Source organism: Abramis brama (genome assembly GCF_963993115.1).
Source record: "Abramis brama genome assembly, chromosome: 23".
Lineage (NCBI taxonomy): Eukaryota > Metazoa > Chordata > Actinopteri > Cypriniformes > Leuciscidae > Abramis > Abramis brama.
In genome coordinates, this window is record NC_139985.1 from 27,455,050 (window position 1) to 27,599,228 (window position 144,179).

At 38.2% G+C, this 144,179-nt stretch overlaps 2 protein-coding genes and 1 long non-coding RNA gene across 6 annotated transcripts; all 3 read right to left on the reverse strand.

Annotated features, from left to right (window-relative positions):
* Positions 1-629: 629 nt before the first annotated feature.
* srpk1b (SRSF protein kinase 1b) lies at positions 630-52,937 on the reverse strand. 3 transcript variants are annotated; one of them, XM_084100806.1, is made up of 16 exons: positions 52,839-52,937; positions 51,650-51,704; positions 17,939-18,054; positions 12,905-13,013; positions 12,721-12,808; positions 12,392-12,479; positions 11,995-12,101; positions 11,694-11,859; positions 10,157-10,182; positions 9,731-9,947; positions 7,924-8,325; positions 5,198-5,298; positions 4,873-4,980; positions 4,311-4,380; positions 2,278-2,370; positions 630-2,024 (listed from the first exon to the last, which is right to left on the reverse strand). In XM_084100806.1, the coding sequence occupies exons 1-16, from the start codon at positions 52,849-52,851 to the stop codon at positions 1,840-1,842; spliced, it is 1,944 nt and encodes a 647-aa protein (XP_083956932.1). In that variant the 5' UTR covers positions 52,852-52,937; the 3' UTR covers positions 630-1,839. The 3 variants fall into 3 exon arrangements, with proteins under 3 accessions (XP_083956932.1, XP_083956931.1, XP_083956930.1); XM_084100805.1 differs by lacking the exons at positions 51,650-51,704; positions 52,839-52,937 and adding an exon at positions 43,678-43,878; XM_084100804.1 differs by lacking the exons at positions 51,650-51,704; positions 52,839-52,937 and adding an exon at positions 30,998-31,128.
* A 1,679-nt stretch (positions 52,938-54,616) lies between these two features.
* On the reverse strand, positions 54,617-91,084 carry mapk14b (mitogen-activated protein kinase 14b). 2 transcript variants are annotated; one of them, XM_084100535.1, is made up of 12 exons: positions 90,671-91,084; positions 81,942-82,071; positions 77,903-77,961; positions 72,638-72,749; positions 71,303-71,332; positions 67,761-67,808; positions 67,452-67,566; positions 66,049-66,120; positions 60,226-60,305; positions 56,884-56,962; positions 55,825-55,998; positions 54,617-55,736 (listed from the first exon to the last, which is right to left on the reverse strand). In XM_084100535.1, the coding sequence occupies exons 1-12, from the start codon at positions 90,787-90,789 to the stop codon at positions 55,669-55,671; spliced, it is 1,086 nt and encodes a 361-aa protein (XP_083956661.1). In that variant the 5' UTR covers positions 90,790-91,084; the 3' UTR covers positions 54,617-55,668. The 2 variants fall into 2 exon arrangements, with proteins under 2 accessions (XP_083956661.1, XP_083956660.1); XM_084100534.1 differs by lacking the exon at positions 60,226-60,305 and adding an exon at positions 62,451-62,530.
* A 12,872-nt stretch (positions 91,085-103,956) lies between these two features.
* LOC311074550 lies at positions 103,957-109,771 on the reverse strand. The gene is made up of 4 exons (XR_014604317.1): positions 109,530-109,771; positions 107,341-107,501; positions 104,277-104,387; positions 103,957-104,141 (listed from the first exon to the last, which is right to left on the reverse strand). It is a non-coding gene; the product is annotated as an uncharacterized lncRNA (long non-coding RNA).
* Positions 109,772-144,179: the final 34,408 nt, after the last annotated feature.

The window sequence follows — 144,179 nt, forward strand, 5'->3', positions numbered from 1 at the left end:
CCAATCAGCTTAAAAGCTCAGCCATTCATGATTGAATCAAGTCTTTTTGTCTTTCATTTAAATGTTCACGTCTACTAAGAGACCATCATACACCACACGTGTTTCCCCACAATTACAACAAAACAGATCCATCATCAACTAACGAGAATCCTCTTTCAGTGCCACTCCAAATCTCCTTCTTGTAAATGGCATTATTAATAATAAAAATATATACCTGCGCTATAATCATTCTGTGAAGACATGAAAGCACTAGCTCGCTCACAAATTAAAATGAACATGCACTTCATTTATTCAGGAATGAAACGGGACACGCTGTTATTTTGCGATATGAATCAAAATGGCAAAGTGAATCATGTAACACTTTACATTAAGGTCTCTTTGGTTAACATTAATTAATGCATTAACTAACAAACTAACAATGATCAATATATCTGTACAGCATTAATTAGCCTGTTTAATGCTAGTCAATAATGTTCATGTTCGTTCACAGTGCATTAACGTTAAGGATTTTAATAATGTATTGATAAAAGTATTGTTCATTGTTACTTTATCAACTAATGTTAACAAATGAAACCTTATTGTAAAGTGTTCCCGTTAATCTGAACTACAAATACTTCGAAGTCCCAAAAGCCATTTCAAAAACTTTATTTAAAGTTTACTACAGAAACAGTTTTCGTTCAGTGCTGAACAAGCAAAAGCAGAGAGACATTCATGAGAACGGAGAGAGCAGAGAAGCAGATGATGTTCGTGAGGGGTTAAAAGGTCAAACGAAGAGAAAGCGAAGGCCTTCATCCAGAGACAAAAACTAATATCGCTTGAAGCAACACTGTGAGAAGAAAAAGCATAAAAAGATGCACAGATCATTGCAGATTCATTTCAAGGCATCTCTGAATCAGTGATTCTTAAACATTTTTCTTAAGCCATTCATTTATAACAAAACTGTACACAAATAATGGGGCTTAAGACTGTACAACACTGATCGTGTGACGAACCAACTCTTTGGTATGAGTATGTACAAAATTTGAAATGTTCTCACTGATTTTAGATTATGTAACTCAAAAAAAACCTTGATCCCAAAACTCCTCCCTGGCATTCACATATTAAACGTCATTATTACTGTTATACAATGAGTTATTCTAACCATGATAGTCCTTTATGGATTTTGTGACAAAAATCAAAATGGAGAAATTCTAAACTTTTATTTTTGCCCTTTGTGGTAAAAATACATGTGTGTTTCTCCTGCACTGTACAGTAGCTCACATTCAATTTGAAGACACTCAGAACTTCAATAACGTCCATTCATGCTCCCTTCATTCAGACATTGATGTAAAACCCTCTGTGAAGATATGGAAAACAGTCTGAAGGAACTTGTGATTAGCAATCGTTTCTTAATACGGTGAAGAGAAACTACAATCAGCTACTGAGTCCGTTTTACTCCAAACACTCCTGCTTTTAAGAAAATGGACACTGTAAGTTGACAAAGTCCGACCTGTCGAGAAGATAAATCATTTCAAACCATCCTGTGATATGACGGAAACTGATAGAAAAGTGATTGTTAGATAAATCAGCAAGAGCGCGGACCACTGATATGACGGTACACTCAAATTATACCCATTACGTAAAAAAGCAACGACGACTTGCAAACCGGATTCAGATTAGATCTGCTTGACCGGACCTCCTCATCCGTGCGGATAATATCTGCCGGGACACCAGGAACGGCTCTTAAGACAGCGTCTGTCAGTGGTGAGCATTCATGAGTTCAGAGAAGTGCGTGCGTGTGTGTGTGTGTGTGTGTGTGTGTGTGTGTGTGTGTGTGTGTGGTTTGGAGGGTTTTGGCCACTAGGAGGCGATCCAGGAGTGACGGAGGCACTCGGCAGCCGTGGCTCTTTTCTCTGGGATGAGGTCTAACATCGGGATGAGGAAGTCCGCGAAATTCTGGGCTTCGTCTCGGGCCCACTCGTACTTTTCCACCAGCACGTCCTGCAAACCCCACGGTTTCAGCTTAGTGATGTGCCTTAGGTCACCTAGCACACAAGTAAATAGATGGACACATCCAATTAAAAGTGAGAACTATCAGTTTCAAAATAGACTACACAGCAACATTTACGCACACTCAAAAAATGTATGGCCATCCCATTAATGGCAGCGCTGACATACCTCATTAATCACTCTGACATTCACACAAAGCTACTGAACACTGTGAGCAAGTTTATCAAGTAAGTGAAAGACATCAGCTGAGCAATTACTCATGTGATAAGCGTCTACTGACAGATGTACCTTTCTTGGTGAAAAATTCCTTGGAATATTTGCCATTCATGATGAGTTTACGAGGAATCTTCCCCAGCAGCTCGATGATCAACGCGATGTGATCTGTTGACAAGAGAAACAGAAGATAGCATTTACAACAAGCATTAGATGGAACTTTTACAACTAGTGACTTGAATTGGTCATCTATGATCCCACTAATTTATGTTTGTCCTTGATCTTAATGAACATGTTTTATTAAGACCAGACATGCCAAGTCCTAATGTACCTGTATATTAAAGAGGACATAATGGGTCTTTCTTTTTATTTGAAGTTTTTAAAGAGAGCATATTAAGCTGTTTTACAAAGTCTTGATTTTGATTTTTGGGCTCTACTAGAATAGGATTTCATGCTTGAATGTTCAAAAAACACACATTCTCCATTGTTGCAGCTCCTCTTTTCCCAGCCTGTCAGAAACGCTCTGTTTAGTTCCTGTCTCTATGAAGCCCCGCCTTCTGATAAGCACAGTGTGCTCTGATTGGTCAGCTGGACCAGTGTGTTTGGGGAAATCCAGACTTTCAAAAACCCATCTAGATAAAATCTGGAGATGCAAACAATTTGATTTTTGCAGGCGGTCTGAACACAGCTTAGAGGCCGCAACCTCTCCAGCGATTCAACTCCCAGTGCCACCTCCGTAATGACAGCTCAAATATTACACTGCGCTTGAGAAATGGATGCATTGGACGTCATTAGTGAACTTGCAATGGCTCTCGTTCAAGTGCTAATTAAAGGGCATGGTGTGATTTGTTCTCCCCATGTGTTTTTGAATCACTTGCGGGTCTGGAGAAGTTGTCTGGGCGGAATCCAGACCATGGGGTTCGTATGGTCGTAAAAAAACCTGGAAAATTTTAAAATAGCAATTTCTAGGCCTGGAAAAGTTTTGGAAAAATAAACCCAGAAAGTTTTGGAAAAGTCATGGAAATTTGTTTCACAAATATCTCTCTCTCGCTCACTCTCTCTCTCGTTATGACACGCATGGCTTCACATCAGCACATTGCATCTGCACACGGTGATACAAGACTTTCGCTCATGTTTCGGGACAGTTGATGGAATCGTCACTTGCCCAACCGGGACAGTGTTGCATCGTCACAAAAGTTTATTTAAAAATTAAAGTTTTTGTAAGCGATCCCAAGCAATATTTCTAATTCAGTGCTTAACTTTTCTGTGCGCTCTCAGTCACATCTAAAGCGCGCACATAAAGCCGCATCGCAAACAGCTCACAAGTACCAAATTGAGTGATTTTTTGTGGCTTATTGCGCTTAAATGGACAAATACACAACATTATCTCAAAACGCCGGTCTTGGTGTGTATCCTCGTAAACAAAGTTGGTTGTGTCTTCAGTGAACGTAACCAGTCTGTTTTTAATTTACAGTGAAACTATCCAGTGTTATTTCACATTTGAGTACTTATATTTGTAATGTTTCTGTACCTGAACACTACTATTAGATCTACCTAAAAAAAACCATTCATTTCTATTTATTCTATGGTATTTATTTGTGCAACTGCTTGTAATTTATGTTTTATTTTTCTGACTGTTTACTGACTTTGCAAATTCAATTCAGAATTTGAAATCAAGCGTCCCTGTGTTGTGTGTAAGATACTGCACAAAAATTACTCCAAAGTAAAAACACACACATATAATTGAGATAATCGTAATGTTAAAAATATATGTATGCTTTTTAAATTACATTATCCAAAACAAAATTCATGCCCTGGTTTAATTGCTAATATTTTTTAAACAAATTTCAATACATTCGGGCATTCAATGGCATGACGTTATGTTCTCTGCGTGGGGTAACCTCTGGCACAGTCACAGCTTGAATTTATTAAAAATAGCAAGCAATCGAATAGCATTAATAGTCATTAACTTTAGTTAAGATATATGATAAATTTGCTTATTTTGCATGTATACATAGACTTTCATGGAACATTAGGTCATGAATATTGCCTCAAATGTATTGGTAAAAATGTGTATGAACCCTGGCAGCCTGTGGAAGAATAATTACCTTCATCTCTGGAATAATCCTCTCCGGAGTGAGGCTCAAACAGGTAATCCCCTGTCGCCAGCTCAAATGCCTAGAGAGAGACACACTTTGAGAAGACGAATGTATGTGTGCGTGGACAGCGTTCCTAGGATCCAGTTCTCTAGATGGTAGGTTGCTATCTGAAAGGCCAAACCAACCTTCTCACCCCTGCCCGAACCGAAGCCGCCACGCCGTGACAAGACTCTTTCGTTACGCAGCGGGCTTGAAATGCTGATACAGATGGAGTTTAACCTCTTTCTCTGGGTCTGACCTTACTGTTCATTGAGTCATTACTTTAACAACATGCTAAAACAAAACTCTTTCGTAATAAAACTCGAGTATCGGGTCATTACTTTAGCAACAGGCTAACTGCGTGCTAACTCGGTCAAGTCTCCACATGGAAAGCTATTTGTGTCATGGAAAGTTGGAGCCTGTGTAGAGTGCTTTGTTAGGATGCTGCTTTATAAGGCGGTTCTCTAGGTTTTGAAAGAGAGACTGAGATGTTTTCAAAAACTGTTTCTTATCAAAAAGCCTTCAAACGCACCATGCACGCTGTGCTCCAGATGTCAGCTGGGGTCCCGTATCCTGATCCGATCAACACCTCCAGAGAGCGATACTGCCGCGTCTGAATATCGTCTGTGAAGTGCTTATGCTGACGATGACAAACGAGAGTTACATTAGGAGGAACTAACCACTGAAAACCCATGAGGATATCACCTTCTCGATCAGTCAATTCAACTAATGCATCAATCAACAAGAATAAAGATAGATGATTACAGAATCTTTGTTTTTGGGTGGACTATCGCTTTAACTTTCTGATTGAGCTGTTTTTTTGTTTGTTATACATGCAAAGAAAAGTCCAGACTCACCACCCAGCAGGCGTTTCCCAGGTCAGCGATTTTCACCTGGATCTTACCAGCGTTTAGCGGCTCCAGGGGGTTGAGTAGCAGGTTTCCCGCAGCATTCTTAGCTGCAGTAAAACAGAAGCAGGAGAAAGACCATTTTAGAGTTAATAACACACACACATTCTGGGTCGGCTCTTGTGAGGTTCAGTGTGTTTGCTGAATTATAAACGCTAGAGCACCTGTGGTTACACACTCACAGACAGAGAGACAGAATGATACATAGATTGACAGACACAGATAAATAGTTAGATAGACAGAACGTTCCTAGAAATACCCGTTTTTTGGCGTGTTCAAACTGCAGGAACTGGGAACGATATTAATTCTAGGAACGCCTTTTAGGGGAACTAATTTAGCTCCTGCTTCAGAGTCGGGTCTAAACCAGCACTACAGGAACTATCCGTGACGTTCGTATACGCTGATTGGCCGAATGCACGTGAAACACCAGCACTCGCCATTTTTAAAAAGCATGTAAACAGATTATAGCCTATATATTTGCTCCACAAACTAGCTCTACAAACATGGCAAACAGTGATAGATGGAGCTCTCAACCTTTACGCTAAGGAGAAAATCCAACGCAACTTGAAACATGATTATGTATTTCTGCTCAGCTAGCGACACTGGGCATCAAGCACAAGGCAAACGCTAAAACCTTTTCATATACTGTCTACTTTTTTTGTACATATACTTTATTAGACAGGACAGTTAAACAGATCGTACACTAATGAACACGGAGAATGCGAGCGCTGTTAGCTCAGGCTCTGGCGTTCTCAGCGCTGTCAAAATAAAAGTCACAACAAGAAGCGCGGCTCACGTCACAGTTCCTACTGGCGGTGCGAATGCAACCAGCAAAACGGCCCTAGGGGAACCGCCCTGGTGTCAAGCACCCTGGCTCCTATAACTGCGTACCTAGAACTACCTAGTGCAAAAGACCCTATAGATAGACAGAACGATAGATGGAACATTAAATAAAATGAAAGATAAAACGATAGATACTCTCTGTCTTCCAAGAACCACAGACAAAGAGACAGATAGATAAACAAACAAATAAATAGACAGAACGATAAACAGACAGAACAATACAATAATAGATAGAACGATAGATAGATGGATGGATAGATAAATGGATGATATATATACACACACACACATGTATTAAGTGCAGTTAACTGTACGCCACAGTGTAATGCAATTTCCATTATATATTGTTCACTTTAAACCTAAATTTAGTTTTTCAAGAAGTCGTTTTTAGTCAAACAATGTCATGTCATTGTTTGTAGCCTGGTTTTATGTGCATTCATGCATGCTTGGCTCACAGGAGTATCTGAAGTTTATCTTGCTGAGACACCATGTTTGGTGAAACAGAAATACTCCTGACTATGCTTGTCTAACACTTACAGATAAGAACATACACTTATGTGGCTGGGGAAACATCACAACCTCATTAAACAGAACAAGAACTCTGTCAGAGCAGCCGACGGTTTTAATGAACTGCTCCTGAGCTCTTGGACAGCTTGGGTCATGCACTTCTGCTGCGGTTTGCTCTGAGGCCTCTGCATTAAAACACTGGAAAAGAGGCAAAATGGCACATATCCAACTAATTATTTTTTAGTGAATTTTTATTGAGGTCTAATTAATGATCTGTCCAGACTTACGCATTACCATGCTTGTGAATTCAAAAATAATTTCCTGACTTTCATGACTGTGGAACTCCATCTTTATAATCAACTTACTTCATCGTAGGGATGGCCGAGATACCGGCAGAGATTTAGGACCATCTTCTCTATCATGACGCTCACGTCACATGATTTTGCTGTGCGATCAGGAAAGCTTAGCGTTTGCATGCGTTTTTTAACAATGCCATTTATAAATAGGCCTAGGTGATTTTAAACCGCAATAATTAAGCATCGAAAGAGAACTAATTTCACAATATGTATGCACTGTCTCTCTGAACGACATGAGAGAACTGAACTGAGTGCTTTTTACCGTCTAAATGGGCTAGAACAGCTAAATACACATACCTATGTGTCAAAATGACCATGTATTTGCAAGTGTAAACAGCAATTTGTCTGAAGTAAAGAAAACGCAAGAGTATAATGGATCTGTGATCTGTCATTATTCATGCTGATCAAACAATGACAAAAGAAAAAATCTCTCACTGCTCTTGACTGTATCGGTTTCGTAACTGTAATAAGAATAAATGTATATTTACACAGTGAAGACTATGCAGTGCTTTTTTTTTCATACATTTGATTACTTTATACATTTTATGTAGTATTTCTTATTTATGCTTGAAATGTTTCAGTTAGGTCCATTTCATTTATCACTGTTTACTGGTCTTCAGTAAGCTTGAGAGTTTTATTTAGGCTATTTTGATATCATAAAAACCTTATTTAAATCAAATTAACTATAACTATATCATTATCGTGAAATAAAATTACTCATATCGTGATATGAGATTTTGGTCCTATCGCCCACCCCTACTTCATCGAAAGCATGTTGTATGTGAACTGTCCCTTTCCTGGATTAATACTGCTATTAAACAGCGCAAAATCAGGCTGTTTTAGTATGTTAGCAAAACCAGTTCAGTGTTAGGAAACACACAGAGGCGGAGAGAGAGGGAGGGCAGTTAGTAAGGCGCAAACAGAGAATTAAAGAGAGGGGCATTCCTCCAGCGAGGGCTCCGCACTGACCGTCCTTCAGGCTCTCCTCCTCTGTGACCGCCTGCGCGCTGGGGTCCACCTCCATGGTGAGGCCCACCTCCGCCCTGGGGCCCTCAACAGAGCCGTTCAGCTCCGCCGTGGGGCTCTCTTGATCCTGCACCCTAGGGCACTGTGACTCAACCATGCCACAAATCAAAGGTCCATTACCGTCTGTGGCGGCAGGGGACGGAGGACTGGGCTCTTTCTCTTCAGTGCCGTTGCATGCTGGGTAAGGGTTAGTAGGGTCAGAGCCCTCGGTGCCGCTGTCGTAGGGGTTCACGGGGGTGTCGTCCTTCATCTGCTGCTGGAGATCGAGGCTCTGCTCGTCCTCAAGGCCCGGGCTGTGACCGTTGACGCCGCCTCTGAGCTGAGACCAACCATCTGAGACACCATCTGCAGTGGAAAAAAAGTCCAAAAGTTTGGATTTCAATACAATCTCTGAGTTGAAACGTTAATATATCATGGCGCAAGACTAAACCGCAGCAACACCAGTCATAATTGATGAAGACAGTAGCTGGAAGCATGTTTTTTTCATCATGACGGATGTGGCTACACTCACAGAAGAGCAGCAGAGATTCTGCAACACTACAGATATTGCACAAATATTTGCGCCTACTGAGTCAGTTAATAATGATATCATTAACTGCATTCACAACTGCTTTAGATTTACATTTACTTTTCAAGGAAGAAGAAATGTGGTGTTTGCCTGTGCTTGACGATAAAATGCTAGGGTGTTGCTGATGGATGTCAGAGCATTGCTAAGTGGTTGCTAAGGTGTTCTGAGTGCACTGATCTGCGGTTGCTAGGCGCTTGCTTTCTGGGGCTAGGTAAAATTATGTTTTTTCTAATTAATTGCAATCTTCATTTGAACAATCTAATGGTTTCTTAAAATCTCAGCAAGTGTAATTCAATTCACAAGAACCGGTTCTGTTTAGTGAATCAAAATGATTCAGTGGATATTACAGGATGTATAGATGGAATAATATATATATATATATATATATATATATATATATATATATATATATATATATATATATATATATATATATATATATATGACAAAGCTGTATTCAATGTCACATGATCCTTCAGAAATCATAGTAAAATGCTGATTTTGTGCTCAATTATCATCAATTAATATTGGCACTCTATTTTTTATATAAGATTCTATTTTTATATATTTTTGCCATATTGATTGAATAGCAATTTAACTGTAGTGTTGTCAGTGTTGTTATTGTTAAATAAAAAGAAAACTAAAACTATTAAAAATCATGTTTGTTAACTGAAATACAGCTTAAATAAAATGAAATATATTTATTACATTTAAAAAGCATACTTAAACTAGAAATTTTGAAAATGAGAAATGATTCCTTGGCAACTAACTGAAATAATAAGTAATAAGTAAAATAGTAAGTATTAACATTACTAACACTTGCTAAAAAAAAACGAATAACAATGTCATAAGCACATAACAAAATTACAAAAATCTAAATGAAAACTGAAATTTAAACATAAAAGCTAATTGAAAATATTAATAAATACTACAATAGTATACAAATAATACTAAACACTCCCCTTTGATCATTTTTAAAATAACTATCTTTGTAATGTAATCAGTTGCAAGGTTCCCTATGTAATTTGCTGCATTAACCTTGAGAGAATCTCTTTAATACGCAAGCAAAATACACCCGAATGATTCAGAATCAAACAGAGAGCTTGTGAAATGTGTCTCTGGCCCAAGTAACGTCAAGCCTTGCTCTAACCGCACTAATACTAATAATCCAGTGTTCCTCACCCAGTGTGGCCTCAGCTGTGATGTCATGCAGTGTGTGACTGCTGGGGACTGATGGGGTGCTGTCGGGCGTCTCCGTTTCATCCTCCTCTTCCTCCTGTCCTTCCTCAGGGCCTTTCTCCAGCCCCTCGATCTCCAGAATCCTCTTCTCCAAGAGCTCAGCCTGACGCTTCTGTTTCTTCTTCATCTTTTTCTTCTTGTTCTTGGACATTTTGGCCATCTGAAGGAGAGAATCTTGTGATTTTTCTAATCTTCTGAACAATCCATTGAGACAAACAATGCAAGACGAGTTTGAGTGTTTGTTTGAATAACTAGATGTGGAACAGTAAATTAAATCTGGTGACTTCACAGTTATTTATTTGTGCGTGAATCTGCGGCTGATAAGCAATAAGGGAGACGCTACAAAACTAATCTCAGAGGAACACTCACTTGTTTTGGGGCCGGAGCTGTGCTCACTGCAGTGGAGAAAGAAGATGAGAAGAGAAGACAACATCAGCATCTTGTTGCGCACAATCAACGTCATGAAAGCTGGACATTTCTCAGTAGCTACACAGAGTTCAAAAGTAGAGCACATGAGCTTCTCCAGAGATCCACACTGTGGGAATGTGTCAGCCTTCAGTTGTTTGGAGGAGCACATGAGTCACTGCTCTCCATTTAGAAACATCCCGCAGACTTTACGTCACTCTGAATAATGTATCAATGGAGATGTTCAATGCTGAGCTGTCAGAGGAGGTGAATGGATGTGAGGTTACTAAGTTACAGCTTAATAAACCTGCAGACGGCACCACAACAATTTCATGTAAAAAATCAAATCAATAAGAATATACTGTACGTAACAGAACATTCATAAACTCCCTGACCCAGTTGAAATGTTAAATACAAGGTTTTCGACCAATGAATTTCCATTGCATTTCCAGTTATTTGTGATTTCTAGCTAATAAAAAGATTAAGAATAACTAGATATTCTTATTGTTTATACATTACTGTACCATTCATTTTGGGGGCAGTACGTCGTTTCGTCTTTTTATATATATTTTTTAAATAATTCTTAAGATCAAAGCTGAATTTTCAGCATCGTTACTCCAGTCTTCACATTAAAATGTTAATTGTAATATATATTTATCATATTACAAAAACATATTTTTTAAAACAGTTATAGTCTTTGCATAAATCAGATACACAAATACTCTACAATACAAACATACTGCAAGTTTCAGAACTCAAACCTTTAAACCAGTTTAAAATATGAATTATTCTTTTCTAGCCTTCTTTGAACAACTCATGTCTGTCCATCAATCACAGGCATGATACTGATGTTGGATAAAGATGTCATGTAAGACCATCAGTGGATGTCAAGTAGAGAGTAAAAATAAGGATGGAAAATGATCATTTTTATACAAATATTGAACTTTTTTTATGCACTTTGCAAACTTAATTAACTTCAAGAAACATAATCTAAAAATTAGGGTTGGGCAACGATTAATCGTGATTAATCGCATCCATAATAAAAGTTTGTGTTTACATAATATATGTGTGTGTACTGTGTATAGTTATTTAGTCTATATAAATACACACATACTGTATGTATGTGTATATTTAAGAAAAATTTGGTATTTATATATAAAATATTCATATATAATATAAATTATGTATAAATATATCTACAGTATATACATGCAAATTTTTCTTAAATATACACATACATATGTGTGTATTTATATATACAAAATAATTATACGCAGTACACACACATATATTATGTAAACACAAACTTTTATTTCGGATGCGATTAATCGCAATTAATCGTTGCCCAACCCTACTAAAAATATGAAACAGCATTTCAATATTTTGGGTATGTTTATATATTTCGGCAGCATTTGTGCTTGATTACTGACCCTAGTGGGAACTCTACTAATAATCTAAACGTTGTTTCTCTTGCATATCTGAGAGGAGATCTTGGGGTCACCTGCGGATCCAGAGGGAGGCGGAGCTCCAGATTTCTGCCACTCGGTGGCCTCCGCCGCCAGTCTCTTGACATACGCCTCATTCACATCCATCAGGATGTTCTCTGGCTTTATATCAGTGTGAATGATCTTACACTTGGTGTGCAGGTAGTCCAGGCCTTGCAAAACCTAGAGAGAGAGAGAGAGAGAGAGAGAGAGAGAGAGAGAGAGAGACAGAGATTGAGAGAGACAGAGAGAGAGTTGTGAATTGCATTTGACTTTCTATACAACCAAACTAAACGACAATGAATTAAAAATAAGCACCTGTCGAATAATGCTCTTGACACACGGCAGCGGCAGGCCCTGGTAGTTGGACTTAATAATCCACTTCAGCAGATGGTGGCCGAGGACTTCAAACACCATACACACATCTGACAGCGCATGTTAAAGGGAAACGATGCTGAACGTATCTCTGGAGAACAAATTCCAGCTCTCAAGCCAAAAAGCTCCAGCTCACTGCGAGCTGTTCTCCACAAATAAGAGAGCGAGCTGAACTGAATCTGGGCAGAGCGCCGAGTCTCACAGCTGTGGATCAAGAGATCGAGCGGCAGCTGAAAACTGCGCCTAAAAGCAAATATAGAGTACACTAGAAACACACCTGTGGATGTCTCAAATGATTTATGCATGTGTGTAGGCTGTGTTCTCAGTACTGAAAGGATACGGGTCCCGTTCACGCCTGAGATCTTGAAGTCGTCCAATAACTGCACCACTTTCTCCCTGCTGGGGTCATTCTGGTCTGTGTTCCTGACCTGAATCCACCAGACGGGATTGGAGAAAATAGCTCTCAGATTTACAGGCAACATTTCAAAACCATTTTCTTTGGTTTGTTATGAAATAAACCGCATTCTCATTTGATGAAACTACTTTCCTCAGGCCATGTTGGCTACAACTGACTTCACTTTTTTCCACCGCAGTGTGGCATACTCTCAAATTCATCTGAAACTAAATGTTCTTGTTTTCTATGGCAGCGCTGGCGTCGGAGTAACTCACCGCTCTCAGGAGCTTGATCTCATCGAGTGCTGTTTCTGTGTAGTGCTCTGCGCTCTTAACCACTTTCATGGCCACAAAACGCTTCCCTCTGCAACCAAAACAATAAATTACCTCCAAGTACACGTACTTCAAATACATAAATGGTATTACTGAAAGAGAAAAACCATCAGGTAAGTGAACATACTGTGTGTCCCAAGCAAGCCAAACAGTGGAAAAATGACCCCATCCCAGCTTGCGGATTACGTGGTACCGTCCATTGAACAGGTCGCCTATTTTCACATGGTGATATCCACCTAGAACATGTTGGGATTGTTAGAAAACACTGCTAGAAACAAAACATCTGGAATTATTTGAGAATCAGGGTACAAAATGAACACTGGTTATCTATCCTTTTCATTTATTAAAAACAAAATTCATACAAACAATTAATTGAATACATTTCTTCAAAGACTTCAAAAAGAAAACCTTGAGAAGTTTGGCATAATCCTTAACTATTGTTTCTAAAGAAGAAAAAAAGAAAACCGTTTCGCTGCTTGCTTAATGCTTTAAACATGTGGTGAGAGCAACATGCAGAAACATGCAGAAAATAAATAAATAAAACAAGAAAATTACAGGTGAAACTTGAAAAATTTGAATATTGTGCAAAAGTTATAACTTTGATGATGATGGCTTACAGCTTATGAAAACCCCAAATTCAAAATCTCAGAAAATTTGAATATTACTTGAAATCAATAAAAAAAAGGACTTTAAATACAGAAATGTCGGCCCTCTGAAAAGTATAATCATGCATATGTATATAGTTATATATACTAAATATATTAGATTCACCTTTTAATTAGAATTACTGAAATACACAAACTTTTGCACGATATTCTAATTTTTCGAGTTTCACCTGTAAATAATGGAGAGTATTTGATTTTTATGATCAAGTCAATGTTATTCATGTTGTAAAATGTCATACAAATTAATTTATGTAAGAGCATCAATTAATTATTCATGATCTTTGTTCACTGATATCATTTGTATATCAAACAGATTTTCAGAGAAACAAAATATCACCCATTATAACCCAACCTGGGATTTGATCAAATGTTTACTTTGTTTGAACTATTTATTCCAATAAAAACTGCGACTCTGATTTAATATGTATGCATGTTTTTTCAAGTTCCAGGTTTGCTGTGCTTGTTTGAGGGTTGCACAATTGGACAATAAAAATCATACTGTGATTATATATTATAATATGACTATAAAATAATGATAATTATTATTAGGATAATTATAATGATTTTTATTGCATAAAAATATTAAACAAAATAAGAAAAATTGCATTTGTAATAATCTAGAATGTAATAAAAACAATAATAAAATCAATTTTGAATATTTTTAATTGAAAATAATATTAATACAAATAATTATAGTTTTTCCATTACAACTGTAAGCTTACAATACTAATATGCATGTCTTAATTTCTTAATTTTCAAACGTTAAACAGGTAAGCTTTTATTTTGGCTAAAAAACCACAGGGAACCCTTAAAGTTTCTCATTTGCAGACAACTGATTTATAAATGCTTCTCATTACAGATCTGGTGTAATGGGAGGCGCATGTTGTTTATAAGCGAACCAAATGAGAATTATGCCACTGAAAACACTGGATCATGAGTTGCTTGTGTGCAAAAAGATAAGTGCTGCGCATCAATCTATAATGTGCAGCGCATATATTAATTTCATTAAATCGCAGCCTTTGTGATTTTATAATCACACTAAACCATATCGTGATTTTGATTTTATTTCGACTAATCGTGCAGCCCTATAGCCAAGTGTGGCAAAGAATTATTTTGAATCCTGTTTATAATACTAGTGCTTTCCAAATAATTACCTAGACCAGTGGTTCTCAATTCCAGTGCTCGTGACCCACTGCTCTGCACATTTTGTATGTCTCCCTTATTTAACACACCTGAACCAGATCATCAGCTCATTAGGAGAGACTCCATGAACTGAACTGAGTGTGTCAGATAAGAGAGACATACAAAATGTGCAGAGCAGTGGGTCACGAGGACTGGAATTGAAAACCACTGACCTAGACTGTGGCGGCCCTAAGTCTAATCTGACCCACCACAGTTTCATAATGAGCCGAAAATATTATAAAATTTATCATAATAACATAAAAGTCTCTAACATTGTTTTGTGCCATTGCTTTGGCAAAGCATCTGTCAAAAAAACTAAAAGCGCGATATCACCTTGTGCCCTTACCAAATAGCAAATCACTGCAATTTAATTAAATAGCCTAAGCATAATCGAAGAGCACACATTGCGTTTCCTGCGTCTCAGAACGGCTCAGTTCACAGTGAATGAATGCAGTGAACTCCATCTCTGCATGTGCTGTGAGTTTAGCATGCATTTGGGAACGTAGCGGGCAAACAGTTATGCATTTTCACATTTTTGTGGGGAGATGTTTACACTACAGCAGGGGTTTTCAAAGTGTGGGGTGCACCTCCCCAGGGGGGGCGCCAGAGCATGCCAGGGGAGGCGCGGAGAGTGGTAAAAATTATAGCCTAATAATTAGTTTAAATTAATAAATTAAAAAAGTTAAATTGTTATTATTCTGAAAATAAGACTGCAGGTCTTGATGCCCAATTCTGATTTGTTGCCTTTATCCGATTTTTTTGACCATCCGTTTCACGTTCTTTCAATTGTGACCCATATCCGATGCATGTGTTTACACTCGCCATACTATCTGAAACATCACGCATGCTTAAAGTGTTAAAATCTCTTGCACAGATGGACGAACGCGAAATATGCTAGATGCTAGCTCTGCGATGCGAAGTTAGCCAAACATCACCATGATTTTGATCTCAGGACTCGTGGGAGCAGATTCTGTTTAAATATTGGCTTTAACGAAGAGCGGTCGGTCCGAAATTTTAGGATGAGCAAGCCAACCTTTGATATGTTGTGCCAACGTGTGTCCACATTCCTCTCCTACGACGACACAACGTTTCGTCCCTTCACAGAATTGGTTCCTCTCGTCATTAAACCGCGGATGTAGATAATGCCTCAGAAAATCCGATCTGCCTGTTTACATGACAGTCGCATTGGCACATATCCGATTTATTTCCACATATGAACAAGGCCTGAAACCGATCTCGAAATATCCAAACGCATGCGTTTTTTTTTTCTGTTTACACGTTCATTAGAACACACCCGATCTGTCTCATGGGAGCAAAACATCGGAATTGGGTCACATTTCACTGACCGTGTAAACGAGGCCTGCACTTTTCATGTTAACACAAACAATGATAAAAGTGAGGAGTTAAGAGTCTGACATTGCTATGTGTGTGGGTTTTTTTTGCGCCATTGGGTAAGTTGTGTCAAAAGGGAGTTTTCACTGTCTTAGACTTTGAAAACCCTTGCACTACAGCATTTCACTCTATTTGTAATGAGACACGTTTTTACGTTTTAAGTCTAGTTTTCCGCCCGAAAAAAAAAGAGGCTCAACCGCAGTTTCCGTCAAAATAAAAGCTCAAGGGTTTTTCTCCTGCAAATGTAGAAATTAGGGCAAAAGTATTGCAATTTCCCTACTGTAGCGCAAGTGACATATATATATATATATATATATATATATATATATATATTTATTTTTTATTTTTATTTATTTATTTATTTATTTTTTTTACAGTGCATTTGTTTTACAATATATGGCTATTACTGCTATAGGAATAATAATATAAATAATATGAATTACTATATTATTATTATAATCATATTCTAATGGTTTCACTTTCTAAAACACCAGTGTGAATGTAACGTAGACTGAGACACTATTGGCTCGTACGCATTTATTTGCGTTTCCACTATCAAAAGTTGTGAATGGTACCAAAATGCTGAACCGTACCGTACCACTTTTTAGGTATCCTTCCATTGGGGTACCTAGCACAGTGTTACGGTACTAAAAGGTGGAGCTAGACTCACTGCAGGATGTTGATTGGTTGACAGAGAATCGTCACTTGCATGCGTGCTACAAGGGGAATGACAACATAAGAAGCGCCATTTTTTAATATACAGTTTAATATAATACTACTGTTACTGTGTCACGAAATGTAATTTTAAGAGTTTTTCAGGCAAGAATGTAGTTGTTTAAAGCTCAAATTTGTGGTTTATTTATAAAGATGATTTTTTTTCCCCCGGTTGTGATCCATGCGATCAGCGGGCGCTCGACGCTCATGTTTCCCGGCTGGATGAGCCTTTCCTCGGCTAGTTCTTCTGATGTTCGCTGCTGACTCCGACGGTAGTGGTTAAACATGAGATATAATTCGTCTTGTGTAGACCTAACGGGCGATCTTTGCTCTCGTGAATATATAATTAGTTCCCTGTCAATCGTTTTGGCTGAGGGCTAAGTTTAGTTTCATATTATAGGCTATTTGTATTTAACTTTAATGTTAGACTAGAGCGCTGCATTTGGATATTTGACTGAATTGTTTGCTTTATTTCTTATTGTATAGCTTCTTGTACCTTTTACTTAAACTTTTACATTGGCTATTATTGATAAAACTGAAATTTTACAAAAAGAAATATGGTTTCTTGTCATTTTTTTATTACAAGATTATCACTGATGTTTATTGCAACATTTGTACAAATGCATATATTGCCTGGAATATGTTTAATTTTTTTTATTTAAACGAAAAGAGGTAACGTTAGGGTTGTGTTTTAAATTCCGTTTTGTTATAAATAGAATAACGTATAACGTGCAGTGAATATTCAATATGTGTTGCGCATGAACCACATTTGTGTCCCTATAATGTTTAATTTATTTAAATGAAAACGAAAAGAGGCAGAGTGGTGTTTTATAACATATTTCGTTTTATTGTTGCTTAGCCAGATCATGGTTAACAGACCTGAACCGTAACGTACTGTCCCGAACCGTACCGTACCGCTCAGTGGAAACGAGCCATATATCACAACTTAAAAGAAGGTTAAGTCTGAAGTTAAGAAGGTACAGTACGTCAATTCACTTTGTTCAATTTGCACACTGAACATGGGCTGGACCTCAAAGTGAACACCAGACTGATGAATTTAACTTATTAATTTAACCTCCCCCCCCAGAGGGAACGAGGTCCACCCACCACAGTCTCACAAAATCCTGTGGGAAACACTGTATATGCATATAATATGCTTTGACTGTCCACATGAATCTCTCCCAGTGCTGTGAGTGCAGGACTCCTACCCTTGCAGTAATCATTAGGGTCCTCTTGCTCTTCATCATCTGAGCCCAAGATCTCCTCATCTTGCTCCTGCAGGGAGTCAGGCTGCTGCGTGGCTCCCCTCGGGTGGGGATCAGGCCTGGAAGAACCAAAGCTTATCGTTAGAAAACAGTTGCGACAACGGCCACCTCTGGCTCTGGCCAAACGTCTTCACACATCTCATTCTAGATGCGCTTCTAGATGTTACAGGAAGGCAGACAAATATTATCTAATGCCTTTAAAATGCTGTTATTGGCGATAATTGAAAACCCTTTGTGGGGTTTGCTGCGTTTACAATTTAATACCACCATTATTTTGCTATTGCATCTATGGATGTCCACAGGGGCTTCTCTGGTGTGAGGTTCAGACATTTATGAAACCTATAAATCAGTTCAGGTGCAAACCGAAGGGACTGTAGTGATATTGCAGAATCAGAGAGTCTGTCTTCTCTGGTTCACAGTATCTCAGCGGGAGCTGTGAAGGAAATCTTAAGAGGCGTTAAACTAAGCGAGATCATAAAGAAGTCAATCTTTTTGAGTCGTGCTGCTGCAGCAAACTTAAAGGGATAGTTCATACGGAAATGAAAATTATGTCATCATTTACTCACCATCATGTCATTCCAAACCTTTCTTTCTCATGTGGAGCACAAAATATGATATTTTAAAGAATAATATTTTGAAAATATACAATGAAAGTGTCACTCGTCCACTCCACAGAAGAAAGGCATACTGCATGCATGAGGATGATAATTTTAATATTTGGGTGAACTATCTATTTAAGCATTTAACATTAGAATGAATGATACTGATCCTGCTTTACCAGACAAGTTTGAATTAGTGTTGCACGGTGCACCGATACTTCAAAAGTATCGCGATTCTCGGAAATTAAAAACGTCACGATTCCTAAATGTATTAGTTTCGATACTTCTAAGAATGACCGCGTTCCAGATTTGTAAGAGACGTATTTCATGTTAATGTGTGCAACGCACGCTTCCAGTGCCTCCCTATGGACGTCTGTGTTTTTCTCCTCACGCACGCAGCAAAGAAACTGCAGCTGTCATGTGACAAACACTACAGCGAGATGGCTGCATGTGCAAGCACAAGTGATACTGTGGCCGCCGGTCCACGACTGGTAGAAAAAGATGACGCGAGGAGTGAAATATGGAAGTACTTTGCCTACCTTGCTGACAGTGAGGGCAAAGCTACCGATAAGTCGAGACCTGTTTGTCGTCAGTGCTACAAACAAATGCAAACAAAGGGAGCCAACACCTCGAACCTGGCGAAACACTTAGCCGACAAGCAAGTCTGGTAACTTTAGTTATTACCGGTTACTCTTATGCTTCTTATGATAACTGAGGTAATGCTGCTAAATTTATTTTTATTTTTTACCTTGAATGTCATTGCTCTAATTTATTTTTTATATTTTTATATTTCATATTTTGTTCAAATGTTTAATATATCTGCTGTTCATATGTTCATTTATTAGTGTGTTATATGATTAGAATGTTGTCCCGGTTTTAAAATAAAGCACAGCAATGATATTTGAGTGTGTTTCTCCCTTTTCAGGAAAAGTATCAAAAAAGTATCGAAATCGCAATTCTTGACTTGGTATCGGTATCGAAACAATAATTTTGGTATCGTGACAACACTAGTTTGAATATGATTTATAACACTTTATATGTGTAAAAAATATTTTAAACTTACTAGATCAATTCCTATGCCTATTTTGTAATTGCAATAAAACGATAAAGTACATTTGAATGAGAGCATTTTAATCATCCATCTCCTGTCACCATGTCATGATACAGTATGTAGGTCGAAGGGCCTTGTGCCAAGATTCAGAGCGACACTACAAGACCAGACACTGTACAATTTTGCCAATCTGATTGTTATAATCATAGACGATTCATGAATTCTACCTGCATTGTATCTGAATATCTCATTGACCTTTTCAATATCATGCTACTTGCTGTGTTATTTCCACTGGTTGGCTGCACCAGCATTAATGCGATTAGATATGCGGCTTTGTGCCGTTCCCGCTGATGAGCTAGCCTAGCTGCGTAGCGTAATCTCTCTCATGCAATTGGCAATTTTCTGCATCCTAAACTGGGCTCTCAACTGCGGCTTGGAAGGTCGAAACAAGTCCAAAATAACATAAGCCTTTACAAGGACACTTTCTGAATTCTCGATATTGCTCATGAACAATGCGCAAAAAATGTCTGAAGCAGCGGATTAAATGCGCTGAAGATCCCACGTCAGGTTTGTTTCTGTTAGTTTTAAAATGTGAAGCTATACATCAAGATTCTGGTCTGAATAAACAGGTTGAGAGGGAAATAAAAATGTGCAAGAATTATGAATAAATGCAGTTAATCAGAACAGCCTGACTCCAGAGCAAAGGAAAAGCCTTTTCACAAATCCCAGAAGCTTTTTCCACAAAAATCCCAGGCAACACAGATTGTTCTCACAAACATGAAATTGTTTAATTGAGAAATGGTTATCTCTGTCTGCTTGCCAACTGAATCAATTTTGCGCTTCATGCGTCAATGAGTATTTCAATAATGAAGGCACCACCTGCGACAAATACACGGCAAACATCGACTTCAGATCCCAGGGATTTACAAATTCTGCTTGTCACTTGAGTTGATTAATTTTTGATTGATGCAAGCAAACTTTACAGTTAGCTAAAAAACAGTACACGTATTCTAATGAACATGTTTAGTCCAAAACGATTGTGTAGTTGGTGCGAAGGGCTGAACATGGAGGGTGTTACACCAGAAAACAATTAATTTAGCCAGATCCCAGATAATTAGAGGCTGTGCTAGAGAGAGTTAATTAGTGGAGGTATGCATGAATGCAACGCTGGTCAGAAGGGAGAGCTGTATGTACACACACACACACACACACACACACACACACACACAAACACACAAACACACAAACACACAAACACACAAACACACACACACGGCTCCTGGCTCAGAGCAGAGCAGATGTTGAAGCACAGCAGCCACGTCATCAGAGAAGAGATGAGTTTTTGAGAAGAAATGTTTTTGGTTAAAGATTATGAGGGCACATGAATTAAAAGAAAAAAGATGTGCATGGATAAGTCATTTACAATAAACACTTCAATATTCCATGAAAAATAGTCCATTTTGATTTCACTGTGACTAAGTTTCCTGTAGGCGGTCATTAGTCAAGGGTATAGACAGATGTTTTAGAGTCTCAGGGACGCTCCAATCCATCGGCCACAGATTGGTATCGGCAGATAATCACATTCTATGACTTGATCGGTAGCCACTAAATTTGTCCGATCTCATGAACTGATCGCAATCTGATAGCATAAAACACAAACAAGTAGACAGGGACTGCTGAATGTTAAAGGGGTCATCGGATGCAAAACTCTCTTTTATATGGTGTTTGCATATAAATGTCTTTGCAGTGTGTGGACACAACCACCATTCAATGAAAAAAATCCATTCACTCCTTTTTTTAAGGATTACTCATATTTTCTGAGCAATATGATGAGCTCATACACGATCACTGATGGACTGTCCCGTATTAGCATATTTCCGCCCTCAGCCATTTGTATACTGTCCGCCAAGGCAGCACTTTAGGTGTCTTATGTCAACACAGCTCATGGAAGAGAGGGGTGGGGTGAGCAGTTGCTCATTACCATTTAAAGAGACATGCACTTTAACGGGTCGCTGTGAACAGAGCTGTTTTTGAGGAGGTAAAAGGGTGTTGTTTTACACAGCCATTGAGGAATTTTAATCAAAGTATGTTACAAACTTTACATGAAGACCCTAAAGAATCATACCAGCTTGTGGAAAATGGCCATCCGATGACCCCTTTAACATTCAACAAGGACTTAATGCTGCTTACCAGAAAAAACAGGGTAACTGAAAGTTTAAAATCCTGAAAACTTGTTTTATTCAATATAATAATGGACTGAAAATGAAGCGCATTTAATTCAATGATAGCCTTTTGAAGTGTAATAATCACAATATGCTGCATTGCGATTCCTGTTCTTCCGTCCTCAAATTAAAGACCTCATACAAATTACAAAACATCACCTTCAGTGTAATGTCAAAATGACGGATGGCCTTCAGATTGTTCTGTCACTGCTAAAAAAAAAAAAATCTGTCAATGAGAACATTTTTTGGTTAACGCGACCTCTAAGTGGAATAATCACGTTTTGCTTTTAGAAAGAGTGTAATGTCAAAAACCTTTTCTTATATAAAAAGTTCTTATATTATCGTTCAGTAAGTTCAAACATTTCAAAGACAAGCATTTATTAAAAGATAATGACTGGAACGGTAATCGGAGAGCCGACAGTAATTAACGCAGAGAGATCACTGCAGACATAACATCTCCCTGCACCGCAGCTAATGAGACAAGCCACTGAAATAATACGCAAGTTCAAGAAATCACATGTTTTCAAGTGGTATACTTCTGCATGGAAGAAATGCATCAACCAGTAGAGATTCTGCTGTATCATTTATACTATGCTAGATATATTTGTGTGGCAATCAGTGGGCAGGACCTACATAAAATGTAGAGCGCTATAAAATATAGAGCGGGGTTTTTCTCAAACAAGGAAGGACTTGTTATTAAGTAGTTTTGATGAGAACAACGTGATTCGGAGTTTAGTTATTTGCTGTTGCCAAGCAATGTCGCAACTTACTGCAGACATATAGAATTGAAGTGATGTGCAGTCTAGGGTGAATGTGCACAACGTGCCCACCCTGAAACCACACCCATTAGTGCTTGTTGAAGCACATTTAGGTTTGGAGTTCAAAGTCACGGGCATTAATATGGAGAATGTCCTCCTTAAGAGCTTCAACTTTTCTGGAAAAGCTTTCCTCTAGTTGTTCCAACATGGATGCAGAGATTTGCTTTCATTCAGACACAAGTGTATCATTGAACAGCATTTCAAGTCAAGCCATGGGAGAGCAGTCAAGTTCTTCATATAAAATTAAATTAAATAAAAATCACTGATTAATACTACTAATAAATGTATTATTCTTTATAAATATGTTTTGATATGAAGAAAGCCGAAAACAAAAATCATTCTCTAACCACTGTTTTGTTTGTGGAAACCATGAAAATGTGGTCTGTCTTCAGATAACTGATCTGCTGCAGGAGGGATGGATAAAGACTGTGAAACCCAAATGTCTGGAGAGATTGTGGGTGGTCCTATTTTCTACTGTTGTCAGCTTACACAGCACAAAGCAGTCGAAATAACAGAATGCCTTGCATTTCATTGGTGTCAGTCTAAATATTCGCCTGCCCTTTCAGTGCTGTGTGGATAGGACATTGGTTATTTTGCTATTTTTGCCTGTTATTTTGATGACCTAAGGCATAATTATTCAAAGAACAAATATTCACCACAACCGAGACTAAGAATCAAAACAATGCATGTTTGATTAAATTTTGAAGAGTAGGGGGATTTATTTGTCCATTTAACTTTTACATTGGTGGAACATACAGATATCCCCACCCCAACTCATGCCATTGGTTAAGTTAAAGTAGCTATAGCCTAAAAATGGCTTACTTAATGGCACCCTAAGCCCTTGCAATCTTCCAGGGTATATGCAGGAATCATAGAGATGAATTTACTACCTTTTACTACCTTTTTTACCACCTCCACAATATTTTTTACTACCAACACGACATCAAGCAGCAGCCCTTTTTTGGGGGTGGGGGGGGTGGGGGGTTTGGGAGGGGTATGCAAAGCACCACTTACTACTTACTATAAGGTATAAGTGTGACACTGTCACACCCATCATACATATTAGGTACACTAATGTTTAATTGTGATCATTAAGTATTGTCATTGTCAATTATGTTTTTTTTGTAGTGTCGAGTTGAGTTTCAGTTGTCCTTATCTTAACCCTAGCCCTTGAGTTATCCTAACCATAGCCCTTAGCCCTAATAACGTGAATAATAACCTTGGCACTTTGTCACTGCTATCAACTACGACTCACTCAGGGCTCGACATTAAGCCTTTTCATGTGCTTGTCCTTTGGACAAGTAAATCTGTCATTCACTCGTCCGAGTAAAAAAGTTGCTTGTCCGGAATTTTTTTGGTGTGTGTGTGTGTGCTGTAAATATAATTTATTCTGAAGAAATATCCTCATCTGTGTTCAATCAGCTCTGATTTATTTAAATCTGCATATTGTCATATCTGCACCTTTAAAGGTCTTTGACTCAGCCAATTCGTACACAACGCTGAATCATTCAGTAATGACACACGGTTAAGTGTTGCTGTGAGATGCGATACGGTTCTGCTGTGATCTTTGTTTGGAACTATTTTCGCGGCTGAAACAGAACAAAAACAGTCAATATTGTGTCTAAAATGTAAGTGACTTAATTTGAACTGTTTATTGAACTGTTGCATCTAAAGCAATGTCACATTTTCAGTCGTGATGGTATTCAGGAAAACGGCACTCGTCATGTGAGGTTGCTAAACTGTATCATATGTTAAAAATATTAAAACTCATTTTGAATTGTGGCACTGGCAGTATGTTGTTAACTGAGTTTAAACTGAGTTTACATTTGTTTGGACTTCTGCTCGAGAGGCTGCGCGAGCCTTAACAGCGCAACCTTACCGTCAGTAATACTTATTCACTATCGATCGCAACTTACAATAAATATAATACAATCAGAATCATTCTCTCATTTTAGTGATTCCCTAGTTATTATTATTTTTGTCATTGACGTTTAATCAGGCTACTTGTCCGGTCGGGCATGGCAAATTCTCTTTTACTTGTCCCTTCAAAAAATCCACTTGTCCCGGACAAGCGTTAATGTCGAGTCCGTCAGGTCCTGTTGTTAGCACCGTATATATTTTTAAATTATGCTAGATGAAGTTAAAATATGGAGACACAAATATTAAGCAAAAAAATGGAAACTCATATATTGAGGTGGTGATGAAAAATGTACTACCAAGTCAAATTGCGTTTGTTACCTTTTACTACCTTTCAAGGGCCTTAATTTTGGTAGATTCTTTTTACTACCTTTTACTACCGCGCGGACACCCTGTCTTCCTCCGAGTCCACACTTTCATGACGTAACACGACTTTGACTGTTGGGTAGAAGTCTGCCGACGGAGATGGCTTCAGTGTGGGCTCGGCGAAAATGTGCACAAGGTGGTGCTCATGAGCCCCTTTCTGAAACCTAAAATGACAAGGTAATTTTCTATGGTCTTGTGGACTCAACAGACATGAAGTGTGCCATTTGGGACAGGGCCATAACTGTCTCAGCATATTTAACTGGGCTAAAAGAAAGAATGTTTGCATCAAAATGAATTGCACACTTCAGCTTTAAATTGGCAAAGTAACGCAAGTGGCGAAAGATCTTTCATATTGTGATGTATATACATGGATTGTTGACTGGATGGAGGCAGATCTGAATGAGAGCTTTGTTGATTGTAAGAAAGGGCGGCGTTTAAACGGACCAAATGATTGGAGAAGATTGGAAGATCAAGACAGACATTTTGAAGACATCATGAAGACACACTAAGATCAATATTCAATAACATGCATTTTTTTAGTAGAAAGCATGAATTTCATTTCATGTTGACTTGTCGTATATGTAGATTCTTATGCAAATTTCTATAAAAGCAAATCGATTACATTGCTATCAGCAAATGGAATGTAAAGCACAAAACAATAACTGGGTCCAGCAATGAATCACTTCAGGAAAAGAGTGGATAAGGAGGACAATTCGCCACGGAGAAACATGGGGTTGAGTGCCTTATTCACCACAGTAAGAAAGCAGTCTCTAAAACACTCAGATTCTCATCCGACTGGCATTTGACCATTGAATTGCCAGACAAAAATTCTGATCAAGTCAGGGATTTAATAGTCATAATACAAGATGCAAAGTTGCACACTAAAAAATCTAAATGATGATGAAAATTATGAAGGCACTGACCAGAATAAAATTCTTACTGGTAAAGACGTCAAGGTGAGTTGAGGTTTGTTCGTTTTGTGGCAGCTCCTGCTTAGAATGCAAGAGGCATGGATATCTATAGGACTGGAAGAACCTTTTTGGCTAGTATATAGAAATTCAGGAAAACAAGGGCCTGCACGTGTGCTGACAACTGATTCTTCAGTCAAGAAACGCTATCAGAACCAGCAGAAACACTGAATCCTCTAATTCAGTGGCTCTCAGTTAAGTCAAGTCAAGTCAAGTGTATTTATATAGCGCTTTTCACAATACAGATTGCATCAAAGCAGCTTCACAGCATTAAACCAAAATAACACAACAAGGTTGTTTCTAGTGTAAATTTATTGATTGATAAAATTAAATTAATATCCCCAAAATATCCCCAACTGAGCAAGCCAAAGGCAACAGTGGCAAGGAACCGAAAACTCCACTGAAATGTAGGCCTAATTGTTTGACATTTGGTGACATACAGTATATCCTCGGGAAAACTAACGCCAGCGCATTGCCATTGCGACTTACCTATGATGATTGACAGCTGAGCGTGGGCATTTCACTCACGTTGATGTTGGCTATGCGTCAATATCACATTTGCACAGTCTGTAGTCTCTGTACTATTTGAATTCGTGATTGGTTGACTGCCAAATTAAAATATTTAACAGAACGATAAAATAACGTTAATAACCAGTTAATGGCCATTTCAAATAGGCCTAAGTGTGTCTGTTCAGAATGATTACATTTGATTTTGTTTCCATTTCTGGCTCTCAGTTGTAGTCCTGGAGTAACCTAGAACTGCACATTTTGGATTCTCCAGGACTCAAAACCACTGTTCTACTTAAATCCATTGATCCTTTAAAGCGCAATAATAAAAATTAAAGCGAGTAATAATTAATCTGTTTGTTTAAGCTGGCAGGAAGCAATAGAGGATATGCAGGAGGGGGGTGTAATCTACTGTTAAACAGGGCTGGGCGATATGACCGATATGATTTTTTTTTTTTTACCACATGGAACATATACTTTCTTTTAGTATATATAAACTAAAAGAATAGTTGATAATAAATATATATATATATATATATATATATATATATATATATATATTTAAGTATATACTCAAATGTACTCATTCATATGTGATTATTTTTCTCCCTTTATTTAGAACTTCTGGGCAAATGCTTGATTAAGAATGTAGAAATATAAAATATGAATGAAATATAAAACAGTTTTCAAAAACAAATGATTACAGGCCCAACATAAAATATTGATATATAAAATGTAAACATTGTACTTTCAAGTTTAAAATGTGGCAGCATCAGGGCTCCGAATCTGTTCAATGAACACATGAAAGCATGTGAACGAAATGTTGACAGGAACAGAACCAGAAACGGAAACAAAATCAAATGTAATCATTCTGAACAGACACACTTAGGCCTATTTGAAATGGCCATTAACTGGTTATTAACGTTATTTTATCGTTCTGTTAAATATTTTAATTTGGCAGTCAACCAATCACGAATTCAAATAGTACAGAGACTACAGACTGTGCAAATGTGATATTGACGCATAGCCAACATCAACGTGAGTGAAATGCCCACGCTCAGCTGTCAATCATCATAGGTAAGTCGCAATGGCAATGCGCTGGCGTTAGTTTTCCCGAGGATATACTGTATGTCACCAAATGTCAAACAATTAGGCCTACATTTCAGTGAAAATGAATAGCAGGTAATATGCAGCTTGTGAAAACAGCGAAAATTGCAGGATAGTGTAGAACATTGATTCACACAACATCACATCACACACTTAAAGCGCTTCTGTGCACAGAGGAAAAGAATAAAACTAAATGTATAAAACTAATATATAGGCCTATACGCAAAATATAGGCTATTTCACTTAAATAATTACAGATTAACAAAACGAAAGGAAAAATTGTGCTGACCTCGGTTTATGCGACGTGGTCCAAAGTTCACGGAAAGGATACAGAGACGGCAGAAAACAGCATCATGCTTGTTTTCTGTATTTTACAAAAGCTTTACAGTCTTGAATCATTTTTTGCTCCTATCCGTATGACCACAAATTATGGAGTAACAAGCTCCTCAGAAGGACAAAAATTCCTGTGATCGCGCCGACCCCTCACACACGCACACGTTCTAGCATTGCTAATTTGACGTCGCAGCATGTTCATTATCAAAATAAAATAGTCAACCAAACATATAGAAAGTTCACCAAACCATGTCCTCGTTTAGGAGCGAGCTCCTCGGTTTGTCTTGGCTGGTCCTCCTCCTGCTCGGGTCACCCAGTTCTGTCTCCCCTTCACTCGCCATGTTATTAACGTCTCGGCCGGCATCCCCATGGTTGGAGTGTAAGACGCAGTCATCCAAATGATGAAAAAGTTTTGTCATAAACTATGTTTTTTGCAACACCACGATATAAACGATAGAGCATAATAAACAATAGACTTTTTATATCGTCCATACGATATATATCGTCATATCGCACAGCCCTAGTTAAACACGGCACTTCAATTCTGCTTTATCTCTGTATTGTTTGTATAGCCTCAGACAGCACGCCTACAGACAGTCTGATGCATGCTGCACACAATAATGACAAGAGCTTACAAAATCATAAGAATGAATGTCTGTGTCATTTTATTTTGATTACAGTAATATGATTTGTCTCATTTTTATCTATTCAAAATAGACTTTATCAGACCACTTGAAAACAAAGGCATCAGGTTGGTCCATTGGGAACTCCATAGGAAGAACCAGTTGCTTGTGTACAGTAAGTTTGTGAATCTCTGAAATTCTCTTGAATCGCTTTACTATAAAGCCAGGCTAACTACATCACAGGTGACAGGTGGTCAGAGAGGTTGCATCAAAGAGGCTATTTTCTTATCGCCTCTTCCAGATCCAGCCTATGAATCACATTTCCATAATTCCCTCCATTACTTTAAGTTGTTTTTCAGCGAGGGAGGATTCTATTAAAAGCCTCAAGCCTTAGCAACCAGCCTGGACTATTCATCTAAACCAAAACTTCACCTCCCTAGCCTCTTGACGCATGGCATCCTTCATAACATTCGGCATGAGAAAAACAAGGGGGCTGTGTGTGTCTGTGCATGAGTGTTGGTCCGTGTGTGAGCGTCGTGAGTGGGAGGAGAAACGTTTGGCGCACAGAGAGTTAAATTCACTCTTATTACAGAGAACAGCCTTCAGAACTTCTCCAGCCCACACGACAAACCACAACACGTCTGACATTCTCTTGTCTTGTGTCAGAGTAACTCACGCATGCATCAAAACAATCTTGCTCTTCCAGGAACAGAAATGCCCAGCTCTGGAAAGTCCTACCAGTGTTTTCAGTGGTTGTGGACTGCATTGCAGTATCGGAGCCCAAAGTAAAAGACGGTTGCTTAAATCGATTTCATTCAGTGCAAAGCCTGCTTCATGTGGCCTTTGACACATGTGGTTTTGCTCGAGTAAAAGTCACTGATTGCATTGATGTTGCCGTCAGTAGAGGAACTTGGCAACTTCAAACCCCACCATTGCAGTGGCTTTCCTTTAACACACAATCTGGGGTCCAGCTTGACTCCGTACAAATCTCAACAAAGGTGAAGGTGCACAAAACAGTGATGAGCGGTTGATGACTCCAACACAGCGGCATTCAACACGTCTCCCTTGCTTTCATCTCCCCTTCTGTCTCAGTTTATCCCAGTCAGACACTTCAAGGTGGCTGGATTTAATCTGATAAACTTCACACAGGTCGTTTCCACCATGCACTTTTTAAGCAGCACCTTCAAGGACATTGACATTTTTAAGTTAAATGCAATGACCAATCAGATGCGTTTAAGTTAATCAGAATTCGCTCAATGGAGGAGTTTTTCTTTAGTGAGCTGCATATGCGCGAATCATTTCATTATAACTAACAAACTATAAACATGATGTCAATAAGAGATTCATTGATATTGTAAACAGCTTCATTGATTATAACGGGAGCATTCGCAAGAGCGCAGCTTTGTGTACCTCATGTTACAATTGACAGCTTCTGTGATTATAATGGCAGCAATCTTTGCTCGCTTTCTGTATATAATCCTATATATTTTTCATGCTGCTACATTGCAAAGTTTCTGGATAGACAACCATATTTAAACACGTGATTGACAGTGATAACCATAGCAATGGACGGAACAAAACAAGTCAAAAATAAGTCAAGTCAAATGATCTGTGCATTAAGTTTGTAAAATTATAGACCTGCCACTTTTTCTATGTAATGTGTACTTTGATGTTCATTTCATTACTAACTTTTTAAATCAGTCACTCAATGACTTTATACATATACAGCTTTTTAGAAATACATTAGTTCTTGTTTTATGATCTGTCCTGACAGTGATTGTTTTTTATTTCATGAATAAGCAGAATAAGTTAATAATATTTTGGACATATTGCCAATGCTGGGCTCACAGTTCCCAGGGGTTGTACTGTATGTGTGTGTGTGTGTGTGTGTGTGTGTGTGTGGATGACTCTGTTCTTCTGCCACTACAGAAGACCATTTTTGATCCAGGAAAAACCCTGAAATATTTATATTTTTTCTTTGCATTATATGAATAAACTGCATGAATACAGTTTTGAATAGCAGTCACTAAATTGCCACTAAATGTTTGTATAATAAGATTTATTACATATATAACAAAATTATTTCCTTTTATTATGCAAATAAAACATTGCAAGAACAAATATTTATTTGTCATTATACAAATACTTATTGGCAGAAATAATGATAATGCAACTCTCATAATATTTCCTAATTGGTAAATATAGCCTATAGCTTATCATATATATATATACAACTGTATATAAAAACAGGAATAAACAGTTTCCTAAACTCACTTAATTAAACGACTCCATTATTTTTCCTTTTAAAACTCTGAACATGCAAAAGGAGAAATCCTCTGAACACGAAGGAAATTACCATGACACAAACAACAATTATATTAATCAAATTGTCCATCACAAATCAAATCAAAGCTCTCAAAACACATGGTAAAGCCGACACATGCTTTTGAGACAGCGCAGACACAGACAGGAGTGCAACTCTGCTTCTTACCTACAGGACGCGCGGATGCCCATGAGAGACAGTGCTAGTGAAGGCAACAGGGGCTTGCAGGCCAGAGACAGAGCCATGTACCAGAGGCAGAGGAGGGCCACCTCAGTGCACACTGATGCACAGCGAGGCTGAATGCTGAGGAGCGCTCTCTCTCTCTCTCTCTCTGCTGCCGTCAGCAACAAGAGCCTGCCCTTCTCTCTGTGCCATGCGCTCTGATTGGCTGGGAAAGCCAGAACTGCATTGCAGGTAAAAACACTGCCGCCTCCTCATTTCTCCTTCAAAACGCGGTGTGTTTTGCTGTCACTCCATCCCATCTGCTCTCTCTCTCACTCTCTCTCTAATTACAGCAGAAAAAAAATCCGCCGGTTCACAAGGCGGCGAGTTACTCTCTTGCTCATAAGATCCATGTCTCAGTACTCAGTCCAAACAAGCCTCTTTACAGCCTTATTAGTGATGGCAGGTAAGCAGCACTGAGTCATGGCAGGGTCTTTGTAAGAGGGCACTCAACACAATCAATTACTCTTATCTCTCGCCCCTCTGAGACACACACCACTACACGACTGAGCATTATTTAAAATGAGCCCCAATCTATCATTTGAATGGTTGCAACTTAAAGCACAAATAGTTTTCATTAGAGCTGCACAATTCTGGATAAATTGAGAATCACAATTTGTTTTGTTTACAATAGAGCTCATGATTCTGAATAAACAACTAAACTGTACAATGAAATTTACTAGAGGTTACTATAAAATGATAATTGCTGCAGACAATGTAAAAATTATTTAATTCATTTTAATTTATTTTAAAAAATCGGTTTTAATGGATGATTAAATAAATCTCTTGAATCTCTCTAATTCAATGGCAAATAAACTTTTTAACAGTATCTTGCTGCCATCTACTGATGTAACAATGTAATCGACGCCATCTTTATTTGAAGTGTATAGGGTTACACAGACATCAGTGTTTATTTCCAAACTATAAACTTTTATCCCAGTCCTAAAACAGAAGTAACACAGATATAATGATACCGTGTGGTTGAGAAGCTGCTTCATACCTATACATGACAACGTCTCTCTCTGGCTCAGCAGCATCACGACCACAGATTTTAATGTTCACTGTGATCATAGCTACTTGTCAAAAGTTTAATAGACAGAGAAAATCAATGACATTTAGGAATATGATCACGTGGGTCTTTGAATTGAGATCTAATCGAGCCACGAACACCGCGCTACGTTATATTTCACAAACGCAATTCCTATCGACCAGCTCACTTAGCACGGCGTTCGTGACTCGATTAGTCGAGACTGTTTTCCAAGATGACGCCTGTCTGTAAACGCGTAATGTTCTGTCTTTATAAAGTATCTTCTTATTAAACTGTCTGTACACTTACAAAGTTCTCAATGCTTCGGTTTGCATGTAGGGACCCTCATTATGCTACCGTGTTAGTGTGAGGCTATTTTGAGCCTTGTTAGTGGCATTAACTAGCGATTTACTTTTACTTACTCTGTGCCCCATATACTAGCGTTATAAGATAATCTGTTTTTAAAGATAAAACTCTTTACATTCGATTTTCATGAAAACGCATCCCAGGGAACGATCGACTCGGTAACCATGTGTTAATTAACCCAGGTTCATTTTTCACCAGAATTGTCCTTTAATGTTTTGGATTGAGTTTAAAAAATAAAGATCACGAGTCATTTGTTCATAAATCATTTGGGCTACATTGGTTCCACTGTATGTTTTTGATTCAGTCAAAAATAATTGGTTCATACGAATCATTTGCTCAGGGACTGGTTGAACTACACTGGTTCCACTATTTGTTTTTGATTCATTAAAAAGAACCGGTTCATGAGAATCATTTGGGCTACACTGGTCACACTGTATGTTTTTGATTCAGTAAAATGAATCTGGGAAACGGTTTCCAAAATAACAATTTGGCCTGGCTAGATGCAAAACCCAATGCGGACAAGCATTTAACAATTATTATATTTAGTAATGTTCACTTCTGTTGAGATCAGACTGAGAATGAACTATCCATAACAGTGCTTCAGACGAGAGCAGTCAGAAGAGTCACAGCGGCCAACTGAACAGAACATAATACACTCATCAAGTGCTTTTCTAATAGACGGAGAGACGTAGGTGAAGGATGCTGGTGTGAACAAATACAATGTAAAAAGACCTGAATAACAAAATCACCCTAGACCCTAAGCTGTTCATTAAAATCTAATAATGTACAGACGAATAAAGTCATATGCAAATGAACAAACAAAAAGCTAAAAAATGTGCAGCATGCAGAAAAGTACAGATGCCCTTGGTCCTACAGTAGGTCTCTTCATTAGCTAAAATAATGCTCTACTAGTTTCTTAGCAACCACAAAACCTTTGGCAATTGAAGGTAGGGTCTCTGTGACTGACAGGGCTATAAAACACTTTGCCACAAGCCTTGCATAATTTTTCATTATGCAATTAACAAGCCTTTTATGGTGTTGATACATTTATATAAGGGTTTGTGTGTGTTGGTACTTCAAGTATGCACTGCTCTGGATTCTTGACATTTTCGTTCCTTTTACAGCCCTGAATAAATTACACAATTTGCGAAAGAAATAATTTACCCTCTCGATTGCACAATCAACACATTTATGTATCAAAAAATTATTTGCATGTTGGTCTAGTAGCATGTACTGTCACACTGAGCCAATGGTGGGCGACATTATGACCTCATTTCCATATCATTCACTGTCTCTATTCATTCCTGCACTATTCCTTAACAAAAACTGCCAAAACATTCATTTAATTTTTTTCCTTCATTGTTCATAAAGGAACTTCAGAGTTTTCTGTCAAGTGCTATAGTTCAATGTCCTATTAGAAATTAAACCTTGTCCATAAATGCAGATCAGTTAGTTAGCTTAAAGAGGCTCTCCTCAGGGATTTGCCTGTATTTGGGCTCTATTCATTTGAGAAAAAACTATCATCATGTACACACAGAAAATCATCAACCTGTCAAAATAAAGGTTCGGTTTAACTTGAAGAAACTGTGACAGAAAAAGATTATTATTGTACAAAATGTAGGGGAGCGAATATGCAAAGCAAATAAATAAATTACAAGCATAGATAAATACAACAGAAATTAGATTCAAATGAAATAAACAGTGCTTTAGCATATATATATTTTTTTAAAGTAAGTCTAACAGTATTCAGGTACAGAAATTGAATAATCAAATGTAAAATAACACTGCATATTCTTCACTGTTTAAATTAAATATAATCATTCTATGTTAAAGCTACAAAGATTTTCTCTTTTTATTTTGTTGTTTGCTGTGACTCTCGTTCGGCTCACGCTGAACTGAGCAGACGTTTAGTTTTTAATTGTAGTATCTGTTCTCTAACTGATTTTTATAACTATAAAAAATAAAAACGACGGTAGGGGGCCAAATGATGTAGCCGATGTGCAGCTGAACACTGTGTAACACCTACTATCGCAGCAAGCCTAGTTAGAGATACCCACAACTTTAGTTAAAACAAGTACAAAGACATTTTATACACTCATAACCTCTGGAGAGATGGTGCACAGACACTGGGCAAAGTACAAGTGTGCAAGAATAGTAATTATTCGAAATACCATTCAGATATCACTACATATTGCTTTGATGGCCGTAAATGTAGTAAATCCATGATAAATCATAAGCATGCAAACTAAAACTCAGTTATAACTAAACATATTGGGTGGCGCTTGTTAAAAAGTTGACTGTATTTGATCACAGAATGTCGTTGTCTGCCTCGAGGAGCAGCAAAGTATAGAATTACTTCTTTGATTATCTTACTAAATTACCTTACAAAATGGAATTACTTTTGATCAAATGAATCAATATGTCGTGTGCAAAAAATTGTTATCATAATTTCACCACAATGAGAAATCACATGAAATCCAAACACAGAACCACTGTAATTGTCCAGTCCACTGAGGAAAGACAGCTGTCGATCATTCACGACTAAAGGTCAGCACAGCTTTATAGACATTTGTTTAATGTTATCAACTAAAAGAAAACCTCAAAATATAATGTAAACTTGTTAAGTATGTTGCCTAAACATAAGCTTGTAAAAGGTAACAAAAACTCCAAATAATTTTCGTTAAGCTATGAGTCCCAACCACATGCTTTATTATGTTCCACTACAAAACAGGTAACTCAGCATTTACAGTTAATTAACCAATGAATGCCAGTTATACTTAAGTCTGCCACTTATTAAACCATGTATTTAAATCTTTGTGAGCCCTAAGTGCTCTTAAAGTGCCCCTATTATGCTTTTTTAAAGTTTCCTAATGTTGTTGTGGAGTCTCCTACAACAGGTTTACATGCATCAAAGGTCAAAAGACTGTTTAATTTCCTCATAATATACATTCTCAAACGACTCGTCAGATGAATCAATCTCTCTAAATCCCGCCTTTCCGCGAGCTACTCTGCTCTGATTGGCCAGACAGCTCAGTCTGTTGTGATTTGTACAGCACGCGCGTCGAAAAACAAAAACGCCCATTGCCATAACAACGTCAGCTGTCCTGAGGCTTCCTACAGCATAAACTAAAGACAATAACGAACAATGACGTCAATTTTACCATATCAATGGCAAGTCCGATGATGAAACACTGGAAGAACTAGTTATTGAACCTGAACCTCCATCGACGTTTCTCAGTGATACACTACTCAGTTTGAGGGACATTATGAGATGTTGCAACTGTAATTCCTCACCATCAGCATTAAAAAGTGCATGTCCATCAACAAACCAATTATTTTACTTGTACTAATTTATTTACAGAGTATTTTTGTAATATATTGCGGTGAACATGTGGAAACTGTATGCATGCATCTATATGCAATGTATACATTAGCCGAGCTCTAGCATGAATGACTGATGTAACATAAACGTGGGTAAAACAGATCTTGCTCCATGATTAATCTTTCCTCAAAGTAGTGAGAACGACAATCTGCATTAATAGACACAGTTATAGGTAATAGTGGCCCACAACTGATTAGCAGAAGTATTTAAGACAGTGATAACGTGAGTTAGCCAGTTAGCAGGAGACCTACACAATATAAAACTCAAAACTAAGTTTTTTGAACACCATCTTTCAAGAGAAAGCGGTTTGCGAATCCTGCATTGAACTCTGAGATTTGAGAAGTCGTCAGTGAAATAAAGGGAACACAGCAAAAGTTTAGGATTATACTACTGTGATATCATGGTAAAGATGAACTTTAATCACTGATTCTTCACATGCTCGTCCTTGGGCAGTGAAAAGAAACTGGCTTTACCTTCACATTATAGAGCACAGCGTCTTCTCGACATGATGCTATCCAGTATCCACAGGAATCAGCTGCAGGTTTGAGGTTCAAGTTTTCCCTGGTGTCTGCGTGCGCAATAAGTGGGCGGGCAATATGCTAATGTTTCGTCTTGACGTCACAACGAAACGGCTTATGACTCATTTGAAAAACAGTTCATTTCATTGACTCATAGTCGACTCTTACTTTTGAAAAACAATAACTTTATATATGGTGCACTTTCAGATTTAAAACTTTGCAGGATGTTTTCATTCACTTAGAGCTATATTACACACTACATGAAAGGTCATTTTCAAAAATCCATAATAGGGGCCCTTTAACATTAGCCGCTTTCCGACCGGAGGAACCTTTTCACAGTTCCTAGAACTATTGGCTAAAGTACCCGGATGTCGGCGTGTTCGCACCGCAGGAACTAGGAACGATTTTAGTTCTAGGAACTCCATTTGGAGGAACTAATTTAGGTCCTACTTCAGAGTAGGGTCTAAACCAGCACTACAGGAACTACCCGTGACGTTAGTGTACGCTGATTGACCGAACGCACGCGGAACACCAGCACCCGCCATTTTTAAAACAACTATAATGTAAACACACAGATTATAGCCTATATATTTACTCCAGAAACTAACTATACAAACATGGAAAACAGTGATAGATGGGTCTCTAAACCTTTATGCTGAAGAGAAAATCCAGGCAACTTTGAGGGGACCAAGCCAAACATGATTATGTTTATCTGCCCAGCTAGCAACACTGGACATCAACCACACGGCATAGGCTAATAACCTTTTTTTCAAATACTGTCTACTTTCTATAACAGTTCTATCTAATATAACATATTAAACAGTACTGTTAGACAGATCGCTAACTAATAAACACAGAGAATGCGAGCATTGTTTGCTCTGGTGTTCTCAGCGCCGCCAAAATAAAGGTCCGTCGCGCCGTCAAAATAAAAGTCACCATGCTTGCGTCACTCCCTTACCCCTCCTACCAGTTCCTATGGCCACTTGGCCAGTGCGAACGCAAACAGCAAAACCGAGTTTGGGGGAGAGTAGTTCATAGAACTGTTTAGAAGTGGACAGTTCCTATAACTAAGTTCCTGTAACTACTTGGTCGGAAAGCGGCTATTATCTTTGGGTAAACACATGAGATAAATAATCTCTTATAATGCAGTATAACACTATACTACAATGCAAAACTGCATACTGTCTGTACTGCATCTATGTCACTCTGCAGTGTGCTAAACAAATAACCAAGCATTTATTTTTTCAGTCAAGCTTTATTAGACAATGAGAGGGTGTCATTAAAACTGATTAATTAGCTTGCGGTCTGAGAGTTGCAGTTAAACTGATCATCATTGGGCATGCTAGATTAAACCTGCTGTGTTATGCAATCTCTACTAACCAGAGAGAGAGAGAGAGAGAGAGAGAGAGAGGTTATCATAGGACATGATGACAGCACATCAGTGAGTGTGTGTGTGTTTTACATTAGCGCATGCATTTCATAACTCTAACACTGTTTCCTAACCAGCTGCAACAGCGACACTACACACAGACGGACACTTGGTTTCCATTTCTATGGTTTTGTGCCAGATAACCCAACCCCAACTGGAAACTCTGCTCCTTGTGCATATTTCCCATGCAAAAGTTACAGACATGATACTAAGCTGTAACAGAAGTAGAACAAAATATCGATAGGGCGATATATCATTGTCCTTCTCCATGCGATACGAGAATCAATACGCTGGCGCCAAGTATAGATATTTTAATTAATAAAATAAGGCACTCTAAATAGATTTCCCTGTTTGCAGCATCACTACTTCATCGCTCCTCGAGCAAAACATGAATGAGGGAAACATGAACATAAGTTAACTAGCCTAAGAAAAATAGGTTTTTAATGGGATGGCAGACAGCCAGTGTGAGTAAAAGAATAGATGCCCCAGCCACGTTTCAGTTCAAAGTCTGGACACACTTTCAGCTTTTATACCATTGATGGGACAAACATGTTGTAAATAGACATCTTTGGCACTCTTCACAGAGCACTTACACAGATACACACGAGAGTGTTTGAAAGAAGGCGTCAATCAACGGATCCAGTAAGCACTTTTTATTTTACTATACGTCTTTATATAAATATTTTTTTCTACTTAAAAACTATAATTTTGTTATTTTACTAACCCAACTAATTACTCATCCGAGCTTTCCAATAGGTTGCACGTAAGGGGGGAAAAAAAGTAGCACGATTCTTTCTGCCAGTCGGGCTGCAGCAGAGAGGCTGTATACAGCTTTGCAAGAATCGCCGATGGTTGGGTTTAGGAAAAGAAGAACGGGACGGTTGGGTTTAGGAAAAGAAGAACGGGACGGTTGGGTTTAGGAAAAGAAGAACGGGACGTTGGGTTTAGGAAAAGAAGAACGGGACGGTTGGGTTTAGGAAAAGAAGAACGGGACAGTTGGGTTTAGGAAAAGAAGAACGGGACGTTGGGTTTAGGAAAAGAAGAACGGGACAGTTGGGTTTAGGAAAAAAAGAACGGGACGTTGGGTTTAGGAAAAGAAGAACGGGACGGTTGGGTTTAGGAAAAGAAGAACGGGACGGTTGGGTTTAGGAAAAGAAGAACGGGACGGTTGGGTTTAGGAAAAGAAGAACGGGAAGGTTTGGGTTTAGGAAAAGAAGAACGGGACGTTGGGTTTAGGAAAAGAAGACCAGGAGGTTGGGTTTAGGAAAAGAAGAACGGGACGTTGGGTTTAGGAAAAGAAGAACGGGACGGTTGGGTTTAGGAAAAGAAGAACGGGACGGTTGGGTTTAGGAAACTTGACATGCGGGACACCATCCCCGGTCTCCTGGGTGAAAGTCCTGTGTTGTTTGACCCATCCAACACCAAAACCAACCGGATTTTAGGCCTTTCATACTACTCACTACCGTAGTCGCTCTTAATGCTACGGAATCGTGCTGACCATCACAAAAAACAAACAAAAAAAAAAACAGATAAACGTGTCCGTGTACACGAATCAAAAGATTAAATTACGTGACAATTTCACGAACTGCCGTGAGACTGGGCTGGTCTGACAGGGTGGGGGGCGTGGCATCAACCCTAAACTCCTCCATTTCCCCAGCTGACTGAAAACTAGCTAGACTGCAAATAGAGCATGAAAGAAGCGAACGTTTTACAATAAAAATGTTACAGTGACAGTAATATGTTAATTTGTGTTTGGAGTGCACATCAATCATGCTGAATCAAACTGGTTTTTACCCTTTCACATAAAAAGAGATCACATAACTATTCAGTTGCACCTGCTTCCATTTATTTGTGATCACAATAATGCACAAAACAAACTCCATTACGACTTTTAAGTCCAAAGGCTTACACATTTAGAAAAATATTGATAAAATATCATACATTTATATCATATTCCTTTAGAAACGGTGAGTATTTATAAATTTTCTGAGGAAGTTTGAGCAATCTCTCCTGTCAAGTCAAGTCACGTTTATTTATATAAATGCCGCTTTTTACAATACAGATTGTTTCAAAGCAGCTTTACAGTGATAACAGGAAAGTAATGCAACAAAGTTTGTTTCTACTGTACAGCAGATCTAGAAGAAAATAGCATCATAGTCCAAATTAAGTAAGTTCAGTGATGGTTCATTTTTGTTGTAAAAAAGTTATTAATTTAGTTCATTTGTACACAGCCGCTCTGGAGGAAACAGTGATGTCATCGTCCAGCTCAGCTCAGTTCTCATTTAATGGTGTCAATGCAGGCAGATCAATAATATTGTTGAATATTAAGTGTCTCACTATACTGTTATCCTTTCAGCCAGAGCAACAGAGGAAGCTCACGAGAAGAAAACAGGAGTTATGAGTTATACGGGTTTTTTTATGACATGCGGATGCATTAGTCTGGTATCAACAAAGGCACAGGGAGGGAAGAGTCAGATAAAACATGAAACCAAATAAATACACCATTTTAATTAAATATGATTTGTCTATGTTCTTTTAGCCGTATCTGGTATTTTCCATAAACATATACAGTATGTATTTATTATCGCAATGGTTAGCATAAGAAGCCTTTTCATATAAATATATTTCTTCCTCATACGTTGATCAGAATCCCCTTTGGACATGCAACACATGCTGATGCCTGAAAGTGAGTTTTGAGCTGAAAATTGTTTAAAATGTTTTAATGGTTGAACTTAGCTGGTCGCCTGATATAATAACATGGGAAATGAGCAGCAGTGTTGAGCCTCTCCTGACTCAGGTAAACTTCGCCTCTGTTTATGACCACTTTTCAAACCCCAGTTGGCTCGCTTAAATCCGAAGCGGGGGGCGTTACTAAGTTACCATGTTATTAGCAACCACTTGCTTAACCAACACAAAATAGGTGTCGTTTTAAAGCTCAGAAGCTTGGCTTTACAGTGAATATAGGGAACATGACCATCACTTAGGGCGTTTTCACACCTGAAGGTCCGCACCAAGGTCCGAGCCAAAGTTCATGTTTGTATGATTTTATACATTCGGTTAGAGTTGGTTTGGTTTCACATTGCAATTATGCGAGCGCACTAAAGAACTTTACATGACGTACTTGCGTCCTGTCGTCATCATCTATGTGGGCTGCATCTTGACATTGATTGGTTTGTAAACGGATGTGTGTCTGACGTCAGCGTGTTGTCAATTCGGCGGGTAACTTTGACAAGAATGAATGAACAGATGTATATCGTTGCCACTATACTTCATTATTATGGCATTACTCCCTGCAGCACCAACTATACTCGAGGCTAGTTCAAATTCGCCAAATGAACGTCCTCGTTGTGCGAACATTTTATCGTCGCTGGCAGGACGCAGGAAAAATGTGTGTGTGTGTGCATGTGAATCAGCTGGAAGAAACGCTGTGGGCAGGACTGACAGATCTGCACATAAATATTCTTCTTCAGTTGTTTAGGCTACGCAGGAACCACCGGAACTTCCTGTAAATGGTCTAAAAGTCCGAACCATACAGAAAATGCTTTCACACTAGAAATGCACCAAATGTTGTTCAGTTTAATACAGACCGAGACTACATCTTTTCGTCGGACTAAATTTCATCTGTTTGGTCCGGACCGTGGTACGGACCAAACAAGGTAGATGTGAAAGGGCCCCTAAAGTCCCCGTGAACCGGAAGTTGCAATCAACTTTTTTGTATAATGCATGTATAACAGTATCAGTATATTGGATCCATGCATTATCTTAAAGTGACAACAGCCTAATATTCCTGCTGCAGTGTTTTTACTGTTAATCAAACGACAAAAGACTCACAGCTCTTGACTGAGTAACTATTGTAACTTTAATAAGGATTCATCTATATTTGAATTATCAAGTGAAGACTATGCAGTGTTATTTTACATTTGATTAGGCCTACTTTATTAAATTTCAGTAACTAATCTGTATATAACTACTGTTAATTACTGAAAAGCACTTTATTTCATTTGTATCTTTGTTCTTTTGCGTTTGTTTTGGCCATTGCATTTAGTTTATTTATTCTTATTTTAATACAGACTTTACTTGTCTTTAATAATGATAGAAATTTATTTTATATTTATATGGAATTTTTTCATTTACATTCCATGTAAAAAGTCTGGCAAGTAAAAAACAAACAAACAAAAAACTAGCTAATGGCAACTCGAGCTTCAATGTGTCCGTAGAGGGTCGGTAAATTATGACATTTTGATGAATTTTAATTTTTGAACTATCCCTTCAAGTGTATGACCGGGTCCAATCCTGTTCCTGGAGCATCACAAACCTGAAGAGTGTAGCTCCAAACCTAATTAGACACATATGAACCAGTTAATCAAGAACTTCAGGATCAACTGAATGTTCCAGGAAGGTCTAATGGACCAACCTGAAGCTAAACTCTGCAGGAAAGTGGCCCTCCAAGTAGGGCTGCGCAATATATCGAAATTATCGAAATATTGCAAAATGCATATCGCAGCGGCTTGCAATAACTGGGGTCATGAACAAAAGACAAAGAGAAAATCACTCGCTGCTCTTGCCTGAATAACTTTTGTAGCTTTAATAAGAATCAGTGTATATATTTAATTCATACAGTGAAAACTAATCAGTGTTTTATTTTTACATTTGATTATTCAGTTTCTGTTGTTAAATAACCCTAATGTAGGATAACCTGAACCCCGTGGTTTACACTGATGTTAAAATAACACTTCTTATGCTACAGTAAAACACTGATGTTCACTTTCAGAAGCTGTAGGGATGTTTTCTTGTCACAAAAAGAATGTGAAACAAGTATGTATGTTATATAACTTTAATAAATATATAAATATATCTAAATAAATTTTAATGATAATTTAAGTTCATTTTACACACTTTAAGCATTATCGTATCGTATATCGAATATCACATTATTTAATGAGTTATCGCATATCGCATTTTTCTTGAATATAATGCAGCCCAACCTCCAAAAGCACAACACTGGTTTTTCTAAGATGTTCTGGTCCTTCCTTGCATAGAAAAATACTAGCACACCTCTGATCAACAAGCTGCACGACTTAAGGTTTGATTCATGTTGTACAAATGTGCCAATTAATTTACACACCTTGGTTTATTACTTAAGATTAGCGGTTCCTTCAAATCCCTGACCCTAAGCAATAGTAATAGTAATAAAAAAGGCCCACTAAGCACCCTGGCATCTTCAAATACAGATTTGGCAATCTCAAGACTTTATAGAGTTGATCGGTCAAGTAACTCAGAACAGGAACCGCCCCTGCTAAAGAGGCCAGTGCAGCATCTGCATGGCACACAGCTCCCCAAAACAGTGACCTGATTTGGTTTCAAGCAGTCCTCGCTGAGAGCCACATTATCTGTCATCCGCAGTCTTCCAGACCCCAGTGCTGCAGTTGTGGAGGATACAGCTTACATAATGAGCATCCACACTGCTAGGCAAATCCCAGTGCAGTTGACTGCAGACAGAACTGTGATACCAGCCCTTTAAGTTTTCCAGCACTGCACCACAACTTGCGCACAATGCCAGACAGGGTGTACACACCTGGAGAGACAACTTCAAGGGAACACAAGGGTGCAAAACACAAAGGTTGAATCCCACTTTGGCAGGATGCATGACAGAAAGAGGTGGTCAGCGAAGTTGCATACACCAGCAAAGAGGATCTAACACCCATATTAGTCCTGCAAACCCGTCCTGCTTCCTCGGCGCAAACATGTCACAAAAGACTAATCTAACCCGTACCTTGCCTGAGCACATCAGCTGTCTGATTAAAAATGAATCCAACATCAATAAGTCAGCAGTGCCACCTCAGCTTACACTCTTTGCTCTCCACACACACACACACACACACACACACACACAGATGCACTCACTTGCACCTCAGACCGCTGGCTAGTTTCACCACAGCTGTGTTGAGCGAAAAGATCCAATCCAGGAGCCACATGGCAGAGGAGGACAGCACGGGGCAGGACGGTATTGTGTGAGCCAGAGTTGAACCACAGATGTGACTTTCTCTCTCCCAGAGTGTGCCTGCCTGCTCTCCGCTCACTGGCCGCCTCAACACTACCGATCCGACTGGAAAACAAGGCAGCACAGGAGGGAGGGCAAGAGAAACAGGAGCAGAGGAGGAGGGTGATAAGTGAGTGAAAACTCACTCTCGCCTAACACAGTGTGGCATAAACGCAGCGCAGGAGGAGAGGGGACGTCGATGACTGATTTTGTAGAGGCTCATGAAGAAAAGTCATATACCCCGCCTCTCTCCTGCAGAAGGGCCGGGCCGAAGGTTCTGTCCATCTGACATGTCGTATTTCAAGGACACAAGCAGACCCCAGAGGGCATGTTCCCTTCTGCTCGTGCTTCACCTGAGCAGTCAGTAGATGAAAGTGTGTGTGAGAGAGAGAGAATAAGAGAATAAAACGCATCAGGCTTGATGGCTGTCACAAAGCACTGTTATGTAACAGCTCTCTTCAGGGCAGTCAAGCTGTCGTCCAGTATTTAACAGAGGAACACACACACACACACTGTATTTCTTCAGTTTACATGATCATCATCTGGCCCCAGGATTTTAGGATGTATTTTTGCTATTGATCTCCATTACGTTTGGTTCTCTGATTCTTAAGCGTTTTATTATCATTGTTATTATTTTACTTGTTTTACGAGACAGACAGAAAGAGGTGACAGGGAAAACGGGCATGAGAAGAGAGAATTGGATCAACATATGTAGCGGCCAGACTCAAACCTGGTCACCCATATGAGCACCAACTGGAGCATCGGATGTAGCCACAAGAAGATCGTGGCTCTTTGATTGGATTGTTTAACATATTAAACTCAAGACATGTAATGCTGCGTTCACACCAAACGCGAATATGCGTCTGGCGCGAGTGATTTCAATGTTAAGTCAATGGTAAGACGCGTTTACGCGCGTCTGGAGGTCTTGCGGCGCGAATGAGGCGTTTAGCGCGGCGCGGTAGACGCAAATTCGCCTATTCGCGCGAACTAGACGCGAATTGAGCGTCTGGCGCGTTTCGCGCGTTAAGCGCGAATTGTGCTTTTTGTGCATCACGCGTTTGACGCGAATTCGCGTCTGCCGCCCGAGTTGAAAAATCTGAACTTCTGCGTCAATTCGCGCCGCGTTAACCAATCAGGAGCCTGCCTGCTTGCTGCTGTCACGTGGTGAACTGACAGTTTAATGTTATTTTATGTTTGGCCTCAATAAATTATTTTGTAATATGACTAAAATGCACAACAAAGCAAATCTTTCACATAAAAACTCGATTTCAATATGAGAGATAGCCTACTCATTTGTATTGAATGCTATTTATTCCATATCTATTCTAGATTAGCCTATATGAAACTTTATTAATCTAATGTAAAGACACCAAACACAATTAAGTGTATAAAAACTTTTCAAAAAAAATAACAGGACAGGTTTCACTTTTGGAGGCTGCCTCCATTTATTATCAAAACAAAAATAAATGACAGATTAGGTGCGGGAGAGGGTGAACCTCGCGCCGGGCTTTACAGCGCGGGCTCGTCAGGCAGCGACCACTCGAGGCCGAGGCTTTATACGGCCTACGCTGTCCTCGTCAGCGTCCTCACCGTTAGGTCCACCAAACCTACCTCCTGGAGCAAATTGTGAAACTCCTGAAACCCTCCGGAGGTTTTGGTGGACCCGAGTACAGCGACGATGTCCCCTACGCAGCTGTTTCTGCTCTTCAGATCATATAAGAGCGGTGACTCTCTCGATTAATGCTATTGCTAATGCTCGATAAACATCTAAAAAAGATGGCCGCCAACAGCTTAGAAACTTTCGCCCCCTGACTTCGCCTTTGACGCGCGTAAATTTCGCTTCAAACTTTTGATTTTACGCGCGTCAATTTCACTCTTGACGCGCGAATGCACACAAAGTGGTCACGCGTATAACTAGACGCGGCAGGCGCGAATTTTGACGCAGATTCGCGTTTGGTGTGAACGCAGCATAAGACTGACTTTAAAATGAAATTCTTAGAACGATAACAACAACATGAAAGTGTTAAAGGAATAGTTCACGCAAAACAACACTGGTCCTCATTGATTTTCACTTTAAAGAACGTTAAGCACGTTCAAAGTGCAAGCTACAACTGTCATCGACAAAAACATAACATACTAATTATTTTTAGTGATTTTTTTTTACCAAAACCAAAATGAAAGTTTTAATTTAACTGGAGCTGTACAATCGTTTTTACGATGCATCGCAATGCTGATGTGAACAATATTGCATCGATGCATAAAAACTAGTTTTTTTTTTACATTTAATGAAATAGGTCTATCATACATATTAATGTACTGTTTTATTGTAAAAAAAAGTAGGCTACTCTCAGGGCTCGAAATTAACTTTTTTACTTGGTATCACTGGTGCTCCCAACTTCAAAAAGTGAGGAGCACCAGCAAAAATTTAGGAGCACCCACCAAAAATTAATGAGCACCACAACAACAAATGATATATTAACAGATTTCATTTATTTAAAAACAACACCAACAATCACCGGGGCTTTACACATCCTGTGGCCAGGATTTGAAATTTGGTCTTCTGGCTCTATATCATCTCACCTCGATGATATTGGCACATGATTTGTCATTTGCATACGTCATGTTAATCGCAACTCCGTTCTTTTTTACCAATGTTAAAGTGTTACCGATTAGTTATACACTGATTCAGACGTCTCGTGAGTTCAGTGTTGGACAGATCAGTTGTTTTAACCATTCATTAAAGTGAATCGGTTCAAAGGAGTCATGAGTTCGCGAATCGGACGTGTCATTAGTGGACGTGTAGCCTACGGCACACGTTGTGTGATTATCCCGGCAGTTTAGGACATCGCACAAGATTTGTGTCAACACAGAAAACATTTCATGCACTGGATAGTTTTTTTTGTTTATTGAAATTGTGGTTTATGTCAGCTGAATGTGCGGGCCGCTTTTCAGAGAAGATAAGGCAACGTTTTCTTTTTTTGCACAATTCACACTCCGCGGACCTGAAAACAGGTCGCACCACTAGGGCTGGGGCGGTTACCGCATTACCGCGGTCACATGATGCCTACCGCGGGTCTAAGCTCGTCACCGTCATCACCAAAAAAAAAAAAAAAAAAAAGCATTGGCCTGCACACGTGTGCACATTGTGTCTAATTACATTGATTCTAATGACATGGATAGTGTCTAATGACATTGTGTCTTACATAAGTTTTGTTTAGAAAACCTTGAATCCATCAAAAGATGGAGCACATCCGACCTTTCGCGAGTTGGGGAGCGCAATGTTCCATGACACATAATAACATTCCATTCGTATTGACTATTAGGCCTATATGCGAGAGTACCTACAGACATCCCAAGTCTCCCAGAAGTTCCGGGAGTCTCCCGCATATTAATAGCGGCTCCATGATGCCCGCAAATTAGTTAAAATCTCCCGGAATCTAGAGCGAGCGAGCAAGAGTGCGCATGCGAGACAGAGACTGTGTTCCAAACCGTGTAGCGCGCGCACGGCAGAGAGGGAGAGGGAGCGAGAGAGAGCATCCTGATTGGCCCGTTTCGGTAAGTTAACCAATCAGTTGTCAGTGTGGGTGGGCTTTTATCTCTTCTTCTCTGACTGCGCGCGCGCCTCCCCAAGTGGACGAGGCATTTTATGCTTGACGCGCTCGCCGTATACTATTCTTTGAAATGACAGCGGGCGACTCGTCCTCTAAACCATCAGGAATCAGCAGTGAGAAGTAGTAATAAGGTACACTCGTGAATGTTTATTTTAGAACAACACTTTAGTACACCAAACTACAAAAGAATCGTGTAAGCAGTAAACCTTGAGATTATTAGGCTACCTGTGACATTAGAAACGTAACCTACAACTTAATTAACTCTATTAAAACTAAAAAACTAAAACTAAAACTAACTCTATTAACTAATTAATCTTACATACAACATTTTCATTTAGTTTTGTGAACATTTTTATAAAACATGGCTATTTATTTGTATTTAAAGGGCTTATGTCTACTATTGTAGGATTATTTTGTTTATTAAAGCAACAAATTTAGACGCAAGAACTGGGTGCGGGTGCTGTGAGATGTACAGATTTGGCTCGTGGGGGGGGGGGGGGGGGGGGGGGGGGGTTTGATTTAAAGCAGTTTACCACTATACCGCGGGAATTTCTTGCTTTTCAACCGCGGTAAGAAAAAATCCATACCGTCCCAGCCCTACGCACCACAACCATTATTTGCACTCGCACAAATGCTCCCAAATATAGGTCACACAGTAGGGATGCACGATGATATTGGCACAACATCGGTATAGGCCGATAAAAGCTTTAAATGACCATCATCGGCATCGGCCAATATGATCATTTCTGCCGATGAGCCTTGCCGATAGGGTGGCGTGTTTCCTATGTTCACGTGACGACTGTGCATGAGGGCCAGCAACTTAACATGTGGAGGCATTTCAAGCATGGGCATCAGTTTGGTTTGAAATGTGCTGGGGACAGAGACGCATTTGCAAGTGCATTTTAAGAAGTGCTGGGTACAATGACGCAGTATTTTTCTTTTCTCTTTGGTGCAGGTCATGTTTTGAAAGACGATGTCCTGTAGCTTATAATGTAAACTCTCCAAGCTACTATGCTCTCCACAGAGCATAAAATATTCATTTTATTTTATTTTTCGTGTTCGCATTTATGAGGAAAAACAGAGACAGTTCTCCGTTACGGACGTGAGCGCTCTGAAAGCGGCACTAAAAGAGACTGCTTTAAAACTTTCACAGAGATCTCAAACAGAAAGCACAAAGCCTTTCTAAGTGAATTTCGTTTTGTGTTAATTGTATCTTAATTTTAATCAATGTTTCGTCAACCAATTGCCTGGATTTAATAAATAATAAAGTAAAGCAGATAATAGATATCACGACACGGAGGCGCCCGCGATTGAACTGTCTCATAGATGAAACAAAACTCAGCATAGCCTACTTGCCTCACAGACCTGAGAAATATATCTATTATCTACAGAATGCTTGAAATCATATTTTTAAACAGAACAATTCAAAACGAAACAAAACTATGTAATCCGAAATGTGCATTTCTCTCTGGCGCGTTCACTACTGCGAAGATCGCGAGTCATTGTCAACATCTTTGCACCGACACAGAAAACACTTGTTTATTAATAAACAATTAAAATGTCTCCTTGCTATATTTGACATATTCATAATCATTACTTTTGCGGTTCGTTGTGACAGCTTTTAGTTGCTTTATTGGCAGCGCCACCCTTACATGTTACATGAACGGGTCACCACCGCATCAGCACCGAAAACAGGGAAGCATTTGGTAAACCTGTTCAAGTAGAAGATGTACATTTTTTATTTGAAAATTTATTTTTATTTATTTTACTCCTAAGGACTGAAGTTTGAAGTCTGAACTTAAAAATAAAATGTGGCACTGGCATATCATTTATTCTCCAAGTGAAATAACTTGCCTATTTTTCAAGGGTGAATGTCTGTCTACATTTGTAAAATTATACATTTATGGTAGAATCAAATGTTGTTTTGTTTGTCTTGTGTATTGCCTTATCTACAACACATGAGTGTAATACGGTAAAGGTAGTACATGAGAGAGACTTGGATTTCTCTTCAGTAAAATTAAAGTGTAAATATATCAGGGGGAAAATGTGTATATATATCGGTATCGGCATCGGACTCGGACAAAATTAGTTTGAAAATATCGGCATATCGAATATTGGCCAAAATGCAATATCGTGCATCCCTATCACACAGATTAAATTTCAGGAGCATATGCGACCATATATTTATATTTATATATAATATTTCTTATTATATATAAATATAAAGTTGTGTATGTCCTTCGGAAGCAAACCACTTTTTTTTGCGCTTTTGGTTTTAACGAAAAGAACATGCATGAATGAGAAAATAAAGTGCTTGATGGTAAAATTAGTTATTAAGCGCAATAAGCCACGAAAAAGATCTCAATGCGTTACTCACGCTGACTCGTGCGCACGGAAAGACGCTTTTCTCAGACAGCATGCGATCCCGAATTCACTTCTCTTTAGTGGCATACACAAGTAATTTAAAAATATGTCTTGGCGAGACATATTGTCTTTACGTATTCACGTAAACATAGTCGGCTTTTTCTTTAGTGAATGTAAAAGAGGGAGAACATAGGAATTCCGGTTGTATTAGACACACTAGTTTTAGGAGAGAGTGGTTAGTGTTTATCTGGTTAGTCAGCATAGTTTAGTTAGGCCGTTTTAATACTGAAGACTTTTCTACATTTTGTTTTGATAGTAATTTTAGCTGATATAACCTGTGTTTTGCTTTATTAATTATTTTCTTTGGCACCTCTCGTGCTCGCCTTCCCACCTTGTTATTGTATTGTTATTTGGTCCCTTTGTAAATATTAATTTCTTTTCACCTCTATATCCTTTTCTTTTATTGCCATATCCTCATTTTGAGATACACACACTCTTCTGCTAATGTTATACTCCCATTTACCCCCAGACAAATATCCAATGACATCTAAGGGACGTAACAATTAATTAATTTCTGTATTCTTACTGCTCGTTTCTTTTTAATATTGTATTTGCTCTACTGTTTGTTATTTGCATCTCTTGCAACAAAGATAAAATAACAAAAAAATATTTTGGAAGTATTATTATAGTAACTATTATTAATAAAAGAATTGGAGCAAAAGATGCATTGAGAATCATTTTATAATCCGTCACACCACAGTAAAGAACGCCAACTATATCAAACTACATTTAATGCTTTGCAAAAACAAAACAAAAAAAACAAACTAAAAGATTGATTCTTTGGATTTAAGAATCTCTAACCTAAAATAAATAAATGTAAATTAGCCCATGATTTACTCACCCTCAAGCCATCCTAGGTGTATATGACTTTCTTCTTTCAGACGAATACATCGGAGTTATATAAAAAATGTCCTGGCTCTTCCAAGCTTTATAATGGCAGTGATCAGCCATCAAAGTGCATCCATCCATGATAAAAGTGCTCCACACTGCTCTGGTGGGTTAATAAAGGCCTTCTGAAGTGAAGCGATGCGTTCGTGTAAGAAAAATATCCATATTTAAAACTTTATCGATTAAAATAACTAGCTTCCGGCAGACGACCATATGCATCGATTTACGGTGGAAGAGTAACCCTTGACCTTGACGATACTCCTACAGCCTACGTCATACATCGCGTCACTGGTTACTCTTGTGGCGTAAGTCGACTTGCGTAGTATGCGTACGGTCGTCTGCCGGAAGCTAGTTATTTTACTCAATAAAGTTTTAAATATGGATATTTTTCTCACACAAACACATTGCTTCACTTCACAAGGCCTTTATTAACCCGCCAGAGCAGTGTGGATTTACTTTTATCATAGATGGATGGACTTCAAAACAGAAACAACCATTCACTCCCATTATAAAGCTTGGAAGAGCCAGGACATTTTTGAATATAACGCCGACTGTATTTGTCTATCCCTTTAAATGGCTCATAGAGTTGTTGTTTCAGAGTTTGTTCATCTTCTCATCTTCAATATCTTCTCCATTGACTTCAAACAGAATAGCATTTTTCACTTTGTTATGATCTTTATGCGTTAAGCTTTTTTTCTTTTTCTTTTTTTGCTGACTTGGTGTGAGCGTTTTGAGTAGAGTGATTCTGAATTTCCAGACCTCATAATAAATGTAAACTCATTAAAATTATTATTACTTTCCACCACTGTTTCTACCCACTGATGTTTCTGAATCATGTTCCGATCTCCTTGGAGTCTTTTCATGATTTAGCCTAATATTGAGAAATATACGTATACAAACTGGATTTACTCACTTTTTGCAGGGTTTCTTGGTTTTGGTCCTTTTCTTCCTCGCCTGAAGTGCAAGTACTGTCAGAAAACAGAAGAATTTATTTGAGCATGCAAATAATAATCTGCAAGTAAGCATGATAGTCTTCTATGTATGTTACAGCTGAAAGTAATATCTTTCATGTTATGAGACCAGTATTAGGACATTATTTTTGTCACCACAACACATGGTAATCACAGTTTTCGGTTACACTTTATTTTGATGGTCAACTTTAGACAGTCTACTAACTATGAACTTTACATGTCAACTAAATCTCATTAAATCGCAAATAACTTGCTCGAATTATTACTACACTGTTAGTTTAGGGTTCTGGTTAGTAGAATAAGCTGACATGTACTTGCAAAGTTAAGTTTAAGTCAAAAGTGGACCATTGAAAATAAAGTGTTAACGTACCTAACGTTAGTTTTCAAGATAACACACTAACGTTACTAACTTAAGTTACAGATAATACAGTGGTGACTTCATTTGAACCAAAACTGTCATCAACAATATGAAACAAAACGAATATTTGAAAAGCTTATTATATTGTTCCAATATTCCCTAATATGTTATTAAAGTTTTACAGTAGTCAATAATTTGGCGGTAACCATGATCAATACAATATTTTAATTGATTCATTTGTGAGTTTTGGCGGCTTAGTCAGTTTGTGCTGTTAGCATTTTGACGACACAAACAACATCAAAACGAGAGTTTTCAATAATCACAGCACTGATTTACTTTCATTAAAATAAACATTTTTTACGATAAACATGTCGTATTTTTTTTTAAACGAGCCAAAACAAGAGAAAGTTCAGCTAGCAGAGGCTCACGCGAACGAGGCTACAAGAATATAACGTTAACAACAACAAACAGCAACTACAATCAGAAACACGCAACATATATCCATAAATAAGCAACAGATGTCCAGATATTCCGTGTAATATGAGCAGATGTCTATGTACGTTAAAGCTGGAGTAACGTTACTGTTGTTATATTAGCAACAGCTAAACACACATGGGCTTTGTCTCTTGTCAAACACACTAGCACCTCTCATAGCGCGCCTGTTCACAACACGGATATGATTCAGTCTGGGTGCGATGTTTATTTCTATTTACATGTGTACTGTTGATACAAACTATTTTGGAGGACAGTAATTAAGTCGTTTTGATGCTCACCTTTCCTTTCCATGCTGCACCGGCGGCTAAGAGCTCAGATTCACTCACATGTAACGGTCCGCGCATGCGCACAAAACTTGCCAAACAACAACTGAACCAAACAACAGAAGTACAGTATCACACCCACATGTACACACGACTCGAGTCGCGCGCATACAGAAGATGCCACAAGGTCTGGAGTCAAAAAAGTCGAGTTAGGTTTGTAATCGCTGTTGGGTAAACAAGGGACCATTGAAACCGCACTAGTATAGTATACATTCAGCCAACTATATAAAATATATATTAAATCAGCAGAAAAGCTATTGCATAGTCAATAATACAATAGTTTTAAAAACAGATATGTTGTGGTAGATGTGTAAGTAGTTCATCATTCAGATATTAATATTAATATACAGATATGATATATAATATTCTTCTCAAATCAGCATCAGTGCAGTTGCTATTGTGCTATAAGTTGCTATTGTGACAACTTGCCCCTCATCTATGCTGTGCTATTGGGGCATGTTGTCACACATGTTCAGTTAATTGTATTTTTTTTTTTCCTCAGGGCTACAATAGCGAGAAAATGCTCTAAACACACATTGTATTCTGCATACTTGATTTTACACAGTACTCTCATCACCTTATTTTACTAATTTCTTTGAGTTTACCTTTGGTGTCACGAGAGGTTAAAAAATGTCTTATAATTGCAATGGTTCTTCAATACATTTATTTTTATGTAACAGTATTCCACTTTGTACTATGAGCAATTACCACTTGGCGGCAGTGTTTTCAAAGAATAGTTTGTACTGATGCAACTCTACATTTATTCCTCTTTAAAATGTAGTATTTAAATATTGTTTTAAAATATAAAACCGTCATGTGCAAAAGAAATGGCAAAGAATGAGTGTTGTGAAAAATAATTGCCTTTATTTCTGTATAGCAGTGGTTGTTCACAGACCACATAACTTATGGGTGACTAAAGAAAAACTTGTTAAATGCACAAAAAAGTGATACAATGATCTCTTTTCTATGTAAAATGGTTCCATGCGACAAACTGAAATATGCACCACTGATTGACACGTTTAGTGATTCTCCACTCCTCGGAAAACTGTAAAATGCGCATAAATACACACCCCGCCTCACATATAACAATACATGCTCAACACAGAAAATATTGCTGAATAAAATTAAGTGATAATATACAGTGAAAAAGAAAACACCTTAAAAATAATCTTAAACAACTGATACAATAAGTTAGATGCCGGCTGCGCTTGAGAAAACACATTCGTGATGACGGTCTTCTAGTCTGGGCTGTTAAATCAAGATCAATGGAAAAGCAGAATATTGGCTCAGGTTCTTTCATTTTTGCAAACATGAACTTCCAGGCTGTATGTCTTTCCCAGGGCAAACAATAATAAAGGGGAATCATTTTATTGTGGGCCATAATGCAACCGTCTCTCGCTCGTAGAGTTGTTCTGTTCACTTACTGTTCAAACCTAATCCCCTTTTCACACCCATTTCTCTTAATTTACATAAATAATAAATGAAGGAAAATGGCTGGGAGAGAAACTACGCTCTAGTCTAGCTAGAGGATCAGCTGCCTTTTAACAAGGAGTTAACTCTGGGGAAAAGCAGGCAGATAAAAAGGATGGATCGCACAAAAACATGTCCAAATCACATTTAACCCCAAAATAAAATAAAATACATTTATATATATATATAAACCTTCCTTTTATATATATATAAAAAGGAAGCATATCTTTAAAACCTTCTGCATTTTGATATGCCTTTCATGATTTTTCTTTTTTTAAATCCATTATTCTCAATGCCGAGTCTCATTACCGCAACAAGAATTTTTTTTATTTAAAATTTAAATCTGTATTAAATAAAAGCGTTACAACAGATATTATCATGATGGACAAAATAATGTACCATTGAAATAATAAATCTAATGTTTATCCACTCTATTACAGCAATGAGATTTTGTTGCATTGCGGTAATGAGCACCCTGTCATGAGGTAAAATGAATGAATCATTAATATATATTAATAATATAATAACATTATTATTGGTTCTCAAAATAGCCGTTGTTTTCTTATATTTCGCTTTTTTCTTCTGATTTTGTGTGTCCTAAAGAGGATTCATGAGATTTGCCTATAACATTTTAATGTAAAAAATCGTGAGAGTTTCCGCACTGAGCACCAATATCTAAATATTTCCCCATATAGATTTCAGAACAAGCATGTCTGCATGTATTGATATTTCATTCCTGTTCCTGATGCGGTCGGCAGAAGAACACTGCGTCTGTTTACATTCTACACACAGCACTATATAGTAATTACAATCTCTTTACGTGTTCGGATTCACTCTTTAGTTCGTTCACTTGCTATTTATAATGCAGGTCACATTCTGTGATGTGTGCTTCGCTGCAAATACTAAATAAAACTGTTGGTGCACATTATTTCCATGTATATACAGCTGTGCCATTTTATTTACATATCTAAAACTTAGTATTCTGACAGTACAGAATTTCTCTGGCCTTTATTTATCGTATAGGCTGCAAGCGGAGTTCGGAGGTAAACGTTTCACTTCCCCAGAGAAAGAATATTAAATGTTTAAAATGCTGATTTTTCATGAGAATGCATATTTTTCTCTAATTTAAAAAAAAAAGCAGTTCATTTTACCGGGGCATAGGGCACAAAACATTACATTCTCTGTGTCCTTTTGGAAAGTTTGCATGTTTTTTTCCCTCTTATTTTGACCGAACGTGTGTGAAGGCATGGACTTGATGATGGCAGGCACTTGAATGTCATTTTCCTGTACGGTCGAAGGTCCTCAGTGATTCTCCTCACGCCTCCATCTCGTCTCCGTCGAACATTGGAGGCTCGAAGCTCACCACCGCCTCGTACGTGAGCCCTGTGGGCAAAGACACGACTGTTGAAAGCACTGGCGTTACATCACGGAGAGGTCATTCAATGAAATGTCATCGAATGCACAGGCTTACGTTTCCACTCTTCGATCTCTAGATCGCGACTCTCGAAGCTCTGGTCGTACGGTTCTGCCTCGGGCTCGTCGTCTGGGTCGTGATACTGGGAGAAGTACGGGTGCGCGAGAGAATCTGACGCTGTGATCCGTTTATCCGTGTCCAGAACCAGCATCTTCTCCAGCAGGTCCACAGCTGAAACACAACACACAACAAGCAGCATTTATAATCACTGAAGGGTTTACGATTGCGCAACATTAATGTTGCGCACATTAGAATCAGTGTGGTCATTTAAAAAAAAATCTTTAAAAAAGCTATATGTGTGAGTTTGTTTGATGTATATTTAAGTTCATTATAAATGCAGCATCAAAAGCATATTAAGATGCAGGATGGATTCTGATTGGCTGTCAATGTTTTTATCGTTCTTCAGCTGGAAAAAAAGGGATTCCAGCTAAATATGATCATGCATAAAATACTGTGTGAGTTATTAATTGTGAAATTATAAAGACAACATATTTCTAAAGTACATTTTTTGGTTACACTTTATTTTAAGGTGTCCGTGTTACAGTGTAATTATACTGAGTAATACTAATTAGCTACAAGTACTTACTACAGGGTTAGAGTTTGGTTTAGGATTAGTTGCATGTAATTATCCTTTTTATTATATTTAAGTACAAATGAACAGCATTATTTGAAATAGAAACCTATTGTATCATTATAAATGTCTTAATGGTCACATTTGACAAATTTAATGCGTCCTTGCTGAATAAAACTATTAGTGTCTTAAAAAAAAAAAAAAAATTATTCACCCTAAAGTTATAAGTAGTGCATATTATTCAGAATATATTGACTTTATGTTTTATATTTCTAATAGTTACAAATTGGGTGGTCAGTAGAATAAAAAAAATGTGATCAATGACTTTTGACTGAAAAGAACGGTAATGACTCTGTAAATATGTTAATTACTCTTAACTTCACACATTAACTTTGACAGCCGGTTCTGAAAGATGTCTGGATTTCAGCCGAATGAGTTTCAGTGAAACGGGTTTTCATCATTGTATAGAAAGGCAGAATTGTTACCTAATGGATTTGCACCAATAAACACATCTGCAAAGCTCCTTTTGGGCATGTAAGGAAGAGAATTGATGTAGTTCCTTGCCTGTTGATTAAAAAAATAAAGGATTAAAGGATTACACATAATTATTAATGAGTCAAAAGAAGGACAAAATTGAGGGCAAAGCAAAGCAAACAAAGACGGCCAAGAGAAAAGCATGACAACAGTAGAATGCTGCAGGGATGACGTATTTCTGAAGGCCAAAACCCGGAAACAAGTTAGCATGTTAACTACTCCACTCCCGAAGTCCCGAAGTCAATGAGTTTTTGGTTAAATGCCTAAAGGTCTGTGGTGAACACAAGATCAAGATACTTTCATGTTTTATTCTACATCACTAAAACCCCGCTTGTGATTTTTTTGAAAGCTAACTTGCTTTGAAAAAGGCGATTGTTAAAGGAGCCGTATGTAAGATTGTGGCCAAAACTGGTACTGCAATCACTTTCAAATTACTGTAGAGCGGTGTATCCCCTCCCCCTCTCCCCTGACTCGAGGTTGCCAGATAGGCTGCAGGATCCAGCACGAACGTTTGTAGCTGCAGCTGTGGTAACTAGAGCTGAGCTGGCAACCCGGATGCCGAAACACTACTGACTTCGTGATTGGTAGATAGGTGGAGGGTGGAGCATCAGGCCAAAACTCAACATGACAACATCAACATCAGTTGAGGGCTGCAATTTCACTTTTTAAATGACAATATCCTGGCCGTACTACTGTTGTCAGTGATATAAGTATTTGAAATGAACATGATTTCTTAATGTCTAGAGACATATCAGGGCCATTTTATGATTAATTGAAATATATTTCTTACATACAGCTCCTTTAACAAGTGTCTAAATGGGACTACAAAGTTTGTCCACTTTTTAAACTATTACAGCTTGAACTTTCAGGGAAAATAAAGAGTTGTCGGAAACTTGGTGATGGTGCTGTTGAAGTCACGTGACTGTGGTGTAGTTCGTTTATAGCCTACGTTTATCTCTTAACTTCTACCAATTGCATTCAAGTTGTGTTCATTTGTAAAGATTATCATGTAAGAATTATGAACTTTTGTTGGTCACTTATTTTCAGCAAAAATCCAATAGAAAAAAAAACAACCCCCTTTTTTTGCGAGGGAACCCGGGTGACGCGAACTTACGGGATGGCCTACAAAAATACATAATCACTGCAGCGGTCTGAGATTAAGAGTTATCTTAATATGCAGTTCCTCAAAAAAACAGTGAGGAAAATAAGTATTTGAACACCCTGCTATTTTGCAAGTTCTCCCACTTGGAAATCATGGAGGGGGCTGAAATTGTCATCGTAGGTGCATGTCCACTGTGAGAGACATAATCTAAAATAAAAAAATCCAGAAATCACAATGTATGATTTTTTAACTATTTATTTGTATGATACAGCTGCAAATAAGTATTTGAACACCTGAGAAAATCAATGTTAATATTTGGTACAGTAGCCTTTGTTTGCAATTACAGAGGTCAAACGTTTCCTGTAGTTTTTCACCAGGTTTGCACACACTGCAGGAGGGATTTTGGCCCACTCCTCCACACAGATCTTCTCTAGATCAGTCAGGTTTCTGGGCTGTCGCTGAGAAACACAGAGTTTGAGCTCCCTCCAAAGTTTAGGTCTGGAGACTGGCTAGGCCACGCCAGAACCTTGATATGCTTCTTACAGAGCCACTCCTTGGTTATCCTGGCTGTGTGCTTCGGGTCATTGTCATGTTGGAAGACCCAGCCTCGACCCATCTTCAATGCTCTAACTGAGGGAAGGAGGTTGTTCCCCAAAATCTCGCAATACATGGCCCCGGTCATCCTCTCCTTAATACAGTGCAGTCGCCCTGTCCCATGTGCAGAAAAACACCCCCAAAGCATGATGCTACCACCCCCATGCTTCACAGTAGGGATGGTGTTCTTGGGATGGTACTCATCATTTTTCTTCCTCCAAACACGTTTAGTGGAATTATGACCAAAAAGTTCTATTTTGGTCTCATCTGACCACATGGCTTTCTCCCATGACTCCTCTGGATCATCCAAATGGTCATTGGCAAACTTAAGACGGGCCTTGACATGTGCTGGTTTAAGCAGGGGAAACTTCCGTGCCATGCATGATTTCAAACCATGACGTCTTAGTGTATTACCAACAGTAACCTTGGAAACGGTGGTCCCAGCTCTTTTCAGGTCATTGACCAGCTCCTCCCGTGTAGTTCTGGGCTGATTTCTCACCTTTCTTAGGATCATTGAGACCCCACGAGGTGAGATCTTGCATGGAGCCCCAGTCCGAGGGAGATTGACAGTCATGTTTAGCTTCTTCCATTTTCTAATGATTGCTCCAACAGTGGACCTTTTTTCACCAAGCTGCTTGGCAATTTCCCCGTAGCCCTTTCCAGCCTTGTGGAGGTGTAAAATTTTGTCTCTAGTGTCTTTGGACAGCTCTTTGGTCTTGGCCATGTTAGTATTGGATTCTTACTGATTGTATGGGGTGGACAGGTGTCTTTATGCAGCTAACGACCTCAAACAGGTGCATCTAATTTAGGATAATAAATGGAGTGGAGGTGGACATTTTAAAGGCAGACTAACAGGTCTTTGAGGGTCAGAATTCTAGCTGATAGACAGGTGTTCAAATACTTATTTGCAGCTGTAGCATACAAATAAATAGTTAAAAAAATCATATATTGTGATTTCTGGATTTGTTTTTTTAGATTATGTCTCTCACAGTGGACATGCACCTACGATGACAATTTCAGACCCCTCCATGATTGGGAGAACTTGCAAAATAGCAGGGTGTTCAAATACTTATTTTCCTCACTGTATTTGCACACTAAAAATTTATATTTTACATCTAACGCAATGACAGTCAGATATTTTTAAAGTGTGTCTAAATATTTTTTGGTCACAAACATAATATTTCCGTTGAAATCTCGATCAGGACCTGGTGTTTTCCAGCGGACCTCAGACAATACAGACCAGCTCTACTGCATGTTGAACAAACACTGCATCTATTGTTTACTACATAGAACACTCGACATTGTATGTTAGAGCTTAAGCAGTCTAAAACTCACTGCATGCCTGGGTTTAAAGAGTGGCGGCATTCGCCTTAAAGCTCAGTGCTGTGGGCACAAATTAGGTATATCCTAAAGGTCAGGTATAAACGAAAAGCAGGCAGTGGTTGGGAAAGGTTGGGAGTGGTTTGGAAAATTAAAAATGACCCAAGGCAAACAGAAAAGAGTCACATGGGGGAAACTGAGTCACTCATTCCAGAGCGGCCGGGTCTGGAGGAGTTTCTGCTACCGTCACCGGTTCGGAGAGGGTCCGTGCGCTCACCTCGTGGCTCGGCATCCGGCTTATTAGAGAGGCCGGCGGGGTTCCCGTCAGTCGCATTATCTGCTGAAGCTGGTTTATATCTTGGGGAACCCAGGTCAAGGGGTGTACGGTTCAAATACACTCACAAATATGAGTGGACAAACAGGAGAACAATGCAGCTGCTGCTATCTGTGGTTGCTTTACGTTGCGGCTTAATGCTGAGATCATTTAAGAAGGGAAAACCTGGAGATACATTTACTTGAAAAGCAAAATGACAACTTAAATCTACATTTTTATCAAATATTGTAGTATGTTATTGCATAAAATATTGAATTTATTATAAATTATTTATATGTGTACATCATTATTTGTTTAAAATGCATGTGCCTCGTAATCTTTCATGAAAATAGCTTTGACGCTCTGATGACACGTTTACTGGTGCGAGGGCGGGGCAACCTGTCACTTACATGAGATCCACCAATAGCAAACCACAACCATCCAATCAATTCCCCACAGACAAAATCAAGCCCCACCCTATTTGTTCTTATTCCAGAAGCCATTTTACTGGGATATACGTCACAGTAGGGGAGAAAATACGATCGCAAATGTGTCAAAATGTGCTTAAAACGATTTCTGCCAACAGGGTCAGAAAAATAAACTTAATTTGAAGGGAAAGATTTGTACCTTAATATAACAGCTTCGAAATCATTTCGATGGTAAACGAACTCGTAGTAGGGCGAATCATCCCGATAGCAAAGCATGGGGGGGGGGGGGACGCCGCTGGCAAAACCAGCAATGCAGGTTTGAGAGGTGGCGCCCCGACAAATCTCACGAGAATCACGACTTGCTTTACGGCACAACGTCACATACATCAACAACATATGAAGCAGCCTCTGTGGAAGACACTAGCACGCATTTCAGACGTGAATCATGGCAGAGTCGACGAAGAAAACGAAGAAAGCGCGGCCGGAAGAGTGCAGAGACGGCTCTGCGTGAGTGGTATTTACGACAGTAACGTTAAATTGCATCGGAAACTGCATAGTGTGCCTTTAATGTGTTGACGTCATTTCCACTGAAACAGGAAGACAGGGTGGGACAGAAGCTCTTCCCCTTTTAAAAAATAGCCAATAGCGTTTCGTTTACATCACAGCTCGTCCAAGAGCCGCTGAGCTCGGTAAAGCCACATTTGAAAGCTTATGACAGACACAGTCTAATAGATTCCCCTTTAAAATTTAATATGAAACTGTTCCTAAAGCCAAACAGTGAACAGAATCATGTGAACAAAGTTTCATGGCTCTACTCGTCACTGAGGTTTATAATGCCGAGTCGGTCTGTACGTTTTTCCTGCAAATCTCCTCCATATTGTTTTAAAATACAGCATTCTGTGTAGAATTCAAATGGGTCCTAAAAGGTCATGATGCGCATATTTACACTGTCTGAATCATTCCCTATCCCCTATATAGTGCACTATGTGCCATTCACCATGTAGAACATAGTAAATGTGTGAACAAATGACTGATTTCAGCGTCTATTTATAATGTAGGGGCGGGACTTCAGATTCTAGAGTGCATTTGATTGGACAAAAAAAAATCTGATGAGAGCTGAAGGGCAGAGTGATGTCATCAAAATCGTCGATCCATATTGGCGGAAGTGAGCGTTTTGAATGCTTATATCTTCTAAATGCGAATTTTGTCTGTTTCGGAGCACATTAGCTTATAGAACTCACATAGGCTAACATATTCATACTAAAACCCCCAAAACGTACTAAATTTAGATACATTTTTCAGAAAACAATACCTAATATCTTCTGTCATTTTGCTTTTCAGGTAAATGTATCATGATTAAAGAATGTTTAGACATCTGTACTGGAAAACAAGAGAAAAAAACTGAGCAAGATGTTTTTTGCAGTGCATGCACCCCCCATGTTAATCAATCCAGGGTTAAGACAGACACAGGAAATACAACAGGAAGTGCAGGACGCATGAGAGCGAGAATTAAGAAAGCCATTCGTACACACTCGTGATCATGGGTCGATTTTGCAAATTCATCTGCCAGCTGTCTGACTACTACTGACTATTTTAAGGTGATTGCATAACTAGTAGTTCATGCCAGTGAAAAAGAAAGGGGAAAAAAATGATGCGACATGCATGAAGTGTGATCGGGGTGAGTGAAGAAAGCAGAACAGACCATCAGGCCGTCATTGTGAGACAGAGGGAGTCAAACTCAGGCAGAACAGAAACACTCACAGACTCCGAAGAGACTTTCATCAAGAACTCTGGCCCTGGGGTTCCGACGAGCATCATGATAAGCTTCAACTGATCAATATCTTTAAGAGCAAAATAAAGGAAAATGCAGGGAATGGGGTGACTATGAAAGCAGGGACTGGGGGGGCGGGGGGTGATAACAAAATGATAGTTTAAACTAAAGAATAAAAACAGCACAGGAAAATGGGATAAAGCTAGAAATAAAACTGAGCCATGATTGGTTCAAAGCCAACATGCATTCTGCAATCATTATGTATGGAGCTTTCAAGACTTCTCAGATCCTTCAACTGCTTCATTGAGCTAGTTAGCATAGCAGAACTAAGCTAGCACACTTACCTGACTGAATTAGTGTTGGGGTAACACATTACGAGTAATGCGAGTTACGTAATCAGATTACTTTTTTCAAGTAACTAGTAAAGCAATGAATTACTTTTAAATTTACAACAAACTATCGGAGTTCATTTTTTTTCCAATTTACTGGCTGCGCCTCTCCTGTCGCCATGTTCAGAGAGAAATCGCGATTGAAGCGCAGAGGTGTTGTGTGTGTGCTGTGTGTGAACATGATGGTTATTGTAGTTCTAGACTAAATGTTAACATACATTTACTCATCCCACTAGGACAAAAACAGTTTCAGTATTGCTCAATTAATAAAAACAGTGAAATGCAAATTCAGAATATTACACAAACCTGCAATAATTAAATGTTAAATAACCCAAATATACTTTATGTATTTAATCTCACTTTATTAACCATTGTCTTTGCTGCTGATGATCCAATTCGACCATACAAATAACTAAAAATGACTTTAGTTTAACATAACATCGGTTTCTTTTTTAATTTTTACTGTTAAAGAAAGAGTGTTGAATTTTCATTCCCTGTGTCGTATTCTCCTGCGATCCGGAGACAGAAAACATCTGAAAGGTTTGAGCTGCGCCCTCTACTGTAGAGACGTGAATTTGCATTTCCTTCAGCCTGAAGCTTATTAATTTCACTTTTGGTGTGAAAGGGACTTTACATTTGCTAAAAACAGAACTTCTGTTTTTTTGTTATTAAAAAAACAAACAGGCAAGCCCAGAAAAAGTAATGCAAAAGTAACAATGCATTATATTCCATAAAAAGTAACTAAGTAACACAGTTAGTTACTTTTTAGGGAGTAATGGAATATTGTAACACATTCCTTTTAAAAGTAATTTCCCCAACACTGCTGAGTTACACTGGCATGAAGCAGCACACAAAACATGAGTTAATGCAACAGCGTGACAGGCTTTATGCTTTGTGATGGGATGCAATGACCTTGAATACAACAAACTCAAAGTAGTCTTTTTTATTTCGGGAAACTTTTACTTCACTAAATTCCAAAGCATAATAATGTACTTTTTTACTCCACGTTTTTCATAAAAACATGTCGTTCTTCATTATTTTGTACTGAAGAAGTCCTCACCCGCTCAAGAGACGCGATAGTGAAGTCCGCGAACGAACTGATTCTTTTTATTGAACCTGAATCGGTGCACAAATCACACTGAACGATTCATTCATGAACTGGACTGATCCATTTGCATCTGTTCTCGAGTCAACAACTCATTGATTCAAATGATTCAGTCAAAGAGTGAGTCTTCAGTTCATGATTCACTGAATCCACAATTCTGACTCAAAATGAGCCAAGAACCGGGAGATCCTCAGAGATAGAGTGAACGCGCAGCTGATGGCGTGAAAAAAGTTATTAATGCCAAATTTAAGGATTTATTTTTGCAAATGAACATCATATTTAGCATATTTGACTGTTTGTTAAATAAATCTGCTGTGAAAGGGTAAGCTGTTTAAGGCCATTGCATAAATTATTTCAGATTTCTAGAAACCAGTATACTTGTTATGGTTAATGGGTTTAAATCTGAATGTTCTTACATTATCAAAACATGGTCGCTTACATTGGAATGAGACCAAATTCTGATTAACATAAGAATATTCTTATGCATGTGAACGCAGTTGCTGAAAGCGTGCAAATACGTTTAACAATTGCATGTGACAAACATGTGTGAGCTACAGTAAAGTGGGCTAGTTCTACACTGTTCCAGATCCACACTGACTTCTATTCAAATCTGGCACAGGTGGATGTTACTGAACAGCACAAACAATCATCAAAAGGTAAGTGAAAAGTTGAGGAAGAAAGAGAGGTATCATTGTTCGAAGACTAAAAAGTGTTTGCAAGCAAAATGAAGACCGATCGGAGCAGTTCATTAATGCAGTCCAAGCTTAAATGCAGCAAGTCAACATGCAGCTCATACACACAAGCTTCAGTGCATCAAACCATGTGTGTGTGTTGTGTGCTTTATCCGTTTTTGTTAGTGTGGATTTAAAGGAGTAGTTTAGCAAAAAATTTAAATGTTCATCTCTGTGACCTTCTTTCTTTCATATTTTGTGAGAATGCAGCTTTTTCTAACAATGAAAGTAAATGGGGCTTTATTTTTTTTGGCATCTCCATGTTCAGTATCGCAACATGACATGTCTAAAACTACTCTAAAAACTGTACACTGAATTCTGAAAAGTTCTGTAATGTTTTTTTCATGTGTGCATTCATGTATGAATCATTTGGTTATTAGGTGTCCTTTTGGAGTCTCCAAGTGTCTTTTTTTGGACATTTACCTTGAAAAAAGCTCGCAGAAAATAACTTTGTGAGAATCGTCCTTCGATCTGATTTTCGGATTAGCAAATGATGACAAAATAAACACGTTAATCAAGACAAATGATGTATACTTCATTTCACGATTAAGCATACATATGCATGCACAAAAGCGTGGGATTAATCACGATAAAAAAGTTAATCTATTGACAGCCCTAATATATACATTTATTTATTTAAATGAATTAGTGCAGTTTGGAATAAATTAATGATAATTTTATTCCAGCCCAAACTATTTCTGTAATATATCTGTTGTAAGAATGCATGTACATTTGTGAGAGTCACCTGACACTCGAACACACACAAATTGAGTGTTAACTAATATTAATTAATGCTATTTTACACATCTAAACCGAGTTATATTATTATGCACACACAAAAAGACAAATGCACACAGAAAAGCAGATTTATCTGGCAACCAAATAACTACTTCTTTATCATAATCTATTCTATCGCACACTTCCTTGAAATGCAGATCACACTTCCTTTCTTGAAAGGCCAAGACCCCATTTACTGTGGGAGTGTGTGTGAGTGTGTTGTATTTTTCACAGGAGGTTTGATTCGACGACCTCGTGAAGCAGAGCAGAAGCAGAAACGCATTAAGATTCCCCACGCTGTGCTAGTATCTTTGTCCTTTAAGACTGAGCAAAGTTCATGTTTTCCGTCAACAGGACCGTCCGGCAGCGTGACTCACTGGGAGACCGCAGGCCCGACACTAGCTGATTCATTTCCCTCAGGATCACTGCCTCGCTCTATGAATTAGGACCGGCTGACACACACGTAACTGCCTTTTTTTCACACTTACAGATGGGAAGGGGGGGGCTAAACAAATGCCACATCGCTAAAGGGGTATTTCCAGGAAGGGGGGTTTTGTGCAGGGGATGAATGATGGGGAAAGGATACGATCAGTGCCGGGAAACAGGGTCCGTCCAGTGAGGAGCTCAGCCATTATGCAGCCCACCGACCAGATGTCCACTACAACACAAAACAAAAACACTCTTCTCATTCGTGGAAACAAAATACATTCTGTTAAAGACAATGCAATACTAACTTTCTTAGTAAATGTGTGTTAGAAATCAGAAATGGAGAGAGAATATTGTGCTTGGTGTGTTTTTCATGTTCAAACCTAACTTGGATCTTCAGCCGACAAAGTCTAAATCCCGCCTGGCTAGTGCGCTTCCCATAATGTTCCTCATTAGGCCAGTAGGCGGAGAGTAGACGGCCTTTTGTGGCTGTTCGAACACATTCGACCACATGAACGTTTACACTACGACATCAATCCGTTCGAATGCGTTTTCGACGACCTCTGGAAGTGGTTGAACGTGGCCGAGCTCAAAACCTTTTAGACCACGTTTACACCTGTATTTAGTGCCGTCCACTTGTGATCCGATCGACCAGAACCAATATAAACAGGGCCTAAAATTCCTCAGTGCACGTTATTCTAATGAAAGAAATTGTGGAGAGAAAGCTGCAATGTGTATTCATTTTCAACAATTAATAATACTATTGATTATTAATACTGTCAATATAATTACAAAAAATTACAACTTTTTAACTATTATAGTATTTTTTTTTTAATTAATTAGCTTTTATTGTCATTTTCATTTTAGTTTAAGTTTTAATAATTTTATAATGTGCTTTTTCATTTTTTTTTTTTTTTTTTTTGATACAGCTTTAATTTATTTCAGTTTTTGTCAAAGCAACATTTCTAATATTTCACAAAATCATCACAAAGATTTTTAGGTTTAAGTTTTCCTATCTAATATATTCATATTTTACTTTATTTAAATTACTAAAAAACGATTTTAGTAGTTTTAGTATTTCTATACGGTTACCACAAATGTTATTTTAGGAAATATTTTAGGTTTTCATCCCAAACAAAACCCATTAACCCAAATGTAAACTTTCAACTTGTCAGAAAGAAGGAAACAAGGTGATATGCAACTGTAATACGATCAACAAATGTGGAAACACTTCACAAATCTGTGTTTTTAACCAATAAGAAATTAAGCAATAAACAAAAATCGTAACAACAAAAACTAAAACACCATGGGATAAAATATAAGCATTTTTGCTAAATGAGGCCGTATGGGAGGGGAAAAATGATATTAACCAATAACATTACCCACTTATGATATCAAATCCCATCACCATTATTTCCAGCTGAATATTCTGTTTCAGCCAGAAATAATACACAACATGAAAGTTAAATGACTTGTGAATGTTGTCTTCAGTTACAAAATGTAATGAATCATACAAACACAGAAGCTATCCATACACAAGTGAGGATTCTGGGTAATGCTGACCTGTCATGTTGTAGTGCATCCAGTTGAGCATGATCTCTGGCGCGCGGTACCATCGGGTGGCGACGTATCCCGTCATCTCATCGTCAGTCAGCCGGGCCAGACCAAAGTCCAAAATCTGAGCACAGTATCAGAAGCAGCATTAGTCATAAACTAGAGCGCTCATATTACCCTGTGTGCCTCAGTGTTTGCCTGACAATAAACCCACTGTTGGTCAACAGAGGATAATAATAACAGATGTGACAGTGGAAAAAGCATCAGATGATGATGACGACGATGATGAAGATCTTGGCAAACAGAGCACGCTCTCACCTTCAGTTCACAGTCTTCATTTACAGCCAAGTTACCGGGTTTAAGATCCTGTACGACAGAGAAAGGGGAGCAAATAGATTGAGTAAGTGAGAATCACTTTGAATTTGCATCATGTTTTACTACGCTTTCATGCACTCATAAACATCATCCTAGGAGCTCAAATCAGGCCATGACAGAAAGAAAACAAACAACAACTTTCATTATAAACCATAAAGGTGTTTACACAAGCAGTGGTGCAGATGAAGCCCTAAAACCAAATCTGTGTCCCTCAGCAAACCTGCAATAAAACCACCGTTCCGCACTAATGAGAAAAAACTCAGAAATACGTTTGAGTCAAATCAGTTTAACTTTCTCACTGCCATTCCTTCCTTAATACACATCTAGTGATTCAGCCAGTGACTGAATACATTCATTTCTGAATTGTATTTCTAAAGTAGGAGCTCTGTAGTTTTTTCAGATATTTTATTAAATGTGAAAGACCTTAAACAAATAAATAATGTGTGTGTGTATATATATTTATAATGCATTTAACACACCTGCCCCACCCCAGACCTACAGTTCATCTTACATTTCATAACATAGCAAACAGAGCAACAACTCACTTCATGATGGAGGCTACAGATTACAGTTAGAAAGGCCCTAAACTTCAAGATATCAGGGCAAAAATGCCCTTGTACGAGTTTTTGTCTAATATTTACTATATCATGATGTAAAAGTCTAAAAGTTTATATGAAATCTAAAAGTTTATGTGCAATAAATTCTTTGTTGAATCACATAAAATATTTTTTCTAAAGCTTTTTGCAATGTCTATTTTATGCTTTTCTCATTTAACACAATAATGACTTTAAATTATCTTTTGGGGGTATTTTTTGTCAGCCAAATTTGATTTGTGATTAATTAATCTCCATGTCGTGTAAATCAAATAAACAAAATGTAATCGCCTGACAGCGCTAATATATATACCGTATATATACACACACGCACACGGGCGTTCCCGTTTGAAGATTTAGGGTCAGTAATATACTTTAAAGTCTCTTCTGCTCACTAAGGCTGCATTCATATTTGATCAAAAACACATTAAAAACAGTAATATAGTGAAATATTATTACAATTTGTTAACAAAAACAGTTTTCTAACTGAATATCTTTTAAAATGTCATTTATTCCTGTGATCAAAGCTGAATTTTCAGCATCATTACTCCAGTCTTCAGTATCACATGATCCTTCAGAAATCATTCTAATAAGATTATTGGCTGCTCATGAAATATTTACTATTATTATCAATGTTGAAAACAGCTGTGCTGCTTAATATTTTTGTGGAAAATTTGAGGATGAATAAAAAATTAACAGAAAGAACAGCATCAATTTGTAGTATTATGAATGTTTATATATATATATATATATATATATATATATATATATATATATATATATATATATATATATATATATATATATATATATATATATATATATATATATATATGTATGAAGAGTTCAGATGTAAAAGCCTCTAAGTGCCATCTGAAATTTTCTAGAATGATAATTTTTATCAAGCTCGTATATATTGAAGTTCAATAATTTCACTTAATAGGCAACTAATAGGAAATCTTCATTGTCATTTAAGTGAAATTACTGAACTTAAATATACAAGCTTGATAAAAATTATCATTCTAGAAGAAAATTTCAAATGGCACTTAGAGGCTTTTGCATCTGAACTCTTCATATATATATATATTAGTGGTGCACGATATATCGGCCGCCGATATAATATCGGCCGATATGGTCATTTTTTTACACATCGGTATCGTTCCGATGTCAAAATATGGCCGATGTGAACAGGCCGATATTTGACGTGTGAAGTTGAAGATGAAGTTGACGATGCTGACTCGCGATCTTTGCAGTAGTGAACGCGCCTGAGAGAAATACACATTTCATACAGATGACATAAGCAGAGAACAGTCTGTTTTCTTTCGTTTTGAATTGTTCTGTTTAAAAATAGACATTTCAAGCTTTCTATATATGTCTCAGGTCTGTGAGGCAGGTAGGTTTCGTTTATGAGACACGCTCCAGGACCAGGTTCACGCACCGTCGTCTCTGTGTCCTGATTAAATATTTTCTACTATATTATTTTCTACTTCTTATTTATTAAATCCAGGCAATTGGTTGATGAAACATTGATCAAAATTAAGATACAATTAATACAAAACGAATTTAAATTTAAATACAGGCTTTGTGCTTTCTGTTTGAGGTCTCTGTGAAAGTTTTAAAGCAGTCTTTTAGTGCCGCTTTCAGAGCGCTCACGTCCATAACGGAGAACTGTCCCGTCTGTAACATTGTTAACGCAGTCCAGTGCGACTTATATGTTTTTTTCCTCTTCATTTTTGACTGATCGTTTTTTGACTCGTAGATATTTGAATATATTGCTTGATATTTGATACCCGTTCGAATTTGATTTTTCTCAAAAGTGACAGCACGTGTGATTTGTGGATTAGGTCTACTGATAAGCGCGAGTGGAGAAACAGGCGTTTATTTATTCATTCTCAGTGTTGAGAAACGTAGCCTTCATGTGTTACGTTATTGTGTTAATAATAACTAAAGTAGCCTACCTAATTATGTTACATATTTATTTTGTATGAAAACTAGCGCATTCGTTACTTAGGCCTATGGATTAAAAAGTAGGCTACCATTGTATCAGTGCTGCGCGAGCTCTCTCTCTCACAAACACAGACGCACGCACACAGAGAGAGAAGATCATTGTAAAATGAAAAATTGGCGGGCTAAGTTTAAATTTTGTTCTTGCTTTTTTTTTTCTGTCAAAATGTCAGAAAGCATTTTGTATTATCCATCCGTGTTTTTAAAATTCGTTAAATGACGGACGTTTTACTGTTAACACAGCCCATATGTCGGATTCGTCTTATAGCCTACTTGTTATTATTATTATTATTTTGTTATTATTTTTAGAATAAGTGATTCGTTATGCTATTATTGGAGTCCTGTCTATTCATTGTCAACTGTTTTCTATAAATATGTTTGTATTGGCTAACATTTATTTAGTTAATGTGTATCCTGTTTAAAATGTGCAATGTTCAAACGCAAAGACAGTACGTCACAAATAGAAGCCCTTTTCCCTGTGGTATTTTTTAGTATCATATTTGGATATTGGAATAATAAATTAAGTAGCCTATCCTATACACAATGTTCCTATGTTTTTTTTTTTTTATACTGTTTTCTAGGGGTTTCTTAATTTTAGACAAGTTGACCAGCACACATTATATGCAATGCAATATAATGCATGTGTGTTTTGGAAAATAGATTTTTATTTGATTATCATAAAAATGTGTTTTCTATACAGAGATATATCAACATCGGTAAATATCGGTATCGGCCATAACAGCAATATTAATATCGGTTATCGGTATCGGCCACAATTTTCACATCGGTGCATCATATATATATATATACTGTATATATATACACACATACACACACATACCCATGAATAATTAAAAGGAGATATGGACAGAAAGTGTGGTTACTCACTCTGTGGATGATGTCTGCTGAGTGAATGTACTGTGTGGAGAAAAGACAGATGAACTCACTTTAAACAAATGCAGAGATCAATGAGAAGCCGTTGTTGAACGTCTGACACATCAACACATTATACAAGACCAGTCCTTCATATTCTTCATAATACATGCGTATTATAAACCTTACACAGTTATCTTTCAAATAACTTTAGAGAGAATAAATTACAGTAATTGTCCAGTAGGATATTCAACAGTAGAGTTAAAGGAAAACTTATAGCCACAATGTCCTGGAAGTAGACGGATGTTTTCTTCCGTGTTATGACATGCATCTCAGTTTGCAGTCGATTGTAAGAAAGGAGAGGGATTCAATCGGAAAAAATATTTGAGAAGTCCAGCAAACGTCACCAGAAGGAAGTCGTTTCAATAAAAGATTAAGTTGTGACATTTTGACTAAGAAACAAGGTCAAAAGAAATAAAGAAAGGAATGCATACATAGATAGATTGTTCACGACAAGATCAATAAGCTGCATTTAAAAAATAGAAAGGGTGAATATCCATTAATATTGATGAACTATTTGTGGTGTTAGTACTTTCTGTTGATTGACCACAGAAAATAACAGACATATCTCTCAGTTTCAGTAACACTGACCAGCTTTAAGCTTTTGCAAGTGCATTACAGTAAACACTTATGTTCTTTTAGATAAACTGAGGGATTATTCAAAATCATATGATGAGCAAAATCTAATATTACAATATGAGTGATATATACAGTACAGGTACTTTTGCTGAAAACTGAACCCCTGAATGTAATCAAGTAATAATAATGTCTACTTTTTAATTAAATTTATTTAATTTAGCGCCTATATGTGATTAATTTAAAAACAAAAACAAACAAAAAACTTAAAAATGAAGTCTTGCATCAGTACAAAAAAAGTTTCAAACTATTTAACACTAATCAAAGTAAAAATAAAAAGTTAAAAGCAAGATTTAGAACAGTAATCGATTATAAGACTGGATATATAGACAAATGTGCTTGCAATGTGAACTGTATATAGTATGTGTGAATACTGAATATATAAGAATATTATGTGTGAAGTTGCAATGTTTGGTAACTGTAAACAACAAATCAAAACATCAGTCCATTATAGTCAGTAAAGCTGTCTACACTTATGCCATGGATACTGTATATAGCACAGTATAATCCATACAGCAGAGTCCTGTCAGTCCTACTCAACGGCTTGCCACAGATGTTGTCAATAACCCAGAATATTCCTTTGAGCTCCCATTACATCGAGCAATTACAGCAAAGTAACAGTGAAAAGAGTGAAAACAGTGGGCAGGGCCTAACCTTCAATCCTCGTAGGATCTGATAAATGAGGAACTGGACGTGATCGTCTGTCAGCTTCTGGCACTTGACAATATTGTTGAGGTCTGCTCCCATCAGGTGAGTCACCAGATACCTGTGAAACAAAGTCATCATGACACAGCAACTTCACAGATCATGACACTGACGAGTGAAGACTGAGGAGGAGTACGAATAAGAGCTGCACAATCATAGTTTTCATGGGATACAAATTGCAAAATGAAGAGGAATTTTCACAAGATGACATGGGGTGATTTTTGGCCTGTAGTGCATCTGAATAAAAAAGCAGAAATATTATTTTTACTCTAAGGACTTGAGTGCAACAATCTGAGTGTACACACTTGGATGTGCTTTATGAAGAATCAACTCAAACCTTTTTCAGTAACTATTGAGTGAAAATAGTTTCCAATTGAGTCGAGATTTCACAGGCCACATTCACATTTATGCATTTGTCAGACGTTTTTATCCAAAGCGACGCACATTGCATTTCAAGGTACACATTTACATTCTTATCAGTTCTTGCTTTCGCTGGGAATCGAACCCATGACCTTGGCGTTACAAGTGCCAACGCTCTACTGTTTGAGCTACAGGAAAACATTCCTACTGTTTTTGACTAATTCAGCTGATAATTGCAGTGAGACATATCATGATCAATTTTACTTTGATAATCATGCATCATATATCAACGCTGTATACGTTGTAAATACAGTGCAGCGCTTCTGGGTTCTACGGCGCCTCATTATTGGCCTACACTGGTCACGTGAGCATTTACAACATAAACAGAGCAGGAGACTGACGTGGAAAAGAAGAAATAGTTGAATAAAGTCGTATTTTTTTGCTCACAAAAAACACTCTCATCGCTTCATAACCAGGGTTTGAAATTAACTTTTTCACTCACCGGCCAATTTGGCTACTAAATTTTTAAGTTACCGCTTGCTTATCTCTTTTATATATATTTATTGGCATGACTGTACATAATACAATATTGCCAAAGCTTGGAATACATAGAATAATAATAAAAAATGATAGAATAAAAAAAAAAAAATTATATATATATATATATATATATATATATATATATATATATATATATATATATATATATATATATATATATATATATATATATATATAAATAAAATAGAATTTGGATTTCATACATTAATTTCTTATTCAAACAAAATCCTGTCACTCAGCCATCTCCTCCATTCCTCTTTCATCCTCATCCTTTCCACCAAAAATGTGTTTTAGGTGGATAGATTAATACAGTACAAAGAACATAAAAAAATAAAATAATAATTTGTCTTTTCTGTTAACCAAATGCTTTTTAATCTTTGCTATTGCTTCAATGCAAATTAACAAGCGAGCCGTTATTTTTTGCGTGGTGATATTTGTTCAAGTAAGCCAGATAAAACTCAACGTACTGTCGCAATACTGTATTTAATATATCATGATGACTCACGAGTTGAGTATTTGCGCTAAATTTGCGCAGATTTAGTTTACAAGAACTTCCCCAGCAAAGTGAGTAAACGTAATAAGTAACACGCCAAACTGGCCAGTGATTTGACAGCGTTACACGCCACAGTCGATTTTTTGTTAATTTCGAAACCCTGTTCATACCGTTAAGGTTGAACTACTGTAGTCGCATGGACTACTTTAACGCTGTCTTTACTACCTTTCTGGTCCTTGAATTTCATCAAAAATATCTTCACTTGTGTACCGAAGATGAACGAAGGTCTTACAGGTTTGGAACGACATGAGGATGAGTAATTAATGACAGAATTTCCAGTTTTGGGTGAACTATCACTTTAACCTAGAACACACACTGTACAACCAATCCGCTTGTGGAATGTGTCTGGTGCGGAGCCAGCTGGGCACAGGGTCGCCTGCCGAAAGCTCTTCTGAACTGTGAAAGGAATCCAAGAGCCGCTCGTTTGACCCGGCCATGAGCCGTATCATTAACCTTAAGCATGAGCGCTTTGCGTGAGCACGAGGGGTGAAACAACCAGACTGTAGTAAAACGTCTTCTGTAGCAGAGTCGTTTGCATGGCAGATACTCGAGTATATGGATACATGCGGTTCAGAAATATCTCTTGCCAAATGCTCTCCTCCCTCTTGCCCCTGAGCTCTGCTCTCACACTCATTCTCCTAGAGATTTTCGGGGACGAGGTATTTATAGGAGTATTATAGTATTCTTAGCTCTTGTTTCCATGCATCTTGCAGTGCTTGTGCAAGCGCTCGATGCAGATAAAGAGCACAGCGAGACCCTTCCTCCAGTGTAGGCTCCTGTTCCTACTCTCTTCGCAACCAAACACAACTCACACTGGTGCTTTTGTTCCAGGGAAACTCACGGTGCGCTTCTTCCTCTCTCCCTGCAGTCGTGACCTCAGACGGCTCTAACCAGACAAAAATGAACTATACTGAGAGTGAGCGCAACAGTCCTTAAAGCACCCGAGATTAAAATGGGACCTTTATGACGATTAGCTTCGATGCATCATGTTCTAGTGGCTTTGCATCAATGACCCAGATTTTGCATTGGACATACAATGTTTTCTATACAAGCCAAGCCACAGGTGTGACATCCAGGATCGTCTTGTTCCAGGTTTCACACTGTTCAACCCTGACTGTGTGGTTAGTAATCAAGGGCAGCCAGGTTTCACTTTGCTTTTGTAACCTGTTGAAACACAGAAGTGCTTCTGAAGGGGCATTTACAGAGTGTTTAATGCTGCTCAGAAGGGGCACAAATGCATTTATACAGAATATAAAACTGGCAAGATTTAATCGGTCTTTCAATCTGGCTTTTATGCTGCATTATGTCTTTACACAATTTTGTAGCCTTAAAGGAACAGTTCACCCAAAAATGAAAATTATCCCATAATTCACTCGCCCTCAAGCCATTCTATGCGTGTACAACTTTCTTCTTTCAGTCGAACACAGTCGGAGTTATATTACAAAGCTCTTCCCAGCTTTGTAATGGCATTGAATAGAGCTTGAGTTTTTGAAGCTCCAAAAAGCGCATTCACCATCATAAAAGTAACCCATACGACTCCAGAGGGTTAATAAAGCTTCTGCGATGGGTTTTTGTAAGAAAAATATCCATATTTAAAACTTTATAAACTATAATCACTGGCTTGCGGCAGCTGGGTGACTCGTTGTTGGTTAATGTTCTTATCAGTATCTTATTAAAGGTGCTCAACATCGCGTTGAGCACCTTTAATTAAACTCGAGCACCTTAAACTTGAGCACCGTTGGGTGACGTCACTTCTTGTTGACGTTCGAAGTATTGTCAAACAAAACGGAGGCTAGCTCGACCCTCCCTCCTCCCCCTCCCTTCCGTGCTTTCTGAAACAGTCAAGAACGAGTCGAAGGCTTTTCCGATGTAAATTCGGGACTTTGCGCGTTCCTTCTCCTTTTCCCTCTTCTTTGCTATTTGTTCATCGGAACGTCGTCTCTTTGGTCGTGTGTCGGCCATATCAAAATTCAAGAGAATATAATTCTAACGTTAGTCGTTGTCGTTGTCTAGGACATCTCTCCTCTGGCTAACTTCCCTCTTCATGCTTCTCTCTCCTCCACTCCCCACACCCCCCTTCATGTGCACGCGCACTAACCCCCCACCCCCAAATCATTCTTGTCGGTTATTGGCTGGAACACTGTTTGTTATGTTTCGTGGTCCAGGCTGGGCCAGTTTGTTTTTGTTGCTGTTTGTGGAGCCTGGGCTGTCTACAGAGACCGCGTTTTTTTACAGTGTGTTCGGGGGACAGGCAGCTAGCGGATAGTAAGGAGATGTTTGCTGGATTTGACAAAAAATGTTTCGGCCTAAAAAACGTGTGACATCACTTAGAGCACCTTTAATAACCTCCTATTATGAGGTTTATAACAATAATTGGGCAAATACAAGTGTGCAACTTTGCAATTAACAATGTGAACTTTAAATTTCAGTCACACATTTCATAATAATGGAATTTAACAATAATATAGAAATGCAGTAGTGAGTTATGTAGAGTTTTGCATGAAAATATAAAAAACAAACAATGCATCGGGAACAGTGTTTCGGTATAATGGCAAATATTTTTTACAAGTCAGACAACCATAAAATGATGCATGACACTAAAGAATTTAGGACAGAAATGTGTTGATGCACTAGATTCTAATATTCACGACACAAATAACAATATATGAATAAAATATATGAAATTATCATATAATGGTTGAGCTCCAGAAAATATCAGCATGAGTGAAAAGTGAACTGAAGTCAATCAAATGAAAACCATAAAAAAAGTAATATTTTTTTGTATATTATAGTTACTGTAATATTTACAATAATAATAATAATAATTATTTTTATTCATAATCTTTTTTATAAATAACTAATGATAATTAATAATTACCTCAAGATTATACATATTTACAAAGGTATATGTGTGCATTAAGCTTACAAAGCAAGTGACACACAATAATTATTAGCATGACAATTAATTGGCCAAAATTTCATAATTACGACATCTCATATGCCAGGGCAATACATTTTTATCTATAATTCCCTGGATGAGCGATTATTCTATTGTTTGTGTTATGATTATTTCGAGAGGCAGCTATATGAGGCAATAACAGTTTGCAGGTTATTGCCTGTGTGCCACGAGGAAATTATGCTGAGCAGATGAAGCCTGTTGCCACGGTAACTGCGGATATTCCCAACACGTGCACAGCCACGATGTTCTTTCCCTCTCCCGGAGCAGAACTTGACGGGAAGTAAACGCTGCTGCTTTCTGATTATCACTTTGACAACTGGATGCAAGGTGTTTGAACACTTCCGGATTGAACAGGGCCTTCGACACATGCCGCATAATCAGGGCTACATCTAATTAAGATTTTATTGAGCAATGCGGGGTTGTGAAGGAGACACCTACACATCCAATAATCAGATGGGACCTTTAGATACACCTGAGTGATTACTGAAGTGAGCCACTTCATACTGCGTTATTCTTTTTCTCAGAACCCACAGACCTGCAACCCATAATGCCACACACATGCCCTATCAACTTTTCACAACAACATGGAACAAGCAAAGAGTCGATAAACTGAGCGTTCTGGATGAAGTAGAATAAGTTGACAACTATATCGTGCTATGAGCATTTTTCATGAACATACTTTTTTTTTTGCATGTTTCAGAAGTGCAAGGTGGCCTGAAATGTGCCTGATAGGATGAAAAAAGGTTCACGTTAACCGTGAGGAAATGAAGCAAATACTCACACGTCATTGAATTCTTCTAGACTGGTAGCGGGCGAGAAAACATCTAGAAGACCAATTACCTGCAACAAGGACAAGAGTCAGAGACAATTAGTCTGAATCACAGCAACATTACAAGATTAAGGTCAAATCATTGAAAAGTGTTTTTGCTCTATTCCATGAGTGTGCACTTCAACTGAGCACACACACTGAACAGACTGTACTGTAAACACATTAGCTGCTCTTCATCATGTGTCCTGACTGAAGTTGTTTTCTGCTGTTGGTAAGTATGCGGCCCATTGCGGTTCCCCTCAGAGGAAGCAGCACACAGAGTGAGAGGTGTTGCTTCCACTTGTGAACATCCTCTGTTACACTCATTTATATTTTGTGTGGGCATCACCTCTCTCTCTCTCTCTCTCTGCAGGAGGAGGAGAAGGTACATTTTATTCTGGTTAAACTGTTGATGCACTTCTGCCCATGGTAACATGCATGAACCTTGGCCATCGTCAGTGTTTCAGCAAAATGATGACTATTAATTACACAATTGTTCAAAGGTTTAAGGTAGGTATAACGTTTTTTGAAAGACGTCTCTTCTGCTCACCAAGGCTGCATTTATTTGATAAGGTTTTTTTTATTTTTATTTTTTTTATTTAGTTTTCGATTTGAATATAGGCTACTTTAAAGTGTAATTTATTCCTGTGATCAAAGTTGAATTTTCAGTATCATTACTCCAGTCTTCAGTGTCACATGATCCTTCAGAAATCATTCTAATATGATGATTTGATGCTCAAGAAACCTTTCTGACTATTATCAATGTTGAAAAGTTGTGCTGCTTCATATTTTTGTCAAAACGTGATGCATTTTTTAGGATTCTTTGATGAATAGAAAGATCAAAAGAACAGCATTTATATATAAAAAAAAAATCTTTAAGTTTAAGGAGTGTGTCATTGAGAATTAATTACAAACTTGATCATCATGAATAGAGTTGGGAATCGAAAAATCGAAAAGAAAAAAAAGTGTTATAAAATTAAATATTTGATTCCGCTTTATTGATTCCTGTGAGCTCATTTTAATGTGGTTTTAAACCATTTAAGCACAAGAAGACGTGAAAGAGAACTCAATTCGGTAGTGTTTTCTGTGCTGGGCTGTTCTCTTTCGCACCTTCTTACACTTTAACGGACAAATACACACAGAATTGTGTCAAAATATCCTTGTTAACAGTCATTTATGTCTTAAGTGAACGTAAACAGTTGAGAAAGAAAACACACGTGTAACAGTATATTGGATCCTGCATTCGGTCTTAAAGAGACAGCAGCCGAATAAACCTGCTGGTGTCACTGGCAGCAGAAAGTCAGACACCATCTAAAACAGCCACATAAATTAAAAAGACGGATGGAAAAGAGGAGAAAACATCTCAATAGCCGCGTTTCCACTGTCGGGCCAGTGCTAGCCAGGGCTTTAAATGGGCCGTGCCGGGCTAATAGCACCAGGCCTGCGTTTCCACTGTCGGGCCAGAAGCTCCACAGCGCTTCACTGAAACACGCCCGTAACACGCCTCTCTGGAACAACGTCACACTAACCCATCATTTCACCAACAAATAGAAGTTTTATCAGAAAACTAATCAGAAATCACTGGAAACAGCGTTGAAAACAAACATGATAAAAGCGGCCGTTTGCTGGCATTTTTGTTGTTTACTTGAATATTTAAAACCCAAGCATCGATGTTTTACCACAGGTTTACAATAAAAAGTGATACACTGATCATAATGAATTAATTTATGTCAAAATTACACATTTGTCACTCAGAAATAAATTACCGTTTGGTCTATTTCACAAAAGAAAGAGGAGGTAGAGGACAGACTTACTTCTTCAGTCGCGTCTGTTTCTGTTTATCTGGTAGTTACAGGACATATTTACATCACATTTAGAAAGAATGATAATTTCTACAAATATATGCCACCAAAAATACGACCTGAGGAGCTTTAGCACTCTCCCAACTCCCATACAGATATTTTCAGTTCAGTCTTTATTTTATGATAGTCCGGTATAAAGAGACGAGACGTAGGCTACTGACAGATACAATAAAAACATGACTGTGATAGCAGATATTGGTCTGATTTCTTCAAGCGTTCACTATGTTTTTTTACTATGCTTATCTTCAAGCGTTTACTGTGGTAATGGTTAGCGCGCATAGTCTTTTGCATCACAAACAGAAGGCATTCAAACATGAACATTAAATTATTTTAAAAGTCTTTAATGCTAACAGAATCATCCGGCGCTGCCGTCTCCCGACAGTAAACTCCGCCTCTGTTCGTAACCACTCCTCTAGCCCGAGCTGGCCCGCTTTGGCCCAAGGTATTCGACGGGCCAGAAATCCTGGCCGTTGGCCCCGAGTAAGCCCCGATCAAGCCCCGGAAGTGACAGTGGAAACGCAACTGGCCCTGGCACGCACTAGCACGGCCCGGCCCTGGCCCGACAGTGGAAACGCGGCTATTGTTATGTCTCAATGTAATAATAATAATACTAACACTAATAATAATTATTATTATTACTAGGTGTGTGTGTGTAGAGGGTTGCTTATGTTTTACTTGATCTTTTTTAATAAACAGTTTACATTTAAACAGCATGTGGCCTTCAAATGTTTGTATTATTTACTTATAATGATTATCATCATAAATAATAAACTCTTTGAATTTAATTTAATATTTTTTTCAAATAGTTAAATAAAATAGTTCCAACAGATTTAGCTGTGGTACCGAAATTGGTACCGAGAACCGTACAATTTTATTGGCATTGGTATTGGTAGCGACTACTGGAATTTTGGTATCTATTGTGGTAAATTTTGACTAACTTGTAGAATTTATAATAGATAATCTGTAAATGAAATATATTTCTCAATAGAGATTTATATTACAATTGTGGCATGTTGTAGTTATAGTTTCTAAATGTGTAGGTTGCTACTTTTCATAACAAATGCTATAGATCAATAAAAAAAATTTATAAAAAATAATTTACATGTCTCCAAATCTCCAAAGTGTCACAATAAATGACTTTTATCATCTGGATTCAGTCAGATTTAATGAGAATCTGTTGTTAGTGTGTAATAAGTGGGCAGATAGTTTGCTCCAGTACAGTATTTTATGTTACTTAGCCTATATTGCGAAAGATAGTGTCGATAAATAGGTTTACAGATCATATTTCACTGCACACAAAGAAAATAGAGCAAAAACTCGCAGCTTGTGTGCCAGTTGTTGCCACTGGTTTCAATATGAAAAAGGAAGATTGATGTTTGAAGAGCCGATCTGTTCAGGGATTTGAGGGTTATTAAACATTAACATCTGTGAGACAGAGAGACAGACAGACAGACAGCGCCAGGGAACCCAAAAGTGCGTGCATGAAGGAAAGTGGAGGGAGAGAGAGAGAGAGAGAGAGAGAGAGGGAGGGAGGAATAGAGCGAGTAGGTGGCTGTGATCCAGCATAGAGTTTCACCCACGCTCAAACAGAGGCAGCACAGATTCGTGGACTCTGGGCAGAACGCAAAAAAATGAAGGGTGTTTTTTTTTCTATGCAAAAACATGGTGAGTACCTTGACAAAAACAGGCAATAAATAAGAAAATCGCATATAGGAACTGCTGCATGCCTGCTGAAAAACAGCAGCTCTTAAATGCACTTTTGACCTTCGACTTAGGCATTTTGAACAAAGCATTACAGAGATCTGTCACAAAACTGTTTTAAAAAGCAAATATTTCACATTATGCATTCATGATGTTGCAGGGAACGCAGCACACTATGCAGTAATAGTGCATAATGTCTCCCCACGCCCTCATTAGCTCTCAGACAATAATCAATAGAGTTTCATAACGCACAGATGAATCCCCCGCTGGGATCTGTGCTGGCAGAGGATGTGAGGTTGCTTAATAGACATGAAAGTGGAAGGAGAAGAAATCACAGATCATGAGCCGCATGTGAGAACTTTAGAAATACAGTCAGCGCAATCCTGTCAAAAGAGCAGTCATACTGTATCTGAAGGTGGAAGAAAGAGCAGTTAAAACATCTTTCTTACATTCTCGTGTTTCATGTGTTTCAGCAGCCGCAGTTCTCTGTATGTGCGCTTGGCGTGGATGATGGACTGAAAGGGCCGGGACAGCTTCTTGACTGCGACCCTCAGGCCTGTCTTTGCGTCCAACGCGGAGCTGTGGAAACAAGAACAACATCGCAGGCCACAAGATTACAGGAGACTCCTGGTTTCACAAGCAGTGATGTTGTAGGAGAACATCCCTAAAAAGCTGGAATAACTGGTTTCAAAAGCATAAAATGCTCCGTTACCATAATAAAAGTGGGTTAGTTTCATACAGCAAGAGTAAGAACATGAATCATCATATGCAAATTAGATTCTCATATACCTCCCTCCTGAAAACGTGACTTTTTATAACCATCTAGATTTAATAAATAACACAGAATGCTTTGTTTGGAAAGCCTTAAATATCAGCATCCTCCTCTCAGCCACTGCAGTGGCGGAAAAAGATGGTGGAAAGACGGATCCCTGCTATTAGCAATTTTCCAATTTTATATGATTTGCATCTGTTCACGTACAGGGACTTAAAACGGCTATTTAAGAAAAAATGATGCTGGGAAAGGTGTATCTGAGATTGTGGGGATTCCAAATAGGTTTAAATCTGTAAAATTAACTATTAAAGCATTTGTGTTGAAAATGTGTTACATGTATGACATCAAATAAAACTGTGTAAATGATCAGATGTGGTGAATAAATATATCGTATTAGTACCCTGGAAATCCAGAGTTCTCGCGAGAGCACAAGTTGAATTTTCTCAGCGAGTTACTCTGGTGTCTAGTAATGATGCTCATTAAATATGCCCCTCGATCTGAGCTGCACCAATCACATCGGGTTATCTGATATAGGCGGAGCTAAACAGATGACGACAGCACTGTGACGTTGAAGTCATTAGTAAACATTGCAAGATGGCTATGGATGAACACCAGTTGTTTGAAACGGCTTTGGCCGCTACAATGAACGAGTTAGACTTGGCTTTTTATCTAAAACAGGAACAGAAGACGGCGATCAAATCGTTCCTTTGCAAGAAGGGCGTTTTTGCTGTTTTGCCGACCGGATACGGTAAGAGTCTAATCTACCAGTTAGCTCTGCTTGACGCACCCACCGCTAGCCTAGCTTAGCACAAAGACTGGAGGTAAACGGCTCCAGCTAGCAAATCACTCCGCCCAAGTAGCAGTGCTTCGCCTTCTGAGAATATAGTTCCCAGTATGTGTACGGTTAGAAGATGGCTGTGTCTCATGTGACCTTGTTATTTGTACACGCTGTGACTCTACAAATCACAACATGTAAATAGGAAAATGTTGGCATTATTTTGTCATTTTTTGGGAGCAGTATGCTAGCTGGAGCTGTTTACCTCCAGTCTTTGTGCTAAGCTAGGCTAGCGGTGGGTGCGTCAGACAGAGTTACGGCACGCACAGAGATGAAAAGGGTATGTATGGACTTATCTAACTCTGGGGGATACGGTGAATAAGCTAAAGTCCCAAAAAGTCGGCGTGTTCCTTTAAATATTTTTTATTAATATAAGAATATTCATGTATATGTAATTCTTATGTACAATTTCAACTAATCATCTACATTACAAAACATCTGCTCAATTCACAAAGCATGGCTAAGAAAACGGTCATCATGACAAACAGACTCAGGCCCCAATTCCGTTTTCCACATAAGCGTTGGAACAATGGAAGAGCAGTGACCATGGCGGCTCCGGCTTCTGCGGTCAGGAGAGCCAACAGGCTTTCCAGGAAGTGTAAGTAGGCCAGTTTCACAGATGGAAGGAGCCTGAGTTACCGTTCTCCAAAGAACACACCTCGCCAAAGTGCCCGCCCAGACAAATAATAACACACTGTCACACACAAACCCACAAGACACCATAATGGAAGGAATAGCCATTTACAGTACAACAAACATTCACTCTAAAATTAAAAATTAAACCATTTATTCCTGTGATCAAAGCTGAATTTTCAGCATCATTACTCCAGTCTTCAGTGTCACATGATCCTTCAGAAATAATGCTAATATGAAACTGTGGGTAAAACTTCTGTATGCATATACATACAAAATACACACAAGGTTTATTATGTTTAACTAAAAACTAAAACTATTAAAAACACTCCAGTTAATTTAAATAAAATATTAGTTGAAAAAATTGAACAATTATGCCTTGGCAATAAATGGAAATATGTTTAAGTTAAAGCACTGAAATTATTAACTATTATTAATTATTCAAAACGAAAACTAAAAAAAAAACCTAAATTTTATAATAGATAAACCTTAAAAATAAACCTTATTACACATTTTTTTAGACTAATAAAATGACGAAAGCACAATTATCATGAAAACTAAAAAATATTAAAAAAAAGAAAAGCTAAATTCAAAATATTAGAAAAACTAAATGACACTAAGACAAATATATACAGGCTATATTTAATTTTTTTTATGTTTGTTCACTAAGGCTGCAGTTATTTGATCAAAAATACATTAAAACATATTGTAAACTAGTTATAACAATTTGTAAAACATAAATAAATGTACCATCAGATCACACCCTTGGAAAAACGTGTTGCTACACAGGAACACATGCAAATCTTTGTGACACTAAAGTACTGAGATGACTTACTAAGATAAATCACGCTCAGACATGCTACAGTTTTGACAGACACACAATGCCAACAGTGAGGTCAAAATCCGCACAGCTTTATAGTTGAGTCTTGTAGTAATGATTCTCTTCTAGACTCTTACATAACGAGCAGTGCGTGACTCAAACTAGCAGGACGAGGGATCGAGGCATTGCTGAAGTCTCTCCACTGCACACGCTCATGGGTGTGGTGTTTATGGGAGATATCGACTCGCACGCATTGTGAACAGACGGCTACAGACTGAACATTAGCTACAGTTAGCCAGTGATATCTGCACAGCACACCGGCACAGGACTGGTGTTCTACATGCATGCTGGGTCTAATCCAACAGAAAGATCTAGTAGAGCGAGACTCGAGCCAATGACTCAGTGCTGATTGTGAAACATGGGAAACCACCACAGAGCACAGGAAAAGTCCCATTTCAAAGCTGATCTGCTCGTACTGGACATAGAGATTAGCATTTAGAGCCTCAGGCTTTTCCTCTGTATTAACTCAAAAACCATGAACAGCCTATAAACATTCATAGACCATCAGGTTTTCTTGGCTTTTATCGCTAATGTTTATGTTCACAGTAGGGCTGCGCGATGTATCGTTTTAGCATCGAAATCGCGATGTGCGCATCCACGATAGTCACGTCGCAGGATGTGCGATGTCAAGAATAGGGATCATAGTTGATCCGTAGCGGCTCAGAAAACCATATATCAGAAGTTCACTGATATGGCTTTAAAACGCATGCTGATAATAAACTTTCATGATGATGAACTGCAATGATAATCGAAACCAAACATGTTTTAGTTTCTGGCAAAGTGTCCGAGGCAAGAGTTGCACAGGCTCCGCCCTCTTCTGGGAAACAGCAGCTCATTTGCATTTAAAGATACATGCATGAAAAAAAGCTTTATTCCTTCCACTCAAAAATCATTTACAACATGGTTTAATAAATGATCTGTGGGGTTTTTTGAGTTGAAACTTCACAGACACCTGCAAGATATTACATCTGGTAAAAAGGGGCATAATAGGTCCCCTTTAAAATTAACTTCTTGTTTATTGAACTGTTGTATAAAATCAATATCACATTAATCATGCTGATATTTGGAGAAAAAACAGCACTCTTCGTGGGATACTGATTAACTATATTAAATTATGTAAATATAAAAGACGGAGGTATTTTTGCCCCGTTATCTTGAATATTGTGGGGATTCTAAATGCATTTTAATACATCACGTAGTCTATGCATGTGTTTTTGTAAAGTGAGGGACATACTCAATATAATTACACACTGTTAAAACAACAATCACAATATTATCTTAGACGATATATAATCGCACACCCCTATAGTCACAATAAAGAAGAAAAGATGATAGCAATTTCGGTTTCATTCTGACTTTTCAGTTTCACATATTGATTCAAAAATCAATCATCAAAAAACCCTTATTATACTTATTTTACGGAATGAAGTTTATTTCCTGAAACTTTACAGTGTATATGTGGTCATATCAATGTTCATTTTGAATACCACCAAAAATAACTTTGACTCATCCATTCCAATAAATTTTCTATAAAAAAAAAAACATTTAAAAAGCATTTTCAATGGGAGTCTGACTCTGTAAACTCTATTTTTGTTATTTTCATGAATGAAGAATAACTATTAAAACCAGAATGTGCCTTTAACACAGTAGCCAGGGAGACAGTTGTGTCTTCAGTTCGACCTTATCTAGATCATGAAGAAATAGTGCCAAGGCAAGAAAAACAGGACGGAAGTAGACCAAAGGAGTTTCCGGCGTAGAGCGCCGTGACTCGATCGCTGCGTTCCTGTCCTTCTGCCCTGCACTTGATCACACACAGCTCTGACTGAACGACTGAAGACACACACTGACTATGTGCTTTTGCTCAGCTGTCGCACTTCATGTTCTCCACGGATGCACTTGGATGATAAACAACACTGTTCTTCACTTCACTTCTGTTTTTTTTTTAAATACAGGGATTTTCCCGTTTGATTCAGCAACTCCAAGAGAAACTCCCAATCTTCCAGAGTTCTGCAGTCAGAATCTTCCAGATTCTTTCAAACAACAAGACTTGTGACCTCAACAATGTGGGACGTTTGCAGACGTTCACAGCCTGGATTTTCATGAAATCACAGATTAGATATTCCACTGGTGCTCCAACAAAACACACCTCTAACAATAATTAAAAAAATTTCAAAAGGCAGAGATGTCCACTGAACAACATGACATTGCTAACCTGTATATCCCATTCTCAAATTTGATTGGGCGGGTGGCATGATAGTTAGTACAGTGAGCAACAGTTGGGATCCGGAAGAAAAAAAAAAAAATCATATTATCTATATTTTAATAGACTTTTATCAATAACTCATCCACCGTATTTTTGATTGTAAATTGAATGTGCGAGGCTTCTGGTGTCATCCGCTTCCAGTTATTTTTAGCTGTACAAAACAGGGCTGTGTTTCCCAAAAGCACTGTAGGTCTCAGTTAACCGTAGAGACCATTGGTGGCAATTGTTCTACGATCAACTTAGGCTTTACACCGTGTCCTAACCAGACGCGATGCGATAAGATTCCAGCGACAAATAATTGGTCTGTCCACACTAGACGCTGTGAGATGCGTCAAAATCAATCAAACCCACAACCAATCAGAACAGCGTGTGGGCGGTGTCAGCCAATCAGAACAGCGTGTGGGCGGAGTCTCACGGCACCAGAGAGTCATCTTGACGCCACTCGCAAGAAAATGGATAAGTAGCTACATAATCAAATTCACAAATATTACACCATTTAAACATTATTCAAACACATAGGCTACTGAGTTACTAAAACAATCTTTGTCAATAATACACTTGTTTGTTCACAGTTTGAACGTTCTTGTTTCCCATTTGTTTAATTTCAAGATCTGAGGTGTGTTGGAAGCGGGACTTTTATTTTGACGGCGCCCCGGACTTTTATTTTGATGGGCGGCGCTGAGAACACCAGCGCCAGAAGAGAACGGCAACGGCAGCTCCGGAGAATGATCACACAGCGCTCGCTCACTCACTCACATTCTCCGTCTTCATTAATTTATAATCTCTGTCAGTCACATCTAATACTCTGTCAGTCATACCTAATACTTTGTTAGACAGAACTGGTAAACAAAGAAAGTAAATGGTATGCAAAGTAAGTAAAGTAAAGCGTTTGCTTTTATTTTATTTGTAACAGAAAAGGCAAACAAGCTAAAATACTTTCTCATTTGCCGTCAACATTCAGCAAATGCACATCTACGTCATTTAAACAAATGTCTGAATATCTAATAAACATTTAATTTCACAAACCTTGCAGATTTAATCGAATCGAATAAAATATGCTGATATATAACCAGTTGCCAACTGTGTCATATTCATATCGTTTTCACTGTGCTGTATGTAAAATTAGCGTTACCTTGTCTTTATTGAAAAAATATGATTAATTTACCAGCACGAAATTACCAGATTACTGAGTGCCCTGTTACAGTGTTTACTTTCTTTTTATTCACATATTCATATTTCTAAACAATTACTTTGTGAAAAATACTGTAATAGGATTGCAGATTCAAGAAGTTGCCATCTAAAGTATAAAAGCATATTTATTTTAAAGATGTGTTTTCTAATTTATTAATAATTTATTAAATATTGATTAAAATAAATATATATATAAAATATCGGCTTTATATCGGCCACCCTGCTCTCTAAGATATCGGCATCGGCCATCAAAAAACCAATATCGGTCGACCACTACTTAAGAATGACGCAAAATGACGATTTTTACATCATTATAAGCTGGAACGTATTTCTCCCCGTCTCAGGGGAAAATGAGGGAATAATGCACGAACATTCAAAAATATGACTGAGTTTCTAACGATACAAAGCTTAATGCAAATGGCTGGAGTGACGCTTTAAGCGGTTCTCGTGACGGGGTTATCAGAAGTGTCTTTATATTCAGCCTGACAGACAGAGTGCTTCATGTGTGCCCAGAAACACGTGGCAGGAATGATTGACGTTGAACAGACCTGAACTGCTTGATTTACCAGACTGAAATGTCCTGGGAACACACACAATGGAGCGCCATTTATATCCCTGACAGAGGACACCGCTAGGACAGGATCCGCCCACATTATTAGGGACTGTCCAGGAAAGAGAAAGAGACCCGAATGGACCGTCCTCCAGACCTGTGGCTGGAGCAATGCAGGCTTCTCCTTCCTGAAACTCCCCGAGCCACATGGCAAACGGTTTTCTCTTATTCATTACCCCGACACACACGCCGATACGAGCTCAAAGAATGCATTTCCTGCAGAGGTTTCAAACCATTTTGAGTCACTTGATGTCTAATGTAAAATCTGGGTCCTGGAAGGAAAACCACCACTAATCTAGACTCCTCGAGTCACTCATGTAAATGAAGTCATATTTAGCACAGGTTTAACAGGAGTCCTCACAAACATGACTAACCCAGATCTGTGGTGAGGAGACCACCTAATCCTGGAATTATGAGTCAGAGCCGAGAGTGACATCATGCTGTCCTCATCAGCATGCACTGAAACATTACATTTCTTGGATACACCTAAATTTCTCTCAGGTTGAGTATACATATAATGCACCGATATGAAAATTTTGGCCTATACCGATACACGATAATTCTTTATATTTAAAAGCCGATAACCGATATATTGGCCAATAAATCTAAATCCAGATTTTTATATTATTTTTGAGAGCCTGATTACAAAAACAAAAGTCTCACCATTAAAAGCCATGTCCCAAAGCACACAATTATAATCATTGTAATTGTGCTGCACATGTTGCACTTAACCGTATTTTTCTGTTTTGAAGTGATTTCAATCATATTTCAAGCTCGCATCTAAAGTGTCTCAGCTGGAGGAAATAATCCATTATTTATCGGCTTTAATATATCGGACAGATTTTCTTATCGAGCCGTAAACGATAACATTAAAAATGAACATATATCGGCCGATACGGTGGCTGATATATTGTGCATCCCTAATATATACATTTACTTATATTATAATTCATTTACATTATTTATTAAAATAATAATATTTTTATTATAGATTATTCTAATGTATGATTTACTTTTTATGTTAAATGTGTGATAACTTCTGAGTTTTAATTGTGTTTAACTTTTTATTGCTTTTATACTCAATAATAAACTATTTTAACTGTATTATTTGTTTATTATAGATTATTTTTGTGCAAAATTTACTTTTTACATCAAATGGTCAAAAACATTCACAACTGAGTTTTAATTACGTTTTTTACACAATAGTAACAGATTATTACTTTATTATTTAGATTGTAATATGTTATTAATTTATATTACTTATTTAAAATGTATATTTTTATTATTTTTTATTAGAGTTAATTACAATTAAATTTAATTAGTTATAAATACATTTAATTGTTTTATAGATTTTGTACAATGATGACTATTTATTACATTATTATATGTGCATTAATTTATATTATTTATTAAAAATAGTAATGATATTTTATTATATATTACTTTCATGTATGACTGCCTTTTTATATTACTCATTCGATAACTAATAAAACCAGTGTTGGGTGTAATTAATTAGAAAAAGTAAAGGGATTACCCTTACTTTTTCTGTAATTTAATTACAGTTACTTCTGATGTAATTGCATTAAATACTGTATAGATTATAGAACAATTCTATATAAAACAATAGTGGATTTAACATCAAAATGTTGATATACATCGTGCAAAGAATACTGACCGTACAGTACGTATCTCACACATGCATTATGTTCAATACATATAAATACACTGAACATACGCCATTTGACACCCGACAGTGACTTCTGCAAAGCAAAGCACAAAAAAAAAAAAAAATCCCATGCAATCGAGTGCAAGCCCGTTCACGTTCTCGGTTTGCAGAGTGTTTTCTGGCTCAACTTGCAGTGCTGCAACATGACTCTCCACAAACAGACCTAGCACACACACTGTGGATCGCACGCGAGAGAGAGGCCCGAGCGGCCAGATCTGGTTATGCAAGAGCTTTACGCACGATATTATTCTCCAGTATAGATATTTACCATACGGATCCATAAGCTCCAGAACCCACGGGCGACAAATTCTGGTACCGCTCCGGCACCTCCCAAATGGTCTTATTGAGCTCCTGTCGATAGAAATTCGGTCTCTCCTTCTGGGACATTCCTGTAGAGGAGTGGAAACTTCTGCTGCTCTCCTGATCTCAGTGCTCTGATAAAAACAACAAAACTAACTAAACAAAAGCGCGAGCTCCGCGTTCACAGAGCTGTCCGCGTGCATCAGAGGACATCGGTCACATGCACTGGCGCTGAAGATCGTGCACAAACTCCAACTCTGATCCTTGAGGAGTCGCTGGGTGGCGAAGCGTGAGATTTCTGCTGCGGACTTCTTGGATTTCTTTCCCTTTTTTCTGTTACAGGTTCTCCTCTGACTAACACGCTTGACGTCACGACATAAGGGAAACTCTCGGGACTTCGCCCCAAACCTCGCGAGAACTAGAACCTAAGCGACACAGCAAACTGTTTATATTATAGTCCAGTCATTTTAAGCCAAAATGGGGGTCAACCTTGAACAAATTGCAACAGAAGCAAACTCAACTGATTTTGTATCCTCAATATGTCCTGAGTAAGAAAAGAAAAAAGCCCCGAAGAATCCCATTAGGGGAAAGTTTCGAAAAAGACCCAAATATAGCTTATTCATACGCCTATTCATTCTTTTTCTTATGTGAATAGGGTAAAACAATTTACCTTTAGATATCACCATGAAAATTACTGAGTGGATTAATTGTAATACAATTTTTGTTTGTCTTGATGTAAGTAATCCACTCATGTTTACCCTATTCACGTGAGTAAAAGAATGCATAGGCGTATGAATAGACTATATTTGGGTCTTTTTCGAAACTTTCCCCTAATGGGATTCTTCGGGGCTTTTTTCCCTTACGCAGGACATATTGAGGATACAAAATCAGTTGAGTTTGCTTCTGTTGCAATTTGTTCAACCTTTTTTCATAAAATGACTGGACTATTAGGTGAACAATAAAATAATAAAATGTAAAGATTATAAAAGGGGAAAAATATATAAATACATATAAAAGTGGAAAGGCTTACCTTATACATCAATCGATAGGCCTTGGAGCCAGTTTATGGAACTTCCATAGCAATAATAGGCTATTAATAAATATAAAATATATATATATGTTTTATCTTTTTCTTTCCTAGTGGACAGTGAAATATATTATGTTTTCATATACCAGTTTAAAACAGCAGTTAACGATTAAATGCGTTGTTTTGATACTTGCCAAGATTAAAATTTCCAACCGTGTCGTCATTAAAACTAAATGTTTATTTGTAGGCTAATACAAACATTTTGTAAGACAATGTTTCCAATAGTAGTCTACTAATAATAGTAAATAAAAATATAGTAATAGTAAAGTTGAAGTGCTAGTAAAACGGGAGTACGGAGAGCATCACATGATTGGGTCATCCTTAAACATCGGTGAGAAAAGTAACAATTACAACATGATGTTGCTTTTGGCTCAACATGAAGCCTTTACCTAGGTAAACTTTTACAGTCACTAAAATCAAAGTGATCAGTGAGAAAAATATAGAATTGTTATTTAAATTGTCTTTACGGCACAAACAGTCTGCTTAAAACATTTGGTGAATCACATCCACACCATAGATTTATTAATAATTTAGGCTAATACTTAATATCACATTTAAAACAACAATTAAACGATTAAAATGAAAAGAACAACTAAACTATCACCATTCTCCAACTTTATTTTAATCACTAGGTAAGTGAAAGGAGAAACGACCATTGAATCAATCCAATCAATTGTAAAAATGATTCAGTGAAAATAAATGATTGAAAACACTGAACGCTGAGGACATCTGCTGGTCAAAAACATGTCAATGCAACGAAAGCCTCGAAACAAGCAGATGCAAACACAAAATGCTTCGGAGGTTACTGTCATTCACTATTTATTTCAGGATAAGGATGCGCGTTAATCCTTAAAATTCTTCAAATACGCAGCTAATAATAGAATATGTATGATTTAATTGTATATATGGCCTATATCTTATGGCATCTATGAAAAAATGAGCAAAATCAGTTCTATCATTTCAGAAATCTGAATATACCTAATGTAACCCATCACATTATAGCCTATATAGAGGGACTTTGACCTCTGGACCTCTAGAGTTGACATGTCATTAAGAACAAGAAGAAGAGTTAGGCTATATATAGGCCATCATTCAAACAAACTAATCACAATATCACACATATCTTTGAGAGTAACTATGGAGGACGAAACCTGCAAAAACAATAAATAAATACGCAAATAAATAAATCCACAAAATTCATCATAGATAAATAAATAAATGTGCAAATAATGACATAAATCAATACATAAATACGCATATTGCTGCATAAATAAATATGTAAATAATTAAATGTGAGAGGAGATAAATAATTAAATAAAACCAATGTTGGGGGAATTAAAAAAATGTTAAAGGAAATGCTAAACTGAAAGATATATTTTTTCCTTCAAACCGTTTATTAATTTTTGAATGTAGCTCCGTATTTATTTTTTCCTTGGCGCAACATGCAAATGAGAATGTGTCAATCAAACATCAGAGGGCGGTCTCTATGCCACTATTGGCTGACACTGTTGAAAATATAGTACACTATCTGCTGATTCTCTTCAGAGTAGATGCATCTATACACGCTTTATATTTAACAGCTACACTTGATGTGGGTGTAGATCCGTTTGTCAAATAAAACAGGGCAGTAAAGTTAGTTTTAGGTTTGATATTCCTGCATATTCGTCTAAGCTGCTAAAGGGACCATCTGCAATTTCCACTCACAGTCCAAAAATATATTCGTCCTCCATAAGTAACAACTGTTTTCAAATAGAGAGTATGGAAACAGAAAGCAGCAATAACCGATTCATCCGAAGTTTATCTGTGATCATACTATACTCTCATTAATTTTTGACACATTTTTTGTGCTATGACTATTTTAACACGTTTTGTGTTCAATTTAATTTTGATACAAGTTATAGCATGAACAAATAACATGCATTTGAAAGATACAGTACAACTTACAGAAATGTATCATTCTCTTGTAATCGCTCATTCAGTGTTTCAACCGAGGAAAGACGTAAGTGAACAATGGCACTTAACTATGAGGCGCCACGCAGGATTTAAATCAAACTTCGCTCATCAATACATACATAACACATGTTCAAAATACATATATGAAATACACGTGCACACTAATATGAAATCCATACCAATACATATTATGTTAGTCATGAATGCATATACACTTGTGAATAACTTGCATATACATATAAACTTGACGCACGCATACACCTATAAATACTCGCATATACATATAAACTTCCATGCATATACACCTATAAACACTCGCACATACATATAAACTTCCATGCATATACACCTATAAACACTCGCACATACATATAAACTTCCATGCATATACACCTATAAACACTCGCACATACATATAAACTTCCATGCATATACACCTATAAACACTCGGTCCGGGTATCGTTCGTTCATTTGTTTTTGCTTTCACATATAAAAACGAAAAAACGAGAAAACAGCTGCTTTTTCCGTTTTTTCGTTTTTTTAGAAAAACGAAAAAACGAAATTATGACTTGATTTTTGGTTTTCCGTTCTTGCACGGAAATCAGAAAAAACACTTGATATTCTGATTTTCCCCTGTGGGTGGTGCTAAATCTGATTGGCAGGAAATACATTCATTATTTTTCAAATTAAGAGTTTACTTACACTGTATTTGTTAGCCTCTAAAATTAATTGTCTATATGCATGCTATTTGTTACCTAATTATTTGGCTTAACTGACTTAAAAAATCTGTTGAAATAGCCTAAATGTAAACATGTTCACGCATTGACAGTGGTCAGGGTCAGACAAGGCAGAATGGAGAAAAGGCCCTTCTTAGTGCATTCCTTCGCGATAGGTTTCTTTTGCCTTCCCCTGCCAATAGATTTTGCTATCCCTTTATATTCGTGCCAAGTTAAAGAGGTGTCGAGAGAAAAAAAAGAGAGATTTTGATAAATAAATAAAAACAAAACAAAAATTATATATATTATTTTTTTTTTTTTTTTTTTTTTTTTTTTTTTTATCAAAATCTCTCTTTTTTTTCTCTCGACACCTCTTTAACTTGGCACGAAGTTCTGGAAAACTGTCAGTGAAGTCCCAATATGCAAATTTGTTTAAATTCATACCTATGTAATCACCTTGACCAAATTTGTACTTTTTTTTTTACATTGAATCTTGGGGGGGAAAAATATACCAACGCCTTTTTTTTTTTTTTTTTGGTTGTTACAGCAAACCAAAATATTTTTAAGAATGTCCAGTCTCAAAGAACTGGGAAAAGTAATGATTATAGCAAGGAGCCATTTCATTTGTTTATTAATAAATCATCTTCGCAGTAGTGAACTCGCCAGAGAGAAATGCACATTTCATACATAAGCAGAGAGCAGTCTGTTTTCTTTCGTTTTGAATTGTTTTGTTTAAAAGTAGCCTACTCATTCCAAGCTTTTTATAGATATATTTCTTAGGTCTGTGAGGCAAGTAGCTTATACACTGAGTTTCGGTTTATTTAAGAGAGCTCCAGTTCACGCCGGCGCCTCCGTGTCCTGATTATATTGCCTGCTATATTTACCTCTTATTTATTAAACCCAGGAAATTGGTTGATGAAACATTGATTTAAATTAAGATACAATTAATACAAAACGAAATTCACTTTAAAGAAAGGCTTTCTACAAAAACAAACTTAATGAAGTGGTCAAAATCATGTCTGCCCACTCCATTTGTCTCCCGATATTTTCGGGATCATCTTATCTTATTCATGCTTTTCACTTTTCATATAATCAACATAGATGAAATTTTAAAAAAATATGTTATTTTATTAAAACATGAATATGAAACTAAATCGTTTTTAATGAATAGTTGTAGCCTATTCATTAAAAACGATTTAGTTTCATATTCACGTTTTAATAAAATAATTTTTTTTTAAATATGTTATTTAAACAGGTCTATTAGCCTACAGTACAGAGAAATTTAATGTCAGAGCGTCTTTCCGGTGAGCATGTGGGGGAGAGATACGATTTTCGATCAATAATCGAATATTATTTTGCTTGATATGCCAATCCTTAATATTTGGTGTTTTAAATGCCTGTTTGATGTCTCTGTGAAAGTTTTAAAGCAGTATTTTAGTGCAGCTTTCAGAGCGCTCACGTCCATTGTTTCTTCCTCATAAATGCAAACACGAAAAATAAAATAAAATGAATAGGCTATATTATGTTTTGTGGAGAGTCGACCCTACTTCATCCGGTGGGTATATTACTTTTGGTTTGCGCAAAATTCATAGAATTACTAAAACGAGACTGGGTTGAAACATATTCACCTAAAAGTTTTTTTGTGTCACGTCCGGACTGTAACGCAAGTGTATTTCCCTCATATTAAATATAAAACGCATGTGTAGACTGATATTTTTCTAACGTCTGGACTCCTTTATTAAGGGAGTATGGATATAGACGTTTCAATATATTAGTATTAAACGCATTTTCTGGTCATTTATAGTTCAAGTTTTGACTGCAAATGTCGCGTCCATAACGCTGGAACTGCCCAATAGATAAATGTGGCTTAACAGGCTACTTCAGTGATAAAGATCAAATGCTGTACACACCTTATTAATAAATCATACTATCCTACAGAAAAGCAGACGAGCCCAGAATATGAACGCAACGCATTTATACCGAAACGTTAAGCGTTTTCCTCCCATTATAGAAACACTTTATTACAAAGCAAATAAAGGTGGCTCTTAACGTGAGGATGACAGGATTTCTGAGGATGACATTGCGGTGCACAGCAAATCCTTTAAATGGTAGCCTATTCAATGCAAAACAAAAATGAAAAATATAAGTAGCCAATAAAATAAACAAATTATTGTGGCATTAATTAGCCCACAAACAATATTTATTTTAAAGTCTAAACGAATTTGTTTAAAGAAAAACACCAGCGTTGGGCGTTTATCTGTATAGGCTAAAGCGGGTCGCACACCGGACGCGCAGCTCAGCGCCGCGCCGCGCCACGTCTAGGACAACTCTCACCTGAAAATCCGATAACATCAGCAATTTTCTGATTTCTGTAAATAAATATAAAACTAAATGTATATTGCAGCACAGGGTGAAGTCCGTATATACATTAACTACGAGACACTAGACACGAGACACATACATTAACTTGTGACACATAAATGTAAATTTAATATAAAACTATGTAAATGGCGCTCTGTGGCGCTGCAGGATTTTGAACACGGTCCTGAGCCGTTGCTGGGCGCCGCGGACAGACGCCGCCGGTGTGTGTACTCTCATAGAGAATAATGTGTTCGAATTTAAAAGACGTGGCGCTGCGCGGCGCGGCGCTGAGCTGCGCGTCTGGTGTGCGACCCCCTTAAGTGTTTCAGCCGCCCTTTTCAAACTGGCGCAAGTTGTTAAACATGAAGAGGACTTATCCGTCTGGCATGGCCGCTCGCTCTAACGTTAACCTAGATAAATGTTCGCTATTATTCATAAGCGCATATCCGAGTGTTTGTGCGGAGTGTGGAGCGCGCACTGCATGACGTGGACGCGCCGGTGCCATCACTCGCATTTTCCTATCAACAGTGGAAACAACTTAAAATACTCCATCATTTCTGGGCATACAGAAAATAATAATACCACAGTCGCAACTACTTTTATTTGTGTAAACTCACAACAACAAGAAAACGTTGTGCTTTTGTAAAATAAAAGAAAACGAACAGGGCGCGCTTTCATGATCCTCTGTGAATTGGAGCGCGTCTCAAACATGAAATGAAAAAGCCCCACAGACATGAGAAATATAGCTATCTATATAAAGCTTATAAAAAATGTCCACCAACGAAAAAAATCCAATCGAAAGCAACGGTACCATCTGATTATGTAATCCTGTCCGTATGAAAGGCGCATTTAGGCTATACAGCGGAGATGTATGGAGATATGTTTGCAGGCAGCCTACACTGATTTAGAAAAGACTAGTTTATTAATAAAAAATTAAAATGCTTCGTTATTTTTTTTCAGACACATTTATTATCATTAGCCTACTTTTGCCGGTGCTACTGGGTGCTTTGCGGCAAGTTTTATGCATGCGCTTGAGCGCGGAATATAGGCTATAAGCTATATGCACCCAGAATAGAACATAAACGTGCGATTAGTCCTAATTGCTTAAATAAATTACTACTAGTCTAGAAAAATCTTTAGTCTATGGCAGCTCTAATCAATAGCCTACATTTAATATTTGGCATTATTTAATTAGTAATTTTATCCAGCTCTTTACATTAAATTAGTTGAGTTAGCATAATTAGTTAATGAACTAATAATATAAAGTTTAAATTAAGAAACTAACCATATATTTCTATATAGCATTGCTTATTCCACCACACAAAGGACTGTTTATAAGGTGACAATCCGTTATACATGTGAAGATTGTAGGGTTTATCTTGAAGATTTTTGTATTGTATCTTCTGTTATAAAGACAAGATTGACATTTCGTTAATTAAACAAAATAAGAACACAATGTTGTAAAAAATAATCAACTTAGGCTGTTCTGTTAGATGTGTTTTGACTACTTTTTGTTTAATTATATCTCTAAGTAATGAAGATATAGTCTATTAACAAAAATAAATCTTATATATAATATATTCTATAAAAAAAAAAAACGTATAGGCCTATAAAATATAAAAATATAAAATATATATATATTTTTAAAGGCATATTTTGTACATGACGACACATGTCCTTATAAGGCCAAGAAAACATGTTGTTTTAACGCCATAACATCTCGTTATTACGAGAAAATGTGTCGTTTTAATGACAAAAGATCTCGTTATTACGAAAAAAAATTGAGGGGAAAAAATAATATGTAACGTAGGCCTATGTGGCAGCAATGCATCACTGTATGGGTAAACTCTTAATTTGAAAAATAATGAACGCATTTCCTGCCAATCAGATTTAGCACCACCCACAGGGGGAAATCGGAATATCTGATTTCCGTGCAAGAACGGGAAAACCAAAAATCAAGTCATTATTTCGTTTTTTCGTTTTTCTAAAAAAACGGAAAAAGGAGCTATTTTCTTGTTTTTTCGTTTTTATATGTGAAAGCAAAAACAAATGAACGAACGATACCTGGATCACTCTCAATCCGTGTATCATTCGTTCAGTCGTTTTTTTATTTAATATTGAAAGTAGAAAAATGAGAAAACAGTTCATTTTTCGATTTTTCATTTTTTCCCAAAAAACGAAAAACAAGAATTCAGCTTTAGTTTTCGTTTTTCGTTCTGAGGTAGCAAAATTAATAAACAGCTTGATATTCGATTTCTACACATGGGCGGGAATGAAACGCCCCTTTCCTCTGATTTGTCAGCCGAAGATCAAACTGTCCCGTCATCAGTTCTTCCTCAGTTCTGCACTGCAGAATAAGAGTCCTCCGTTGTGCAGATTCTTAACGCTTTTATTGCAACTTTTTAATATTTTTTCCATCAACCAGACTAACGAATGGCTCGACACAACCCGTACTGGGGAATAGACTAGACAGGGCTTTCTTCTTTGTAGACCAGAGTTCTCAAGTGCCAGGGGTTTGCTATTTTCCGAACTGTAAAGTCACGTTTTTTTTATTTATTTTATCATGAACCACGCTGTGTTTTATTCCTAAGTGACTATATAATGCATTTTACTTAAAATAATCTAAATGTTGACTTTCAAAAGTAGGCGCGTCAGAAGGCTATTCACTCTATTTTGGTTCATTTTTGGTGTGCGCCAGAAAGATGTTCAAGGAGTCTGAGACGCAGCGCATCGTGTTGTTTTCTTTATTTTTTAAAGGTCATTTGTAGTCATTTTGAATGTACACAAATAAAAATATAAATTTTACTGCTTCGAATGACAGAGTATTAAAAGACAGAATATTATTCTGTTCCCAGAATATTATTTCCCCTGCTGAGCAACAAATCCAAGTGATGGCGCTGGCGCATTGCTCGCTCACACAACATCTAGGCTATTATCAGTTCACTTCTGGCATTGCTAACTTGACATCGCAGCCTATTCATTATTAAAATAAAACACAGTCAACCAAATATATAAAAATTATTCTGCTTAATTTAATTGGTCTTTTGTACAATATAAAGGCTGTGCTGCACAGTCCTACTTGCTGTTATTCCAAACTCATTTCCCTTGCTGTGAAGATGATGATTTAGCATATACGTGTATATTGGGACTCGACTGAAGTACGAAGCCTTCTTTACATTACTAGTTAGCATCCAAATGTTACATTGCAAATATGGAAACCTTGGACCGAATGAGAGATGCGCGAAACCAATGTCCGTACAGTTTCAGTTTCAATAAAGGACATAATAGGCTATTATTATAAGTTATTAGGTTAGGCTATATTTTTATTATACGGGCTACTTATTTTTCATTCTTGTTGTTTTCTGAATACCATTCATTTAAGGATTTGACAGGCTACAGAAAGGGGAAGTATAATACGCATAGACATATGTTATTAATAGTGTTTATAATGTTAATGTTGTATTTTATTTACGGTCTTTTACACTATTTCTGAATAGGCTAATAATACAATGCGTTTGTTTCCCTCTCAACATGACCGTGCGCTGGGGCTTATTCAGATACAGCACTAGCCTAGAGTACCTTATTGCTTTTTATAAAACTCAAAGCACATCTTTGAGATATAAATTAATACATTTCAGAAGAGTATGTATTTTAATATCTCTGTTGTTCTCTGTTCTCCGGATGTTAGATAGTCAGTCTGAATGACAGTTCATGCGTTTACGTTAAAATAGGCCTATTATATAGTCAATGCATTATTCTTTTCTTTGTGTATTAGTGTTAAAAATATTTAATTTACAACTAATTATATTGATTTATATCTTCATTTATTATTAAAAAAATAAAATAATTACTGGGTGAGGCGACCATGGTAGCCGTCACAGCCGTCATTTACCCTGCATACCCAGCTGATGCAAAGCGTAGGTGAATTTATATCTACACAGAAGAAAGCCCTGTCTAGTCTATTCCCCAGTACGGGTTGTGTCGAACCATTCGTTAGTCTGGTTGTTTGATGAAAAAAAGATTAAATGTAGCCTAGTTGCAATAAACGCGTTAAGAATCTGCACAACGGAGGACTCTTATTCTGCAGTGCAGAACTGAGGAAAATCTTCGGCTGACAAATCAGAGGAAAGGGGCGTTTCATTCCCGCCCATGTGTAGAAATCGAATATTCAAGCTGTTTATTATTTTTTCTACCTCAGAACGAAAAACGAAAAATCAAGCTGAATTCTTGTTTTTCGTTTTTTGGAAAAAATGAAAAATCGAAAAAGGAACTGTTTTCTCATTTTTCTACTTTCAATATTAAATAAAAAACGACTGAACGAATGATACACGGATTACTCTCGCACACACATATAAACTTCCATGCATATACACCTATAAACACGGTCTACTTTTTGTTCATTTCATTTCCTGTTTGGAATGGAATAATGAGAAATGAAAACCAGCTCGTTTATTCGTTTTTTAGTTTAGTTTAAAAAACGAAAAATGAGATTTTGGCTCGATTTTTCATTTTTCGTTTGTGGTTTACAAATCGGTTTATGGGTTCAATATTTCATTTGCACATGTGGGCGGTGCTTAAACGCCCCTTTCATCTGATTGGTCAAACCGCTCCGCCTTCAGTAAGCTTTTCTTTCTGTCAGAGTCAGTACGAGTGTGGCACAGACAAATCATACAGTATAATAAAATAATGTCTGAAACCACCACTCACTGTTAACTATGCACAATATTTGAAGCAGAATATGTTGCTGCTCACGTAATTCGTGCTGCAAGCGACCCCATTAATGTGAGCCACAGTATATGACAGATTATTTTAGCATGATATAGGCTATTTCCCATTGATAAATACAGTGCAAATAGTCCCGTCTCTTTGGATAAAAGGGAAGTGGAAATAAATATCAATGATTGGCTGAACGGTACCATATGGTCCTATGTCCGTAACATTTACCATTTACATCAAAGGGCAGTGTGGCGTATAAATAATTTTGAAAATTGAATAGAAATAAAGATTATATTTATGAATGTATGCATTTGTAGCCTACTCATTTCACATGAAAAGAAAGAGACAGAAAAGAGAGAAGTGAACGTACATTAATACTGACAAAATGACCAGGTTTGGGATTAATTAAAATCACGTTGGTTGAAGAGCACGGGATACCTTTAAAATGTTATTAGTTTTATTATAAAACTAATACAAATGTTATTACATACTGAATTGGTCGATGTTTGTCTGAGTTTTCTTTATTAGGTTGGCTTTAAAAAGCCAGCATATTCTTAAACATTATTATTATTATGTAATATTATTATGAGAAATTGACTCCGCCTTGAACAAATGCATCACCAAACTCAGCTCAGACCTTCAGACTGGTCTGACTCGCTTATATCTTTTCTAACTGGTAACTGACTGACTGACTGACTTTCCCAAAAAATCCATTAATTTGCGTTATCTGAGCAATGAAGGCCGTAATACTTAATGCTGTCCACTAGAGGGGGCGACAGAATAAGTTTTCTTCTCTCTTTCCCTGTTTGCATCAGTTTAAATGACAAATAAATGCACGAATTTATCTATCTATCTATCACAGACCATCTTTTTTAAACTGTTATTTAAAAAAAGATGGTCTGCTATATTTCACAAAGGAAGCCCATTTGTGCGGGCGTTGGCGTTGTACGAGAAGGACATTCTGAATATGAGCCTACTGTAAAATTAGCTGACTTAAAAATGCGGATTGATCATTGTAGAGTTATTCCAGACGCCTCCCGGTGCTATTCGTATTGGAATTGTGTAATCACAGATTATGAAAAGATGTTTTACACAACAAGGATATATTTTCATTGAGTTGTTGGGTTTTCATGTTTTATGGGAACTTTAGACATAATTTTTATACTGTAACTCTGTTATAGCTAACTCTAATGTAACAGTTATGGGTAGGTCATCTACGGACATGTTACGGACATATCATGGTACCATTCAGCCTATTATTGATTTTTATTTCCACTTCCCTTTTATCCAAAGAGACGGGACTATTTGCACTGTATTTATCAATGGGAAATATATCATGCTAAAATAATCTGTCATATACTGTGGCTCACATTAATGGGGTCGCTTGCAGCACGAATTACGTGAGCAGCAACATATTCTGCTTCAAATATTGTGCATAGTTAACAGTGAGTGGTGGTTTCAGACATTATTGTATTATAGTGTATGATTTGTCTGTGCCACACTCGTACTGACTCTGACAGAAAGAAAAGCACGTAGCTTACTGAAGGCGGAGCGTTTTGACCAATCAGATGAAAGGGGCGTTTCAGCGCCGCCCACATGTGCAAATGAAATATCGAACCCATAAACCATTTGTAAACCACAAACGAAAAATGAAAAATCGAGCCAAAATCTAATTTTTCGTTTTTTAAACTAAAGTAAAAAAAAAAACGAATAAACGAGCTGGTTTTCATTTTTCGTTATTCCATTCCAAACAGGAAATGAAATGATCAAAAAGTACACGGACCCTATAAGGTAGCCTATTGCCTCACAGACCTGAGACATATAGATAGCTTGAAATGTCTACTCTTTAGCGGAACAATTCAAAACGAAAGAAAACAGACTGCGCTGCTTATGTAATTCGTATGAAATGTGCATTTCTCTCTGGCGCTGCGAAGATCGCGAGTCGTCAACTTCATCTGTCTAGCCGACAGACACTGACATAAAAAATAACTGTTTTATTAGTAAACAATTAAAATGTCTCCTGCTATATTTTACATTTTACACTGCTGAAATTCGGAAGAATCCAGGAGTATACTGGCCGGATAGCTCAAATTCCATGGATCTGTATCCGTTTACATCCGAAATGATACCAAATCGGATGTATGTTGTGGACGTATACTTCCGTGCTACAGCCATTTGTTGCCATGGCAAGTAATCCCATCAAAGGTTTTTTCAAGAGAACATTTTCACACCTTTGTGCACCTTTTGGCCTTCCCCCCTTCCTCCCATTACCCAGACCACTATTGGAGGACAGGACACATTGAAAACCCAGGAAAGTGATTTGATTGGTTACTTTTAGAACATAGCCCACCCTAGGCCTTATCGCACAGTGATTTGATTGGTTGTAGGCCAGCTATGCAGATATTGCTCATGTGATGGATAAAGTATCTGCTATGTATGGAGTAGAAAGTAAGAGGATGGATTTGACTGAATAATGCTGAAAAGCAAAAGCTGGAGTAAGAAGCCATGAAAGGGTTGTAGATTTTTAATGAGATCAGTTATGACGCCTGTCCCTCCAGCTCCGACGCGGGGGTGTCTGGCTCTTCATCATTGTAGATGTTCTCAGCCTAAACGAGAGAAGTTTATGATATCAGTGCAAAGTCCTAATATCAAATACATAAAAAAAAAAAAAAAAAAAAAAAAAAAAAAACATCCTCAAAATAAATGGAAATCTTAAGAATCTACAGTTTTGCTGTACTTACCATCTGCCATACTTGCATAATGTTGTCCTCTGACACAGAACAGATTACCCAGGGTTCATTTGGGTTCCAGGAGAAATCTGAGATCTTAGCTGTGTGCCCACCATGAATGAACTGCCAAAACAAACAAAAGTGGATTATTAGACTAGACTGTCAAAACTGGCATGCAAAATTGTACATGCATTGAAATTCTATCAATATTTTCAAGCTTCAAAAATGATACACATCATGACAGTAATCCACATGAATCAAGCGGTTTAATCCAAGGCTTCTAAAGAGACAAGATTTTGAATCTAATTTTGATTCTATATTTTATACTTAATCCATTACCATTACAATTATCTCACTTAAATGCTTGCTCACTCAATGTATTTGTGTTTTTACAATGGGGGTAATGTTGTTGCGCAATAGCTTACACAGCGCACAAGGAAGCTTGGTTTCAAACTTTAAATTTCATTTACATAAAAATACAAACAGTCAATAAGAAAATAAGAAAAAAATAAACAAAATCACAAACAATAGCACAAATAAATACAATAGAATAAATATACAAATGGAAGAAATAGTGCTTTATGTTTTTCAGGTACTGTAAGTCTAATAGTAGTATTCAGGTAAGAAATACTACAGAAATTGAAGTAATCAAATGTAAAATAACACTGGATATTCTTCATTGTTAAAAATAAATACAGATTAATCCTTACAATTAAAGTTAAAAGTTATTCAGCGAGTGATTTTCTCTTTTCTTTTGTTCATTGATTAACAGGAATATTAGGCTGCTGTCACATTAAGACCGAATGCATGGATCCAATACACCGATACACATCCATTTTCTTCGGTTTGCCTTCAATCAAGACACAACCGACTGCGTTTATGTAAATACTCGCCAAGATGAGCATTTTGACAATTTTCTCAAGCTGTTTAAGAGGCAGCTTTATGTGTGTGCGCTTTGACTGTGACTGTGAAATCTGTGAGTAGTAGTAAAATGATGCGCTATACCCACAATCCCACATTGAAATTCATGCCCTATAACACCAACACTATCAGAGTGCATTGAGACGAGTGAGTAAGAGGAGGCGTGCGTGTGTGTGTGTGTGTGTGTGTGTGTGTGTGTCAACTCGCTGTCGGAGAGAACAGAGAGCAATAAAGCGCAGATGGTATCGATGTATTGATACGGCAGAAATTTAATATTGGACCCTATTTAACTTGAGTTAAATTTACCATTTCTGACAACACTACTCAAGATATGAATACTTTTATTCAGAAAGGATGTATTAAATTGATCAAAATTGACAGTAAATACATTTCTTACAAAGATTTCTATTTTAAATAAATGCTTTCTTTTGAACTTTCTATTCATCAGAATGATTCTCTTCATTTAGAATTTCTATTCAGTCAGAATCCTGAAAGAAATGCATCAAGTAACACAACTTTTTTCAATATTGATAAATGTATGTATTTTTGATAAAATCTGAAAGATTTGTCTGCACAACTACCACTTTGATGTTTCAAAAAGTTTATGAAAAAGATTGTAAACCAATCCATATGAATTGAGCGGTTTAGTCCAATTTTTTTTAAGAGACTCGATCGCTTTAAATGATAAACAGATTTAATTTAGGCTTTAATTCATATATAAACATTGATCAGCAAACACAAACAGAAGCTCAACCGAACTTGACATGCGAGAATGAACCTCATTGTTTCTCGCATGTCAAACGAACATGCTTGAGCTTCCGTTTACCCCAACTGATGTGTGAGTTGATGAATGTTAATATGTGAATAAAAGCCTAAATTCAATCAGTTTATCATATAAAGCGATCAAATCTCTTCAGAACATTTGGACTAAACCATTCAATTCATCTGGATTCGTTTTACGATCTCTTTATTAACTTTTTAAAGGGTCAAAGTGGTAGTTCTGTAGACTGTCAATAGAGGGACAGAAATCTCTAAGATTTCATTAAAAATATCTTAATTTGTGCTTTGAAGATGAACGAAAGTCTTATGGGTTTGGAACGACATGAGGGCGAGAAATTTATGACAGAATTTCTATTTTTGGGTGAACTAACTCTTTAAGGGGATTGTGTCCCCTCCGCATGAGGACGGATCTCTAAAGCAAATTCTTCCTACAGATGAGTGTGCATGTGTGATTATGTGGATCGCAACATGTACAGACCTTGTCTGCTGAGCCACTGGCCAGAATAAACTCGCTGTATGGGTTGAAGGACAGGCAGTTGACTTCGGCCGTGTGGGCGTCCACAGAGTGACTGGGCTTTGATGTGTTATTGGATCGTGTGTCCCAGCTGTAGAAGACAGACATTTCATAGTGTAATACAACTTAAAGGGTTAGTTCACCCCAAAAATAAAAATTCTGTCAGTAATTACTCACCCTCATGTTGTTCCAACGCCGTAAGGCTTTCGTTCATCTTCGGAACACAAATTAAGATATTTTTGATTAAATCTAAAAGAGCTGTCTCACTCCTCCATTGGCTTCTATGTTATTGAAACTTGCCAGCCCAGAAAGTTAGTAAAGACAATGTAACAGCACAGCGCAAGGTCAGAACGTAGGCTCACTATTGGCTGAAGCTGGTCATGTGTGTGATGCTGGCCAATAGTGAGCCTACATTCTGACGTTGCGCTGTGCTGTTACGCTACATGAACTCACGACAGATGCCCACACAGAAGAAATTAATAGTTGAATAAAGTCGGTATTTTGGGGGTTTTTTGCACACAAAAAGTATTTTCGTCGCTTGATAAACTTATGGTTGAACCACTGTAGTCACTTGGACTATTTTAAAAATTGTCTTTACTTACTTTCCGGGCCGGCAAGTTTCAATAACATAGAAGCCAATGGAGAAGTGAGACAGCTCTCAGATTTAATCAAAAATATCCGAAGATGAACAAAGTCTTACGGGGTTGGAACAACATGAGGGTGAGTAATTACTGACAGAATTTTCATTTTTGGGTGAACTAACCCTTTAAATGTTTCTCTTTTTCTTAAAAAAACAAAAAGTCCTACAGTTTCACTGATTCCTGCACAGCAGAGGGAGAACAGTACGTTTTGCTTACTCACATCATGAGTTTCTGGTCATCAGCCACAGAGCCAAACAGCGATTCATGTAGAAGGTGCCAGGACACATCCTCCACCACAGCTGTGTGCCCTGTGAAGATGGTCTTGGCATCTACTATCTTCCCCTCCTTTGGAACGGCACTGATATCCCACAGACAGATTGTCTAGAGTTGAAGAACAACAGATGATCCTACATCATACAAGTTTTAAGTAGGGATGAATTAATCCAATACTTAAAATCGGTCCGACACGGGCCCTTTTTGTCGGATTGGGTATCGGTCAGTCATGGAACGGATATTCCGATACTGTGAGTTATGGTTGTTACTCACAAGCTCTATAAAAGACAAAAAACTACTATAAAAGCACCATAAGCTTTTCGTGCATTATATTTTGAAGCTTCTGAAACCATTTGAAAGCTTTATTTGAGGAACAGAAATATTACATATATGTCCTCATTCAGTTGGCTATCTTCGGTAAGATGAGATGTTATCAGGCCAAATGTCAGTAAAACTAACTTTTCTGTCATACGGCTGACAGCCGTTGTACTGTGCTTGCACATTACGCGCAAATGCGGCGTGCTGTAGCCGTAGTTGTCGTTAATTAACTCATGTAAGAATCAAAAAGGCGATTAAAGCTGTCAAAACTGCATGCATGTATTTGTTATACTATGCGTCACGTGTCTGGATTAAAATATTCTGCTATGTGAGATCACAATATAAGGCACAAACTGATATGTAATGTTTTAATGTCCAAATAAATGTGAGCACTGTGCATTTGTACTAGAAGATATGCATTCATTTTGCGTTCGTTTGTAAAGGACAAACAAAAATGGATAATTTTTAAATCCATAAAATAACTAATTTTACATTCTGGTTACATTACATTATGAAAAACATAACATTTTACATTATGTGCTGTTGACTTCTGCCTTGTTCACATTCTTGCACATGGGGATTCAAAAGAGAACTTTTGTTTTCCTTTTTAATTTCGGTATGATAGAACTGTTGCAATTATTTATTTTGACAACTAATATAGAAAGTTAAACTTTTTTTAACTCAGAATTGGTTGAATAGTTCATTGATTATAAAAAAACGCATTGAAGGTTGAATAATCTTTGGACTACAGTATTTATCTGCATGTTATCTCATCCATGAAGATGCAACAATGTAGAACAAGCTATGGGAGATTTTGAGAACCAGAACCAAGCTAACTGAGCAAGTTGAACTTAAGCTATAGTGTGTGCCCTTTTATTACTATTTAATTAATTTTAATATGAGGTGGTGGGTAATAAAAAAAATATATAAAATTCACTCAGTATTCCATGATTCCTAATTCACTACTAACTCAATTACAATTAAGTACAAATTAACTTTATTCAGTTGTGTAGGCACTAGGCACTAAAACAGTCCAATACATTATAGTCAAATTATTTTTTATGAAAAAATAATTAAGATTTCTGTGCCACCCCAAACTGGTTGCTGGCCCTTGCCTGGCCACCCCTATGAAAAAATCCTGGCTCCGCCACTTCCAGGCATTATTTGGCCAACTCTGGCACATGTGGCTCAGTTCTGGTAATGGCAAAGATGTGGGCCATATCTTAAAATGTATTTATATTATATTAAATATATTTAAATAAACATTGATTTTTATTAAATGCATACCAATGTCTTATTTATGAAATAACCGACTCTGTAATCCTTGGCACAACAGCCATTAAAAAATAAATAAATAAATTTGGCAATTCAAGTGCAATAAGTCAGAAATATAATTCTATTGTGGATGGAATGCTGTCTGAGAATCAGCTTTCTGTGCGCATGTTTCGGGTGTGTGTCAGACAGCGCAAGCACCATTGAGTTCACGGCTTATTGAGAACGTTTTAGTAATGTTCCCTTTAAGTTAAGAAATTAAGTTCCCAAAAATTATTTTTCACATTTTTCAAAAATGTTTTCTCTTGGTTAAAGGAACATTATATTTTAGCATTTTGCATTATGGGTATGTTACTTTTGAATGTTCTCTTAATGCTCTGAAACTGTTAGACGAACTTCCGATAAAAAAATCAGAAAGCAAAATTCAGCTGAGCACCAGTAAATGTGACCGGACATTAACATGCTAAAAACTCGAAGCAGTTTTGCATGGAATAGCAAAATCTCTATCTGTACACTTTACACTGCCCAGCCTTATTTCAGTCTCACCTGTTGAGCTCTTGTTCACAGGAGAATTCTCCATGGCACCCTGAGCAGTTCGGCCACTTGAAGTCTCTGTCGGCTCGACAGTAACTTGACCCGGGAGTGGATGGCACCGCCACCCTTCCATGCTGTCGGACCGGGACAAACCGCAGCTGCTGCCACTGTCCTGTTCGCTTCGGCTCTCCGAAACATCACCACTCCATTCAACGCTGTACGAGCCTCTGCTGCTCAGCCTAGACGACTCTCTGCATAACAGCCTCTCCACATTGTCCTCAGAGATGGACAAAGATGATGATGAGTCTGGAAAAGACTAGAATTCAAATTCTAGTGTTTTAGAATTTCAAATGTATTTATTTGTTGTTGTTGATAATATTAATAATCAATGTAAGGATTGGTCAAAGCCTATTCTGAGTGTTTCGATGAAGTGAACGGACGTCCATCATCTGGGCTCTTCTGGCTGCCGCTCTGCCACTCTCTCTTCCTGTGAGCCGGACCTGTCAGAACAGAAACAGAAAACTCAGAAGACAAAGACTGTGTTAAATATCCATGAAGCTCCTGGATCGGTGTCTGGGCCGGGTCTGGCAGCGGATCCTGATCACGGTCATCGGAACCGGGTCTCCAAACCTCCTGACCAGCTCTCTGAGAGAAAGCAGCTCTCCTGGATCTGGAGCGGCCTGAGGCTGGAATATTTCACACATCACATAGTATTAATGTTTTAATAATAACCAATACTCAATGTCAGTGGTCAATTACAAATTGTTACTATACATAACTTTAGTTACTCAAATTGAAAAGTTGATTTCTTATGCAAGGAACCAAATACATGTGATAAAATTTACATCGCACAAGTTTCTACACATTAATTTACTTAATCAATGTACAACAACATACCATAAACAAATAAAAAAAACTAAAGCACTCACCTCCTCTTCCTCCCATGTGAGCAATCGACAGCCTCCTCAAATCTTATGGAATTATTTTTGTGCCTATAATAAAGAACATAACTTTTCAAGAAACTAATGAAAATATAAATTGAAACTGAATAAAATACCTTTGAAACTGAAAAAGACAGCTTCTGTGACTTCGTTTTTAATATAATGCGTGGTTTGCTAACTGTTTTCTCATCTTTTTTTTTGAGAAACAATTGATAATAAAAGAAATCACTGATCGAGTGAATCTCCTGAACTCCTCCGATCTACAGTAGATCATTTCTAATCCATTTGTTGTGACATCTGCTCTAACGTGGGCCGTTCGTTGGATCCCGGGCTAGGCACTGGCTAATCAGATCTCTGCATTCTGCACAAATGTTAATAAGGAGAGAGCTGGTTAGTCATGACCATGTGACTTGGCATCTATGAAAACAGCATCTAAAACGTGATTAATATCATGTAAAATGTTCCTCATCTTTACTTTAAAAGTGAAGTATGTGGTTTCTGCGACACCTAGCGGAATTAGCAATAATCTGGCAGTTGTAATCCTCCTTTAAAGGTGCTGTATGTAGCTTTTCTACCAAAACGAATCCTTTTTTTTATTGCCTGTGTGTGAAAGGGTTGTAATCTCACATTAAAATTATCCACTTTGCGGGTTTTGCTATTACCTCTGAAAGCAAGTATTCTTATTTTTATGTGAAGGTCCCGGGTCGGATTTACCGCCAGTGACGTCACCTGCTTGCGCGCTCCCGAGCCTCTCGCCTGAGTCGCCTCGTCTAGCCTACTGACTTTGCACTCAACAGCGACGACATTGCAACTTATGACATGGACTTATGACTTATGCAACTTATGACATGTCTGATAACACTAAGAAACTACCTGCGCCCAGCAAAACACCGACTCCAACACAAACTCCACATATTGATAAAAAACAAAAAAAAAGTTTTTTCTGCTGAAGCTCGTAAGGCCAGACGTGAATCGGATGAACTTCGGGTAAAAAACACGGATCAACATCGGCAGGGCATTTGAATCATGGAGAAACCTTATCTACAAACCTAGAATGTACATTTCCTGAAGAAAATGTGAAGTGGCGCTTGCAGTGGCAAAATTCGGCACGGTTGATAGGGTTCCATAGCCTACTTATCATGGTACGAGCATGGAGCATTAGTTCAAAGTCAAGCTGATAAAAGTAGCCTATTATTGTAATGTTGCAGTGGGAGTTTATCTGAGTTTCCAGCATGTTTGTGGGATGCTTTGTGTGTTGCGTCTCAGTCTGGGGTGCGTTTCCCGAAAGCATCGTTAGCCAACTATGGTCGCAAGTTCCCTCGTTACCAATGGAGTTCAATGGACATTGCGATGAACTTGCGACCATAGTTGGCCAACGATGCTTTCGGGAAACGCACCCCTGGCCGGTACCCACAGTGCTCACTCATAAATTCGAGCACGCGTAAGAGCATGCGCTTGTAAACTTATTGGTTGCAATCTGAAACATCACCACTAGAGGCCGCTAAAAACTACATACAGCACCTTTAATGGCTTGATTTTAAGCAGACATTCTGATTGTCTTTAAAAGGTCTAAAAGTATTAATTAACCCGTCCACAAATGAAGGCCTTAAAAATGTTTTAAATAATAAAGAGCAGAAAGACTTACTTTTATAAAGTGATTACATTAAATGTTGCAAAAATGAATATCTTATTCAGTATTTTGCCTTGTTTTCTAATTCTAAATAAGTATCTATAAACATAACGTTACTTAAATCAAGATGCAAAGAAAGATATGTAACGTTAGTTTTGTTTTCTGAGAAATTGAACAAAATTAAGTGAGTTTACACTTAAAACTAAAACCAATATCTATCAATTGGGTATGAAAACTGGGTTCCCCTTTTTTCTGAGCCTATTTGCAGATGCTTATTCTTATTTTAATCATAAACTTACTTCATTTCTATAAATTTAGCAGAAAACAAGACTCCTCTTAAATGATTTTGCTTCTCAATGTATCTAGATTTAAGAATCTTTAGACAATTGCTGGAAAACAAAGACAAAAAAGAAAAAGGTAAAGTAAAAGCTATATCCATATTCCAGTTAGAAATTCATAGTTCGGAGCAGAGGTATACAAGTCTTAAAGGGATACTTCACCTCTGGGAAGATGAATGTGTATTTAAAATAGGTCATTTAAGTAGAAGAAATGTGAAGAAATTTTTGAATTTGGAGCTTTCTAGACTGAGAAAAGCCAGAAAATGTATTTTTGGCTTATGTGGATGAAAGACAACAACTCCCAGAATGCACTTGCTTCGCTGCCTTAGGAGGCCACACCCATAGATATCATATATAAAGGCTAGATGTCTCGTGCGCGCTGCTGGCCAATGGAGGTCGACGTCCGCACGTGGCGGCCATCTTGCCACAGTGTGCTCGCTCACTCGTTTAATGGTGCATATAGTGATGGCCAAATGAAGCGTTTCAAAGCATTATTGCTTTCTGATACAATTGTGTCGAAAATGGTTCATTACTCGAAGCTTCATTCAGACAGAAATTACAGCACCATCTCCTGGTGAAGTAAATGTAATGCAACAAAGCTGACAACCATAAAATGCAAAGGCTTATATGTTAACGCCCCGTTTATGACGTGTTTACCGAGGCGATCAAAGCTGAACCAGTGTTAGTGCTGTGAAACTCATTTATGTAGGTGAATTTTACAGATACTGATGAATTTCATGTGTTCACCTTGATAATAAAACATTAAGCATGATGTGTATGTGTAATTATTTCTTTAGACAAGGACAGAAGATCAGACCCGCTTAAAAAAAGTTGGAAACCATCACAGAAATTCTAATGGTTTCTATTAAAATACCAGTAGGAACCATTGGCTTTTACCATTTAAACCACTAAAGAATTATTTTTTGTAGTGTATTTGGGATATATTCCATTAGGATTTAATGCCCCCACCAATATAACCCAAATCAGTAGAGACCCACAGAGACCACTATAAATCCCATTACAACCAATAAAATTCCCATGAAAACCATTAAATCCATTAGAATTTCTATAATGGTTTCTATAGTTTTTTTTTTTTTTTTTTTTAGCAGGGCAGTATCATGTGTGAAAGCTTTATCTTGTTTAGCTGTGGGAAGCAGTACTCTATAACTTGTTAACTGGTGGGACTGATATTTTTATATGTTGAAAAGGATGTGCTTGTGTTGTACTTGTATAATGTAGCAGAGGGTTTTTGAAGTTTCTGTCTTTGATGCATGTTTTTATGTAACAATGTTCATATGTTCTCTAATTAATAATAATAAAAAAATGTGTCAGAGGCTGTGCTTTGGGTACATGCAGAAGGCTTAGACAAAGTGTTCATTAAATGGTATGGTTTTTATTCAGAAATATTATTTATTTTTATTTTCTTTCTCGCTGGCACAACACTGAAATAAACTCAATCCACTCTCCTCAACAATAACGCCAATCCAAACACCGACTACAACCCACGGTGTTGCCATGGTTTGGCTTCACTTTTATAAGAAATACATCCGCCAGGTTTCAAACTAGTGATGTGTCATGCGCAAAAGATGCGGCTCTGAGAGCCGATGCTTTGTAGTGAATCAGAAGAGCCGGCTCGCATCGAGTGAGAGCCGGCTCCCAGTTTGTTTCCTTTCTCTGCTTTCCTCAAGGCAGAACTTTGTTTTGATTGGTCAGCAATCGCATCGCGGCCAATCAGATGTGAGGATATGGGATCATACCATTATGTAAAAACAGAGAGGTGGGTGAAGCGAAGCAGCACTCCACTGCAAGTTAACGAGTCGTAACAACGTTAAAGGGTTAGTTCACCCAAAAATGAAAATTCTGTCAGTAATTACTCACCCTCATGTTGTTTCAACCCCGTAAGACCTACGTTCATCTTCGGAACACAAATGACGATATTTTTGATTAAATTTGAGAGCTGGATCACTTCTCCATAGGCTTATAAGGGATTGAAACTTGCTGGCCCAGAAAAGTTATTAAAGAGATCGTTAATATAGTCTAAGTGACTACAGTGGCTCAATGTTAAGTATATCAAGCGACGAGAATACTTTTTGTGCGCAAAAACTAACAAAAATAACGACTTTATTCCACTATTCATTTCCTTCTCTCTGGGCCTCGAGTTAGTTCACGTAGTGTTTTTGCGCAGCGTGTCTGTGTTACACGTCACCACGTAGGCTCACTATTGGCCGACGCTGGTCATGTGTGTGATGCGTGTGTCGTACAACACTGACACGCTGCGCAAAAACACTACGTGAAAAGACTCGAGGCCCAGAGAGAAGGAAATTAATAGTGGAATAAAGTCGTTATTTTTGTTTGTTTTTGCGCACAAAAAGTATTCTCGTCGCTTTATATAGGATCCCTAGGTTTAAAAAACTTGCATTCAATGACAACAGAGCTGTTTATTTGCTGTTTTGTTGTTAATTTGTGCAATAAATGCATAAAAACACTGCACATGAAAGGGTTTTCAACACACAAACCATTAATTTTTGCAAAGTTATGGTAAAATAAAGGCCTACAAAAAATCCTAAATTAAGAGCCTTTCGGGAGTCGAAAGAGCCGGCTCTTCTTTGGGAGCTGAGCCAAAAGAGCCGAACTTCCCATCACTATTTCAAACCTGTCAACACTGGATTGGACAAATCAAAGCAGTCAGGTGGTTCACTACAAGAATGAAGCAGTGTGTTTGCTTCAGAAGTCATTTTCACGTGACTAGTGACGTAATGATACAAGCTCCGAAGCAGTGGTTCATTGCAAGGACCGTTCGAGTTTGAAGCAAGCTTCGGAGCGTCGGTGTCAGGCGTAACATCACTAGGTGCATATACTTTTAAATAACCATAACTTGCTCAATTTTCTACCGATTTTCAAACGGTTTGGTTTGTTATAAACGTCAGAGATGTAGTTATGACACTGCATACATACACTGCATACATATGAATAATTATAACATACATGTTCAAGCATTCGGAATTATAGCCACGTTAATAACGTTTGTAAGAAACCAAACCGTTTGTAAATCCGTCAAGATTTCAGCGAGATAAGAGGATTTGTGTGCGTGCTGATCACTCACCTTAATTCACAGCTTCACTGTGACAAGATGGCCGAACGGTGATGCCGGAAGTGACTGCGCCATAAGACATCTAGAATTTATATATGATATCTATGGCCACACCTACCGGATAAGAGTGCGCAGTTGAAAACAAACAACAAGGCTAGCCTACGTGATGAGTTTGCCAGGGATTTAGAGATCGCCCAAAATGTCCGGGATTCGGCTTTTGCGTTCTGCAGTCGCCATTCATTCATTATGTTTACTGTGGCGAGCAGGACGAGGCTGAACGGCGCGAGGCCGGTGGCGTCATTACTGAGACGCGCCGGGTCTCGCATCTCTTACGGAGGAGCGGGAATTTTCTTAGCAATGGTAAAACGCACATCAACCGATCACTTGTTTAGCGTTCATGTAAACACTACATTCAGATTCACCAATCGGAATGAATTAAATTAGATTGAAACAAAAGGTGTGCATGTAAACAATGAATGGCGACCGCAGAACGCAAAAGCTGAATCCCGGACATTTTGAACGATCTCGCCCGCCGGACAAGTCCGGGAAAAGGAGGATGGTAACCCCTACTACTCAGCTTTCTCCTACTATTCAGCTTTCTCCACAGAACAATAGCCTGCTAGCTTAGCTTCCAAAGAAAGACGGCTGACACTGTGTACATTCTGTGAGTGAGATCCCACCCTCTATGGGCGGGCTGAAAACATGCGGAACAACGCCATCTACTGGCTGTAGTCTTTAGCCTCTGGCCAGAAAATCCTCCGATGACGCAAAATGACGATTTTTGCGTCATCGGAGGATTTTTTCCAGACAAAAAAATACATAAATCTCTCCAGGGGGATATGTGGGTGGAAAGCATGGTAATTCGAAAATACTACAGGTTTTCTACTAATATAAAGCTTAATGCTAAATCCTGAAGTATCCCTTTAAGCTTTTTGTTTTGTTAAAATAATAACATTTCATTTAAAAAAAAATTGGAGATCGGTAGGACTTTGAAGTCTTTTAAACTTTGAAGTGTTGCTAATGCAATTCATTGTGTGCTCCCTAGACATAAAAGCGTCTGCCAAATGCATAAATGTAAATGTACATTGCAGACATAAAGAGAACATACTGACGTGCGTTTCCTTCTCTTTAGTCCTTTTTGTTTTCGTTACTTGGTCTTGAAAAGGTCTTTTAAAAAGTCTTAAATCTACTATTATAAAACCTGCAGAAACCTTGTTTTAGTCAGTTGCATACAAACTTAGACTGGGTGAAAAAGTAACTAAATATAAAACTAAATTTACATTGCATGTTGCTGTAGACCGCAATTAACTGTCAGCTGCACTAGTTTCACAAAAATGGCTTTTTGTTGACTAACTTCTTCAAATACAAACTTTAATCTTTGGTTTTATTAATGTTATTGGAAAAAGTAGTTGGAGCCATTGATTGAACACATTAGGGTTTAAGCACCTCCAACCCACAAGGCTACCATAGTGTTTTGTTAATATGCAGGGAATTAGTGATGTCAAACTCTGAGTGCTCAACTATGTCCCGGGCTGACCTAGATTAACCCATTACTAAAGAATTGTAGTTTCTAGTTTCATGATGCAATTAAAAGAGGTGAATTGCAGGGTGCACTTTTGGGGGACTCTGGTTATCCACTAAATCCCTGAATTTTTTTTTTTTTACACCCTTTTTGAACCCAGTCACTGTGCCTTACAGAGCTTTTCTGACAAAAGAAAAGCTGTGACGAGTGTCAGCTGTTTTGACTAAAGTTGTTCAATGTCTAGTCTAAATGTTTCACATAATGCATTGTGAATTTGACAACTTTAAGCTTGTGTAGTGCAACAGGCTTTCCTTGGTGTCTTTGGTTGATCAGACTAATTATTCTTAGGCACAGTATTAACATAATGGCAATAACTATGTAACTGGTCTGGTCTTGCTCTGTGCACACTGGCTTTGCAAGACACTAGCCGCGTTTCCACTGTCGGGCCAGTGCTAGCCAGGTCTTTAAACGGGCCGTGCCAGGCTAATAGCCTCAGGGAACTAGCACCGGGCCTGCGTTTCCACTGTCGGGCCAGAAGCTCCACAGCGCTTCACTGAAACACGCCCGTAACGCACCTCTCTGGAACAACGTCACACTAACCCATCATTTCACCAACAAATGGAAGTTTTATCAGAAAACTAATCAGAAATCACTGGAAACAGCGTTGAAAACAAACATGATAAAAGCGGCCGTTTGCTGGCATTTTTGTTGTTTACTTGAATATTTAAAACCCAAGCATCAATGTTTTACCACAGGTTTACAATAAAAAGTGATACATTGATCATAATTAATGTCAAAATTGCACATTGGAAAATGTGGAAACGCAAAGTTGGGTTGTCATTTGTGATTCAGCCTTATTTGCTCTTCCAGCATGACCAAGGAGGATGAGAGAGCCATTCCTGTGAGGGTTGCGCTGAGATGCCGGCCTCTGCTTCCCAAAGAGATAAATGAAGGATGTCAGTGCTGTCTTAATTTTGTACCTGGTGAACCTCAGGTGTGTATCATGAGATCTTGCCTATTTCATTCACTCTTTTGCATCAAAAGGTCATGTCAGTACTTAAAGATTCATGAAATCTTTTTTTCCTTCCCATTTCAGGTCATTGTTGACGTTGACAAGGCTTTCACCTATGATTATGTGTTTGGCCCCACAACAGAACAGGAAGAAGTTTTCAACTCCGCTGTGTCTCCTTTATTGTCTGGGCTTTTTAAAGGTTTGTAAAACAGTCCCACTAGGATTTTGCGGGTTTCTGATTTTTTTTCAGCCCGAAGTGGCTTGACACCATGAAATACTTATGATCCCCTTTTTTGAAGAAAAACAAGATGGCGGCGCGCACAGACGCAGCGGCTGAGGTCTCTCTGAAACGGAACTGTATTCTGTTGTTATTTTTTATTATTATACTCTGGAAGTTTGATCTGGGTACTTCAGAGTTTATTCGTTTCACCCGGGAATCATTGATTTATATTGGGACGACACAACAACAGTCAGTATCGGCCACCTCTCAGTACATGTATGAAATCCCAGTGGAGATCACTAGATCACCGGGGTCTCCATGGATTATCATACCCAGCAGCGGACGTCGGAGACGTCGAAGAGAGCGCAAACAAAAACGAGGATGCAGGGCTGGTGTGCTAGCGCGGCTAAAAAGGAACCCCCACAGACCACCGCTCCCCAGTCTCTTCGTCTCTAACGTAAGGTCTGTAAACAACAAAATGGATGAGTTGAGACTTTGTTTATCATCACGGTCGACCATTCAAAGAAGTTGCGTGATGATCATTACTGAGACCTGGCTACACCCGGGAGTCCCCGACGCAGCTATCGAGCTAGCAGGCCTCTCTGTACACCGCAGCGACAGGACCGTGGACTCTGGTAAGAGCCGGGGGGGTGGATTGTGTGTCTATACAAACAACAACTGGTGCACAAACACTGCCATTATTGACAGACATTGTTCTCCGGATCTGGAGTTGTTGGCAGTTAAATGTAGGCCCTTTTATCTGCCACGGGAGATGTCTGTTGTTGTTGTTACAGCTGTGTATATTCCACCAGACGCGAACGCAAATGCAGCACTCGGTTACATGTTAACAGCTATAAATAAGCAACAGATCACTTATCCTGATGGGGTATTTATTGTGGCTGGTGATTTTAATCATGTTAACTTGAAGACTGTACTTCCAAGGTTTGAACAACATGTTAAATGTTCCACCAGAGGGGAGAACACATTGGACTGCGTCTATTCTAACATCCCTAAAGCTTTCCGAGCATCACCCATTCCTAATGTTGGACAGTCTGATCACCTGTCACTTTTTTTAACTCCAACATACTGCCCCATCATGAAAAGACAGCAAACTGTTATCAAAACAGTTAATATTTGGCCGGAGGAAGCATCCTCACAGCTGCAGGACTGCTTTCAAAGCACTGACTGGAGTCTGTTTTCAACTCAGGACCTAGATGAATATACATCTACTGTGCTTTTTTATATCAGATGCTGTGTGGAAAGTGTAACCATCAACAAGCGCATCCGTGTCTACCCAAATAGGAAGCCATGGATGACTAAAGAGGTCCAACTTCTTCTGAAAGACCGTGATGCAGCTTTTAGATCTGGTAATAAAGAACTGTACAGTGCTTCCAGACACAACCTCAAGAGAGGGATAAAATCAGCCAAAGCTGCATACAAGGAGAAGATCGAGGAGCACTTTATTTCTAGGGATACAACACACATGTGGCAGGGTGTGCAGCATATAACCAACTTCAGGGGCAGCAGAGAACCACTGACAGCATGCAGCACCATGTTGGCTGAGGAATTAAATTGCTTCTTTGCCCGATTTGAGAGAGAACCAGACAATGCAGCATCTCCTCAGTTGGACTCTGCTGACAGCCTGCTTACCCTCCAAACACAGGAGGTCACACGAGTTTTAAAAACTGTGAATGCCAAGAAGGCTGCTGGACCGGATGGGATCCCAGGCAGGGTCCTCCGGGATTGTGCCCATCAGCTTGCAGAGGTTTTCACAGACATTTTTAATCTCTCACTTGCACATTCTGTCGTACCAAACTGCCTGAAAACTGCTACCATCATTCCAGTGCCAAAGCAGTCCAACATCACTTCCCTGAATGACTATAGACCAATAGCACTTACACCTATCATATCTAAGTGCTTTGAACGACTCATTCTGGGACACATTAAATCTGTGCTACCTCCCAAAATGGACCCCCATCAATATGCATACAGATCAAATAGATCTGTAGAGGATGCAATAAATTCTACTCTTTATACTGCACTGAAACACCTGGAGCAGAAGGAAACATATGCAAGGATACTCTTTGTTGATTTTAGTTCTGCTTTTAATACCATCGTCCCTAGCATATTATTCACAAAGATGCTGGACCTGGGCCTCAGCAACCAACTGTGTTTGTGGATTATAGACTTTCTCAGAGAACGCTCACAGACTGTGAGACTGGGCATGCACATTTCCTCAACCCTGACCCTTAGCACTGGAGCACCGCAAGGATGTGTGCTGAGCCCCCTCCTTTACTCCGTCTATACACATGACTGTACACCAGTTCACCCTACTAACACAATCATAAAATTTGCCGACGATACAACAGTGGTGGGGCTCATCTCAAATGGCAGTGAGGCTGACTACAGAGATGAGGTATGTAGATTACTTGAGTGGTGTGCAAATAACAACTTGTCTCTTAACATCAAAAAGACAAAGGAGCTAATAATAGACTTCAGGCGACACAGGGAGGAGCTTCTGCCACTGGAAATACGGGGTGAGGAGGTGGAGAGAGTTCACAGCTTTAAATTCCTGGGCCTCCATGTCAGTGAGGACCTTAAGTGGAAGGTTAACACTGTTGCCCTGGTTAAAAAAGCCCAACAGAGACTTTACTTCCTCAGAACTTTGAGGAAGGCCCATCTTTCTGCCAGACTGCTGAAGTCCTTCTACCATTGCACGGTAGAAAGCATATTAACATACTGCATTACAGTCTGGTATGGAAACTGTTCAATGGCTGAACGAGCTGCACTGCAAGAGGGTCATTAAAACCTCACAAAAGATCATTGGACTTCCACTGCCCACCCTTGAGGAGATTTACAGGCATCGCTGCTGCAGCAGAGCATCTACTATCATTAAGGACAATACTCATCCCTTTCATGATTTGTTCACACTGCTGCCATCTGGAAGACGCTACAGAGCACTAAAGACTCGCACTTCCAGATTCAGAAACAGTTTTTACCCAACAGCCATTATTGAATTGAATTCCCTCTCCCGTGCCTCTATCCTCCCACAGCTGCCTCAACAATTTTGAAGGGACGTGTATGCAATATTGTTCATGAAACATGCACAAGACACTTTAAAACACTTTAAGCTATTTTTAATGTTTTTATTGTTTTTTTATGTATGTTGGTATATTAATATGGATGAATACAGTTTGTGTTTTTATATGAGAGATGTCAAATTTCGTTGTATACCATGCAATGACAATAAAGTTAAAACTTAACTTAAAAAAAAACTTAAAACAGTCCCACTAGGATTTTGCGGGTTTCTGATTTTTTTTCAGCCCGAAGTGGCTTGACACCATGAAATACTTATGATCCCCTTTTTTGAAAATACAGAGTTGTGAGAGACAATAGCTTGCACACTGAGTCAGTACAGTGTGTATGAATTCAGTGATTTTTTTTTTTAGGGGTGTAACGATATTCAAACCGTACCGAACTCGCCCCGCCCTCTGCTGCCCCAGTGTTGGGGCTTTGTTGAGGTTGACCTCACTTTACATTGTCACAAAAATTTTTTTCCTCTGGCATTTGATTAAATGGTAGCCTAATTAGGGGTGTAACTGTACACGTATTTGTCCTGCAAATTTTTGTGTGTCTTATGTGTACAAGACAAATACAGCGTTGTAGCCTAACCACCATTAACCACCAATAATCGCATTAAAGGAGAACTCCGGTCAATTTTAACATTGAGCTAATTTTTTTGTACATTTGGAGTGCTGTCAGTACAGAGAACAACGACAAAAATCGGTGTTGCCTACACCGTGTTATCCTCTTTTTAAAATTTGCACCCTGTTGACTTCAATGGGGCAAGTTTTAAACCTGCTTTTAGCCTCTTAACATCCTTGATGCGTCATTACAAGTGCACAGGTCATGTGAGTGATTCCTTCGGAGTGAACACGGGTGAATCTGACTGCAGTAGATGTGAAAGATATGAATAAAAATGATGTTAATTCAGCCAGCGCTCATACCTGTATTTACACCTGTTTTCGGTCGAAGTCCATAGTAATCGATTGTCGAGTTCAAGTGCATAGGTTTAATTACATATGATCACGCGCGTGAACTCGACAATCGATTACTATGGACTTCGACCGAAAACAGGATGTAAATACAGGTATGTGCGCTGGCTGAAATAACATCATTTTCCCACAAATGCACGCTTCAAATTACCATTACACGCAACACAATATACCCATGGTTTTGTTAGCTCAATGTAAATTACACATACGGTATTGTACACGCATCCTGTGATGGCTAATTTAATGCACGAATGTATGCACAGCCATTTGCATTTGTTCTCTGCATCGAAAATTTATATGAACTCGCTGTTGCATCTGATAACTTTTGAGACTTATTCTTTGATAACTTTTGCATGAATCAGAACTTATGTGATGCAGAAACTCTTACAAAGCCAAAACAAACACCCGTATTCAATTTGTTCTATTAAAGGTGCTGTAAGCGATCTCGGTTGGCGTAACCTCTTGTTGATGTTTGAATTATTATCAAACAAAACGGAGGCTAGCTAGACCCTCCCTCCTCCTCATCCGCGCACTAACCCCCGAACCCCACCCCCACATCATTCTTGTCGGTTATTGGCTGGAACAGTTTGTTATGTTTCGTGCTGTGGGTCGCTCTGTTTGTTGCTCAGTTTGTTTTTGCTGCAGTTTGTGGAGCCTGGGCTGTCTGCAGAGACCGTGTTTTTTTACAGTGTGTTCAGGGGACAGGCAGCTAGCGGATAGTGAGGAGATGTTTGCGGTATGTGAAAAAAAAATGTTTTGGCCTAAAAAACGTGTGACATCGCTTATAGCACCTTTAATGATCTCTTACTTACTGTATGCAATCTCACTGTTTGAAGTGCCTGTCAATCAATGTGTGCTGACATGAATAATTAAGCAAGGTGTCTTCTTATAGGATAAGGATACGCAGTCTCATGAATAATAATGAGACTATAGTACAAGAAAACATCACATCCTGTGACATTGACAAAAAAACGACTATAATCCCGGAAGTTGAAAATAGGTTAAAATTGACTAGTTTTCTCCAACAATCAAAACTAACGGATGATAAGATTGCCTTCTGTGATGTTCAACACTCATAACTCTGTTAAAATCTCAGAAAATTTGGTTAAGGGTCTCATGACCCTTTATTGTGTTGATTGATTTAACACAATTCTCAATTCACACTAAAACGCAATGAACGTGCGCCACTTAAACTTTCATTTTCAGCTAATTTCATGATCAAAGACCTTAATGGGAGAAAGAGCGGCATCAGCACTGGTAATATAGTTTAGTCTCACTATTTTTAACGAAGACAACTGTAGGCGAGTTTTCATTACAGATTTGTGCAAAACTTTTGCAATATTTTCAAAATGTTGCAAAAGTTTTGCGAGATGACAGTGTTTCCATTCATGGCAACGGAAGTTAGTAGGTTTATGTATATCCAAGCCACCGCACTAATCAGTATTTTTAATAGGACACACGTAAGCGTGTTATCCAAGCATTATAATTTTCTAAATGAAAATTATGAAAGTACTCATCCTCAATTAGTTTGAAGACATTAAAGGACAAGTTCGGTATTTTACACTTAAAGCCCTGTTTACAGATCGTTTCTGATGAAATAGAACAGTTAAGATTAAAATTTGGACACATGCTGCTGTCCCGAGAATGTTAGGTGTCTATCGCTTTCCCCCCCACCTCCAGAATAGCTGCATATGTGCACTGGAACAATCCTTCCTAAAACGCATTAAACTTTCGTTTTCAAAGACGTGAAACTCACAGAGTGGTCAGGGGTGTTCACTGATATGCTCACATAAAAATCGCTGCAAAAGATACTTTTAAGAAGAATTTAAGAATGTCGGTAATCAGACAGTTGATGGACCCCATTGACTTCCATAGTAGGAAAAAAATATTATAGAAGTCAATAGGGTCCATCAACTGTTTGGTTACCGACATTCTTCAAAATATCATCTTTTGTGTTCAGCAGAAGAAAGAAATTCATAAAGTTTTGAAACAACTTGAGGGTGAGTAAAAGATGACAGAATTTTCGTTTTGAAGTGAACTAATCCTTTAATAAAGAAAGTCCCTTATAATTAGGAGCAGCACATAATGTGTTCTGCTTTACAGCTGCAGTAGGTAACTTTTGTAAAAATGTATTTTTTACATATTTGTTAAAACTGTCATTATGTCCTGACCAGGGTGGGAATTAGCTATACCGCGGCCATGGCCGCCGTTGCCCTACACCAGGGATAGGCAACTCCGGTCCTGGAGGGCCACTGTCCTGCAGAGTTTAGCTCCAACCCTAATTAAACACACCTGAACAAGGCAATCAGTGTTTTCAGGATTACTAGATAGATACAGGCAGGTGAGTTTTTATGAGGGCTGAAGCTAAACTCTGCAGGACAGTGGCCCTCCAGGACCGGAGTTGCCTATCCCTGCCCTACACTTTGGCCTTCATGCCCCGTGAAAAAAAAATCATCGTACGGCCACAGTGGCCTGTGTGCCCTGGCCCTGTCCAAGTTCCACCCAAGTAGTCTCTGAACTTCAATTAGTTTGTGGATTCGCGCAGGTGCAGTGTCATAATCACATCGATGATCTCACGCATCAAAACAGCAGTGCAAGAAGCATGTAACGTCAGCACCAACAGAAGAACGACACTCTGTTGTCGACACTGGTGCATAGAAATATACACTAGATTTCGCCTTGGCTACGGCATTCGTTCATGAACTGCCGTAGCCAAGGCGAAATCTATATGTCTATCTATGCACCAGTCTGCGCACACGTCACACAGCAGGAAGCGCGGGCGCCCTCAGATCACTTGGACGTCGCTGTGTTACAAGAGGTAAAAATGATATAAATACTGTTCGTTTTCTCACACAAACCGCTCGTTTCGTGTCTTAGGCCATCAATGTGTACTTACGATGGGGAATTGTTTAATTTGGACGATGGGGAATTGTTTTAATTTGGACTCTGTGGATGCTCTTTGAGACCGTGACCATAGAGCTGCATTATATGACTGACAGACAAGAACGGTTTGACCTAAAAATATCAAAATCTATTTGCTATCTATTAAGAAAACAGAAAATCTATTTCTTTTCAGAAAAGGGCCCTATGCAAGGTTCCAGAGGTAACGGCGTCGGCGCACTGAAGCGTTTTTTTTTTTTTAATAGTTCAAAGTTACTATAAGATTTAATGTTATTACCTTGACAAACTATAACTTACATCATTAAAAAGATATAAGACTCACGTTTCAGTATTTGACCACTATTGTATTCTGAGAAATTTATATTGACAGTTATGTCTTAATTTGTGTCAGGAGTTATGAAATGCAAAAATGAGTCGATACCTTTAATATGAATTATGAGCGTCAGACGCTCCCATTCATAAAAAACTCCTGTGCTGTCGTCATGAAAGCGATTCACAAAACAACGTCCATCACGGCTTTTAGCTCAAAAGTGTGCAGATTTGGAGAAATATTGATATATTCTCAGTTTACATCAGATTTCTATTGACAGGAATAATATTTTATTGAATTTATAGCCAAATGCGTCGATGTAATCATTATGAGCGCTGTATACTGATGTGCTGTGTTTTCAATTCATACCAGCAGCCTGAGGGCGCTCTACTGAACATTATAGTCCATATTTGAAACACATGAAGAAGAGCGTTCGACAATGCAGGAAATTATTAATTTATTGGCATTTGTGTTGTTTCTGAATGCTTTTATTGGCATTTGTGGTGTTTCTGAATGCTTTTATTGGCATTTATGTTGTTTCTATTGTTGTGTGAGGGTGTATACCTTCTGGATGTAATGGCGCTCTCTCTCTCATTAAAAAATGTTTTTTTTATTAAAAAAGTCATAATCCATGTCTTATTCCAAATTAGGATGTTATGCTATCAATCTGAATGGGAAAACCATCGAATTGTATGATGGCCTTGGTGCCCCTAAAAAAAAAGAAAAGGTGGAGGCCAAATGGCCTTGCCCCTAAAATTACATAATTCCCACCCTGGTCCTGACAGTAGAATATGAGACAGATAATCTGTGAAAAAATCAAGCTCCTCTGGCTCCTCCCAAGTGGTCCTATTGCCATTTGCAGAAATACACCGCTCCCGGTAAGAAACAACCAATCAGAGCCAGGAGGAGTGTCTTAGCAGTGTCAATCAAGCTCGTGTCACACCCCTCTCTTGCACAGCGCGTACCGTCGTTCAAAATCAAGATTGCCGCAGCTGTGCTAATGAGGGACAAACAACCAAAACTGCCAATTTCTCGAGTGGCACCTGCTCATACAACAAAGACAGGTAAACGGAAAAATACCGATGACGTTAAACAAGCACGTCGGAGCCCATTGACTCAGTGTCAAAACTTTAGCCGCATAACATACAGATAAAATGTCACGCACTGTGCAAAGCAACATTTGAAACCTGCTAATTCACTGGCTTGTCATGTTGCTGAAATAATGTACTAGCAAACCTTATTTAGCATTACACATCGCTAGAATAATTACTTACATACTGTAACGTTACGTTATATTATCTTGCTAGCTATTTATAACTAATAGAAAGAGTGCAACGTTATGAAGTTACATTACATGTATTGCAAAATACGTAATGACTTGAGGACCAAGTTTGTAGTCAAGGTATGGGCACGCCTTAGTCAATGTAAAGCATATTGTTGATGTTTCGTCCCTACCAGTGAATGTGCGATAACTGTTTATCCGCCGTCATCAGTGGCCCTGCATGTTTACTAGCCAGTGCGCGTTCACGGCAGGCTGCGTTGTGGGGGAGGAGCTGTGGAGGGAGGGCTGTAGCGCAGCAGAGAGCGAGGGGGAGTGACCTGTAAGTTGTGCTTGTTCAAATTTTCAGGCAAGTCAACGTTTTCTAAAAGCTCCCTACTGCAGCTTTAAGGTCTTGATAAATTGTGGCATTTCTTTGTTGCTTAGAATCTAGTATTCCCGTGATACTTTTGTATTTTATGAATTTAAAAAAGAACTGTCTCGTCTTTTGTCAGCACCTTCTTTAAAGAGAGATCAACTTTTACGTACACCAGGTGACCTGTAAATGCGAAAAAACTGTTTCCATTGCAGTTTTGCTAAATATTCCTTTTTCGAATTGCCTGAAAAACCACCTCATGCGAGCGTAAAAACTATTTTTGATATATATGGGAGTTTTTGGGAGTATAGTTGGATCACTTACTCGGCCGCATCTCTCGCATGAAGCAAAGAGGTTGGAAAGAAAACAAACACGTGTAAATGATTTATTTGGGAATATTATGCATTACACTCCATCGTTCAGATGGGCCTCCCTCATAGGAATTTGTCTTTCCTTTTGAAACATGTTTGCTGCCTCTGTGCTGTGTATGGTCAGTTAATTCCTGCTTGCTTCAAAATTGAATTTACGATAGTATTCACTGCGATGCAACGACAGGACGGCAGGACAGTTGAACACCTATCTATTAATTTGTTTGTATAAGCTGTAAATTCCCATCCGAAATGCGCAACTAGGTCCAGCTGTCTGCACATTAAGATTGAAGTCTGGTTCATGTAATTTTGCATGAGTGGCATATGCTAAGCAAGGTATATAGGCTACTGTGAGCTATATTTTATTGAGAATGTACTATTATAAAATACAATGTAGAAAAATATATATATAAAAAAAAAATAAAAAACAGCCACATAATCTGAAAAGACTGAAAAGAATAAGTGGACTCATCTTGCACCAACATAAATAACTCATGACCATTGTAGAATTTATCACATGTTAATGTGGTAATTTGACTTGTTGTAGAATTTAGAATAATGTAATGAGAATAGATTATTAAGTTTACATTACAATTGTGGCATTTTTTAGCATATATACATATATATAATTTTTTTTTTTTTTTAAAGTGGACACTGGCCTAAGCCTGGTAAAAAGGAGCCATCAATGGTCTTGCCTTTAATTATAGCCATGTGTTTAACACATGCTACAGTTATTACAAAACATTTTCATAAGTGCAATGCAGAGTCAAGAATTTAAAATTTTGTACACATGAATTGACTAAGCTATTAATTATCCTGGAAAAAAAGTGTATATTTAGATATTCCAAGATATGACAAAAAGCATTAAGAGCTTAGTAAAATAAAAACCATCTCTTAAGGAGTATGAAATAAAAAAATCAATATAGGAAAATAAGTAAAGTTAGATTTTTACATGGCACTTTGCAAGACAAAATTGTCAAACTGATAAGGTTTCAGATGCTTAAATGTACCTCATATTGTGCAAACAATTAACTAACTATTACTTAATTATTGCTTTTGTTTTATTACCCAACTTTGCAGGTGTGGATGATAGGTTAACTACCACAAAAGATTATGTATAAATCAATCTAACTGTTAACTCTTCAACTTTCAGGGCTCCAGACTAACTTTTTCTAGAAGCACTGTAGCTCCATACTGAGAGCACAAGCAGAAAATGTAGGGGCACACCTCAAATCAACCTACAACACAGTTATTCACATTTTCCTGCATTTTTCCTGTATTACTGACCAGAGGAGAACTGGCCCCCCGACTGAGCCTGGTTACTCCCAAGGTTTTTTTCTCTCCATTCTGTCACCTGATGGAGTTGTGGTTTCTTGCCACTGTCGCCTTTGGCTTTTGGCTTGCTTAGTTGGGGGCATTTCATATTCAACAATATTATTGATTTGCCTGCATTGACACTTTTATATGAGAGCTGAGCTGGACGATGACATAACTGTTTTCTCCAGAGCGGCTTTATATATAAATGAACTAAATTAATCATTTTTTTACAACAAAAATTAACCATCACTGAACTTACTAAAGCTAGACAATGACGCTGTTTTCTTCTAGATCTGCTGAACAACAGAAACAAAGTTTGTTGCATTATTATTAACATTATTATATAAATAAAGTTGACTTGACTGACAAATGCCTTGGTAATAAATAGACTTAACTTACAAAAATTACAATGAGTTTTTATTTTAAGTTCACAGGGCTCCAGACTCACGAGAGGTCTCTCGTACTGCATTGAAAACGCTATGGGGAAAACCTCTTTTCCACGAGATACTGAAGCCAAAAAAATATCCTTATAATTTTGAATTATTGCAAAACGCGTTTGTTGTGGCAAAAATTCATTAAACAATCATCTCTGCATAAAAGACAGTCTGAAATCAAATGATCATTAAAAAGTATTTTATTCTTGCAAGAAGGCCCAGTTGCCACACAGAAGTCACCAGTACAGTCTGTGAAACAAGTGCGACCAGGGAGGGAGGGCAGATGAGTCTTTATAATGCTTTCAAGGTCTTCTGCTTACAGGCCCTTATCTAAACAAGGAGAGGCTTCCCTGCAAACTCACAAGTTCTAAATTGGGCGGCCACTGACCCTAGGGGTCAGAGGTCCCTTTTCAATCTGCCTCCTCCTGACGTCTCACCTGTTTCCCAGTGTTTAAAAACACACACACACATTAGTCATATGTTGGCAGACCAGATACAGTCCAGCAAAGAGTAATTTCAATGTCTTACTGAAAGTAAATGAAAATCAATACTGTAAATCATGGAAAATCAAAAATTCCCATAACAATTCCCCCTTTTTATCATTCATTGATAATTGATTAATCAAACACATCAAACCATAATAATACTTATACTCTTCATCTCTGATTTTCATATGACTGATCACTCTTCTTTAAACTTGTAGGAAAAGAAAGGATTAAAAATGAAATAAGCTTAGGCTGTTTTTGTAAGGATAGGCCCTTAATTTTGTAGCAAGCAAGTAAAGGTTTATATAAGGCCGGGCTAGGTGAACAAGCACTGTTATTGCACCCCCAACACTATAGATCGGACCCTCAGTCACCTCAATATAAACAAGAAATAGTGTAGGTTATATTTAGTAGGAAAACAACACATCAGTTCAACACATATCAATTCAACACCCCTTGTTGATTTCAGAAAACTATTACACAAAGAAAAGAAAAAAGTAGATAAAAAAAAAATCCCTCAATTCAAACCCTGTCCTTGTATGCCACCTCGTAACACGGATGGCTACTGTTTTTAACCCTCTTTACACATTATCATCGTCCTTAGAAAGAAAGAATTTAGAAAGTAAGAAAATAGGAAAATGAAAAACACCCTCCAAATTTACCACGTTACTGTAGCTTCCACTACTTCCACCATCTGCCTAATTTTGTTCATCCTTGGGATAGGCTGTCATTTTCGCCAATTGAACAGACATTCCAATTTTCTCGTATCCCCTCATGAATAACAAAATTATCAGAATAACACATACAATCATAACTCCTAAAGCCTACATTCAGCCCTTTCCATTAATCCACGCCCATCTACATATTTCCTAACCGTATTTTGTTAACTTTTAATTCAATCGGACAATGGTTTTACTTAGTAAGCTCTATTTAATACACTATTTAATAAAATCTAACCAGAAGAGTTTTATGATTTTATCCATTCTATCCAATGTGTTTGTTAAAAATTAACTCTGACTTTTCCATTACAGGCCGACTGTCTTTTTGCTTATTACCGTACTTCACATAATTGAATAGAATTTCCACTTTTCCTGAAAACATTTGCACCAATCAAATCATTAGATCTATATCAATACTAAGCACTAGTTTGATTTAATCAAATAAAATCATCAACATCATCACAAAACAAATTATTCAGCTAAACTTAAACCATTAGTTGGTCCACATCCTCCTCCAGGTGTGTTGACCATCTCGTTCGCCCCATGGACATTCCGTCTTCACCAATATGACACTTTGCGTGCCGTAGAGAGGATTTTCCCCCGCTGGCAAGGGAGGTACGTTACTAGCACGTCCTTGATCCCTCACTGCCCTCCGCGTCGGCGCATGGGGTTGCTGAGGTTGGTTGGTGTAGTCTAGGGTGAGAGGCGTGGACCCAGGTGTCACACTCTCCGATCCTTACAAGATTTTCCCTTAGATCCCGACCGCACCTCCACTCGAATGAACAATTTCCTGCCTGCTGTCACCTGTGAATGCAGACCCTAGCTATTTTGTTATTGACCGCTCGTCTAGCCGGTCGTCCCTTCTGGTGTGACCTGTGGAGTCAACAGCCTAAAACATATTGTCACCAGATAATTCTGCTCACTGAATGGCACTGAAAAAACCTGAAAGGAAAAAAAAACACTCAACCCACTTTGCTCATGTTAACAAAACAATATTTATACATTTGGAACAGAATCAGTTCTGTTCGACACAATCCATCCTGACATTCTGCAAAAGGAAAGTTTTAAGTTATGTGCTGCGCAAGGTGTGGCACCTCTCTGCCACAATAATAACCCAGGCCAGGATAGCTAGCCAAGTTCATCCATAGTCATTATTTCACTGGGCACAGTCTGCCCTGTATCAAAAGTCTGCATCCTCTGTAAAGAAAAACAAACGTCGAGGTTATTGTCAGATAGTAAAGTACACAGTTTCTTTTGTCTGCTGTGCTGCCACGGCCTTCGCTGCCGCATCTGCCCTGGCGTTCCCTGTTGAAACAGTCCTTATTAACACACTTACAGACAGCAATTTTGTTAGGGAGAAAAATGACTTCTTACATGGCTTTTACCCAGTTAAACGCAGTGTCCTCCCAACATTTATCGTCCCACCTGTTTGATTGCATTCAGCAAATTTGAACCCCTTGGTATGGCAATTGTTACCATCCCCCTTTTGATGCATGATACAACTCGTGCATCAATTTAACATAATGGTGTTTGGGTAAACAAAGTTTTCAACACTAACCCAAACGTTGTCCTTCAGCCAAATTTCCCCCAGACATCTTTCTCTGCCTCTGAAACAAAACATTACGTAAGCCACAATCTCATCTTCTTATCTAATAATTTGAAGGGCACCGGCCCTGAGTCTCACTTTTCAGGCCTGTTATTTGGTCTCTTAAGTCAGTCATCTACAAACATTTTCCAATGTCAAAGTCATCAATTGTTTCTATCAGGTCAGGTTGTGGTGTACAGACTTGGTCAGTATCAGTCAAACAGCATTCTCCTCCCTTTGTTCACAATAATCTACAGAGCTTGATGACCAAATTTCTTTCAAATTTGTCATTTGCCTTAACCCATCTGTAATGATAAAACCCAACACCACAAACAGAGCTTGATTACTAATCAACTTAAAACTTGCCCCGTGTTCTGTATGGTCTTTTCATCAGATTTTTGCTTCTTTAAAATTTGTCATTTGCCTTAACCCATCTGTAATGATAAAACTCATCCCAGAGGTCAATGACACAATATACACACTATGAATTAACACTCATAAAACACACAATCCTGTCACCATCCAACACACACACACACACACACACACACACACATTCCTGACTATTAACTGCTCATTTTCTCATATTCATATCTTTGATTTTAACTCTAAACATATTTGAATTTTAAATAAGATTTTAAACTTCTCATTTTCCTGTAGCTTTTATCTAATTTTACATGGTCTCTTTACCAGTTTCAAAGCACGTTTGTTCATTATTCATTTTCTCTTAGAAAAGTCAGCTGGGTTGTTTTGGTTCATTATCATTATTTTGCTTCAGCTTGCTTTAGCAGGCTGATAACAGAAAGACTGACAGAATACCATCCCTTCCTCCACTCAAGCAGTCTCTCTCACTATACACAAAAAAAAAATCTTTTCAACAGCCTCCTAAGACTGTAACTAAATAAATCATAGTCTAGAACCCTTAATAGTTCACAAATTTTAAAATACAAATGTTTTACTCAAATTAGTACCATTACAACAATCTAAAATACATTATGCTAGGAGCATTTCTAAGGTTATCTTTAGTTTAAATACCTAACCTTTGTTATCCAGAAATTTCTCTTGACTCATCACAAGCTGTCTTCATCTTTAGCCACCACCATGTCTAACGACCTTCAGGAGTTAAAACTATCTTACAGACATATTATTTCAATATCAACTACTATAATATTTCCCCTTGCCCATAAGGCAACCAGCATCATGTTCCTGATATAAATTAAGTTTTGTTACTGTCTCCACAACAAATAATGACAATCACCTCACGGTCTCAGCTGGCTCTTGAAAGCCCATTCCCATCAGCTCTTTATCTATAATCTTCATCAGGGTGTTGTCCCCTGGCATTGTTGCAGACACGTGTCATAATGAAAAGCAAGCCATACAATGAATGCGGTTTCTGGTGAGTGGGTATAGAGGAACTCACATTTCTGGGTCAGACTGCCGTAACTCCTCACAGCTCATCTCCCCTCTCAGTGATCTGCTGATGCTGGTGGCCACAGTCATCCGCTGCACTCTCATACCCATCTCACATAACACATCTCCATTCTGGAGGTGCCCAGTGTCGGCGTGACCCCCTGCCTTAGGTTGACCTCTGGCCAAAGGTTCTTACCCGTCTTTGAGTAGTCACTTCGTGCACACTGGTAACCGCTCTTTCCCATCACAAAATCAGTTTTCTTCAACAGACTCAGTTGTTTTCTGGGGCTTAGGAAAGGCACATTCAAGAGTCACCAGAGCACTGTGGACTGCCTAATAGTGTTAACACAGGGAGACAGCTTAATAACAACAGTATTTAATCACTTAAATCTTTTAAACATCTTCAAATCAGCAAAATCGCAATACTGAGCTTACACTCAGTAAATTTAGTTATCACAACGTCCATTCAGTGTACTGTTACATCTTTAGCCGGAGCCATCAGCCCTGTTTCATGGTGGAGGCTAAAATCAGACAAAGAAGTTACTGGTCCTAAACTAGTCAAAAATGTCACTTCTATCATTTAAGACTTCTTTAAAGTCATTCAGTTTTACTTTTAAAACATTTACAAATTTCCCTTTAAATGTATGAAATCTGAACTGCCTTGTAGCATGATTTCTTTTAACATCCATGTCTATGGTTTTCAACTAAAACAATGTGCCTTACTATATTATGACACAGGCTCAGATAACAGCTTTTAGCTGACATTTAATGAGAGAGACTCTGAGGCATTTAGGACTGGTACACTTATCTCTCATAAACTTCTAAAATCAAACTTTATCTACCATCTTTTAACTCTAGCCCAGCAGTAAGGCATCTTTGTCAGAATTTACATGTATTTTCAAATAAACATAATTTTTATATTTGTCTTTTGCCCACATCAGGGAATTTAGACATTACAAATTTCCACTCAGATCGTGTCACTGTCGCACTGGCCGTTTCAGCCACAGCACACACCAGATTCAGATAAGCAAACTGTTTCAGCCAATCACAAGCTTATCTTTTGAAAGCAAAACATCAGCTCCTATTTTTTTTCATGGTCAACACTATTCCTCCACATCCAAAACACTAACAAGCTGTTTGTTTAATCAGATGCCTTTCTACACATTTTACATTTAGCAACTGTTAATCCCGTAACACTGCTTCTGCTTATTTTATCTTAAAGTAAGAATAATAATTATTCTAGTTCTTAACGTTTCGCATTTCATCTCAATTTTAGTTGTCAGGTTCTCAATTACCATAATTTAATACCTGACTTCAGTGTTTTATCTTGGAGTTTTTTCCTTCTTTCTTTTAGGATTCACACTAACTTTTGAGGCTGCCCTCTCTGCTTGTGATACATTTTATGCATTTATCATTGTAAATAATCTGTGAGATTAGTCTCTCTATATCATCTAAACCCTTTTAAAGTGTTCCATTAAAAACACAATCATCCTTTTAGTTACCGGTACTTTTAAAATATTTTGCAACTCATTTGTTGGAGTCATTAATTTTACATCAACCTGTATTCATCAATTCACTAGCTCTTTCCTTCAAAAGGATTCCCTTAAGACTTAAATCTTTCAACCTTCTTTTAACCTTCAATCTTCTTACAACTTTCAAAGGTTCCATCTATCAACTTTCTTTTTCTCCCTCATTTACTCGCACATTCTTTTCACTTTCTTTAGCACTGCATTCATATTCTTAGTTCTTTCTCAGATGAAAACTTCAATATCGTCATCCAAACTGTTCCACTTTCAAACCCACATTAATACACGTCACTTTCACATTAGCCGCTTTCCGACCAGAGGAACCTTTTCACAGTTCCTAGAACTATTGGCTAAAGTACCCGGATGTCGGCGTGTTCGCACCGCAGGAACTAGGAATGATTTTAGTTCTAGGAACTCCATTTGGAGGAACTAATTTAGGTCCTACTTCAGAGTTGGGTCTAAACCAGCACTATAGGAACTACCCGTGACGTTAGTGTACGCTGATTGACCGATCGCACGCGGAACACCAGCACCCGCCATTTTTAAAACAGCTAGAATGTAAACACGCAGATTATAGCCTATATATTTACTCCAGAAACTAACTATACAAACATGGAAAACAGTGATAGATGGGTCTCTAAACCTTTATGCTGAAGAGAAAATCCAACGCAACTTTGAGGGGACCAAGTCAAACATGATTGTTTATCTGCCCAGCTAGCAACACTGGACATCAACCACATGGCATAGGCTAATGAGGCTTTTTTTCATATACTGTCTACTTTCTATAACAGTTCTATCTAATAACATATTAAACAGTCCTGTTAGACAGATCGCTAACTAATAAACACAGAGAATGCGAGCATTGTTTGCTCTGGCGTTCTCAGCGCCGCCAAAATAAAGGTCCGTCGCGCCGTCAAAATAAAAGTCACCGTGCTTGCGTCACTCCCTTACCCCTCCTACCAGTTCCTATGGCCACTTGGCCAGTGCGAACGCAAACAGCAAAACCGAGTTTGGGGGAGAATAGTTCTTAGAACTGTTTAGAAGTGGACAGAGTTCCTGTAACTACTTGGTCGGAAAGCGGCTATTATCACTTTCTTTTACACCTTCTGAGTGGGCATTTACAGTTACGGGCTAAATGGCCTGCTGACCATAATCAAAACCCTCTCTGTCACCTTGCCTATAGTTTGATCATTGAGCTTGCAAAACGGCTCCAACTTACTGCACACCCTTGAAGCAGTGTGTCCCGATCAGGAATGCAAACAGAGCCACTGATAAGCAGTTCTCTGTATTCTTTTACAGTCCACCAGTGGCGGATTCAATCACAAAAGCCAAATCATAATCTTCATCATTATTATTGGCAGTCAATCAATCACAATCACTCAACATATTCTAAGGGGTTTTCACTAAACATTTTCTTTCTAAACTTCACATTTCTTTGAAGTCAAAGCTTCAGAGCACAGCTGCTTACAGCGTTTGCTCTCTTCTGTCTCACTGTTTGTTTCAGGACTCTTCATAAAGTATAAAATTTGTACTAAATGCCATCAATTTCATTAGCACTGGTTGGAAACAGTATTCCTCTATCAAATGGTTAGTCTGCAGATTCAACTTAATGTTATCATTATTTTCTCAGTCCCACTTATCTCTGCTGTTTCACATGATTTCTTTTTTCCCTCATTCCCACATTTACTTCACGCACACACTTTCAGGTGCCGTGGGCACAGACTTTTCACATACTTCACTCTGCTTTTCATTCACACTCATTTCTTGCTTTTCATTCAAACCAACATTCAACCGTTGCTTCACAGTTTTTTACACACATGTTTTGCACAGGCACAACTTTCCTATGTCTAACATGCCCTTTTCCCTATAGTTTTCTTCATTGCACAGTACACTGGTGTGCAATATTTGCTGTTGGATGTTCCCATAATGGCTGCCTTTTTCCTGTCACTATTGCCCGTGGATTTTAATCTTTTATTAGCGCGCACTAACTGACTGTTCACCCAAGCTCAGAAGGTTGAAAATTAATTTCCGCTTACTCTCAATGTCTTTCTCTGGATGTTACTCTGTTTCGGCCTGGAAATCTCTTTATTTCCTGCCCTTTTTAAAAACTTTGTTCCAGTGATCAATTATTTCAGCTCCTTGAATTAATTTCCTAACAACGAGTACTCGGCTTCGGTCCGGACAATATCTTGACTTTTTTGGTCTCAATTTCCGTGCCCTTCTTAAAAGTCTCCCCTTCCTCGTACCACAGCTCTAGTTTCAGTTTCCAAATACAGCCATTATGGTTCACCCATAAAAATTCAAAAATCCCCAAAAGAAAATAAATTTACTGTCTCTTACCAGAGATGCTTCTGTTGCCACCGGGTTCTTTCTGATTCCAGTGGAGTTCCTCCTGGCCCTGATAGCAGTTGGCTCTTCTCTCTCAATTCTGCGAGGTAAGACTAAAGCCTGTGCTTCAGGATGATCAATCGTCAATCCGCTTTACTCAGGGCCAGAAGAAACTGCCATGGAATCCCAACTTCTGACACCAATTGTTGTGGCAAAAATTCATTAAACAATCATCTCTGCATAAAAGACAGTCTGAAATCAAATGATCATTAAAAAGTATTTTATTCTTGCAAGAAGGCCCAGTTGCCACACAGAAGTCACCAGTACAGTCTGTGAAACAAGTGCGACCAGGGAGGGAGGGCAGATGAGTCTTTATAATGCTTTCAAGGTCTTCTGCTTACAGGCCCTTATCTAAACAAGGAGAGGCTTCCCTGCAAACTCACAAGTTCTAAATTGGGCGGCCACTGACCCTAGGGGTCAGAGGTCCCTTTTCAATCTGCCTTCTCCTGACGTCTCACCTGTTTCCCAGTGTTTAAAAACACACACACACATTAGTCATATATTGGCAGACCAGATACAGTCCAGCAAAGAGTCATTTCAATGTCTTACTGAAAGTAAATGAAAATCAATACTGTAAATCATGGAAAATCTAAAATTCCCATAACACGTTGCAGCAGCACGCGGCCATGGGCGAGACGGCTCGCTCGCCCATTGGCTGCTCTGCGGCAACTGCATCAGCCTATCGAGCGAGGCCTGAGGTGAAATATCAAAACTGATGAGCAAAGGGGCTATAGAGCCTTTATCTCAAGCTCAAAGCGAAGGGGGGCTGTACAGCAGATACTTCCTGGTACCGAAAAAAGACGGGGGTCTCAGACCCATACTGGATCTAAGACAGCTGAACAAAGCATTGGCGAAACGAACGCAGTTTCAAAATGCTCACGACCAGAAAAATCCCTGCAGCCGTCTACTGGTTACAATGGTAATTTAATGTCTTTTTTTTATTTTTAAATAAGTGTGAGTTTTCCTACGTCTAAACTTTTAGTTTTAGAAGTAACTCGCCTCTGCAACATCGCGTGGCTGTCGGGGACAGTACCTTTGGGCTGGCAGACCGGGGTGGTGATCCTTCTTTTTAAGAAGGGGGACCGGAGGGTGTGTTACAACTACAGTAGAACCTTGGATTCAGGAGGAACAGTGAGGTTTTCGTCCCAGTAGTGGATCACTGGACCAGCTCTATACCCTCTTCATGGTGCTGGAGGGTTCATGGGAGTTTGCCCAACCAATCCACATGTGCTTTGTGGATTTGGAGAAGGTATTCGACTGTGTCCCTTGTGGCGTCCTGTGGAGGGTGCTCTGGGAGTATGGGATCCGGGGCCCTTTGCTAAGGGCTGTCCGTCCCTGTACGACCGGAGCAGGGGCTTGGTTCGCATTGTCGGCAGTAGGGTTGTGCCGATAGACGATAGTATCGTGTATCGACGATAGACAGAGATATCGCCGATGGCAGATGCCTTTGACGATATCAATACGATAATTGGCTCGTTTTCCCATTAATGTATTAAATCATTATTATTATTATTATTATTATTATTATTATTATTATTATGAAGCTAGTATAGTTATTAAATTAATTAGGAACTACAATTATATAGATGAAGACGCGGCATCGTTGTTCGTCAGTATTTTGTTTCCATAGCACATTAACAAAATATTTAATGACACTAATAACACTAAAAACAATACAATTACAAAATATTAATTATAGCCTAATAATATCAATAAAATTAAACAGGCCGCCTAGGCCTAATAAAAGTCTTTAGTTCACGAAGCATATCTGTGAAACTCTGCCATCTGTGAAAATCACAAGCAACTTCAAACTTGTTTAACAAGAAATATTCTTCAAATTTTTCCACTGTCAATAATGTAAGTCCACAAGAGAAATATTAAGCCAGTAAATTGATAGTTGCTGTACCGTTATATTCACCGTCGTCTCTGAGAGAACGTGCCGTTAATGCAGCGAAAGCTCAGTCCGTTTCTGCTTTCATTTTCAGGGAATGAGCGTGTTTACATGCACGTTATTAACTCGATTATGCTGAATAAACAGACAATGTGTGTGGTCATGTAAACGCATTAACCCGTTTTCCTTTATCAGAGTCAAGTCATAGGTTTTAGTATAACCGATCGACTTTTAGATTTTTGCCTCTGATTTCTCCCGGCATTTAAAACCCGCGTTATTTGGGCTTATTGAAGTGCGGTGCGCATAAGTGAAGTGCATCCAGACAGAGAGAGCACTGGTAGGAGGACATATATCGCAGACTGCAACACTTTTTTTTGACCCAAGAAATTAAAACGTGTTCTCATCTCGTGCAGAAGTAGCCTACAGGCAAAATGCTGCATCTGTAACGGCATGAGAGGATAATGTGTGTCCGTAAATTTCCCGCTGACATGTTGAAATACTCTGAGTCAGATACAAGAATGATTAGGATCTTTTTTTACCTCACTATACCGGGAAATAACCTGATATAGCCTATTAGTAAACACTCCACCTTTGCTAGCAAAATAGAAAAAAAATTCTCATATTTAAAACGAAGTAATAAAACAAGCAAATTGATGAGTAAATAAGCAAGTTAATAATCAAATAAGTAAGCCCCGCCCCCCTCACGATAATATCGTGTATCGCCGATCTCACAGGCTGACGATAAGACGATATGAAAATGGAGCATATCGCCCAAGCCTAGTCGGCAGTAAGTCAGACTCCCGGTGCATGTTGGACTCCGGCAGGGCTGCCCTTTGTCGCCGGTTCTGTTCATAATTTTTATGGACAGAATTTCTAGGCGCAGCCAGGGGCCGGAGTGTGTCTGGTTTGGGGACCACACGATTTCGTGTGATGTTGTCGTGCTGGCCCCATCAGACCAGGACCTTCAGCATGCACTGGGACACGGTTTGCAGCCGAGTGTGAAGCGGCTGGGATAATCAGCTGGGAATCAGCACCTCCAAATCTGAGGCCATGGTTCTCAGTCGGAAAAGGGTGGCTTGCCCACTGCAGGTTAGTGGAGAGTTCCTGCCTCAAGTGGAGGAGTTTAAGTATCTTGGGGTTTTGTTCACGAGTGAGGTAAGGATGGAACGGGAGATTGACAGACGGATCGGTGCAGCTTCTGCAGTAATGCGGTCGATGTACCGGTCTGTCGTGGTGAAGAAAGAGCGGAGTCGTAAGGCGAAGCTCTCGATTTACCGGTCAATCTACATTCCTACTCTCACCTATGGTCATGAGGCGGCCAAAATGAGCTTTCTCCGCAGGGTGGCTGGACGATCCCTTAGAGATAGGGTGAAAAGCTTGGTCACTCTTCTTTTACTGTGTACAATTTTTAACCATAATCATATAAGCATGCCCCACATAACCATAAAACTATATAAAATATAACTATACATTACACTCAGGATCACCAATAACATAGTCATAACACAGTGCCTGTTAGCAGCTTAAAGGGCTAGACTTCATTGCCTGGCCTTGAAAGCCTCAATTATATCATCCAGGTCCAGTGTCTCTGCGAGTTCTCGTTCAAATGTCAGCAACATGATCAGCAACGAGAGCTGCTGTCAGCTGCTGTTTGCTGATTGGTTGGCAGTCCGAATGTCGGCAGAATCAGATTTTTTTTGTAACGAAAATTATTTAAAATGTAAATTACATTTTAACATTTTGAGCATTATGGCACCATATATTGGATTCTTATTTCTATGCCCCTGAGAGTATGATTTAGAATGTTCAGTGACATCACAGAACTGCCAGATTCAAACTGCTTTCGCGCGTTGGCTGGCGCTGAGCCAGAGACGGACGCGCTCAGCGCTTGTCATATATCACAACTAATATGCAGTGTTTTCAACCACATAATGTTTATTTTATGTTTCAGACATTTAAATACACATAGGTACTAGTAAAACAATACATTTGTAGTTTGTAAAATGCACACTGATGTCTATGGTTGTCTACTATTCAAATCTAATTTACCGATGTGTTTTATTCATATATCAGACACACATAGCAAAACTATAAAGTTTACTCTATTCTTCTCCCTGTTCAACAGCCCCTTACTTTCATGTATTTCATGTATTTCGGGAGAAACTGGGGAATTCAGGTGCTGTAAATCCAGCTGACTCTCTGAACTGCAGCGCTCATCTCGTTTTTCTCGGTTTTTAAACGAAGAATCGGAATATCTGATAGTTGACATGGTAAGCAAGTTTGTGAATATTTTTAATAAAAAAGGAAAAACGGAATAAAACGAATAGCGATACATCTGTTAGTTATTGTGGCTGCGGTTTGTCACGTGACAATCATGACGCGTCGCCATGGAAGCAAGGGGTCAGTTAAAATATTTTTAACTTGCGCGTGAAAGGGTTGATTTTAAAATATATATATATATTCTAAGTAAACAACAATAGCCCAAGTTTAGTAAAACATTTATTGAGACTATAAAAAATAGTTCTGCATCCATTTTTAGGTGTGCCAGCTGCCTCTGTGGGTGGCACTGGCACACCCATGGCTACGCCCCTGTTCTGACTGTATCGTTGCGCACAGTGTTTCGCCTGTTTGTCATCGCTGTTTCATCTGCCTTTAAACTGGTTTAAATCACTGAGACATCTTCGCTGAATTCAAGTACTTCTCACTGGATCTCGTGACCGAGACCGATCAGAGTAAACGCATCTACTCTTGTGAGCTCGCGCCTTAAGACAGTAAAATAAATGGACACAGCGACCCCCATTGGATTCAACGGAGAAAAGTAAAGTCAATTAGAAGCTCTCACTTCCTGATGGCCGATCATACTGCGCAGACTCAAACTGAGCTTGACGACGTAGATGTGACGTGAGTAACCCGTCTGTCTTCTAGTAGCTGTGCCGAGAGAAATCAGAATCATTCCCTTCCGAAACTTGCAGAGACGGAGAGTGTGAGTAGGAGTTGTCCATGAGCTAGGAGCAGGAGAAACTTTTGCTAAGTATTCTGATAAATTATTTTGTCATTTTGCCTCCATGTCCCCCCGATTGCCCACGAGCTTCTCCTCCTGTCTATACGGTAATCTCTCTACTGTCGCGTGGTTATGAAGCAGTCATTAGCCTATTTTTACAAAAACTGCTTCTACGGGGCCATAACGTAAGATACAAGATAATGGAGCCTTTTATACATTTTCGTGTTTCTTTAGAAATAAATAATGGACAAATGGAGTCTTTAAACGCCTCAGATGTAAAGTTATTCGCTGTCAAAGTGACGCCAAAATGAATGGGAGTCAGTGGAATGCTAACAGCAGGTGATGGTCTGCTAATCAATGGCGGCGCCCGGGGAAGCTTCAGTTTTTTATGAAACATTGGCCCCGTTTGGACTTTAAGCCGAGTGGATAAATGGTCCGTGTGGCGCGCGGTTCAAATGAGTTTCATTCCGGTTTTGGCGCATAAACATTATTGAACATTTATCGAACTCGTTTCGAATATCGTTTTTTTTTGAGAAATTATATCTATCGTTATTGTTTTATCGACCAGCCCTACCATCACCAAGAAAAAGAAATGCAAGAAAGCCAAGTGGCTGTCTGAGGCTTTACAAATAGCTGAGGAAAGAAGGAAAGATGAGGGAGAAAGGGAAAGATATACCCAACTGAATGCAGATTTCCAGAGAATAGTAAGGAGAGATGGGATGGCTTTTTTAGTTGATCAATGCAAAGAAAGTCAAGTCACCTTCATTTATATAGCGCTTTTAACACTGGACTATTTCAAAGCAGCTTTACAGTGATATGACATTTAAGTAACAGAGATTGTTTAGGCTTTAAAGCAGCTCTAGAATTAAGTTATTGTCCAGCTAAAGTTAGATTTAAAGTTTGATTGATTCACTTCAAAGATCATTGCTTATTAACTTAAACAACACCGTTCTAATAGAAAACCCTTAAGGCGCTCTTGCCCGCTTATTCGCACAACAACAGTGCCTGGTGGATCGAGAACGCAAACCTTGAAATAGGTTCCTAGGTGCAAGCCTTGAAGAGGGAAAATAAATAAATAAATAAATAAATACTTATTGCTGGGATTGATTGAAGGGAGAAGGGGAAGGCAGAGGATGAGATGGTTAGTGTCATTGGTGCAATGAACATTAAATTTGGCAGACTCAAGGAGATAGTGGAAGACAGGAGGCCTGGCATGCTTTACTTCATGGGGTCGCAAATAGTTGGGCACGACTGGGCTTCTGAACAACAACGTTGTTTCCAACCTGAGATATTCTTTCTTCTGTGGAACATATTTTCTTAGATTCTTTTGTTTTTTGTCCATACAATGGTAGTCTGTAGTAACCAAAACTGTTTGGTTTCTAGTATTCTTAAAAAAAAGTGTGCTTTAAATCAGGGTGCCCAGTTCTGTTCCTGGAGATCTACCTTTATGCAATGTTCAACTCCAACCTTGATCAAACATAGCTGAACCAGCTAATTAAGATCTTCAGGAGCACTTGATAATTACAGACAGGTGTGTTGGATCAGGGTTGGATCTGAGCTCTGCAGGTAGGTAGATCTCGAGGAACAGGGGAGTTGATTGGGGGATTGAAAGTTGCATTAACCTCAACCAATATAGTTTTTTTTCTCATCAGACTTCGCAAACGTGTTGTGAGGTCCAAGTTCATGCCATCTGATTCTAAGACCCAAGGCATGGTTAACATCCAATAATTTCAATGTAAATGAATGTTCATTGTTTGCAATCACAGGTTATCATGCCACTGTTCTGGCCTATGGACAGACAGGGTCAGGGAAGACGTTCACTATGGGCACATCTATACAAGACAACGAGCCTACGGTTGGAGTCATCCCGCGTATGATAACAAG

What these genes read in the sequence shown, in the direction of transcription:
- srpk1b (XM_084100804.1), bottom strand. Translation starts at nt 31,074, where the DNA reads ATGGCTCTGTCTCTGGCCTGCAAGCCCCTGTTGCCTTCACTAGCACTG. An exon ending in CCCTAATGATTACTGCAAGG is followed by an intron (nt 13,014 to 17,938) that starts GTAGGAGTCCTG and finishes AACATGTTCTAG; the next exon opens with GTGGATATCACCATGTGAAA. An exon ending in CACAGCTGAGGCCACACTGG is followed by an intron (nt 8,326 to 9,730) that starts GTGAGGAACACT and finishes TTTCCACTGCAG; the next exon opens with ATGGTGTCTCAGATGGTTGG.
- mapk14b (XM_084100535.1), bottom strand. Translation starts at nt 90,789, where the DNA reads ATGTCCCAGAAGGAGAGACCGAATTTCTATCGACAGGAGCTCAATAAG. An exon ending in CCTGTTTCCCGGCACTGATC is followed by an intron (nt 60,306 to 66,048) that starts GTATCCTTTCCC and finishes GGGTTCCCCAAG; the next exon opens with ATATAAACCAGCTTCAGCAG. An exon ending in GCCGGATGCCGAGCCACGAG is followed by an intron (nt 56,963 to 60,225) that starts GTGAGCGCACGG and finishes TTTAATCAACAG; the next exon opens with GCAAGGAACTACATCAATTC.